The sequence below is a fragment of the Dama dama genome, chromosome 3 (assembly GCF_033118175.1).
Source record: "Dama dama isolate Ldn47 chromosome 3, ASM3311817v1, whole genome shotgun sequence".
In the NCBI taxonomy this organism is placed as follows: domain Eukaryota; kingdom Metazoa; phylum Chordata; class Mammalia; order Artiodactyla; family Cervidae; genus Dama; species Dama dama.
In genome coordinates this window covers 63807261-63929156 of record NC_083683.1, presented here as the reverse complement: position 1 = coordinate 63929156, position 121896 = coordinate 63807261, and the positions used below count along the sequence as shown (strand labels likewise).

Here is a 121896-nt window from a genome sequence, read left to right as displayed (position 1 = left end):
TCCCTACAAATTCATTTCATAGGCCTTCAAAATGTGTATTTTTACCAATGTCATTTTTCAATTGATATAACTAAAAGCGATCACAGTGGCTCTGAGCAAATGCCTGAATTGCAAATAATTTTTGATAATTTTTAATTTTAAGGAGGATATTTCTTCTAATATAAATGATACTGGAGCTTTTAAGGGTACTCTATAGAGTGTATAACTGGGATAAATTTTTGACAGATTATTTCAAAATACAAATTTTAGCACAGGTAGAGTTAATGACTGTGGAATAATTTTTATAAAAACATTTAATTATTTCTACAGATCAGTTTTATTTAGATATGAATTTAATTTTAAATGTAAATCATACATTTTTATAATTTTGCAATTGTAAAGTTCTAACTGGTGTAATAGTTACATTTTAATATTTCCTCTGACATTTCCTATGACTTGTGAAGGGTATACAAGAAATCTCAGGTGGCTTCAAGTTTTTATATAAGTGCCTGTATATGCATTTTACCACTGTACCTTCAATTATAAGAGAAAATTAAAATTTTAAGTTATTTTCATCACTAGTAACTCATTTATCCAGAGCTACATATGAAAATAGTGTTCTTTTCCATCCAGTGCAATTATCTTTTTAAAAAACTAATTAATTAACTATTTTTGGCTGCCATGGGTCTTTGTTGCTGCACATGGGCTTTCCCTAGTTGCAGGAAGCAGGGGCTACTCTATTTGTCTGAGTGGGCTTCTGTTTATGGTGTGCTGTCTTCTCATTGCAGTGGCCTCTCTTGTGGAACATGGGCTCTAGGCACATGGACTTCAGTAGTTGCTCAATGACGTGTGGAATCTTCCCAGATCAAGGATTGCAGGGGACCTGTGTCCCCTGCATTGGCAGCCAGATTCTTATTCACTGCACCACCAGGGAAGTCTGCATGCAATGATCTTTAATTTCTATCTAAGCTCGTGGATATTTGATTTGCCACATTGTAGAAGTTTTCAAAACCAGAGACTCTAAACTCTTTGAAGAACTCTAATAATTTTCTGATATGCCTTATTTCAATATCCATATGTGTGCTTTTATTTTGTAGTGATCTACTGACAAAGTGTATTGCCTGAAAGCCGGCAGTTCCTGTCCTGGATCTCAGAGATCTGTGCAAACATCGTTGGGGAACAGATGGGCAAGCTATACCTTTATGGTAGGTCTCAGTATCAGTTTTAAGTAGAAAATCTTCCTTTCCTCCTGCTGCTGGCTGCTGCTTTTCCACTGTTCTCTCCACTGTTGCTGCCACCAGCCTGGGCTCTGTTCTCTGCCTGCTCACCTGGGGGCCCTGAGGCTCTCTGGCCTGCCTGGAGACAGGGTATGACAATTTCTTGGTGCTTGGCTACTGCCTGCTCTACCCCCAATCCTGGTTTATCTCCACTGTTTATGCACACCTTCCATTGTCCCGTGGGACTTCACTTACAAAACACAAGCTGAAAGAAAATATTTTTAGTAATTTCAAGTTGATGACAACAAAGTGTTAAACCAAGCCTGGGGACTTGCTGAGACTGCAGATCTGTACAACTGCAGAGGTCATATCTTGCAGTCTTTCCTGTTGGCAGTTCCAACTCTTGGTGCACATAGCCCTTCTGCTTGGGCCATGCATTCTGGCAGACGCTATGGTACTCCAGGTGTCAGTGATGAGAAAAGAGGCAATGTGAAGCACACTCCAATGGGAAGATCACAATGCAGACTCCTGGGACTTTGGAGCAAAGTTATGCTACCTATAGCAGGAATTACACATCTTTTGAAAAACAGCTCCTAATGTACTGAAATGGGACTCTTGACCACGAGGCACTAAATGACGATGCTTCCTGAGCTGTCCATCACCAGTTGGGTTCGCTAGGATCCTCAAGTCACAGAGCTGGTCAGCATCAGCAGTAGTTCTGCTGCTGTGCTGTCCTTAGTTTCCCAGTCATGTCCAGCTCTTTGCGACCCATGGACTGTAGCCTTCCAGGCTCCTCTGTCCATGAGATGCTCTAGGCAAGAATACTGGAGTGGGTTGCCATGCTGTCCTCCAGCGGCTCTTCCCAACCCAGGGATTGAACCCAGGTCTCTCACATTGCAGGTGGACTCTGTACTGACTGAGTCACCAGGGAAGCCTCAGCAGTAGTTCTACGTAGGATGAAATGGTACATCTCAAACTAAGCGTGAATGAGGGTGCACATGAGTGCATGAAGAGATAGTGCAGACTCCCACATCACTCACTGTGGTTACCCTGTATGCCTATCTCGGCTCATACCTGTTGGACTAAAGACCAACCGAAAGAGGAGGAGAAAGCCTGAACTTCGTTTTAGGATAAAACAGCTTGGTATATGGGTGGGTGATGGTTGCGTTACAGCCTCACTTGGGCTTGGCCTTGAATGACAGTGGTGAGAGAAAACCTTTTAATGGGCAGAGCTTTGGGTAGTGCACCTGACCATCCAGTTTATGTAGAAAGAAATGATCTAAGGTTAGAATATACATGGACTCAATGGCAATGATGAACAGCGTCTGCAGCTGTTCATCACCCTGGAAGGAAAATGACTGGGAGATTGGAGAAGGGGAGGTCTGGGGTGGAGGCACAGGGATAGACTTGTAGGAACAGGCTCAAAGTGTGAAGATCTTTCCATCAGAAAGCATTCATGTGAGGCACGAAGCAAGGATTTAGACAAAGCAGTTTAGGCAAATGATGTTAGTCGGCCTTTGTCAGTGACTACCTAAGTGCTGGCACAATAGACATCTCATTTTCAAGGAATGTCACTTGAATATGGGTGAAAGATGAGAGATTCAGTTCCCAGCTTATATGCATTGAGCAGTCACAACATTTTTTTTTTAACTATTGCAGAGGTGAGGTTATAGTCTGTCACTTTGAAATATAGTGTAATAATTTTTAAGCACTAGTCAAATGAGATCTCCAAAGTTCTCTAAGCACTCAAATTTTATGACTTAAATGTCTTTCTACTGTCCACTATGCATTACTACATATTTCCCAAGGTGTCTGTCTAAGGCTTGGTGGCTTTTAAAGTATGAAATCCTCTTTTTACCTCTTATCCCAGCTTTTTGGATTGAAAACTATGATTCTTCATGTAGAGTTATTAAATTGAAAACAGAAATTGTATTGCACTCCAAGGATATAAATAAATTGTAATCAGTAATTAATTTTGAGCAAGAGTGAACCTCCACGCAGAAAAGCTGAAACCCGGCACTGATCCTGTGCATTTCTCTTGTGACTCAAAAATGAGTAATCCCTGAAGGATTAGAGTAAAAGGTTAACTGTTAGATTCTACAAATCAGCCATTCCAAGAATCATCATAATTTTCATCATAGCAATTTAGTCTTTATGTGTTTGCACATGCTGAAAAAAATTATCAAGTTATCAAAAATGTTGAGAGTCTTGTTAAGGTAGTTTTAAATGACAGGTGAACAGAAGGTTATTGGCAAGACTGTGATACAGGTTTGGAAATAATTTAAATGTTCATAGTCTGTATCTTGTATACAGATTTATATAAATTACATTCTATAGATTATAGTAAATTACCCTCAACTTTGAGATAGATGCTTCTTAGCTTCTTGTAAATATAATGCAATACTAGACCTTATATCTGATAAAAATAATTAATATAATTGTTTAAATATTAAAACTAAAGTTTCAAACAAAATGCTGATTATTATTAGCATAGTCAACCATAGTAAATTTAATTTAAGCTATTAATTAGTCATGATCAGTTTGAAATCATATTCTGTCTAGCCAGTGGTTCTCTCTCATATCCAATTATTTGACTTCAGAACTTTAGGGAACTCATTGCGGTCCTTCCTATCACTGGGAAAGCAGAAAGGCAGGGTACAAACATGGACTGCTTTCATCAACAGCTCTCCTAGGATTCTGTTTAATGGAATTCACTTTTCTAAGGAAATCAGGTAATTGGCTGATCTTTTCTCTAGTTTTCTTGTTATTCATTCAGTTAATTAATTCAACACATATTTATTGAGTACATATAATGAACTAGCATCTGTTCCAAGTGGTGGGCATACCTCAGTGAACAAAACTGTCTGCTTTCAAGAGCTTATAATTTACTAGCAGAAGACAGAGAATAAAATAAATCCATCGATGTTATAATATGTTGGAAGGTGGTGAGTGCTATGGGAAAAAAGAGAACAAAGAGGGGGAAGAAGGGAATACTGAGGGGTAGAGAGCTGCAGTTTTAAATGGGGCAGTTAGAAAGGATTCATGGAGAAGATATTTAAACAGAGACCTGACCTGGTGAGAAAAGAGTCACGTGGATATCTGGGCCAAGATCATTCCAACGAGAGCAAGGAGCTTGAATCTACTCTCCTTCTTAGTTTTTATTTTGCCAGTTTTCTCTCCTCAGGAACAGGAGATGATTTTGAAGTTCTGATTAATTTAGAAATGTTGACTGTCAATGACATACTGTGTCCTGGCCTCTTTCACCACCCCCTTCAGCTCAGTTTGAGTTTCTTTATCGGTCCTGATAGTGATACCCCGGATGTGAATTGTGCTGAAGACTAGAAGTTATCACTTCTCTTACTAGGTGGAGATAGGGAGAAAGGGCTGGGAAATCAGCTAAGAAAAGAGATTCAATCTCAGTGTTTCTCTTTGCTTAAGTCTTGCTTGTTGCAAGGTTTGACATCTGAAGGAACAATTTCAGGACTCAAATGCCATGCCGGAGACAACAGGGAAAAAAAAATCCTCAAAAAACAAAAACAACAATAAAATAACAAATAATTTCATTCCTTCTATTGCATGCATTTTAAAGTTAAATGGATATAGTAGTAGTTAATACAGTTACAAAACCAAAAAATACTATTTCTAGTGCAATTTTAAATTCTGGATACATTAAAGTTATAAAACTTCTGCTTCCCTTATAATTAACTCCAGTTTCTAAAAGTCTTATTGCTCTCACTCTTTACACATATTTTGGTGGCGGTGCCAAAGGACATCGGGTTTCTACAGGCTCTATTATGCAAGTGCCTTGGAAAGTAAAAAGTGTACTGAACAAACATGAAACATCACCATTGTTTACCAGGTACATTGTTGTTCCTTTAAAAAATATGCAAGTATTTAACAGCATTAGTTCAGTTCAGTTGCTCAGTTGTGTCCGACTCTGCGACCCCATGGACTCCAGCACGCCAGGCCTCCCTGTCCATCACCAACTCCCGGAGCTTGCTCACACCCTTGTCCATCAAGTTGGTGATGCCATCCAACCATCTCATCTTCTGTCGTCCCCTTCTCCTCCCTCCTTCAATCTTTCTCAGCATCAGGGTCTTTTCCAATGAGTTGTTCTTGGCATCAGGTAGCCGAAGTATTGGAGTTTCAGCTTCAGTATCAGTCCTTCTAACAAATATTCAGGGCTGATTTTCTTTAGGATTGACTGGTTGGATCTCCTTGCAGTCCAAGGGACTCTCAAGAGTCTTCTCCAACACCACAGTTCAAAAGCATCAATTCTTTGGCACTCAGCTTTCTTTATAGTCCAACTCTCACATCCATACATGACTACTGGAAAAACCATAGCTTTGACTAGATGAACCTTTGAGGGCAAATTAATGTCTCTGCTTTTTAATATGCTGTCTAGGTTGGTCACAGCTTTTCTTCTAAGGAGCAAGCATCTTTTAATTTCATGGCTGCGGTCACCATCTGCAGTGATTTTAGAACCCAAGATAATAAAGTCTGTCACTGTTTCCATTGTTTCCCCATCTGTTTGCCATGAAATGATGGGACCAGATACCATGATCTTAGTTTTCTGAATGTTGAGTTTTAAGCCAACTTTTTCACTCTCCTCTTTCACTTTCATCAAGAGGCTCTTTAGTTCTTCTTCGCTTTCTGCTGTAAGGGTGGTGTCATCTGCATATCTGAGGTAATATAACAGCATTAGAAGATAGACAGATACATACTTATCCATAACGAAATATGTATTCATCCATAATGAAAGCCAGACACTTTAAGTTTTAAGGAAAATTCACTTGACTCTTTGTGAATGACCAGTGATTCAGCATTTCTGTGCTTCAGCTCTCTCATCTGAAGAGTGAGGGGAAAAACAAATAGTTCTTACCCTTATAAGTGTACGGTAACATATATGAACTAGGCTTACTGTGGTGATCATTTTGCAACATGTACAAATGTCAAATCACTATGTTGTATCCCTGAAACTAATATAATGTTATATGTCAAGCGGGGATTTCCCTGGTGGTCCAGTAGTGAAGATTCTGGGCTTCCAAAGCAGGCAGTGAAGGTTCGATCTCTGCTCAGGAACTAAGATCGCGCAGGCTGCCCAGTGTGGGCTCCCCATCCCCCAAAATGTGCTCACTCCTTCATTGGGTTAAAGTGTGAATTAAATGGGAGGATTCATGCAAAGAAGTCAGAACAGTCCCTGGCACATGAAAACATTGACAATAATTAATAATTCACAAAAATATCTACAGTGGAGGGGCATCCAGTTCTTCCATTGGATCTCCTTGAGGTCTAGGATATCATGTAAACTTATTTTACTGATAGAATCAGCTGCGTCAATTTATTAGTTTTGTCTTCTGGTAACATCTATGAAACCCTCCTTCTGTTAGCTCTTGTGCCAGAGATTTAGTCGATCTTAATCTAGGTGAAAGAACCTTTGTTAATCTTAATTCTCCGAAGGAAAAAATTTTACCGCTTTATTAAATCTCAAGTACATGCCAGATCTTCGGAAAGGTTACTGTCGGAATCTGAACTAAGAAACGCCTTTGGGCAGTGCTTAGTCGCTCAGTCGTGTCGACTCAGGTGGGAAGGCGAGAAAGGGCTGGCTTCGAGAAGGAGTATATGAAGGAGGGAGCTCCCGGCCTCGGCCTGTTGCTGGGTGTTTGGAAGTCTCCCAGGCACCTTTTCCTACTGGCGGCTGAACAGGACGCAAGAGTTGCCGGCTTTTTGAGTTAATCACTTACGTGCAAGTGAAGGCGGCGGCAGCCAGAGCGCCCTTCCCCCTCCGGGCTCAGGGCTTCATCCTGCTCCGTTCTGGCCACATCCTGCTCCTCGGCTCTCTTTAGACAGTGCTCCCGGGCTCCGGCGGGCCTCACCTGCGGCAGGTGAACCCAGGCATCCACTGGCGTGGCCGCCCCCCTCTCCTCCCCGCCCGGGGCCGAGGAGCGGCGGCGCGGGTTCCGGTCCCGGGGTGGTCGGCCACCGGGGGATCCGGAGCCCGCTGGCGCCGCGCCCGGCCCGGGACGCCGGCTGCGGGGCGAGGCCGCGCCTCCTCCCGGAACTGGCCGGCGCGGCACCGCGGGAGGAGCGGCGGGAGCGGGGCCGGGGGCCATGGAGGTCCTGCCGGCCGGCGGGGGCCGGACGCGGCGCCCGCAGCCCGAGGCGAGGCCGGAGGACTCGGGGCGCGGAGCTCCCCCGGCGGAGCGCGCGCGGGGCTCCCGGGACGCCTGGGAGGGCCAGGAGGACCCGGAGCCCGGCGAGCCACGGGGCAGCCGCACGGCGTCCCTGGTGAGCGGGCTGCTGACCGAGCTGTACAGCTGCACCGAGGAGGAGGAGGCGGTCGGCGGGGGCCGGGGGCCCCGGGGCCGCCGGCGGCGCCGGGACAGCCTCGACAGCTCCACCGAGGCCTCCGGCTCCGACGTGTTCCTGGGCGGCCGCGGCGGCGCCGGCGACTCCCGCGTGCTGCAGGAGCTGCAGGAGCGGCCGAGCCCGCGGCACCAGATGCAGTACCTGCGGCAGAAAGGTGAGGCCCGCGGCGGCTGGGGGTGCCCGGGGAGCGCCCCTGTGCAGAGCCCCTCCAGGTCTGCCGGCGCGCACCTGTGCGCACCTGTGCTGGTGGGCCAAGCGCCCGGGGTTACTGTTTAGGGCGTCTCCTTTGATCTGTCGCGGCTGGCCAGTGTCACGGATTCATAACTAGTCTTAGTTCTTACTCCACCCCCCCCCCCCCCATTCCCTCTCGAGTTGGCGAGTGAAGCATCACTTGTTGGAATGGTAGCCACGAGTCTCCCCCACTCCCCGACCCCTTCCCCATCCTTCTCGTGTTTGCAGAGGCTGGAGGCGAGAGGCAGTCCAGATTCTAATTTCACCAGAACAGCTGTTAAGACGGGTTTGGATTTTTCTGATTTATCCATCTGAAATTACCTAGAGGGGCCCCAGGCGGAATAGAGGGGACCCTCGGGGCTGGTTTAAGAAGAAAAAAACAGCCGCTTCTTTTTTTTTTTTAATCCGCCTTCTTTGGCTACATACTTGGATAGTATTTAGTGAGGCAGAATAATTCAATAATGCAATTTATAAGCAGAATGTGTAAAATCCATTTCTTAGAACGCCTGATTTCAAGAAGCTCACTAAGTGGATTTTTTTTTCCCCCTTGGGTGGCGGGTTAGTGGAGGGCCCTAGAGCAAATGTAATTACCATAGCATTTAAGTGCTGGAACCTTCGGTTGAAGAGGTCGATCAGAAAATGGCCTTGACTTTTGGGGGCAGAGGTTAATTTGGTGTTTCTTTTGTTATCAGACTCTGATGCTGCTGTTCTGTCCTAATTGGGATATTTTTCCCCCCTCAACTTGCCTTTCAGGCACTTACACTTACTTACAATTATCTTTTTGTACAGATATATCCAGACCTCAATTTACAAAGTGAAGTGAGGTGTGGAAAACAAATGCTAAGCTATCATAACATTTCTTGAATTAATGTCCTTGTGCTAAATTACCAGGAAAGGGAGGAACAAGAATACTATGGAGTGGTCTCCTGTCTCCTGTTTGTAAGATCAGTCTCACTGGTACCAGAGGGGAAAAGAAACTAGAAACCCAGTAAATCTGTCTGCTTTCTGAAATCTGTGTAAATAGCTTTCAGCTTCCTCTTTTGGCTTCCCCTGAAGATTTTTTTTTCCCCCAGCTGATTGTTACAAATGGCTTCCACCTTCCTCCCCCTGCCTGAGAGGTTAGCTGGAGTCCTGCCATTTAATTTTATACCACTATTTGGCTGTTATCAGAGTGTCTGTTTATGCCAAGAAGTTCCGTAGGGCAATAGCTCTTTCAGAATCCAGCAAAATCAGTTTTGAAGAATTAATTTGGCTTTTCATTTTTTTCACAAGGCTATTCACTTTTCATTACTGAGAGAATTTTGTGGATTAGTAATTTCCTTTTGGAAGAGGAAATTTGGCAAGCTAAAGTTTAAGGAAGAGGTCACAGTTTTGGAAATACAGATCACAATGAGTGACCACTCTCCTAATCATTTCTAAGACATATAAGAACCAGTTTTGTACAAGTTCCAGTCTTAAACTGCTTAATAATCTCTTCTTTTTTTGTAGTCGACTCTGTAAGGAAGAGCATGATGCCATATTATAACAACCCTACACACACACAGATACACGCCTTTATCAATAAACATCATCAGAATACTAAGAATGAAGAATCAAGTGATGGAAACTGCTGTCTGCTGAAATAATTTTACATCTTATTAGGTTATTTGATTTTTTTCAGGATCAAAAAATATCCGTCCTGACATAAAACGGTCAAGACTCTCTTATAAAGTAGATAACCTGTGTGTTAATTCTCTTTTCCCTCTATTAGGGATTTTGCTGTGGCACGTATTTAGACATTTAGCACGTGTGGGTCATTTATTTATGTGAGGCACCACAATGGTTTCTCAGGAAATCCAGGTGCTCTTCTCACTGTTTTCATTAAGGGCGTGAACTTTGGAGTCAGCTTGAGTTAACATCCTGCCGCTTGCTGTTCCTTATGAGCAAGCTCTTTAACTTTTCTGAGTCTCATTTTCCTTACCTACAAATAGGGATAATAATGCTACTGCTTCATCAGTCAGGCAGAGAAAGACAAATATACAGTATCACTTATATGTGGAATCTAACAAATAATACAAATGAATTTATTTACAAAATAGCAACAGGCTCACAGACATAGAAAACAAATTTATGATTATCAAAGGGGAAAGCCAGGGGGAATGGATAAATTAGCAGTATGGGATTAACAGATGCACACTTCTATATATAAAATAGATAAGCAACAAAGATTTACTATATAGCACAGGGAACTGTGTCTTGTAATAGCCTATAGTGGAAAAGAATTAAAAAAATATAAACTGAATCACTTTGCTGTATATCTTAATTAATACAAATATTGTAAAGCAACTATACTTCAACAAAAGAAAATACTGTGGCTTTATAGCAAGGACGTGAGACTTATGTAAGTTAATGTATATGAAGTGCTCAATAAATGTTCAGTTCAGTAGCTTAGTTGTGTCTGGTGTCTGACTCTTGGCAACCCCATGGACTGCAGCATGCCAGACTTCCCCATCTATTACTAACTCCTGGAGCTTGCTCAAACTCATGTTCATCGAGTTGATAATGCTTATTTTTATTATTATATACACTAGAGTTCCTTAAAGAGGAGATGATGATCATTGATGATGATCACTGATGATGATCAGTTGATGATCTCTTCAGTTTTCCTCCTTTATTTAACGCTATGTTAGGAGCTGATGCTGTGGGACATACAAAGATAAAGGAGACCTTATTTCTATCTTCCAGATATTTATATACCAGCAGACATTGCTGTAAAAGACATTTTCAAATTCAACTTTGACGATTTTTCCTATTTTGGACAGTGCATATTATTCAAAATCATAGAGCTATAGGTACCTTTAAGAGTCACTGAAAATCACTCTCTTGTGGAAGGAAAGTGCAATTTAAATGCAAGATGATGATATTCCTACCTCTTTTGTTTCTAGAAGGAACAACTTTAAACATTCAAATTTGCTCTATTTGAAGGAATATAGGTTTAAAGAGTCTCTGGTGTTTTCCTGTTGCTTGATTCCATATTTAATCCTCAGAACCCAAATATTTTCAGCTAAGTGTGTTGTTACTTCTTATTATATCTCACCACATTTGAACTCAAGGTGAGAGAAATAATGGGCTTTTGTTCTCTTCTTCATAGCAATTCCTATTCTTACTTTATTGCTCTTTATATTAATGTTTATAAACGCTGTTCACATTTGTTTCCCAGAATAATCTTGTATAATTTGAGACCTGGAGTACTGCCTTGTCTGAGATCAGACAGAACGTTGATTAATCCAAAGGCAGTGTTTTTTAACTCAGGGTCAAATGCATTTTTCATAATGAGGTCAGCTGAGGATGACAGCTGTTAGCTCCTCCACTTGCATTACTCAGACCCCCAAAGTTCACTTCCTTTGATCTCTGGAATATTTTTCTTACTTTTGAACATTTCTTTTGTCTCTCTGATCCTCTCTAGTTTCTCTAAATCTCTTTCAGAATGAGTAGATCCAAACTGCACACAGGACCTCTAATGAGGGCCTCGCCAGTGCCACGCCAAGTAGAAGGCTTCGCTCGCCTGGCAGGTCACAGTATGGTGACTAATGATAACATTAAGTATGATTAACAAAACCCCCAAATTGTAATGATTATTCACGTAAATGTTGTAATGGCTTCTGATTCTCGTCTTATTTCTTTTGTAGAAAAACTGATGTTGAGAGTATTAGTTTTATGGATGTGAACTATTTTTCATTTATCTGATTGAAGGAAATGTATTTTCTATTGTATGTGGATGTGAAGTATTGTCCCAATAGTCAAGCTATTGGAAGACTGTGTATTTGAAACAAAATGGTCATCACTGCATGTATCTACATTAGAAAATGCAGTATTACCTACTTTTAACTGATCATTTATTTACAAAGTTGAGTACTTAAAAATGTTGTTATCAGCTGTTAGGTTTATCACTGATTTAACAGACTAGAAAATTCTCTTTTCTTGCAAATTTACTGTCTGAACACTTTAATGATACAATTTTGAGTCAATGAAACATCCAGCTCTGGTTGCAAATTTACATCTTAAGATTCTTTGCTTACATGTTACAGGTAGCCTCAAGAATAAAATTTTTTTACAGTATTTACCTAGACAGGGAAGGAAATAGATGAGTGATTTATTTCATCAGAATCTCTTAGCTGAGTATGTATATGTAATCCTGGGTGAAAATTCAGAATTGCTTGGTTTAAAGGTTGTTTCAGAGATTTATCTTATGATCAGTATCATATTGGAATTTGTATTCCTCTGAGAGTATTTATTGTTCTATTTTCCTTTTTGCTGATAGACATGAATGAACTGGAGACGATCCTTCGAGAGCTAAAATACAGGATTGGCATTCAGTCAGCGAAGTTACTTCGGCAGCTGAAGCAGAAAGATCGGCTTGTGCACAAAGTACAGAGAAACTGTGATGTTGTGACGGCATGCCTGCAGGCCGTGTCTCAAAAGAGAAGTAAGTGCGGAGCGGGGCTGGGGGCTCCCCTTTAGCCGTGTGGGACTGGAGTGCTAGTGACGCTACAGCAGTAGTCACGATATTTTTGAATATTTATACTGAGAAATTTTAAATGGAAGCCTATCCCTTCAGAACCAAGAACAATGAACAACTCAGTCAGTTTCCTATATTTTTCATTTAAAGTGTATATTATTGGTTTGGCCCAAAAGTTTGCTTGGGTTTTTCCATAAGATAGAATGGGAAAACCTGAACGAACTTTTGGGCCAAGCCAATACATATCTGATGTTACAGACTTGGTTTTATTATTCTAAATTTGAAGTAGTATTCCACTTTGAAAATGGTTATTTTTGCCAAATGCTGAATAATGTCTGAAATCTTTATTTTTAAAACAGCAGCAAAGAGACACAACCTAGAAGTCATGTCTCTGCTTCTTTATGCTGCATGTTGCTCTAATAAGTGAATTAAGCGGTTGACTTAAAAGGAGACTCTTGTCTCCAGGATCTTATAACTTGCTCTGAAATCTGAAAAGGATAAAATGTTTTAAAAATTAAATTGTCTCAGGGAGTTTTTCCATTCAAAAGCAAGAGATACATGGTTTGTTAAAAACAAAATGTTAAATTACTAATCCATGTTAGATATTAGACATAAAAGCTTATGAATTGATTTTTAAAAATTCTCCATGCAAGAGTTTTATGTTTTATTCTGCTAATATTTCCCCGTTTTTGTTTTGTATTTTTTATTAACATGCAGCACGGCAGAACAGTATGTTCAGGTATGGTAAATATAGGCACAGTGATGTGTTTTGATGGAATGCAGCTTTTTAGGTGCATGTGAAAGTTGCCTTTTTTGTTCCTTTCCCTTCTCACATTTTGTGTGTAAAGTGACACTTCCTGGAGTTTTTTTTTTTAAATTCTAAATTAAGATGTGTCTATTTTCATAAAACAAGTTTCAGGGCTTGATTAGCTTCAGATAATATAATGGCTTAAATTCCATTCTTATGTTTGCTATTTAAAAGAAAATACTGTTTGCTTCCTCTCCTTTTATTGTATCACTGTTATCCTAAAATTATTGTTCATCGTGTTTACTGAAGAAGGTTTTGACCTAATTAAACAGAATACTGCTTCTTATTATAATGATGTAATACTCTGTACAATAAGCAAAAATGTGATTCCATAGAGGGTTTTCTCCAGAACTAGGTACTTGTCTGAAATCTCTGGAGGAGGAGGGTAGAGATACATAAATATACATGTACATATATAGACAGATGTATACTATATAGTATATATATCATCTGTATATGCATGTGTATCTACAAGAAGTTGTCATGTGTTATAAGTGTTTGATATTTTTCCATGGATTCTGGTTGATTCACTGGTATTCAGTAAAAATGGTATTATTTTCCCTTTTTTTTTTTTTTATTTTCCCTTTTAATTGTGAAATGTTTTGATCTTGATTTTTCTCTTTTCAACTGTTGTTTTCATCTTCCCATTAGTATTATTTGTTCCAGAAGTTAAAAACCCAGAGTGGTAAATGCATGGATTTGGATGTGTGGAAAAGTGTAAGTGGGCGATGGAGCCAGTATTAGGAGAGAGAGAGGAAGTTCAGGTCAGCACAGTATCACGGGTTGGTACTTACTAGGGACTGATCATCGTTTAGAATTTGACTTTGCTTGACTGATGAAAGGACTGGTTTTTGTGTCTTTTAAGAAAAACATGTCCACAAGCCACTGATTCACCTTGTGAATTTTTTTTTTTTTTTTATTATTTTTTTTCCAGTGGGTTTTGTCATACATTAATATGAATCAGCCATGGATTTACATGTATTCCCAATCCCGATCCCCCCTCCCACCTCCCTCTCCACCCGATTCCTCTGGGTCTTCCCAGTGCATCAGGCCGGAGCACTTGTCTCATGCATCCCACCTGGGCTGGTGATCTGTTTCACCATAGATAGTATACATGCTGTTCTTTTGAAATATCCCACTCTCACATTCTCCCACAAAGTTCAAAAGTCTGTTCTGTATTTCTGTGTCTCTTTTTCTGTTCTGCATATAGGGTTATCGTTATCACCTTTCTAAATTCCATATACATGTGTCAGTATGCTGTAATGTTCTTTATCTTTCTGGCTTACTTCACTCTGTGTAATGGGCTCCAGCTTCATCCATCTCATTAGGACTGGTTCAAATGAATTCTTTTTAATGGCTGAGTAATATTCCATGGTGTATATGTACCACAGCTTCCTTATCCATTCATCTGCTGATGGGCATCTAGGTTGCTTCCATGTCCTGGCTATTATAAACAGTGCTGCGATGAACATTGGGGTGCACGTGTCTCTTTCAGATCTGGTTTCCTCAGTGTGTATGCCCAGAAGTGGGATTGCTGGGTCATATGGCAGTTCTATTTCCAGTTTTTTAAGAAATCTCCACACTGTTTTCCATAGCGGCTGTACTAGTTTGCATTCCCACCAACAGTGTAAGAGGGTTCCCTTTTCTCCACACCCTCTCCAGCATTTATTGCTTGTAGACTTTTGGATAGCAGCCATCCTGACTGGTGTGTAATGGTACCTCATTGTGGTTTTGATTTGCATTTCTCTAATAATGAGTGATGTTGAGCATCTTTTCATGTGTTTGTTAGCCATCTGTATGTCTTCTTTGGAGAAATGTCTGTTTAGTTCTTTGGCCCATTTTTTGATTGGGTCATTTATTTTTCTGGAATTGAGCTGCAGGAGTTGCTTGTATATTTTTGAGATTAATCCTTTGTCTGTTTCTTCATTTGCTATTATTTTCTCCCAATCTGAGGGCTGTCTTTTCACCTTACTTATAGTTTCCTTTGTAGTGCAAAAGCTTTTAAGTTTCATTAGGTCCCATTTGTTTAGTTTTGCTTTTATTTCCAATATTCTGGGAGGTGGGTCATAGAGGATCTTGCTTTGATTTATGTCGGAGAGTGTTTTGCCTATGTTCTCCTCTAGGAGTTTTATAGTTTCTGGTCTTACATTTAGATCTTTAATCCATTTTGAGTTTATTTTTGTGTATGGTGTTAGAAAGTGTTCTAGTTTCATTCTTTTACAAGTGGTTGACCAGTTTTCCCAGCACCACTTGTTAAAGAGGTTGTCTTTTTTCCATTGTATATCCTTGCCTCCTTTGTCAAAGATAAGGTGTCCATAGGTTCGTGGATTTATCTCTGGGCTTTCTATTCTGTTCCATTGATCTATATTTCTGTCTTTGTGCCAGTACCATACTGTCTTGATGACTGTGGCTTTGTAGTAGAGTCTGAAGTCAGGCAGGTTGATTCCTCCAGCTCCATTCTTCTTTCTCAAGATTACTTTGGCTATTCGAGGTTTTTTGTATTTCCATACAAATTGTGAAATTCTTTGGTCTAGTTCTGTGAAAAATACCGTTGGTAGCTTGATAGGGATTGCATTGAATCTATAGACTGCTTTGGGTAGAATAGCCATTTTGACAATATTCATTCTTCCAATCCTTGAACACGGTATGTTTCTCCATCTGTTTGTGTCCTCTTTGATTTCTTTCATCAGTGTTTTATAGTTTTCTATGTATAGGTCCTTTGTTTCTTTAGGTAGATATACTCCTAAGTATTTTATTCTTTTTGTTGCAATGGTGAATGGTATTGTTTCCTTAATTTCTCTTTCTGTTTTTTCATTGTTAGTATATAGGAATGCAAGGGATTTCTGTGTGTTAATTTTATATCCTGCAACTTTACTATATTCATTGATTAGCTCTAGTAATTTTCTGGTAGAGTCTTTAGGGTTTTCTATGTAGAGGATCATGTCATCTGCAAACAGTGAGAGTTTTACTTCTTCTTTTCCTATCTGGATTCCTTTTACTTCTTTTTCTGCTCTGATTGCTGTGGCCAGAACTTCCAACACTATCTTGAATAGTAGTGGTGAGAGTAGGCACCCTTGTCTTGTTCCTGATTTCAGGGGAAATGCCTTCAATTTTTCACCATTGAGGGTGATGCTTGCTGTGGGTTTGTCATATATAGCTTTTATTATGTTGAGGTATGTTCCTTCTATTCCTGCTTTTTGGAGAGTTTTAATCATAAATGAGTGTTGAATTTTGTCAAAGGCTTTCTCTGCATCTATTGAGATAATCATATGGTTTTTATCTTTCAATTTGTTAATGTGGTGTATTACATTGATTGATTTGCAGATATTAAAGAATCCTTGCATTCCTGGGATAAAGCCCACTTGGTCATGGTGTATGATTTTTTTAATATGTTGTTGGATTCTGTTTGCTAGAATTTTGTTAAGGATTTTTGCATCTATGTTCATCAGTGATATTGGCCTGCAGTTTTCTTTTTTTGTGGCATCTTTGTCTGGTTTTGGAATTAGGGTGATGGTGGCCTCATAGAATGAGTTTGGAAGCTTACCTTCTTCTGCAATTTTCTGGAAGAGTTTGAGTAAGATAGGTGTTAGCTCTTCTCTAAATTTTTGGTAGAATTCAGCTGTGAAGCCATCTGGTCCTGGGCTTTTGTTTGCTGGAAGATTTTTGATGACAGTTTCGATTTCCTTGCTTGTGATGGGTCTGTTAAGATCTTCTATTTCTTCCTGGTTCAGTTTTGGAAAGTTATACTTTTCTAAGAATTTGTCCATTTCATCCAAGTTGTCCATTTTATTGGCATAGAGCTGCTGGTAGTAGTCTCTTATGATCCTTTGTATTTCAGTGTTGTCTGTTGTGATCTCTCCATTTTCATTTCTAATTTTGTTAATTTGGTTCTTCTCTCTTTGTTTCTTAATGAGTCTTGCTAATGGTTTGTCAATTTTGTTTATTTTTTCAAAAAACCAGCTTTTAGCTTTGTTGATTTTTGCTATGGTCTCTTTAGTTTCTTTTGCATTTATTTCTGCCCTGATTTTTAAGATTTCTTTCCTTCTGCTAACCCTGGGGTTCTTCATTTCTTCCTTCTCTAATTGCTTTAGGTGTAGAGTTAGGTTATTTAATTGGTTTTTTTCTTGTTTCTTGATGTAAGCCTGTAATGCTATGAACCTTCCCCTTAGCACTGCTTTTACAGTGTCCCACAGGTTTTGGGTTGTTGTGTTTTCATTTTCATTCATTTCTATACATATTTTGATTTCTTTTTTGATTTCTTCTATGATTTGTTGGTTATTCAGAAGCGTGTTATTTAGCCTCCATATGTTTGAAGTTTTAACAATTTTTTCCCTGTAATTGAGATCTAATCTTACTGCACTGTGGTCAGAAAAGATGACTGGAATGATTTCAATTTTTTTGAATTTTCCAAGACCAGATTTATGGCCCAGGATGTGATCTATTCTGGAGAATGTTCCGTGTGCACTTGAGAAAAAGGTGAAGTTGATTGTTTTGGGGTGAAATGTCCTATAGATATCAATTAGGTCTAGCTGGTCCATTGTGTCATTTAAGGTTTGTGTTTCCTTGTTAATTTTCTGTTTAGTTGATCTATCCATAGTTGTGAGTGGGGTATTAAAGTCTCCCACTATTATTGTGTTACTATTAATTTCCTCTTTCATACTCGTTAGTGTTTGCCGCACATATTGCGGTGCTCCTATGTTGGGTGCATATATATTTATAATTGTTATATATTCTTTTTTGATTGATCCTTTGATCATTATGTAGTGTCCTTCTTTGTCTCTTTTCACTTCCTTTATTTGAAAGTCTATTTTATCTGATATGAGTATTGCGACTCCTGCTTTCTTTTGGTCTCCGTTTGCATGAAATATTTTTTTCCAGCCCTTCTCACCTTGTGAATTTGTGGATGCACCGTTCCTATGTATTTTAGATTTTTGTCTCTTTAAATCTAGGGTTTTACATTTCAGAGAATATCGGGCATAATGGCTCCTTCCCTGGGATTTAAATTCTCACCTAGCTAATAAGACTCTATTAGATGGAACTAATAGAGTATTTTTGTTGAATTAAGAAATAACAATGTCTCAGAATTATTCTCATCATATGATACAACATTATGATGTAGACTTTGTTAGAAATTTGACTAAGTGGTTATTTAGAGAACTCCAGAGATTTGGTGTTTAGTGACTGAATGCCTGAATTCAGTAGTAGTACTGAGCTGTACTGTACATTTGTCCTCTTTCCTCAAAGTCAGCTAAAGTCAGATGAATAGATGTATATAATTAGTCACTGAACTTTCATTTTAGTAGTGACTGTCAGTGATTCATTCAAATACAGCAACATGTTGAATCGTTTGTATTTGATGTGCAGGAGTCCAGATAATCCCTATTTTTCTCTCCATATAGATTCAGTGCTTATGATTCTTTCCATAAGTGATTTTTTCCCTTTCATGACATGCCATAGAATAAAACAATTTAAATCTTTTATTAAAATGGATTTTCCTATTGATATATTAAAGGGGATATATTAATTTTGAAATAATCATGTGTGGATTATGAACCAAAATGACTAGACCATTTTTATTTCTAACACAGGTGAAGTAAGCACTTAGACTTTTTGATTTTCTACACCAAGTCTTATGGTAACATCTCTTTATTTTTACACTGGGGTGAGAACAAGAGCAGGATCGATATTTGCCTTCCAGAGCAGCAGATTTTTCCCTTATATTTTACCAGTCATCTAAGGGTAACCATAGTATAACCACTTTAGTATTAATGATATAATTAATAATAACAGTAGCAGCAGTTGTTTTATGCCAAACTGTTAGTTTTATCTCTCATAGCAATTCTGAAAGTATATTGTCTTTGCATGTGTGCTTAGTCATGTCTGACCCTGTGATCCCATGGACTGTAGCCCGCCAGGCTCCTCTGTCCATGGGATTCTCCAGGCAAGAACACTGGAGTGGGTTGCTGTTCCCTCCTCTAGGGGATCTTCCTGACCCAGGTATCAAATCTGTAACTCCTGTTACAGGCAGATTCTTTACCACTGAGCCACCTGGAAAGCTCATTTAGACACCTTTTATTGTTTTTAGGCACATTTTATTGGGAAATTGAGATTCAGAAAGTTTAAGTAATTTGTCTAGTGGCTGAGATGGAATTTAAAGATAGATACCCTAAAAATTCACTCTTTGTACTATAAATTGTGACATGAGTGTTTTACTTTTTTTCTTAGCCATTGGATTGATACTTCTATAATACTGGATTACTGTTGGAGCAATAAGAAATTTATAACATGCAAAGCACGTAATATAGAATTTCAGGTTTATTAGAATATATTGCTTTAGCATTGTTTACATGTGAAATAAAATACTTTATCTTTTCTTGGCCAGATGGATTATGGAACAAATGCATGTGGTGTGCAGGAAAATCCACCCAAAGACATTAAGATGATGGGAAGAATAAGATGACTATTTGGCTAGGAGTTTGACTCTGATGTTAAGATTTTTAAGCAGTTTGCTTATCCCATGGTTTGATTATTTTTCCTGAAAGCAGAAGGGAGGCCATGTTAGTGATCGGCCTTGCCTAGTTCTACAGTTTTTTTGCATTGGTGCATTAAATGTTTAAGTTATGCTGGTTGAGTTTGTGAAAGGTGCTAAGAATCCAGTGATAAAATCTAGTGATAACTGGAAAACTATGAAAAGCATATATATGAAAATACTGTTTTCTTTTTTTAAAGAATCACTATTCATTTACTTATTTGGCTGCCCTGGGTCTTGGTGGTAGCACACGGGATCTTTGCTACGTCATGCGGGTCTTTCATTACAGGGTACAGACCCTCTCGTTGTGGCATGCGGACTTCAGTAGTTGTGGCCCATGGGCTCTCTAGTTGTGGTGCGTGGGTTCAGCTGCTGTGGCCGTTTCAGGAGTTGCAGCCGGCTCAGTTAGTTGCTGTGGCATGTGGGATCTTCATTCCCTGAATAGGAATTGAACCCACGTCCCCTGCATTGCAAAGTGGATTCTTAACTCCTGGACCACCAGGAGAGTCTTGGAAATATTGTCTTTATTTTTAGCCTGGTCAGTAAGTACAGGCATTTTAGGCAGCTTATAGACTCATTTTATTAGTGCGTCAGCCCTGGCATCTTGATTATTATGATTATTATCATTAAATCTTGCTATCGTAAATGCCTGGTAGAGACTTTGTCAAAAAGTAGTGGTCATTGTTCTTCTCTGTCTGTGGCTATCTTCTCTGCAGTAGGACCTTGTCCTCTCTGGCAAGAGAAGGAATTTGTGTGACCCTAAGCTTGGTATCACTGACATTCAACATTTTCCATTAAAAAGCAATTCCTTTTGCCTTTTAAAAAATTATAAAAGTAATGCACTCAATGCTCCTAGGTATTTCCCCAACAGAACTGGAGATGTATATCCCCATGAAAATTGGTACATGAATGTTCATAGCAACTTTTTTTAATCATAGCCCCCAAGTGGAAACAACTCAAATGTCAGTTAGCAGATGAATGGATATTCAAATGTGATACACCCATATGTTGGAATATTATTCAGCCATAAACAGAAATGAAGTTACTAATTCATTTTACAACATGGATGACCCTTGAAAACAGGCTTAGTGAAAGAAGCAGACACAAAAGTGCACATACTTTATGATTCCATTTGAAATGTTCAGAATAGACAAATCCATAGAAATAGAAAATAAATTAGTCATTGCTAAGGCTGGCAGTTCGGGAGAACAAGAAGTGACTGCTGATGGCAAGGCTTTTTTGTTGGAGCAATGAAAATGTTGTGCTGTTAGATAATGCACAATTTTGTGAATATACTAAAAATCATCAAACTGTACAGTTGAAAAGGGTGAATATTTTATGGTATGTCAATTATATCTCAATAAAAAGTGTTAAAATATATTAAAGGAACTTTGAAAAATACAGAAGTGTTGGAAAAAAGAGGAAAAAACAATTTTCTAAAGATGCTCTCTTAAAGTTTTTGAATTTTTATTCTACTTGAATAAAAATATGAAGCTTTGTAATATGAAGTTTTTCCAAAGTCAGTGTACTATATAATATTTCTGTATCCTGCCTTTTTCATGTGACATACCATATAAACTAGTGCCATTGTCATAAATTATTCATAAACGTAATTTTGGATGATTAATGAACTATTTTTCAGTCTACCATTTTTTGTTGTTGTTGTTACTATCTCGTAACAGTGATGAATCTCCTTTCAGTTGGGGGTATAGAAACACATTATTTAAGCAATAAAGGAAATTCATGGACTTATCTAATTAAAAGTCCAGGGATGTGCCTTCAGGTGTAGCTAAATCAGATACAAGTGCTCAAAGGGCATCTTTAAAAATATAACTTCATCTCTTAGCTGTGCTTTCCTCTGTATTAGATAACACCCAAATGACCAATAGCAGCTCCAACTCAGCAAACTTATCAAAAGAACAGATCTTTTTCCATAACTCCAGAAAGTCTCATAGTTCACTTTCCTTGACCTAGTTGGGTCACAGGCTTACTGAGAATCAATCAATCCTTTTTTATATGTATGTAAGAAGGTGTTAGGGCTTCCCGGGTAGCTCAGTTGGTGAAGAATCTGCCTGCAGTGCAGGAGACCCGGGTTCAATCCCTGTGTTGGAAAGAACCCCTGGAAAAGGAAATGGCTACCCACTCCAGTATTCTTGCCTTTAAAATCCCATGGACAGACGAACTTAGTGGGCTACAGTCCATGGGGTCGCAAGAGTCAAACATGACTTAGCGACTAAACCACCAAGAAGGTGTTAAAGTAATAAGTGCTGCGGGGAAAAACAACAACAGGGTAAGACAGATTTGGAGTTGCCAACAGTTGGTGTTGGTGTTGTCAATCCTTCAAATTTTAACTATTCTAGTGAGTGTTTTAGTGGCTGCATGATTTTTGTTTTAATTTTGCTGATTACTAATGTTGTTCAGCACCTCTTCCTGTTACTATTTGTCCCTGAGAAAAAGATTGTCTTTTTCTTACAGATTTGTAGGACTTCTTTATGTAGTCTGAATATGAGTCTTTGTCAGATGTATGTGATGCAAATACCTTCTCCCACTTTTCTGGTTTGCCTTTTCACTCTCAAGAGTGTTGTTTAGAAGGAATCTATGTATGTTCTCCTGGGAGTCGTTCTTTCCTTTCTGGAATCTTACCTGCTGCTTTGTGTATTTGGTCAGATTCCTGACATGTTTTGTTTCCTGTTGTTTAGTAAAGTGGCTCTTCCTGGGGTGTACTAAACCCGGTGATCTCTTTGAAAGCTTTTTTCCCCTTTTGTTTTAATATACTGAGAAAGAAATGGGAATGTTAAGATCAATTTTAGGAGTGGTGTGTGTTGTTGTTATTATTGTTCAGTCGCTCAGTTGTGTCTGACTCTGAGACCCCATGGACCACAGCACACCAGGTTTCCCTGACCTTCACCATCTCCTGGAGCTTGCTCAAACGCATGTCCTTTGAGTCGGTGATGCCATCCAACCATCTCATCTTCTGTCATCCCCTTCTCCTGCCTTCAGTCTTTCCCAGCATCAGGGTCTTTTCCAGTGAGTTGGCTCCTTGCATCCAATGGCTGCAGCATCAAGCCTTCCAGTAAATATTTACTGGTGTGTATATTAAATAACTATTCATTCTGGAACATGGGGACAGGATTATAATAAAAGGAGATGGAGCAGTTGAAAAAGAAGAGTGTCATTCTATGAACAAGAGTCCTTAGTTTTTAGGTAGTCCAGTTTACTAGTCTTTTAGCTTCTTGGAGGGCCAGCTTCATCAGCATGTGATCTGTGCAGACACGTGGGGCCCATGCTCATTAGAGCCCCACACTTGATTTAATGCTCTGTTGTTGCTGTTTATAATTTTAAGGGGTTCCCATAGATTACAAAACCAGTCCTGTATTTATAACTGGTGCTTTTTTATTCTCCCATTTTATTTTCAGAAAGCTTTATTATTGTGTTTTCAGATCTTGAGTCACCTAGAATTGATTCATTTTGTTTGTGATATGACATAGGAGTCAAATTTCATTTGTCCGTATGGACATCTAATTACTTAGCCTAGTTCACCAGCGACCATCCTTTTCCCACTGCTCTATGGTGCCATTTTTGTAAAACTGTCCGTATGTGTGTGGTCTACTTTGAAGCTTTTATTCTGTTTTGTTTTGTCTATCCTTGAGCTAATGCAGCACTGTCTTAATTACTGTACTTTATAATAACTCTTGCTGATAGTTGGTTCTTACACCTTGTTCTTCTTCAAGATTGTTTTGTTTATTATTGGCTTTTTGGGGAGAATTGACGTCTTTACAATGGTGGGTCTTCTGGTCTATAAAGATGGCATTTTAAATTATTATTTATTATTATTACAACTTATTTGAATGATATTTTCCAGTTTTCTATGTGGAAGCCTTATATATTTTTGCTGTATTTATTCTTAGGAAATTGAGTTTTCTTGATGCTGTTTTGAATTGGTATCTTTTAAGAAACTGTTTCTAGAACACAGAAATATGATTGTTTTCTGCACCTGAACCTTATACATAGTAATCTTACTTTTTCTTTTGTTAATTTTAATAATTTATGTAAAAGCTTCTGTTTTTTTCTAAGTGCAAGATCTTTATCACCTGTGAATACTTTGTTTTATGGATTTCTTTACCATCCTTTTATTTTTCTCCTCTTGTGTATTGGTTATGAACTTCAGTTTAATCTTGAATAGAAACAATGATAATGGATGGAAATTTTTGTATCATTTTTTAGATTCCACATATAAGGGATGTTGTATGATATTACTCCTTCAGAGTACCTCTTTTTCGTTTCTTTAGAAGAGATTGTGTAAGACTGGAATTATTCCTTTCATAAATATTTGGTGGAATTCACTGGTAAAATATTTAGGCCCTAAGTTTCCTTTGTAGGAATGTTTTAAATTATGGATTCAACTTTAGAAATTATAGGATTATTTGTATTCTCTAATTCTTATTCTATCAGCTTGGGTCAGTGACATAGAATTTGCCCATTTCATATAACATTACACATTTACAAGCATAAAAATTTTAAGAAAAATTTTGGCTCTTTTTAGTATTTTAATATAATAAAACAATATCACTGATTTAAATAGAATTCACTTACTACTTAAAATATTATACAATGTATCACCATAAAGAAGAATATTCTAATACATATATATATTAAAAAATAAGCAAAAGGTGATGTATGTGGATATCCACCTATCAAGACTAAGTAACAAATATTACTGGCACATTAGAAGTCTCTGTGTGTTCCTCCCTGGTTGCAATTGACTTTCTCCGCTGCATTTGTGTTAATTATTCCCTTGCTTCTCTTCATAGTTTTTCCCACCTCCTGTACATATTCAGAAATAACATATAAAAAGCTGAGTAGCAAGCCCATCCCTACTTGTGTAGGGAGAGGGTAATGTTACCTCTGGAAAAGCTCTGAAAAGACAACCAGTTTCTGGGTCACAGTCTGATGAATTCACTGGAACCCCTTCTGGGGGTGTCAGAGGGCAAGATTGTAAGCAGGTCCTATAGCATTTGCCAGGACTGTAGTTTGGACTAGTTGCTGAGTGATCAGCGAAATTAGGGGAGTAGACTACTGCTTTTTTTTTTTTTTTAATTGAAGGATAATTACTTTACAATATTGTGTTGGTTTCTGCCATATGTCAACATGCATCAGCCCTAGGTATACATATATCCCCTCCCTCTTAAACCTCCCTCCCACCTCCCACCCTATCCCACCTGCCTAGGTTGTCACAGAGCATCTGTTTGAGCTCCCCGAGTCATCCAGCAAAGTCCCCACTGGCTATCTGTTTTACATATAGTAATGTATGTGTTCCCATGATACTGGCTCCATTGTCCCACCCTCTCGTTCCCCGACTGTGTCCACGAGTCTGTTCTCTATTCATTTTTGGCTGTGCTGGGTGTTTGCTGCTGTGTGCAGGCTTTCTAGTTGCGGTGCACGGGCTTCTCATCGTGGAGACTTCCCTTGTTGTGGGGCGTGGACTCTAGGTGCACGGGCTCAGTAGTTGTGGCCCGGGCTTAATTGCTCCGTGACTGCTGCTTACTTTTGATTTGAAGCCCGCCATGGCTTTGCTCCTGCTCTCAGAAGTAGGTCCAAGCAAAATACTTTCGTGGGCATGGAAGGGAGTGGAGAATAGGCACTTCATCAGCACACTGAAATAAACAAGCCCAGGTGAGAATCTGGGCCAGCTCGCCTGGGAATTCTCTCCTGGCGTTAGAAAGAGGGTCCGGGAGCAGGAAGCCTCTTGTGTTGACTGCAGTCCACATCCCTGGGACTTGAGCTGCTGCTGCGCTCCGTGCCGGCCGTGCCCTGTCTGCGGTTCACCGGTCATCTTGATATCCCCCTTCACTCTTATCCTGGGGGTTGTCTTTGTCTGCTCTGTTGGATCTCTTTTTTCTTGTGTCCCGTGTTTTCTCCTCCTTACTTTTTATATCATTGCCCATGTCCCCTTGAGAAAGGATGCCTATGAGGTCAATTTCTGGAAACTGTGCAGGGATGGAAATGTCTTTATTGTATCCTTGCTTCGATTGACACTTCTATACCTGCTCTGTTGCCTCCTTGCTTTCATTGTTGGTCTAGAGAAGTCTGAAGCCTTCTGATCCGTCATCCTTTGTACTGGACTGTTTATTTCTCCGCGTTGAAAGCTTGTGAACTCCTCTCTTTGTTCTTGGCCTTCTGAAATTCATGGGCAGTTTGCTTGGTATGGGTCTATTTTCATCCATTGTGCTGGGTCTAGGCAGGCTTTTTCGATCAGGCAACTTGTCTTTCAGTTCTGGAAAATTTATGTGAATTAATCCTTTGCCTTTCCTCTCTTTTTTTAAAATCAAGTTTTATTGAAGTATAGTTGCTTTATAGTGCTGTGTTGGTTGCTGCTGTACAACATCCTCTATATTTTTATTTTTCCTCCTTTTTCCTCTTTCTGGAATTCTGTTGTTTGGCTGTTAGAGCATCTGAACTAGTTCTATAATTCTTTTTTATTTTTAAATTGGCCAGATATTCTTTTAATGCGAATTATAAAAGACTAAAAACATTTTTTTTGCAAACTGCCTTTTTTTTGTAAACAAATGATTTGCTTTTAATTACAAATACTGTGTGAGACGATGCCTTCTTTTGCAAAACCAGTATATACAAGAACAAATTTTAAACATATGTAGTTTGTCCAAGATATGTGGGCTGAGGGGGAACCTGATTTTTCCCCCCCAGTATTAAAAAAAAAAATCAGTATGCTCTAGCTTGACAAAGAATAAGTTTGAAGGTATGACTCAACTGGAGAAGAGAGGGAGGCCATTTTATAGCTGCTTTAAATATCTCCTTTAAATATTTCAAAAGAACAGCATGTATACTATCTATGGTGAAACAGATCACCAGCCCAGGTGGGATGCATGAGACAAGTGCTCGGGCCTGGTGCACTGGGAAGACCCAGAGGAATCGGGTGGAGAGGGAGGTGGGAGGGGGATCGGGATGGGGAATACGTGTAAATCTATGGCTGATTCATTTCAATGTATGACAAAACCCACTGAAATGTTGTGAAGTAATTAGCCTCCAACTAATAAAAAAATAAATAAATAAAATAAAATAAAATAAAATAAAATACTTCAAAGTGAAAAAAAAAAAAAAATCTCCTGATGATTCTTCCGATGTTACCTTTCCTTTCTGAAACCCATATCTTCACAAAGTAGTTGAATTTAAAATATTTCTAATAAACTGATTAATGTGGAAAAGAAAATATGTATCAAACACATGTATAAATTTTACCATCAACAATTATGCATATAAATAAGACACTATCTTTAAAAGGTACAAAAAAAGTGAGGAAAAACCTGAATTACAGAAAAGAAAGTCAAATTTACTTAATGAAAAACTAGAATTAATAAAAATTAGCAAATACACAAACTCAAAAATATACACACAGCAGCAGCACTATGTCTTGGCTCACATAGGGGAAAAGCAGTGGTCCAAGACCACTCAACATGGCTTTTTCAGTTAAAGGGGAAAAAAAATCCAAACACACACACACACATGCACACCAAAAACAAGAACCCAGTATTTTTCAACAATATACTCAATCTACAACAAACACAAATTCAGAATTATTTTACAGTGCTTCCTTAATACAAAAGATGCCCATCTTGGGTGTGTATATATATATATATATATATATATATATATATATATATATATATATATTTAAGTGGCTTACTGTTGACTTATTTTTAAATATATTACTGTTATTACATTTATTACATTAAATATATTGCATGCTATTACATGTATTTAATGGCCTTTCCTTTTATTTAGCATGACGTGTCTAGCTTCCGCCTACCAAAAATTCTGATTGGTAGGCAGACAGGTGCCTTATTTTCTGAAATCGAATGCAGTGGTTTTAAACACTGGCCAGAAAATGTTTGACTGCCGTTTCAACACATGGAAATAGTTACATTGATGCCTAAATTGCCATTTTCTTCAAAAAGCTGTGCAACTCTGGTGTCAAAGACGAGGCAGTCTCTGTTCATGATGGCTGTTGCAACTCCCTCATGAATAGATCGAGGCGTGGCCTCCCAGGTCAGTCGCCGCCGAGGACCACTGAGCTCAAGTCGATAAACGAAGTTTTCAGCTTGCTTGCGTGTTCCTATCAGCTGTACAATGGCAAAGAACTGCTGGTGACCGACGTATTTTTCCTGTTTCTCTAAGACTAATATGAAGTGAACTCCGAAGCAGGACTGCATCATCACCCAGTCGACGGCGCCAGGAAGGTTAATGTCGGTAGCGAGGAAAACTATGTCCTCGCCCTGAAGGGTTGTGATGGACTCGTGCTGATGCATCAGATGCGGTATGACAGCATCCAGAGAGCCTTGCCATTTACAGGAGGCGCCAGGGCACGGGCAGCAGTAAGGCCGACGCTGACAGAGCTCTTCGTGGTCGGCCTTCTCCGTGTGTGGCAGAGCGGCTTCACAGCCAGAAGAGGCGTACTTACAAGGAAAGAGGACTGAATTGGCCACTTTCTCCATAGCCAAGTTGCGAATGGATCCCAACGGGTCGAGGCAAGTCGGGCAACAGGAGATCTTTGGGCGGCAGTTGCCACAGACAAGATGGCCACCCTGACACTGAAGGATGGGCGGTAACACATAGTCAGAGCAGCCCGGACACTTGAAGAGACTCGCCCAGTCACTGTCGGACGAAGTTGTGCCCGTCAGGGCGGCCACGCCCTGGGAGGTGCCGGGAGGGGTCTCTGTCTGACGGCTCATTTCTGTGGACGGAGAGTGCGCCTCGGCCCGGGCCCGGCTCACACGCTCTCGGTCGCCGCCAACCGCCTCTTCCAGGCCAACACTGACGGGACACGCTGGGTGGCCGATGCCGCCGGAGAGTGCGCCCCACAGCGGCCGCCCGGTCTCCCCCGGCCCCTGCCGCCGCTGAGCGCGCCGTTCCTGTAGCCCGCCGCCTATTCCCGCTCAACACCACACAGTGCTGCGGCCGCCATGGAGGCGCGGCCGCCATGAGGAGGCGCTCCGGCGTCCTGGAGTGGGCGCGCTGTTATTCTCGTTTTGTTTTCTGTATCTGTTACCTTGCTTTCCTTTCTTAGAGGTTATCTCAACTTTATTTCCCAATCCTGTTACGGAGACGTCTTTGGGGCATTGTTATTTGAATGCTTCATGTATATATACAGTATTCTGTTCTTATCTCATAGATGCAATATATTTTCTTATTGCTCTAGGGATATTAATGATGGAGACTAAAACAGACAGACAGAAAACAGCTATTTGGAAAAAATAGGCTGTACAAGGAGGAAAAAATGTTTTCAAAACTACTGTTGTAGTTCGAGTTCCCTGAATATTTGGTAGTCCTTGGCAGTCTGCTCCTAAATGTGAGGATCTAAAAGAATGACTTAACTCTGAGCTCACCACTAGGGCTTATGGGCTTGCAACTTTACTGAAGGGTTATGGGGATGAGACCTTTCTTATCCCCTACCTCCCCCACCCCCCCGCCCCCCAGCCCAGGTCATTGTCTTTAGGTTTTTCTTGGGGAGCTGGTGAGAGGCCTCAGGGAAGAGTCTCCTAACTTCTTGCCTGGGCGCAAGTTTTGTGGGGATAAGAGCTGGGTCTCTGCATTCAGCGCTCAGGGTGCATATGGTCTAAGAATCCCTCTGTTTTAGGTCGAGTTCTCACTCTTAGCTGGTTGTCCAGCAACTCTGTTCTAACCCCTTTTAGGAACGAAAACTTCAGTCTTTTTTGCAGGGATGGTAGAGAAGTAAGTCGGGCTTTCCAGGTGGTGCTAGTGGTAAAGAACCTGCCTGCCAGTGCAGGAGGCCTAAGAGATGTGGGTTTGATCCCTGGGTTGGGAAGTCCCCTGGAGGAGAGCATGGCGACTCACTCCAGTATTCTTGCCTGGAGAATACCATGGACAGAGGAGCCTGGCGAGCTACAGTCCATGGTGTCCACAAAGAGTTGGACATGACTGAAGTTACTTACCACACAGAGAAGTAATTGACCAGCCTCATGAAGTAGAAGAGAGAATCTAGGGATCCAAATATTTTTCAACAGCTTTCTCCCAATTCTCCTTATTAAGCCGGGCTGCCTCTTTCATGGAGTATGTGGTGTAATAGAGTTTGGATTTCAGCTTTCCCATGTCATTTTGGGATCTGGCTTTCTAGGATATGCTAAGTCAATTTCTACTTGTCTGTATGGTTTTTTTTTTTCCACTTCAAAACTCTATTGCTGTTGTCTGTGCTGCTTTTTTGTTTTGTTTTGTTTTTACTTCTTGATCCTTGTTGGTTATGTTAAACAAAGATCTCTTAACTGTAATTTTAGTGTGATTTTGATGGGGAACAAAATTAATTGGGACCAAAATTCATTGGAAGTACTGATGCTGCAACTCCAGTACTTTGGCCACCTGATGTGAAGAACTGACTCATTGGAAAAGACCTGATGCTGGGAGAGATTGAAGGCAGGAGAAGAGGATGCAATGGTTGGATGGCATCACAGACTCTATGGACATGAGTTTGAGCAAGCTCTGGGAGTTGATGATGGACAGGGAAGCCTGACGTGCTGCAATCTATGGGGCTGCCACGAGTTGGACATGATTGAGTGACTGAACTGAACTGAAAATTAATTGGAATGTTTTTTGAATCCTCCTTAATCCAGATGTGTGTGCTCCTTTTTTCATAAGCTTATTTGTTTTGCTAGGTGGAGAGAAATGAGCATTTTTTCAACTTTATTGAGATATAATTGATTTAACTTAGCATTTAGATTAAGGTAGATGTGCCTTAACTTTGGAACATGGTTGCAGAATTGTGAATTTTGGCATAAACCTGATAACAGATTTAGGTAATGTCTTGATAAATGATTAGCAGCTTGGTCTGCCCTAAAGTTACTTAGTAAGACTGTGACTAGTATAAAGAAAGTAGCTTATCATTGCTTACAATATATTTTAACAGCAGTTTCCTCTCATATTGTTTAAGCTCTTAGTGTCTTGCTGCTGAATTAGTTTTTCATTTTGTCATAATTTACTTATCCTTATTGGAAATTTGTAAAATGTTTGAAAGTACTGTGTAGCTTTGGAACCTCTCACTTCGGGGGAGATTCTTGTGGCTTTGAAAGAAAAAACAGTAGACGTTTCTTGTGACCTCATCACAAAGAGAACTGGTTTTTAGAGGAAAAAAAATCTGAGTCTCAAATTCATAATAATTTAGAGCTAGACTAGAACTTAAACGTGATTTCTGTTTACTCCTGACCTTAGGGCTGAGCAAAGCGAGGTGTGGAAGAGTTAAAAGTGTTGCTGAATATAATCTGAAAAACAAAGAACAGAACAACAGCAACACAAAAACTGAATCACTATGCTGTACACCTAAATCTAACCCAATATTGTAAATCGACTATACTTCAATTAAAAAAAAAACATTATGGAAACTGTGTTGATCGGTAACTCAATCAAGGCTCCCAGGTTGGTGGTGTCCTAGTGATCAATTATGACAAAGAAAACTGTACATACATCAGCAGAAATAGTTCTCTTTCTCTTTTTAGTTTTCCTAAGAACTGTGTTAAATTTATGTTCTCTGTATGGTCGGTCGTGGCTTGAATCCTGGTTCAGCCGCATAATTACATGAGGTGCAGTTTCATGTAAGTTGTCTGACATCCCTGTGCTTCATTTTTCTCATCAGTGGAAAAAAAAAAACATGGGGGCGGGGCATGATGATAATACCTACTTCATAGGATGGTTATGAGAATTAAGTGAGTTAAATTATGCAAAATGATTATTGAAGAGGGTCTGGACATACCATTTTCTATTAATGCCATTATTTCTGCTCGGAGGAGGTTTAGAGGCTGCCTTTTCCATCAACATTTGGGTACTTGCTTTTTGAAGGCAACTGTGAAGGTTCTTGGGATTCTTCCCATTTTAAAAATTTGATAGGATGAGATTATTTGAGGAGGAGATCCTCGGTTATCATAATTTGGGATTTTAGACTTTTCAGCTCTTTGGGAAAGGATGGCTTACTCTTGTCCAGTAGCATGGAAGGAGATTGCTCCTCTTTTATGTGTTTCAGTTGAAAAGCTGATGTTTAAACATGTTTTGGGGATACACATTATATCTGAAAGTTGGCAACTGCCTGTGTGTGCAAGGCAATAGGGTCCAAGGTGAGAATCACCTAAGTTCCCCTTAAAGCCTTGCAAAGAAGAACTAGGTTTAGAAATGATAGGAATGTGCTACGTGGCTAGGGGTAGGTGGGCTGGGGAAATATCCCAGGCAGAGATAATTGTAGAGGCTGTGAGGACATCAGGTACTTAGGATACTTCTGGTAATCCTAGTATTTCTGGGTATAAAATTGGGCTGTGTAACTAACTGCCTGTTGAACATAGAACACTAATGTCCATGAACTGCCTTCTCAGCTAGATTGAAAGCTGTTTGAGGGCATGGCTATTTGACAATAGTTATTGGATAAGTAAACATTTATTTTGTTAGTATACAGTACTGATGATGATAATGCAATCTTATCTCTATGTGAGGGTGAAGTGAATGGAGAAAATTAGATGTCATTCTAGTTAGAAAGTCTGAAAAATAGGTTGAGAATTTATACTGTTTATAAATTTATGTATTTCAAATGGTAAAAGAGTCTGCCTGCAATGCAGGAGACCCGGGTTCAATCCCTGGGTCTAGATGATCCCCTGGAGAAAGAAATAGCAACCCACCCCAGTATTCTTGCCTGGAAAATCCCATGGACAGAGGAACCTGGCGGGCTACAATTTAGTGATTAAGCAACAAAAAAGCAACAGGAGAATAGCCAAAACAGATAATTCAGCTATGTTGTCTTTATAGAGTGTCTCTTTCACAGCATTGTAAAATTTTACCTCTGTACTGTCAATTCTAAATATGGATCTGATCTAACCCCCTCCCCAAACTGCAGGACCTTTATTTTCCTACCTACTTCTTGGAATTTTCATCAGGATTTTACTTTTGATGTCATTGACCAATAGTCTAGCTTTTTTTTTTTTTTTTCCTGGGGAGGGCATGAACAAGTCGGTGTTTCCAACAGACTCTGTATAGAAACATATTTTAATATGTTGGAAGAGAATTGTTTCTAATGAATGCACATTGTTGGTTTGTGCCTAGTCTTTTAGACAGAGCTCTTTTTTGGTCTCATCCAGTATTGTCTTCTCAACACCATTTGCAGAAAGAAGTGTTCTGGGATGTGGTCACTAAAGCAACATCAAAATTTACTCTCTGGCCTGGAATCTCTTCCATAAGCTTTCTGTGCTGTATGCAAGTTGCCATAGCTGGGCGCCTTGGTTTTTTGCGTGTGTAGTTCTTCCAGCTCAAGGTGGAGATGGCCTCACACCTTACTGACACTCCCCAGGGCTGACAGCAGAGGGCAGGCCTGCTCCTTTCTCTGACCTGGGGCCTGTGCTCTTCTTCCTGACTGGGTCTGCCGCCTCTGACATTCAGCAGTTTTCTGATTTGTCAGGTCACAGTTTCTGGCATCAGTTATGTAACATAATTCAAAACCGGTGGAAAGGGGACACAGAAGTCATTTCCTTGTTTTCTCCGCACATCTTCATTCTTTTTGGGCAGATTCTTTTAGCCCATGTTGGTGGCCCTCTCTGAACTTTTTCTGCCCTATTTCTCCCAGGATGACCCTTAAGAGCTATTAGGGATTCAACTCTCGTGTAATATGAGAAGATTGTGGTCCTCAGGTGTTAGATTCAGCTGTCTACGCAACGCTCTACTCATGTAATGTGAGAAGGTGTGGTTCTCAGGTGTTAGGTGATGATTCTTAATAGGTCATCAAGGAAGCTTTTCAGGTTTGATTCCCGCATTGAGAGCCACATCCGTATTAATAGATTTGTTGTTATTCTTGGAAAGATGTGATAATATTTCTCGTTTGTAGAGGAGGTGCTAAGTCTGCAGATAGTATTGGGCTATTTCAGGAGTGAGTCCAGGAGTCCTGGATTCTGTGTCTGATGCTGTTGGTTTTTCTGCACATCATCCCGCTTGCCTTTGTTCATCTATTTAAAAAAACAGTATTCTTCTAGGGGACTTACTGGTGACTCTTCTTTGTGGTGTCTCATTGAGGGAAACAACATATTCTCTTTCAAAGTTTTAGCCTTTGTATTTGAGAGTGGAAACAGTTAACCCCACATCAGAAAATCAGCAAATTTCCCAACCTGACCATTAAAAAATTTAGTTGCAACATTTACCCTTTATTTGAGTGAAAGTTGAACAGTGAGTGGAAGGTGTCTCCATTATTGTCGTCGTCATGCTGTGCTCAGTCATGGCCCACTCTTTGTGACCTCATGGACTGTAGCCCTCCAGGCTCCTCTGTCCGTGGGATTGCCCAGGCAAGAACACTGGATCTGGTTGCCCATTTCCTACACCAGGGGGTCTTCTTGACCCAGGGATCGAACCCATGACTCTTCTGTCTCCTGCATTGGCAAGTGGGTTCTTTACCCCTAGTGCTACCTGGCAAGCCCTGGTGTGCTATATAGTCCTGCTGCTGCTAAGTCATGTCAGTCGTGTCAGACTGTGCGACCCCATAGATGGCAGCCCATCAGGCTTCCGTCCCTGGGATTCTCCAGGCAAGAACACTGGAGTGGGCTGCCATTTCCTTCTCCAGCGCATGAAAGTGAAAAGTGAAAGTGCAGTCGCTCAGTTGTGTCCAACTCTTCATGACCCCGTGGACTGTAGCCTACCAGGCTCCTCCGTCCATGGGATTTCCCAGGCAAGAGTATTGGAGTGGGGTGCCATTGCCTTTCTCCGGCTATATAGTCTGCAGGGTTGCAAAGAGTCAGATATGACAACAACGAGTCAGAAGCAATAGCACTCACACATGGACCTGGGAAGGCCAGTGGTATGTGAGAGTCACTCCACCTGTGTGGACCAGTCACCTTCAGCATCCAGTGGTATTCATGTCCTCTCCGTGGATGGCTGAGATCATACTTTCTTAAACTTTCCCATGAAGTTAATACTCCTTGCACTTGAATTTCAGTCTGTGTTTTACTTGAAACTATATCCAGAATTGCTATCAGTGCTATAACTATAGTTAGGGAATGGGAGTCTCAGAATGAGTAAATGACCTGACTGAGATTTCCCTGTTAATCAACCCAATGCTCCTCTCAATTTATAGAATAATGAAATTTGAGATCCTTGGGGACCAGCTAATCCGGCACGCTTATTTTACAGGTGAGGAAATTGGAGGCTAAAAAGGGCTAATAAGATGGTTGCAACTACTTCACATCTTTTAGGAAGGCTGCTATTAAAAAAAGAAAACAAAACGAGTGTTGGTGAGAATATGTGTAAAAAGGAAACCCTTGTGCATTTTCGGTGGGAAAATAAAATGGTGCTGCTGCTATGAAAAATGGTATGACAGTTCCCCCCAAAATTAAAAATAGAATTACCACGAAGAAGTGAAGTGAAGTCGCTCAGACGTGTCTGACTCTTTGCGACCCCATGGACTGTAGCCTATCAGGCTCCTCTGTCCATGGGATTTTCCAGGCAAGAATACCGGAGTGGGTTGCCATTTCCTTCTCCAGGAGATCTTCCCGATCCAGGGATTGAACCTGGGTCTCCTGCATTATAGGTAGACGCTTTACCGTCTGAGCCCCATATGATTCCACGATTCTGGGTATACAGTTGTCCCTCGGTGTTCACAGGGTCAATTCCAGGACCATCTGTGGATTCCAAAAGCCTTGGATGCTTGAGTCTCTCTGTATCTACACTCTGTATCTGTGGAGTCAACCAGCTGCAGATGGTATAAAAAATCTGCATATAAATAGACAAGCACAGTTCAAACCCATGTTGTTCAAGAGTCATCTGTATACCCCAAAGAATTGAAAGGGGGGTCTAGAAAAGATATCTGTACACCCATGTTTATAGCAACATTATTCATAGTAGCCAAGGTGTGGAAGCGACCCAAGTGTCCATCGATGGATGAATGGATAAATGAAATGTGATGTATACATATGTGTGCTCAGTCGCTCAGTCATGTCCGACTCTGCAACCCCATGGACTGTAGCCCACCAGGTTCCTCTGCCCATGGGGATTCTCCAGGCAAAGTTACTGGAGTGGGTTGCCATGCCTTCCTCTGATATATACACATGGTGGAATCTTATTTATCATTTAAAGGGAAGACAAGTCTCACATATGCTAAAACATGGCTGAACCTTGAGGACATTATGCTAAGTGAAATAATAGTCACAAAAAGACAAATAGGTACCACTTATATGAGGCACCTAGAATCATGAAATTCACAGAGACAGAAAGTAGAATGGTCGTCACTAGGGGCTGGGAGTACTATTTAATAAGTACAGAGTTTCAGTTTGGAAAGATGAAGAATTCTGGAGATGGGTTGCACAACAGTGTGAATGTACTTAACACTATTGAACTGTACATGGAAAATGGTTAAAAGGGTAAATTTAATGTTATGCATGTTTTATCACTCCTCTTCAAAGATTTTATGGTCACATGGATAGTTGGTGCTTCCTTGCCTCTCAACTATTCTGTGCTTGTCCTCAAGTGCCATTAATGGCATTCTTCCCACAAAATCAATCATGCGTCAAGCTAACACATCCTTTCCTAACTGGCTTGTCACCACCCAGAAAGATCAGTTTCGTTGTTGAAGTGTGGCTGCTGTTTGATGCTCCATCCTCCTCTCTTCAAATTGTTCTTCCCCCCTCTGCGCTCCAGGCGGGATGAATTACAGCTGGTTGTAAAAATTCACCACATGCCCTTGCCACGAGCTATTCGCTTTGGTACTCTCCTCTCCATTACCTCTCTATGGTAACTTCTACTTTTAGGATCCAGCTGAGGCATCATGCCTTCTGGAAAGGACCTTTGACCACAGAGTCTGAATTCGGTGCTTCTCTGTTCAGGCTCGTCCTGGCCACACGGGGTTGTCATGCTCTGTTCCCTGGTCTGTATCTCCTGCTGAATTGTGCCTTACTTATATGATGTTCCCAGTGTCTGGTGCTCTGCTTGCATGGGGTAGTGGCTCAGAAACCTTTGCTGAAAAAATAACAGTGTCTTAGAAGATGCTGTTGTAAGAGAGGCATATTCAGAAATGTCCATCATCAATCACTGATCTGCAACTCTCTGGCTTTTTTTTTTTAAAAGGGTATCTCTCATTTTTTTAAACTGTGATAAAATGTATATGACCAAAACTGTGCCATCTTTTTAAAAACAATTTTATTTTGCACGGCGCTGGGTCTCTGTTGCTGTGCATTCTTTTCTCTAGTTGTGGCGAGCAGGGGCTACTCTAGTTGCGGTGCACGGGCTTCTCATCGCGGTGGCTTCTGTGGCGGAGCATGTGCTCCAGGGCTTCAGCAGTTGTGGCTCCCAGCCTCTAGAACTCAGGCTCAAAAGTTGTGGCCCACTGGCTTAGTTGCACTGTGGCATATGGGATCTTCCCAGACCAGGGATTGAATCCATGTTTCCTGCATTGGCAGCTGGATTCTTTACCACTGAGCCACCAGGGAAGACCCTAAACGTTGCCATTTTAAGTACATAGTTCGTTAGTGTTCCGTAGAGCCGTTGTTGTGCGGCCATCACCACCATCTGTCTCCAGAACTCTTCATCTTGCAGAACTGAAGCTCTGCACCCATTTAGCAAAACTCCCCAGTCCTCTCCTCAGTCCCCGGCAACCTCCACCGAGTATGGGTCCTTGATGGGCTTATTTCGTTTAGCGGAGTGTCCTCAAGATTCATCCATGTGTCAGAATTGCCCTCATTGTTAAGGCTGAATAATATTCCACTGTGTGTAGGTACCACATTTTGTTTATTCATTCATCAATTGACACTTGTATTGCTTCCACCCCTTGGCTATTGTGAAAAATGCTAGCATGTACATGGGGCAGCTCTGACTTTTTAAGCATGACAAGCCTGTCCTTGTGTTGTTCACACAGCACCACATAAACACAGCTTTCATATCCTGAATATCCTTCCTACCTCCATCCTGAATCATTTTTCTCCATCCATCTGCTTTCTGTCCTGTTTCAGTCTCCCCAGTTTAGATCTTGTAACTTGTTTTCCTCACTTAGAACTGCTTCTGTTATGACAAACCCACAGCCAGTGCAATACTCAAGGGTAAAAAGCTGAAAGCCTTTCCACTAAAATCTGGTACAAGACAAGAATGTTCACTCTTACCACTTCTCTTCACCATAGTATTGGGAGTCCTAGGCACAGCAGTCAGACACGTAGAAGAAATAAAAGGTATCCAAATTGGAAGGGAGGAGGTAAAATTGGCACTCTATGCAAATGAAACCATAGAGTTGCTTCTGTGGTTTCCCTCTGCATCTGTGATTCACACTCACCCTCTTGTCTATTTTTTCAGATCAGTCATGCTACAGGCCCAGTTGTGGAAGACCTGTTTCTCTACCTCGTGGAGTTTGGGATCTTTTGACAGAATGTTTTCCCTTCCCTCGTCTATTCTCTCCTCCATGCCAGCATTTTCTCTTCTGCTCTGCCAGATATTCCCAACTGGAGAAAGGAGGCTTCACTGGCAGCAGTCTTCCCATGCCCTGTTCAGCGTGAAGCACCCCCTCCCTTCCCCTTGACACCTACTGCTTCCTCTCCGCCATCTCCCACGATTGCAAGGCCTTGGAGAAATGGAAAGTGATCTCCTGAGCTAGAGATGACCTATTGCACAATACAGCCCCCACTCCCAGCAGCCCTTGTTAGGGAATCTGGTGGGGGAGGGGTTTGTTTCACATCTTTTCTGCCTGGTTCATCCTGCTTCTCCAAGGTCACGTGCTGTCTGTCCCCGTAGCACCGTCTTTTCTCTTCACTCTAAGCCTGTTCCTTCTGTCTCAGTCCCTGAAGTACCGCTGGCAGGAGGCTGGCTGTGAGTAATGTCCTTGACTGAAGGTTTTCAGATGATGTGGAGGAAAGCTGCAGTGTGGAAGGATACAAGAGGTGGTTGATTGGTGAACTGAATCTTGGACATCCTTGCTCTTAAATGCTCTTGGGCCATTTTCCTCTGGGAATTTCTCCCTGACAGTCTTTTCCTTTAGGCTGTAGTAATCTGGTGGTTCAGATGGTAAAAAATGTGTCTGCAATGCAGGAGACTCAGGTTCGATCCCAGGGTCAGGAAGATCCTCTGGAGAAGGGAATGGCAATCCCCTCCCGTATTCTTGCCTGGAGAATCCCATGGGCAGAGGAACCTGACGGGCTATAGTCCATGGGGTTGAACAGAGTCTGGACACAACTGAGCGACTAACACTTTCACAATAATCTATTTTAGGCTTCCCAGGTGGTGCTAGTGGTAAATAACCAGCCTGCCAATGCAGGAGATGTAAGAGATTCAGGTTTGATCCCTGGGTTGGGAAGATTCCCCTGGAGAAGCGAATGATGACCCACTCCAGTATTCTGGTTTGGATAATCCCATGGACAGAGGGGCCTGGTGGGCTATAGTCCACCTGGGTTGCAAAGAGTCCAACAGGACTAAAGTGATTTAGCACAAGCACAAGCTATTTTAGGGCTCAACTGCCCTTGCTGCTAGAAAGCCAGAGGATCAGGGTTAGACGGTAAACCCACACATCACTGGGCTTGGCTAGCTTTTCCCTCATAGGAGAGTCAGCTGTAGTTAACTTTGCTGCCTGTGTACCCTTCCCAGCTCATCTAGAATGATGTCAGGTGGGATGGTGGAGGCATTCTAAACACTTCTGTTTGGCTCAAGTTCATTTTGAATAAAGTCATACAGTAAATTTTGTTTTTATTTGTAAACCTTTTTTTATTGAATGAAAGATTCTTTAAATTCTATGGTGCTTTACAGTTTTTGAAATGTTCACACACGTGATTTTGTAAAATCTCATAATAACCCTTTTTTCTCTTTTCCTCTCCCCTTTTACATTGCCCCTCCCCCTTCCCAGTGGTCACCACTGGTTTGTTCTCTGTATTTGTGGGTCTGCTTCTTTTTTATTTTATTCACTAGTTCATTGTGTTTTTTAAGTTCCACATGTAAGTGATGGGTTTCCCTGGTGGCTCAGATGGTAAAAAATCTGTCTGCAATGCTGGAGACCAAGCTTTGATCCCTGGGCTGGGGAGATCCTTGGGAGAAGGGAATGACAACCCACTCCAGTGTTCTTGCCTGGAGAATTCCATGAACAGAGGAGCCTGGTGGGCCGTATAGTCCATGGGGTTGCAAAGAGTCTGACATGACTGAGTGACTAACACTAACTAACTATAAGTGATATCATACAGTATTTCACAGAGCATAGTGCCCTCTAGGTTCATGCATGTTGCTCCAAATGACATTATTACATTCTTTCTTAATGGCCATGTATCATTCCATTGTGTGTGTGTGTGTGTGTGTCTGTACACATGCACACATCCTTTTTACCCATTCATCTGTTGATGTACACTTAGGTTGCTTCCATTAGGGTGCATGTATCTTTTTGAATTAGTGTTTTTTGTTTTTCTTCAGATATATACCCAGAAGTTGCTGGGTCATACGAATCCTCCATAGTGGTTGCACCAATTTACATTTCCACCAACAGTGTACGAGGGTTCCCTTTTCTCCACGTCTCTGCCAGCATTTGTTCTTTGTGTTCTTTTTGATGACAGCCGTTCTGACCGGTTGTACACCAAATTTTGTAATGCAAGTGTTGGACATACAGCAAGGAGGCATCTGAAGCGTTGAGTCACTACATCAAAGCCTCAACATCAGCAAGTGGTTAATGAGCTTTTTCTGCTGTCTGTGATATTGTGCAAGAGTTTTCAAACACAGTTTTTAAAGTCTGGGCAATTTAGTTTGAATCATCTCAGATGTTACCCTAACTTTGGGACACAGTGATTGTGACAGCTGGTCCCTGCACAAGAGGGAACACAACAATGGCACAGAAATTATTCAAGAACAATTATACCCAAAGTCCTCATCATCTAATGTTTTCTCTCTGTGGAGAGGATCTTTGGTTTGTTGCTTTCTCAGCTCTTGAGGCTGTTTCCTGTTTCACATTTGACAAATTATTTTCAGAGACAAATCGTATCTGCAGTTTCTTGGGGGAACTTCAAGGGGGCCCAGATTTTTCCTGGATGAGTTATAGGGTGGTTGATGCAGAAATGATTGTCTTGTGAGGTTTCCACCAAGCCCCATCTCGCCATGGGCTCTTAGAAACAGCTGGTCTTCAGTAATCCTTATGAAAGAGCTTCACCCATTTTCTCTGGCATCATGGAATGTTTTTATTTAATTGGCAGTGCTAGGTGGACCTTGTTGATGCTGCTTCTCTATTATCTCTCCAGTGCCTTGTTTGTTTTAGTAGGTAAATAATATATGGGGAGTTTAAGGAAATGGTGGATGTTTCATTCACTTGGTAACGTAAATGAGGCTGTGAACAAGTCTCCTTTCAAAACTTCCAGAGTGTTTTTGGTCCTGCTTAGATCAGAACTATCTGGTTATATTTTATTGGCTTGGTATAGCTTTTCAGGGAGGTAGACCTGGGTTCAAACCCCAGCTCCACCACTTTTTAGTCATATGACCTTGGGAAACTTATTTAACCTCTTAATTTGTTCCTTTCTTCATTCAGGAATAAAAAAATTTTTAAAGTATAAGGAAAAATACAATAAATTCCTATATTCCTACCACTCAGAATTAACTGTTTATAGTTGAATCTATTTTCTTTTAGTCATTTCCCCCTCATGCTTAGTAAAAAAAATATTACCCTGATAATATATGGGTACACTCTCCCTTTACTCCCCACTTCTTGGGGAATAATGCTTACCTTGTTGGGTTAAAATGAGATAAGAGAACTAAAGCACCTAGCCCAGTGCCTGAGCCATAGCAGACAGCTGGTACATGGTAGTTGTTATTTATTTTTCTCCTCCCATCCTTACTTCTCTCTTTGTGCATCTTCATTAGAAACTTTAGTCCTCGAAAACTGACAAGCCTCCAAAAATGATTTTTTTCACAAACTCTTCTCCCTTCTAGGGTGTATTTGCAGCCCCAAACTCGAGGAATTGATATCAATACATGTGGGAATGGATAGAATGCACCAAACAACTTATTTATATTGCAAATAATTAAAATACATTGAAAGGCCAGGACTTGCTGGTGAATGATGGATTACATTTGGGAAACCCTTTAAAACAAAATGATTGAACCAAATTTTAGATAACTGCATGCATTATTTTAAAAGCTGTGATATTGCAGGAATAGAAAGATTGAGATGAAAATTGCTTATTTAAACTCTGTTGAGGAAGATTGGTTTCTTCCTCTCAAGGCAAGAGGCTTTGGGGTAATTAATACTAGGGCTTTATTAATTTATGAAGAGCAGAGAAGGATTAGCTTGTTTGCACTGAAGTGAATTCTCTCCAAGTAACGTGTTGAAAAAATTAAAATGAGAAATGCAAACAGTTTGTCGATTTAAGTGAATGTTCCTTTTAATGGGCTTCCTAGACTGGTTTGGGGGCTTCCCTTGTGGCTCAACTGGTCAAGAATCTGCCTGCAATGCAGGAGACTTGGGATCGATCCCTGGGTTGGGAAGATCCCCTGGAGAAGGGAAAGGCTACCCATTCCAGTATTCTGGCCTGGAGAATTCCATGGACTGTATAGGCCATGGGGTTGCAAAGAGTCGGACACAACTGAGCGACTTTCACTTTCACTTAGACTGGTTTTGCGCTAAAATCTCTAGGCCCAAATGCAAGGTAATGTAATTAAAGAGCAAAGACACTCAAGTGACCAGGTGGCATCATTTGTTCTCTACAACAATGTTGATGTAAAAACTTCCAAGATGTCTTTCCTTAAAAAAAATTCTAAGTGCCTTTAATATTGTGTGCTAATGATACAATAAGTCATTTATAAAGACCTTACTCTGAGTCAGACTGTACCATAAGTGCTTTCCTTGTATTATTTGATCCTTAAAATAACTGTTTTGAAATACATTGTTTCCCATTTTATGGGTGAGGAGATTGAGATAATTAACCCACCCAAGTTTATGTAGTTACTGAATGTTGGAGCCAGGTTTCGATCCAGGTAGCTGGTTCCAGAGTCTGATTTTAGCTACTATACTATCCTGGAGGTTCCCCGGTAGCTCAGGTGGTGAAGTATCCACCTGCACTGCGGGAGATCTTGGTTTGATCCCTGGGTTGGGAAGATCCCCTGGAAGAGGGCATGGCAACCCACGCTAGTATTCTTGCCTGGAGAATCCCATGGACAGAGGACTGCCATTGTAGCTAGAATTTAGGAGTGTGTTGCCTGATGAAAGTGAAAGTCACTCAGTTGTGTCCGACTCTTTGAGACCCCATGGACTGTGGCCCACCAGGCTCCTCTGTCCATGGAATTCTCCAGGCAGGAATACTGGAGTGGGTAGCTATTTAGCAGCAGCAGCAGCAGCTGTTCCCTTCTCCAGGGGATCTTCCTGACCCAGGGATCAAACCCAGGTCTTCTGCATTACAGGAGAATTTTTTACTGTCTGAGCCACTGGGGATGAGTAGAGCACATATGTGATATTTGAGCATCACATATATTTTGGAAACTTGTCAGGGAGACTAAGAATAGTGATTATGGATTTTTTTGGATACATGGCATAAATGTCAGTCAAAATAACTGTTCGTAAACACATCTGCTTATTTCTCTTGTAGTTGAATAAAAAGTCCTCCACCCCTGCTTTTTTTGTTTTTTATTTTTTAAGGAGTGAGAATGTCTGGCTGTCTTTTTGACGTGAGTTTATGATATTATTTATTGTTCGTGGTCTTGTACTGAGTGTCAGATGTGTATAAGCCACATGCTGCCTGCAGGCAGGGGAGGGGAGAGATCCAACAATGAAGAAGTCTTAGTCCCTGTGCTCAATGTAATTTATGATCTACTGAGAAGCCTGTAAGTAATTCAAGGGCCTGGATGAATCAGGTGTGGGGGTGGGAGAAGTGTGGCGTCTGAAATATAGGCAGTTACCATTTAAAAATGTTCAGTCAGCAGGATCCCAACCTGATATTCTTTGTGTCATAGATGCAATTAAAAAAATTTACTGAGTTCTTAACTGTATTTTAGGCCTCGTGTTAGAAAATTATTTTGAACTTTCCTAAAAGAGACTGTGGTACTTATTTTCAAGCATTAGGAAGGTTTAAAGTTTAGAGAAGCCAGAGGTAACTTTATTTAGACATAATCTATTCCCTCCTTTGGATCTGGTGTATCTGATTGATGCTGGCATTAGGCCAGAGTGACGTACCGTGATGTGACACTCTGCGGCAAGCTGGGACTAAAGGCAGTGGTAATTAAAGGTACCAGTGCTGCTATATTAAGTACATGAGTATACTAGGCCACACCTGTATTGCTTCTAGAAGAGAAGAGCACTTGGGAAGTATATTTAGTAAGAGTGTCTGCTTCCTTAAGAGTTTTTCTCTGTTACCAAAACTTTACATTGACTTGTAAAAGTAGAACACACAGATGACTATTTTAAGACTACACGGGTGAATTCCTGTGTCTGTGGAGGTAAAGATAAACGTGAGTATCAGTCACCAGACTTGCTACCCTTTAAAATGCTGAGTCCTGTATTGACTGACATACAATAAACTCCTCTTACCCCCAAGTCTCTGTCACCTGTATAATTCAGGAGACATGTGTTTTCCTTTTAATGTAATTCCTAATGTGATTTTCAATTCCTTTCTAATACCTGTCCTGGACTCTCAGACAATGAGAATAAAAATATAAAGACAATGTAAGATTTTTTGTAAATACATAAAAATTCAGTTTGTTCAGGCTCCTCTTTTTAAGTCAAGAAAATATAATGATACATTTAAAAAATATCCTTAATGAGGGTTGAAGCCTCATTAAGCCCCTTTTTTGCTCAAATGTCAGTTTACCTGAAACTATAATAATCCAAGCTGTATGCTCTAAGCATTACAATTGGTCAGTATTATGTTGGATGGAGGAATTCTTAGTAATAGACTGAATATCCATTCAGTTGGTCTCAGAGATTCATAGTGTTGGGTTCACTATTACTGGTGATAATAGTGGAACCTCATCTCATTTTAAGTGTCCTTTTGCAGCACTCCTTACTGCTGGGCTTGCAGTCTTCGCCTGGAAACTCCAAAGAAAGGCCATTTATGATCTCCTGAGGCTACGATTTACTGCAGTTAGAGTGTCCTTAAATTGTGATGTGTGCCCCATTTAGTGGTTCTGATTTTGCACTTTGACATGAACATGAATATACAACCAATATTCCTCCCCCTGAGTGAGGGTATGAGGGTAGGAACGCTAAAGGGGAGCATTTGGTGAAGACCTCAAGGGAGTGTTCTAGCCAGCCAGACTTTCCCTGTAGGTCAGGTCCTGGGCCTCTGTTGTGCAGACTTCTGGGTAGACTGTGAACAGGGCTATTTTATTGAACCTTTATTTTGTATAGTTATCAACAAACACTGAGGACACCCCAGTGCCAAGGTGTTGAGTGACTGCTTTGCATCACTCCAGTGTTAGAGTCTTGACTTCCATTATGCGACCCCATTCTCACAATTACTCGAGTTAAGTATCATTAATTCCAAAGAGGAGAAACTGAAACCCAGAAATTAAGCAAGTTGCCCAAGGACGTAGAACTAGTACGTATGGGCAGTGGCATTCTAATCTTGGTCTCTCTCCTGCATCATCAGGATCTTCCTTTTTATTTTATTTTTTATTAAATTTATTGATTTTTAATTGAAGGATTAATTGCTTTACAGAATTGTGTTGGTTTCTGCCAAACATCAACATGAGCCAGCCGTAGGTATACATATGTCCCCTCCCTCAGGACCTTTCTGACCCACCACATTGCCTCCTGGAGGCCTTATGGGTGCAGCTTTCATGGGTTTCCTCATCTGTTCACATGCTCTGTATCTTCTCTTCTGAATGAATCCAGCTGGGAAGTCTAAGTTTCCCAGGCCAGCTAAGTCAACATTCATATTAATTCAGCTCTCTCTCCTCTTTTTGCTACCTCTGTAGCATTACCATCAAAGTTAAGCATGTTGTTTTTAAAGCATATTATTTCCTTTTTTCCTCTCTAAGAACATATATTTCTAAGCCAAACTAATACACATCAATAGGTATGGGAAACCTCTCCTTTCATATCCCTCAACTGGATCAAAAAGAATCTCAGAATAGTTTGGTGTAAAGGTTGGGAAATCTTAGCTAAGTAGTCAGTTGTGACCAGGTTGAACCACGATTTCATCTTCTAAAGTGATTGGTCTCAGTTCTACTCTTGATGTACAAATAAAAGGCTGAATATCACAGTTATGAGAAGAGCAGAGATAAGCTTTGTCCTTAGCCTGCTTTCAGGTGAAATTTAATATTCAGTAAAATGAAGCCCTGGGAAAACACTGGAATATGTCTGATACTTAGGAGGAGTAGAGATAATGGTATCCCTCCAAGTACTTGAATTGAATTATAGGAGATGTATAATATTATATAAGTTACAGATGTACAATATAGTGGTTCACAGTTTTTAAAGGTTATATTCCACTTATATTTATTATATTTGCTATAATTATGCTCTCTGACTTTGCACTATACTATAAGGCTACAGCAACCAAAACAATATGGTGCTGGGAAAACTGGGCATGTAAAAAAATGAAATTAGAACACCCTATACATTGTCTAACATCATATACAAAAATACAATGGATTGAAGACCTAAATGTAAGACTGGATACCATCAAACTCCTAGGGGAACACATAGGCAGAACACTCTTTGACGAAAATCAGAGCAGTATATTTTTTTTGCAAAGTATTTGAAATGAACCTTTCACACTGTCCTGTTACTGCCTGCTTTGTCTGTCCCTCAGTAAATTTAAGCTTCGTGAAGGTAGAGAACATACTGAACTCAAACTTTTATTTCCCAGAGGCCATAACACAATGCCTTTCCCACAGCAATTGAGGAGTAACTTTTCACTAATGAATGAATGAATTACAGAAATTAAAGATGTCTTATATGGTCAGCATAAACCTTCCTTGAGTGGTGTTGAATCAATTTCCGTTATTGTTTTTAAAAATTATTTATTTATTTTTGGCTGCACTAGATCTCCATGGCTGTGCTTGGGCTTTCTCTAGGTGTGGTGAGTGGGGGCTACTCTCTGTTGCGGAGCATGGGCTTCTCATTGCAGTGGCTTCTCTTGTTGTGGAGCAGGGACTCTAGGCACGTGGGTTTCAGTAGCTGCAGGACACGGACTTGGTAGTTGTGGCCCACAGGCCCAGCCACTCCACGACATTCAGGATCCTCCTGGACCACGGATCTGCCTTGGCAGGTGGACTCCCAACCACTGGACCACCGAGGAAGTCCCTCAATTTCCGTTCTTTTGAGGCAAGAAAATACTTTTCTAGAAAATAGAAAATCTTGGGTTAGCTATGCATCTGAAGTTATGTGGACCTGGCTGCAGGGTTTTATGTGTATTTCCAGGATGGTACTCTGAAATAGGGCTTCACTTCAGCTAGGAATTAAATTTTTATATTAGATAAATTTTGAATTTGAAACTTTCTGGTTTGTAAATAAAACTGGTTATCCTTAAAATACTTCATCCAAGATATTTGAGCATGCTTGGGGGAAATATTAAGTGTGGTTTTGTTTTTGAAAATATCTGATTAAAAGCATGATTCTGAGAAAGCATAAGCAGGGACCATTGGGACGTAGAAGATGGTGCTGAGTGTGATTTGGTGTTGAAATTGCAAAGCCTCTCTGTTCCATGTGCAACAGAATTCTATCTCTGAGATAAACAAAATAGAAAAGCTACACTTAATTGTCTTCAAGGATATCTGTATTTAAGTAGACACATATGTTTTATGACTAAGAGAAACCATTCAAAAAGAAAACAAAATGGTCCAGTATATCATGTGATGTGTCAGATAATTGTAAGGTTCTTCCCTTCCTCTCTGTCTTGCTCATGAGGGAAAATGGTTATGACGATGTCTCCATGAGCTTATAGTTGTGTGGGCTCCTTCCTGGGTAATGAGTTGAAGGAACTATTTATTAAAGCCCTACTTTTAGTTAGGTCTGAGGAGAGAACTTATGGGCCTGGTCACAGTTTACTGTCCCTTTAGGAGATATGACTTTTCCTATGTTAGGAGTTGCTCATGGGCCTGCAGAAATTGTGGGCAGAGCAGAGAGAGGAGACTTCATGCCACCAGCGTGTGTGTATGTGTGTGTGTGTGTGCGCGTGCGCTAAGAAGTGTCTGACTCTTTGCGACCCCAGGAACTGTAGCCCGCCAGGCTCCTCTGTCCATGTGATTTCCCAGGTAAAAATACTGGAGGGGGTTGCCATTTCCTACTCCTGGGGATCTTCCTGACCTGGGAATCGAACCTGCATCTCCTGCATTGGTAGGTGGATTCTTCACCACTGTGCCACCTGGGAAGCCCATGCCACCAGACCACCACCCTTTCCATTAGCACAAATGCAGAGACGTACCAGACTTCCCAGGTGGCTCAGTGATAAAGAATCTGCCTGCAACACAGGAGACGTGGGTTGGATCCCTGGGTCGGGAAGATCCTCTGGAGAAGGACATGGCAACCCACTCCAGTATTCTTACCTAGGAAATCTCATAGTCAGAGATGCCTGGCGGGCTACAGTCCACGGGGTCACAAAAGGGTCAGACACAACTTAGCAACCAAACAACAACAACAGGAGACATACTATCTCCTGCCTGATGGAGGACAGCACTGGGCCTGATGTCTTGTACATCTCTTCTAACTCTCAAACACTTGTGAGCTTGAGCACAGCTGCCAGAGAGAAGTGAAGCGGGAGGATGAGTTCACGCCACCTCCCCAGAGTGGGTCAGCTCCTGTGCTCTCTGTCTCTCCGCTTCAGGTTTTCAGAGCTTTTTCTCTTGGTAATTGTCACTACTTGCTCTGTTCAATTCCCAAAGATAAACACATAGGCCCTTTTTCTTTTAAGATTTACCTGTTAAAAATAGTAGCATTAGGAAATCACAGGAACCCCGGGCCTGATTCCCTTCTGGAAGCCCTGGGGGACTTGGCTTTTATTTTTTAAAAATGTTGGACTTGCCTTTCCTGCTAACTTGTCTCCTTTCTCCATTAAAGGATTCATCTGCTCTCAAGAAAGCTTCCACTGCCAGCATGTAGGCCTGGAGATGCACAACTAGCTGAATGATCCCTACTTCCTTGTTTTGGTCTGGAGCTTGCATCTCTGGGGATGTACCATGGGTATTGGACTCTGAGACATTCAGAGTATTTCCTCAAGCGCTCATTTTCTTTGGCAAGCCAGTAATGGATTCTCATTCCAACGTGAAGTTTTTAGTTTTCCTAAATTCAGATTAAATCATAAGTGCTCTGGACTATGCCAAAGGCTGATTTGCCCAAACGTGAATTCACAGATATTATTTGATTATGAAAAATCACTCAGTTAGTGACGAGTGACGGTAAGTTGGGTTTGGGTGGAAATCTCACTAGCTAAGATCCTCCAGCTGAGTTCATGCTCGCATTGTTTCCTCTGCGAGTGGCCTTCAGATGACATCTTTATCTTTTGCTTTTGGAAAACAATATTCCAGACACGAATAAGAAAATATGAGTCATACAATAAATATAATGCTAGGGTTGTGCCATGACTGTTTTTAGAGCATTGTATTTTAGTGTTTAATTATCTGTTTGCTACAAAAGTTGGCAGTCTTGGCTTTCCTATCCCATGTAAACAAAATAATATTATTTAATTCCTTCATTATGTATTGCTTTAATAGTAGAAACTCTTAAATTTTTTTTGTGTGTGTCAACTTCTATGTAGTTTAGAATGAGAAATTTTCAAGAAAGTTTTTTTTTTAGAGTCAGTTTTTCCTTGTAATCTAAGTGCAATAAGATTTTGATCTTGAAGGTAAACAAGCCCCTGTCACTCACAGTAAGAAAAATGCTGTAACTGAAGAATTTCAGAGGCAGGCCTTTTTGTCAGCCATGACATATCTGGGTGAGCTGGCAGTCTGAGGTCTATACTCAAGCTTCGGCTGCCTAGAGATATGATTTCTTCAATTCACTGAGAGTTGAGTGAACTCAGGGATGTTGACTGCTGTTAACTGGTCAGTGTGGTCTCTCCTCGGTGGCAAAGTCTCTACATGAAGCCAAATGCAATCAAAAGTTTGTTTGGTGAACGTGTCTGAGTCAGAGGGTGTGGGATCGTCTGAGTGGTGGATGTCAGCAGGACCTAGATGTCTTCCTCTCTAGCCTGGAGGCAGTGTTATAGAGCAGCGTCCATTTCTCCTCCTCTTGGCTGGTGAGGCTGTCTTTCCTGCTGGCCCAGTGCTAAAACCTGAGCATGAGTAGCCTTTCATGTTAAAAGAGGACATAAACCCTCTGTGGTTTGAGCAAATGAGACTTCTGGGAAAGCCAGACCAAGTGTCCACTTCCCAGCTGGATTTTCTTTCTCCTTCCAGTTTTCTGCCTTTAACTATGGGCGTTCAATACCATCTTCACCCAGGGGCTTGTGTTGCCCTGTAAAAAAATTGGCTAACGTCAAAACATCAGATGGGCTTCCCCGGTGGCTCAGTGGTCAAGAATTTGCCTGCAGTGCAGTAGGCACAGGTTCCAGTCCCTGGGCTTGGAAGATCCTCTGGAGCAGGAAATGGCAACCCACTGCAATATGCTTGCCTGGAGAATCCCATGGACAGAGGAGCCTGGCAGGCCACAGTCCATGGGGTTGCAAAGAGTCAGACACGACTGAGGCTCTGGGCACGCATAGTTGATTTACAATGTTGTGCTAGTTTCTGGTGTAGAGCAAAGTAATTCACTTACACATACATACATATACTTTTCATATTGTTTTTCATTATGGTTTATTATAGAATGTTGAATATAGTTCCCCGTGCTATGCAGATGTGCCTTGTTGTTTATCTAGTTTATATGCAGTGGTTTGTATTTGTTAATCCTAAGCTCCCCATTTATCCCTCTTCCACCCCCTGTCTCTTTTGGAAACTGTTAAGTCTGTTTTCTGTATCTGTTAGCCTGTTTCTGTTTTGTAAATAAGTTCATTTGTGTCATGTTTTGAATCCCTCGTATTAGTGATATCATATGGTATTTGCCTTTTTCTGACTTCCTTCCCTTGTGGCTCAGCTGGTAAAAGAATCTGCCTGTGATGCGAGAGACCTGGGTTTGATCCCTGGGTTGGGAAGATCTCCTGGAGAAGGGAAAGGCTACCCACGCCAGTATTCTGGCCTGGAGAATTCCATGGACTGTATAGTCCATGGGGTCACAAAAAGTCGGACACGACTGAACGACTTACTTCACTTCACTTCTGACCTACTTCACTTAGTATGGTGATATCTAGGTCCATCTATATTGCCATAAAAGAATGTTATTTCATTCTTTCTTATGGCTGAGTAGTATTCTATTGTGTATATATACCACATCTTTCTTTATCCATTCATCTGTCCATTAGCAACCATTGTTTTTGATGCTCAGAATGTTCCAAATAGGTCAATAGTATCCTGTTGTGTGGCTTTCATGTCTTTTTGCCATGACTCAGTTGGTCTTGAAGCACCTCCTTTCTTCCTTTGTTCATCAAGATGTTTCTAAAGGAACCCTGGTTCCTTTTAGTGGGGAGTGAGTTTTAGAGACCAAATTCTGGATGCTAGGGTTATTCAGTGATGCTGGGTGGCTCTTAGTTCTAAACCTATTCAATGGCTTTATATGTATTTTTGAAAAGAAAAAAGATGAGTTCATACATTATTTCCATTTAAGATATACTGTTGCAGGATTTAAAAACTTAATTTCTTTGATTACACACTTTTATTTTTTGTTACATTGAAAACACCTTGGTTCCTTTTGGCATTAACATTATTTAGGTTATTCTATAGTGTACATAAGAATTAAAAAAACACCAATATTTTTAATAACAATAATGCTACAGAATGACATTTAAGATTTTTTTGTAGTTCTATTTGCTCTTAAAAGGTATACCACCATTCTACAAGCATACTACTATACTCTAAAAGCAACTTATTTTTTTCTGTGTTCCTCTGCCATCAAAAGGATATTGAGTTAGGTTCATGTGTTTCTATTCATTTGTAAATTTTAGAGTTTTCTTTTTGTTTGATTTATTAATATTATTACTATAATGAACTAATAATGCTGTTAATAATATTAATATTATTCCAGAGTCCAAACTACATAAGGTACATCCACAGAAATGTGTTTTCTGTTTCTCTCTCTTCTACATTGTTCTCTTCCATATAAATACTATTTAGTTTTTTTAATCCATCTATTGTGCCTTTTCTAAATATATATATACAAATATATATACAAATATCTTCGTATTTCCCTCCACATCCTTTCCTTTCTTATGACTCATTCACCTTTATGATTAATATCCATTGGAGAATGTCGGAATGCCCTAGTTTATGAATGACTTAAAAACAGCAGTAATTATTGCTAGTAGTTCTGACTACTGAAGTCTCTGGCTGGAGAGAAAAACCATGCTTTTAAGTGGGACAGTTTTATTTTTAATTCCACTCTTCCAAAAGAAACAGCCATTATTATAATAATATTATGTATTTAATTAACATACAACATATAAATAATATTAATACTACTAATAATGATAATACTTCTAACGTGCTTCCCATGCCCCTCTAAGATGCCAGGAAAGAGTTTAACACGATTTGGGATGAAGCTGGTGCTTCACCATCCACCAGTCACTCGCTGGTATTCTGCACCCGAGATTTGCTCCCTTTAGTGCTCCCTCCAGCGTCTCAGATCTTGGGAGAAGCACGGAGATCTCTGTCACTGCTCCTGGTCTCGGGAAGCCGTTGCTCATCCGCCCGCGCGCGCGGGCTGGGGGTGCTCCGCGGCTCCCGCACGCAGGTGCCGGGAGCCTGCCAGGGGCTGGGGCGCTAAGGCTGCCCCGCCTGCGCATGGTGATGCCGGGATTGGGGGCGGGAGCGCCGCCTCCGTCTCCCAGCACTGGATCGCTCCCGCCCTCCTCCCAGCCCCAAGCCCTCTCTAAGCCTCAGCCTGGCTGGCTCCGCACTGCAGATACCTGCCGGCCGCCCCACTCTCGGCGGCGCCCACGGTGCTCCGCGAGTCCTTCGATCCCCGAGCATTCTCGCTGCTTCCCAGGGACTCTCGTCTAAGCGATCTCACCAAGCCCCCGGCGCGCGCCAAGCCGCTACGCCAGCGGAGCGGCGGGGACCCAGGCGGAGCGCGGGATCCCAGGGCGCTCTCGGATGCGGCAGGACAAGCTGACCGGCTCCCTGAGACGTGGAGGGAGATGCCTGAAGCGGCAGGGTGGCGGCGGCGGCGGCGTGGGCACCATCCTGAGCAATGTGCTCAAGAAGCGCAGCTGCATTTCTCGGACCGCGCCCCGGCTGCTCTGCACCCTGGAGCCGGGTGAGGACCCGGGGCGGCAGAGGGGAGCACTGGAGAGTCGCGTGGCGCCCCCGGCGCTGGTGCCTCTGCCGTAGCTGGGACTCCGCTAGGCCCGGGAGCACCCGCCGCTGGGCGCAGGCGGGGCCGGGTCGGCCTGGGAGGGAAAAGCGAGGACCCAGGCCTGGCCCGGGCAGCGGCCTCCCTAGGCGCGGAGGAGGCTGCTCCCGCCGGCTGCCCGCGCGCCCCCGCCCCGCGGCCTGTGAGTGGTCCAGCCCTGGCTTGTTCCCCGAGCTGCCGGCTGGTGCTCCCGGCTGCCTGGGCTGTCAGAGGCCGTGCAACCAATTGTGGTTCGGACTCACAAGAAGCCACACCTTAAAGGAGGTGTGGGAGGCGGAGAAAGGCACAGGTTTGATACTTGGGGTCGGAGGGAAAGGTAGGGACCAAGAAGGAAAAAAAATCGAGTGCATTTTCTTGAGCGTCCCTGCTTCGTGAGTGCCGGGATAATATAACCAGGAGCCTCCGCGTGGAGAGCAGGCAGGAAATACTCCTGCAAAGTAGAGATCCTTTCTGGAGGTAAAGACCGAGTGAGCTGCCTGTGTTAGGCCAGGCCCTTTCTGCTGTCAGCCTGTGTTTACACATCCCTGCATCTCCAGGCTGCAGAACTCCGCGCCTGCTCCATCACCCGGCATTCCTCCCTGGGGGTTTTATGAGCCCAGCCCTAGCGTGCTCAGTCCCCTGGGCATAAGGCTTCGTGGTTAGGAGTGGCCACAGAGGGAGCCGGCTGTTCCCGGACCCGTGCTTAGCACCCACTTGTCCCCAGGGTGGCACCAGCTGGCTTCCAGGGGGTTTGTCCTCTCCTGAGCCCCCTCCTCCCTCCACTCCGTCTCCTTGCGCCTTGGGGGACCTGCTATCCCGAGGCTGCAGAGAGAATCAAGGCCCTGAGCCCCAAAGGGTGGAACGCGTCACTGCCTTTCCGAACCTCGTGGTTTCTTTGTTTTTCTCCCCAAGGAAGTGTCTAGTTACAGAGACTATAGTAGTTATTCACAGTCTTTCTTTAGCCTTAAAGAAAAAAAAAAAAAAAATCTCCTTCCCACGTTAAAAGTGTTTTGTGTTCCTGAATCCGGAATATCCAGTGATTAACAGATGAAACACAAACCTTCTCCCCTTCCTTGTTCAGTTAGAAGAAAAGAGGTAGAAATGACCTGATTTCAGCTTTTGCATGCAGGCGGCGAATGATCAATTCCGGTGAAATCCTGTGACTCATTTTTGATCGTGAGAAAATAGTTGTGGTTTTGACTAACCCCAGCCGGGTGTCAGCTCAGCGAGGCGATTGGCAAGATGCCCAGCAGGTACTTCTGATAAAGTCAAGGGAGCATATTCAGTCGTACAGGCAGGGAATCCAAGGATTTTAGATCGGTTGAGATAAGAGCATGGGACCGAATTTCCTGGTCTTTGTTATGTTATAAAGCAAACGTCATTACTAAACGCGCTTCCATTCAGCACCCTGCATCTGGACAGCAACCTCACCAAGAGGTTTTATCTTGTCTTAAAATCGTGGCTCCAGCTGGAGGCACTCTTATCTCCCGTTGTATCATTGCACACTGAGGCAAGACTTCATTTAAATCATCTCAGAGTAATGAGAATCCATCAAGATACATAATATACCTTCAAAGAAGAAAATCTTATCTATCTAAACCGTGTATGCTTTTGGCTGGGAAGCTCTGAAAAGAATTATCAGGGCACTGATTATAAAGCTTGACTTTAGAAATCTAGGACCAATCTCTTGAATACACAGTACTCTTCTAGGACTCCAAGAAGGGCATCTTCATACTGTCATGGACTTGGGTAAATCAGACACATCTCTTTTCAGCTTCTTGACTCCATATATGCTTTTAAAAAGACATGTCTACTTTAGCATTATAATTTTACAAATTCTGAAGTATCTTCCTATCTACATACCAGCTTCTAAAGAAAGATTGTTCCCTAAGTAGTGGAAGTTGTGGACAGGTTTCAGTATGCTTAATCTGCCATTCAACATCTTAGAAGCAAAAATGTCATCATAAATGACAATTGTAAATTGTAAAACAATGCTACTGACAATTTTTGGTGTATCTTGGTCCTTGAATTATTAAGTTTAAAGTGGGCTTAAAATGTCATTTTGAAATTATAAAAAAGGAATACCTAGCATTTTCAGATTTGTTTACATTATTTTTGACTTGTCCAGTGGGTGGGGTTGGACGTTTGGCTTGTCATAGGAAACCCATTATTTTTGATATAATTTACGTGGGAATAAAAATTGTCATGTAATTTCATCTCAATAATAAAAAAGTCCAATATGAATATTGCATATAGTCTTTATACATTTTCCTCTTTATTTGCTCCTATTCTGTAGATTTGAGATTTGAGTCAAAGAAGTTTATCTAAGGTTGTAGATAACTTGCAACTGGGGTTCAGTTCTATTCTTAGCTTGTAATCTAAATATACAAACATGTCTTTAATGAATAAGTCTATCATTACAATTTTAAAATATGGATTATTTCACAAGTGGGAAGGCAATGACATTATTTTTTTATACCTTTTGATATTTCACTGAATTTTCCTTAATAGAATTAGCCAATGCAACTGTCCTAAAAAACAAATTCTGTAAGTAAAGAATTCTCTTCCCATGTTTCATAAATGTTAATTATACTGTACTAAGTGATTTACAGTTAATCATTGCAACAACTAACTGAGATAGGCTTTATCCTCATTTGAAGGATGGAGAATTGAAACTCAGGTTAAATACTTTGTTTGACTGTAGGAACCAATGCTGAGTGGAAGTCTGTGTGACTGCAAGCCCATGTGTCACTTTTTGTGTTTGCACCATTCTATGGATAAGTTCCATTTTATTACCATAGGATGTTTTTCTATTTTAATAATTAATATTCTTTTCCTTTTAACAAAATTGACAATTAACAAGATTGTAATCTAGTTAAAAAATGAGTGTTTTAAAAATTTTATGATGACCCAGTAGTATAAGGTTAATTTTTACTTTTATTTTTGATATAGTGTATTTTCTCCCTAGATAACTGCTATTTATGTCTTTTTATTTTAGGAGTTGACACAAAGTTGAAGTTCACTCTTGAGCCATCTTTAGGTCAAAATGGTTTTCAGCAGGTAATTTTATTTTTAGTTTCAAAAATACCTTTATTTGGGGGTAACGACAAGGTACACTGAGATATATTCTCAGAGTGGGAAGATTAGCATGTGCTTGGATATGCATAAGATGAGTCAGGTTTTAAAATTATGGATGAAATAGCTTGCGAAGCTATAAGTGGCCTGGATTTATACTTGCAGTGAAAAATTTTGTACTTTCTTTTAATGGTTCAAGTGTGGGAAAAAAATTTGAAAACCAACTGCTGTTGTTCTGAATCTGTAACACACGTTTTGATTTCTCAGTCAGAGCTTCCCAACCCTTGTGTGCATGGGTTGCAAGTGGATAACAGGTGTGTTAAGGGGTCCTAAGTGGAGGAACTTAGACCAGACATAGCTGGCTGAAGGAAGCTCGGAGTGTTTACCCCAGTGTTCTGTATAAATATTATCATATTCTACAAATGTCAAGATGGAGAAATGGTTGAAAAGTGCTTAACCAGGTCAATATTATCACTTTGATAGTGTTTCTTCTTTATTTCTAGTGGTACGATGCTCTAAAGGCAGTTGCCAGACTGTCGACAGGAATACCAAAGGAATGGAGGAGAAAGGTGAGGAGGATTTGTATGGCTAAAATGCAAAAGGACCATCACTCTGTCTCTCTTTAAAGTGTCTGGAATGTCAAAAAAGAATATTCTAGATTTAGTCATTTGAAATCTGTCCCTCTTCATTATTCATTAATTCAATAAGTATTTATGGATTATTCTGTGCGAGATACTTTCTGTAGGTACTGGGGATACAGCAGTGGGAAAAAACCCCAACAGGCCAAAATTTTTACCCTCGTAGAGTTTATTATGAATATAATATAAAGTATTTCAGATGATGCTAAGTGCCGTACATAAAAATAAAGCAAAGAAAGAAGTAAGGAGAGTGTAGGGAAATGGAGATAAGGAGGTAGCATTTTTAAATGGCAAGGTAACATTTGAATAGGGCCCTTAAAGAAGTGAGCAGGTGGCCATGTAGCCGCCTTGTGGAAAGTACTCCAAACAGAAAACACGCTCAGGTGGGAGCATCTCAGGAGTATCCAAGCAGAAGTAAGAGGCCAGGGTGGCTGAAGCCCAGTGGACAAAGGGGAAAGCAGTGTGTGTGTAGGGGTCACAGTGGTAACGTGGTGACCTGAGGGGAATGGCAGATCTTGTGGGACCTTACAGGCCATAGGAGGACTTTTGCCCAGTGTGAGATGAGAAAGCATTGGAAAGTTTTGAGCAGGGGGATAACATGGTAGACTTATATTTTAAATGGACCATTCTGACTGCTAGCTTGCGAATGTGCGGGACAAGAGCAACAGCAGAGAGAAAGAGCAGTGGGAAGCTTGCAGTAATTCAGGCAAGAAATAGATCAGGATTTTGGTAGTGGAGATGGAGAGAAGGGATAAGATTCTAGATATATTTTGAAGGCTGAGTTGACTTGAATTCCTGCCAGATTGAATATAAAGTGTAAGAGCAATGTCAACAAAAACTTCAGGATTGACTTGAGCTTCTGAAAGGGTAGAGTTACTATTTTCCCAGAGGGGACAAGCATGTGTATGTGTGTGTCTATATAGTTGGGGGTGACGCTTGGTTAGATGATTGGTTTTGGATATGTTAAGGTTATGATACCTGTTAGATATCTAAATTGAAGATATCAAGTGTATATTTGCACATACGATTGATGCTTAGGAGAGAGGTCTGGCTAGAGGTATTAATCAGTGTTAGTCCTGCTAAGTTATGTTCAAAAAGTCAACACTGGACTATTGATAGTTGTTGACCTGTTGATAGTCAAAATGTCAGCTATTTATTTGTAAACCTAGTTTCTCCCCCCTTTAAAAAATTTTTATTGAAGTATAGTTGATTTACAATGTTGTATTAATTTCCACTGTACAGCAGAGTGATGTGATTCAGTTATATATTTTTTCTTCATATTCTTTTCCACTCTGGTTTATCAGGGAATATTGAGTTGCCCTTGTCTAGAATAATGAATATAGTTCCCTGTGCTACACAGTAGGACCTTGTTTATCCATTCTACGTATAATATTTTGCATCTGCTAATCCCAAACTTATCCGTCCTTGCCCCTTCCCCGTTTGGCAACCACAATTCCCCTTTCTTTTTTAAAACTTAATTTTTATTATATATTGGAGTATAGTTGATGTACAGTGCTGTATTAGCTTCATGTGTAAAGCAAAGGGATTCAGTTGTACATATACACACATCCATTCCATTGCAGATTCTCTTTCCGTGTAGATCCGCCACAGACTATGCGCAGAATTCCCTGTGCTGTGTAGTAGGCCCTTGTTGGTTGTCGGTTTTATATATAGTGCTGTGTACATGTTAACCCCCCACATTTCCCCCTCGGTAACCCTAAGTTCGCTTTCAAAGCCTGTGAACCTCATTTCTAAGTAAACTTGTTTCTATTATAAGCTAATCTTAAGACTCCTAGAATTTGAACATTGAGGGTTCTTCAAAGTGCACATGAAAAATGGCATTATGAAGCAACTTTTCTGGATAAGGTCATGCAAGGAGTCAAGGTATCCAGTGATTCCTTTAAAAAAATTATTCTTTATGGGAACCCATCAATCAGTTTTCTTGTGTGTGTTAGAGAGGGATGGTTCAAATGCAGAGGCGAAACAGGCCCATTCTCCATGGAGCTGCAAAGAGTCAGACATGACTGAGCGCGCACACATGCGTGTGTATGTGCAGACACATACACATACACAAACAAAAACACACTCCACCCCCCTCTCTCCCCATGGGTGACCAAGGAGCTCTTGCCCAAGTGTAGAGAGTAATCCGGAGTCTAGTATAACAAGCTCGTAAGATGCTTTGGAATAGGGAATGGCTACCCAGTCCAATAAACAATAGAATGGGAAAGACTAGAGATCTCTTTAAGAAAATTAGAGATACCAAGGGAACTTTTCATGCAAAGATGGACACAATAAAGGACAGAAATGGTATGGACCTAACAGAAGCAGAAAATGTTAAGAAGAGGTGGCAAGAATACACAGAAGAACTGTACAAAAAAGATCTTCACGGCCCAGATAATCACGATGGTGTGATCACTCACCTAGAGCCAGACATCCTGGAATGTGAAGTCAAGTGGGCCTTAGAAAGCACTTGGAGCTAGTGGAGATGATGAACAAAGCTAGTGGAGATGATGGAATTCCAGTTGAGCTATTTCAAATCCTGAAAGATGATGCTGTGAAAGTGCTGCACTCAATATGCCAGCAAATTTGGAAAACTCAGCAGTGGCCACAGGACTGGAAAAGGTCAGTTTTCATTCTAATCCCAAAGAAGGCAATGCCAAAGAATGCTCAAACTACCGCACAATTGCACTCATCTCACACATTGGTAAAGTAATGCTTAAAATTCTCCAATCCAGGCTTCAACAGTACGGGAACCGTGAACTTCCAGATGTTCAAGCTGGTTTTAGAAAAGGCAGAGGAACCAGAGATCAAATTGCTAACATCTGCTGGATCATTGAAAAAGCAAGAGAATTCCAGAAAAACATCTGCTTTATTGACTATGCCAAATCCTTTGACTGTGTGGATCACAATAAACTGTGGAAAATTCTGAAAGAGATGGGAATACCAGACCACCTGACCTGCCTCTTGAGAAACCTGTATGCAGGTCAGGAAGCAACAGTTCAAACTGGACATGGAACAACATACTGGTTCCAAATGGGGAAAGGAGTGCATCAGGATTGTATATTGTCAGCCTGCTTATTTAACTTACATGCAGAGTACATCATGAGAAATGTTGGGCTGGAGGAAGCACAAGCTGGAATCAAGATTGCCGGTTGAAATATCAATAACCTCAGATATGCAGATGACACCACCCTTATGGCAGAAAGCGAAGAAGAACTAAAGAGCCTCTTGATGAAAGTGAAAGAGGAGAGTGAAAAAGTTGGCTTAAAACTCAACATTCAGAAAACAAAGATCATGGCATCTGGTTCCATCACCTCATGGCAAATAGATGGGGAAACAGTGGAAACAGTGACAGACTTTATTTTTTGGGGCTCCAAAATCACTGCAGATGGTGACTGCAGCCATGAAATTAAAAGACGCTTGCTCCTTGGAAGAAAAGCTATGACCAACCTAGACAGCATATTAAAATGCAGAGACATTACCTTGCCAACAATGGTCCGTCTAGTCAAAGCTATAGTTTTTCCTGTAGTCATGTATGGATGTGAGAGTTGGGCTATAAAGAAAGCTGAGCACCGAAGAATTGATGCTTTTGAACTATGGTGTTGGAGAAGACTCTTGTGAGTCCCTTGGACTGCAAGGAGATCCAACCAGTCCATCCTAAAGGAAATCCATCCTGAATATTCATTGGAAGGACTGATGCAGAAGCTCCAATACTTGGGTCACCTGATGTGAAGAACTGACTCATTTGAAAAGACTCTGATCCTGGGAAAGATTGAAGGTGGGAGGAGAAGGGGACGACAGAGGATGAGATAGTTGGATGCCATCACCAACTCAACGAACATGAGTTTGAGTGAACTCCAGGATTTGGTGATGGACAGGGTGGCCTTGGGTGCTGCGGTCCATGGGGTCACAAAGAGTCACACAAGACTGAGTGACTGAACTGAACTGAAGCCACTCCAGTAATCTTGCATGGAAAATCCTATGGGCAGAGGAGGCGTGCCGGCTACAGATTATGGGGTTTCAAAAGAGTCAAGCGTTACTGAGAAACTAAACAACAACAGCAAAGATAATCTAGCTATTCTACTAGTACTGAAATAAAATTTGATATGTTTTTGTTTTCTTAACAATATCTTTAATGGCTGGATTGTTACTTGGTACATAGTAGGAACTCAATAAATATTAGTTGAAAGAATAAATAAAAGTCCATAATTGGTACAATTTAGTACATCAGACTTTTCAATGAGGTTCTTAGTTTTCTACATGTCGCTATATCTCTTCTAGTAACAGTTTTCATTTTCTTGTTGGATGCAATCAGTATTGCCTAATAAAGAAAGATGAAATTATGCATTTTACTTTAGCATTCTTCTTTATTACTATTTTAGGTTTGGTTGACCTTGGCAGATCATTATTTGCACAGTATAGCCATTGACTGGGACAAAACCATGCGTTTCACTTTCAATGAGAGGAGTAATCCTGATGATGACTCGATGGGAATTCAGATAGTTAAGGTAATACCTCTGAGTTTGGCTTATTGTCTTAACTTGGAAGATTTCTAAGAACCAGATGTGTCCTGGACAGAGGATCAAGCCTTATGGTTTGAATGTCTGTGTACTTCCTGCTATTAATGTCATTAGTTAACAGCTTTTTAAAATGGGGAATTTGTCGATGCCTTGTCTGTGTACATCTGCATGTTGCTAGTAAGAAAAAAATGTTTCCATTCATATTCAACTTATTTTGCGTGCATGATAGGAAATGGAATTTCCTTTTTTGTTTAGCATGGGTCAGTGCTTTTAACTGGATTTTTACATCAAAGTCACTGAGAAATTTAGTTAAGCCTATTTCATATTAGAATAATTGGGCAGTTATTAGGATTTTGATAATTTCTTAACTGTCATTTTATGAAGATAGTTAAATTGACTGATGGGTTTACTTTACACCAGATGGTTGAATGTTCAGGCCAGCTGTGGAGGCAGCCGAGGTTCACCTACCTGGATTATTACAGTTGATTAGAGCCTGGCACCAAAAGCCAAGGATATTGTTTTGATTTAATCCCATTATTCTTCTCTTGCATAAGCCTCTAGGGCATGCTTTTTATTTTATATGAGTACATTACCTGTGATGCTAAGCTGAGGTTTTAAAAGGAAAGTTGTTTCATGCAGAGTTTGGTCACCAGAAGTTGGCTAATGTTTTGACAGATTTGAAAATATTTTTTTTCAGGAGCAAGTACTAACTAAAAAGAGCTATATTTTGATCTTACTTGTGTTTCAGACAAGTTTCAAAAAAATGAAATTTTATACTGTAATATGCTTGAAAAGCCCCTGCATTATGCACATTTGAGCTGTTTGTTTGTAGTTTCAGTATGTGTTCCCTAGAGATGAAGTATTCCATATTTGAAATACTTTCTTTCTATTTAAGTGGTGAGTTAAGGCAATGCATGTCTTGTAAGAATCATGTTATTAAGAGAATCTTTTTTTCTCGTTGAAATGAATATGTCACTAAAGTGAGTATGTCCTGAAAATCATAGTCTCTGCTGATAATTATAGGTATTGCCTTCATTATATATTAAAGCACAGCAAATGTTTCTGTCCTTTTATACATATTTATAAAACAAATTGGACAGAATGATTTTTCTGTGTCTTTTTGGTACTGGTTGCATTTTGCTCCTGAATACTCTTTGGAGTTTTGATAGCTAAATATTTATATATATACATATACATATCTTTTTTTTGTAGACAGAAACAATGTTAGCATCTATCATACATGTGTTGAAATGACTTGTTTTATTTGAGATGTATCATTAAAATAAACTGTCAATTTATTTGAAAGCCTGATGTTATATTTGTTAATTCTGAGGGTCTTTTTGTGTTAACTCTGGCAATACTTTTGGTAGAAAATTTGCCTGACTGAAATTCCCCTCGAAAATGCCTCAGCATATTAGAAAACTAAAAGATACAAGCTTTGGTCCATGTATATAAGTTGCTTATATATTTTAAAAACTAAAATCCATTTTGATAATCTGACTTAATGCCGAGACAAAGAAAAAAATGAAAGTTTTTTTTTTTCTTTTAGAGAGAGTATAAGGAGTTATTTTAAAAAATATTGTTTTCCCTCTCGTTTTAGGATCTTCACCGCACAGGCTGCAGTTCGTACTGTGGCCAGGAGGCCGAGCAGGACAGGGTCGTATTGAAGCGTGTCCTTCTGGCTTATGCCCGATGGAACAAGAATGTCGGGTATTGCCAAGGCTTTAACATCCTGGCTGCACTGATTCTGGAAGTAGTGGAAGGCAATGAAGGCGATGCTCTGAAAGTGAGTATCAGACTCTGAAGAAGGCAACTGAAATTCTTCAGAGAGTGAAATACTGGAACTGAGGTTTCTCTTCCCTGATGCCCCACCTCCTTCCAAAGTATTTACTGTATCTTTCTGATTATCCATGATTTCCCCAGGTTAAAGCCTGGTCATAGGACAAACTTCTGTAGCTGCCAAATTTGAGGAGAATGATTATGTTTTTAACTCCCTTATGAGACATATAAGGACATATATATGTGTGTGTGTGTGTGTTAGTTGGTTAGTTGTGTCCGACTCTCTGCAACCCCATAGACTGTAGCCCACTAGGCTCCTCTGTCCACGGGATTCTCCAGACAAGAATACTGGAGTGGGTTGCCATTTCCGTCTCTAGGACACACACACACACACACACACACACACACACACACACACACACACACACACACACACACACGGCTTTCTGAGGATGAGGGTGGGGGAACGGATCTTTCTTTCTCTCTCTCTCTCTGCTGTGCCGCATGTGGGATCTTACTTCCCCAACCAGGTACTGAATCCACGTTCCCTGTGTTGGGAGCTCGGAGTCTTTACACTGGACTACCAGAGAAATCCCTGAGACATCATATTTTTAAACCAAATTCAGTACTACTTATATTGATGACCCAGTGCTGCATAGCAAATCCGTTGCTTCAAACAGCAAATGTGTATGACCTCCCAGTTTCTCTGAGTCAGGAATCTGGGCACAGCTTAGCTGGCTCAGAGTCACATGATCGTGGCATTCAAACTCTCAGCTAGGGCTTTAGTCTCCTCCGAAGGCTCAGTTGAGTGGGAAGAGCACTGGCTTCCAAGTTCATTCGCGTGATCCTTGGGAAGGTTTCACTCCCCACAGACTTCTGGACTGAGGGTCTCAGTTTTTTGCTGGATGTTGTTCTCTGCTCTGGGGGCCTTTCCATTGTGCTGCATGGTGGCTGGCATTCCTTAGAGTGAGCAAGAGAGTAAAAGAGAACAGGTCAGAGGAGACTATGTTACAGATCTGCAGCCTAGTGTTAGAAGTGACATTCCATCATTTTTGCCATGTTTTATTTTTTTTAATCTATTTTTAATTGGCGAATAATTGCTTTACAACGATGTGTTGGTTTCTGCCATACATGGGTCAGCATAAGCATACACACGTCCCCTTCTCCTTGCACCTCCTTCCCACCTCCCACCCCACCCACCCCTCCTGGTTGGCACAGAGCACCAGGTGGAGCTGCCTGTCTCACACAGAAACTTCTGCCATGTTTTATTTATTAGAAGCCAGTCGCTAGGTCCAGCTCCTGTTTAAGGGGCAGGGCTTATACAAGAGTGTGACTGCCAGCAGGTGTAGATTCTGGGGGGTCATGCTCTAAATTGCTGTTGGGGTCCTTTAATGGACCAGAACCTTGTGGTGCGGAGTCGACGATAAGAAAGTGAAAGAGAGAGAGAGAGAGAGACAAAAAAGACCCAGGGACCTAAGCTCTGATGGAGCAAAGGTGCTTTAATGATTTTCCTATGAGTATATCTAGGCTGCAGTACAAGAAACTTCTTTCGGGAATGATAGAGATCAGAAAACCAAATGTACAGCAACCGTTACCAAGGGAACAAGGGGTAATGTTAGTCACAAGGTCAGGAGACAATCCATATCTCAAGAAAGGGGAAGGAGATTAAGCTGTTTTGTCCTAAGGAGAATGTTTACTAAAGGAGACTCATGCTTGCCTCACACAATGACCTCAGTCCCTGGGAGCAGTGTGCTGTTCCGCTTGAAGAGGGACAAAGGACTCATGAGAGACAGCATGTAGGAATCCTCCCGTCAAACATTCCCTGACAATTCTCCCTTATTTATTTATAATATTTGTAAGAAGAGTTCTGACCATCAGAGTTTGTTTAGTTTTGACAATCTTTGCATGAAGGCAACGGTAGACAACAAATATAATTGTTAAGACAATCACCAAAATTATGGTTCCAGATCCAATGCTATGAGTAAGACTTTGAAACCATCCACGTGGGTCTAGCCCAGACAATTGATCAGCTAATTGTTTAGCTAAAGTTTCCATATCAATGGAAGAGGGCAGATTATTAGAAAAGGTTTCAAATATTTCTTTTTGTAATAATTGTACACTCAGAGAGGCATTATCATGTATGTTTTGTAAATGAAACTTGATTTGTTCCCAGTTGCAGGCACTATTATTAAAATGAACAGGAGTAACACAAAATTGAGTAGAATTCCGGTCACATTTTAGCATCACCTGTTTTTGTACATCTGTTAATTGATCTCCAACCCATTCGATGGCTGTTTTCAGTTCCTGTATTTCTTTTTTAATATCCTCATCTATTTGAGACTGAGTGGCCCACATAGTATGAGCATTTTTAGTCCAATTTTGGATAAAATTATGTGTTTGAATTGAGGTTTGTAAAGTAACGCTAGTGATGACAGCTAAGTATTAGCTAGTGATGACAGCAATGGTGCAAATAGTTATTAATCCTATAATGCCAAGAATCAGTCATCCAATGAATCGTTTACATCGCTAGAGCAATTTAGTAAGCAACCGGGAAGCAAGTCCAGCCATGGGACCTTCTTCCCAGGGCCGTTGGAGATTTATTGGTAACCATAGACTACGTCGAGATCGAAGAATTAAAAGAGAATCATATCTTAAGGAAATAGAGGAGTTAAGACAAGTATATAATCTGCAATTTATGCAAGTTACAAAACGTATAGTCTTATTGAATTTAAGTTTCCTATAGCTATAACAAAAGGAAATGGAACATAGGCTTGTATAAAATATGATCGATTATAGCGAAAGAAATAATTGCTATAGCTATGATTGGTCCCTGTGGAATGTCTGGTCCAAGTCCCAAGTTCTTCGGTGTTTGCAGCAAGTTTTCAGATGTCCCATTGTTTAGGCCCAATCTGTTTATCAAAGATGATTCGAGGACGAGGTGGGGGCCATTCCATCATCAAGCTAGCCAAGAAGTCCTCTGTCATGGTAATGTTCCATTGTAGTATTAGTAACCTTCCATGTTACTTGAGTAATGTAATCATACATAGTATTGTTAATATCATCTGAGCAGTTCAATAACCACATACTATGGGTTCCCCAATTGACAATTGTATGATTAGCTATAAACATTAATTTTCCTGGTTTGGCCTGACATTTGTCCCAATGATCAGGAATATATTTAAAGTTCTTATTAGTAAACCCTTGGCATGTTGTTCTTTGTTCTTTCCCTAATTCTTTCCCTAAAGTTTCAGTAGTATAAACATGGTTCACTGACAAAGAAAGGGCAGTAAATAATCCAAGTAGTGTCCGAAAATCCTTTTCTGGAGTCAGGACGAAAGCCCAAGTTTGTCGACTAACATTTATACATAATTCTGCTGGGCCCATACATAAAGGAAGGACTTCATAACCTAGAACGATATTAATTAGTTTTTCTTTTTCTTCAGGATGAGAGGGCCCCTCCAGTTCCAAGGAGGGGGCATATGTGTTGACTCATTAGTGGATGTGATTGGTTCTATATCTGTCCATTTTACAACCTACAATAAAAAAGGGGGGTTAGGTATATAAGCCCAGTAAGTGTGATCAATCAGGTCAGCCTGAGCGGGGGAAGCAAAAGCAAGCAAAGCAAGCATAGCGAAGAAAAATATTTTTAGGATTCCGAGGCATTCCCTGTTGAGAAATCAGGTTTTCAGTTTAGTTAGTAAGGGTTTTTATCTGTCCCCAAGTAGGGAGATCATAAGGTCGATGATGTCGAGTGCCGCGTTTTTTAGAAATTTTTAACGTTGCCATGGCTTATATTGGAATTCTTTCTTCCTGGGTTTTTTGCTGTTTCATCTCTAGTCTGAATGCTGGGGACCCCCTTAGGTTGAATCTTCTGAAGAGGAAGTCATGTGAGCTCGTTGGATCCATCTGGAGAAATAGAAGTATATCCTTTCCCTGTAAGATTAGTTTCTTAGATATGGCGGGTTAGGGTTAGGGTTAGGGTTAGATATGGCGCCAAGAACAGGGACACTGGTATACGTGGCATATCGGGCGGAGTGACTCAGGGACCTATTGAGGTCGGTAAGTACTAAGGCATGGGTTAAACGGCTGGCCAGCCCCATTATTTTTCTACTTTACTTCACCATTTGTTTAAATTTCAGGGACTTCTGGCTTCACGGCAATCAATAGAGGCTTGCCTTCAAACAGTAGTTGAACATAATCCTTAGTTTCCTGATAAATGCAGTTTTGATTTAGAAATTTGGCTCCAGGTCAAAGAAAATGTTAAATGAGCAGCCAAATAAGGAAAAAATATTCCAATTGATCTCTAGCCCCTATGGGCTCTTATTAAAGCTATAATTCTGCCATTTCAAGGTACATTCTAGCCCTTCCAATAGTCAGCAACAGACAGAACACTTATTACATAAATATAAATTAAATGATTAAACTTTACAAAAGGCCCAATTAAAACAATATAAAATATCTCAAAATTTTCTTACTAGCCCTGCCCCGGCTGCTCCAAATGCTTCTCCTCTGCCAACAGTCACAAATCCAAAAGTCTCTCATTTGTTGGAACCTAATGAAAAGTTATGCTAATTTTTAAACTAGATTAGAAGCTGCTATTTCCTGTACTGTAATCGGAGAAGAAACCAAAAAACAGCTAGAAAAATTACTTGCTTATGAGAATGCAAATCAAAAATGTCAAAGAGCTATAGCTGCAATTTGTGAGACTAAGATTATTATTGATTATTTGAAAGCTTATTGCAATCTAGGATCAGAAACTCAAAAGATACAAATGCTGATTGAGGCAATGGCTACTGCCTTTAGAAAGGAAAATGAAAGATGCTTTAATTGTGGAGATAAAAATCATTTAAAAAGGGGCTGCCCTAAGAAGGCTAATAAAATACCAAAAAATTTGCCCTCACTGCCGTAGAAGAATGCACTGGGCCAAAAGTTGTAAATTTAAATTTGATATTGATGGAAAACCTATTCTGGGAAACTCCAAACAGGGGACCCCCCAGGTCCCCTACAACAAAAACCAGGGGCAAATTCTATCTTTTCCCTCAAACCCTCAACATCTAGCAGTGCTGCCGTCGATATACCAGCCCTAAATGATTTTTTCCTTTACCCTCAAGCAGTCCCTACTAGAGTGCCTACCAGACTTTTTGGACCCCTGCCCCCACAAACTTTTGGTCTTTTGCTTGGCCGATCTAGTCTGACTTCTAAAGGAATTACTGTTCACCCTGAAATAATTGATTCAGATTATAAAGGAGAGATTCAAATTCTGATGTCATCTCAGATTCTATGGCAATTCAAAAAGGGGGACAAAATTGCTCAATTACTTCTTTTACCTTACATTTCTATTAATTCCTCTAATAATGTATGGGCAGATGGGTTTGAAAGTACAGATCAAAAACAATCTTTGTGGACATCATTAGTATCTGAGTATGCCCAACCAAATATAAATATCAAAATTAATGGTAAAAGATTTTCTGGTCTCCTCGACACTGGATCTGATATTACTATTATTTCCAACCATTTATGGCCGAAATCCTGGCCTGTACAAAAGGTCTCTCACCAAATTGCAAGAATTTCTCAAATTAAAGTACAAGAAGTTTATCAAAGTGTTCAAATATACTCATGTGAGGGACCAGAAGGCCAACCTGCAACATTAAAACCTTATGTGATAAATGTACCCTTTAATCTAATAGGAAGGGACTTACTTATACAATGGCAAACTCAGATATGCATTCCACATTTTTCCTAGGGGCCACTGCTCATTTAACAAACAAAACAATTATTAATATAACTAAGAAAAATTATGAGCCTATTTGGACAAAGCAATGGCCCCTTATGAAAGAAAAATTACAAGCTACTAAAGAACTTATAAACACACAATTAAAATAGAAACATATTGAAGAATCTTGCTCTTTTTTGCAACCAGAGATCCCATCACCTATTACTGTTCCTCAAAATTGGCACATTATTATTACTGATTCACAAGATTGCTTTTTAAATATACCTTTACACCCTTTAGACCGGCAGAGATTCACTTTCGCTCTCCCTTATCCTAATCATATCGGGCCTCATAAAAGATTTCAGTAGACTATGTTACCTCAAGGTATGCTTAAAAGTCCTGCTGCTGCTGCTGCTAAGTCACTTCAGTCGTGTCCTACTCTATGCGACCCCATGGATGTCAGCCCGCCAGGCTCCCCCGTCCCTGGGATTCTCCAGGCAAGAGTACTGAAACAGGGTGCCATCGCCGTCTCCATAACAGTCCTAGTATTTGTCAGAATTTTGTAGCCAAGGCTTTACTTCCTATGTGACAACAAATTGCCTTATTTGTTATACTTAATTCTGGTTGGTTGTTCTTCTTTTTTTTTTGATGTTGACCATTTTTAAAGTTTTTATTGAATTTGTTACAGTATTGCTTCTGTTTTATGTTTTGTTTTGGCCCCAAGGCATATGGGATCTTAGCTCCCCCACTAGGCATTGAACCTGCACCTCTTGCATTGGAAGGTGAAGTCTTAACCACTGGACAACCAGGGAAGTCCCTGGTTGGATTTTCTTAACAGGTTGCTTTCATATCTGGGGTGAGGTGTGAAGGAAATAGGCTTCAAGTGAATGTCTGCTGAAAGGTGCTTGTGTGGAGAAAGGTTATGAAATTGAATGAAATGGCTAATCTTTTAATCTCTGATGTCTAGGGCCTGTTTTTAGTAAAAAAAAAAAATTTCTGGAAACATTTTGAGATGGGACGTTAGTAAGCTAAACTTCTGGTCTGAATATGACTCAGTAAGTCATCACAAAAAGTGTTTATGAGAAATGAAGGATTTCAGGGGTCAAGGATGGCCACGGCCTTATTTGCTTGGGGTGATATAGGGTTGCTAATTTGTATTTGAACCCTGAAACTGTTGTTGATTGCAGTGTTGTTAGATGGATGGGATAAATACTTAGTCTTTGTATTCAAGATCCTGCTCCTCCCAATTCTGTTTAATTATAGTGCATACCTTAGTGATCAGTAACTCTGAAGAAGCTGAACAGTTCTATGAAGACCTACAAGACGTTCTAGAACTAACATCCCAAAAAAGATGTCCTTTTCACTATAAAGGACTGGAATGCAAAAGTAGGAAGTCAAGAAACACCTGGAGTAACAGGCAGATTTGGCCTTGGAGTACAGAAGGAAGCAGGGCAAAGGCTAATAGCGTTCTGCCAAGAGAACACACTGGTTATAGCAAATCCCCTCTTACAACAACACAAGAGAAGACTCTACACATGGACATCACCAGATGGTCAACACCGAAATCAGATTGATTATATCCTTTGCAGCCAAAGATGGAGAAGCTCTATACAGTCAGCAAAAACAAGACCGGGAGCTGACTGTGGCTTGGATCATGAACTCCTTATTGCCAAATTCAGACTGAAATTGAAGAAAGCGGAGAAAGCCACTGGACCATTCAGGTATGACCTAAATCAAATCCCTTATGACTATACAGTGGAAGTGAGAAATAGATTTAAGGGACTAGATCTGATAGACAGAGTGCCTGATGAACTATGGATGGAGGTTTGTGACATTGTACAGAAGACAGGAATCAAGACTATCCCCAAGATAAAGAAATGCAAAAAAGCAAAATGGCTGTCCGAGGAGGCCTTACAAATAGCTGTGAAAAGAAGTGAAGCAAAAAGCAAAGGAAAAAAGGGAAAGGAAAGATATACCCATTTGAATGCAGAGTTCCAAAGAATAGCAAGGAGAGATAAGAAAGCCTTCCTCAGCAATCAATGCAAAGAAATAGAGGAAAACAGTAGAATGAGAAAGACTAGAGATCTCTTCAAGAAAATTAGAGATACCAAGGGAACATTTCATGCAAGATGGGCACAATAAAGGACAGAAATGGTACGGACCTAACAGAAACAGAAGATATTAAGAAGAGGTGGCAAGAATACACAGAAGAGCTGTACAAAAAAGATCTTCATGACCCAGATAATCATGATGGTGTGATCACTCACCTAGAGCCAGACATCCTGGAATGTGAAGTCAAGTGGGCCTTAGAAAGCATCACTACGAACAAAGCTAGTGGAAATGATGAAGTTCCAGTTGAGCTATTTCAAATCCTAAAAGATGATGCTGTGAAAGTGCTGCACTCAATATGCCAGCAAATTTGGAATACTCAGCAGTGGCCACAGGACTGGAAAAGGTCAGTTTTCATTCCAATCCCAAAGAAGGCAATGCCAAAGAATGCTCAAACTACCACACAATTGCACTCATCTCACACGCTAGTAAAGTAATGCTCAAAATTCTCCAAGCCAGGCTTCAGCAATACGTGAACCGTGAACTTCCAGATGTTCAAGATGGTTTTAGAAAAGGCAGAGGAACCAAAGATCAAATTGCCAACATCTGCTGGATCATCAAAAAAGCAACAGAGTTCCAGAAAAACATGTATTTCTGCTTTATTGACTATGCCAAATCCTTTGACTGTGTGGATCACAATAAACTGTGGAAAATTCTGAGGGAGATGGGAATACCAGACCACCTGACCTGCCTCTTGGGAAACCTGTATGCAGGTCAGGAAGCAACAGTTAGAACTGGACATGGAACAACAGACTGGTTCCAAATAGGAAAAGGAGTGTGTCAAGGCTGTATATTGTCACCCTGCTTATTTAACTTACATGCAGAGTACATCATGAGAAATGCTGGGCTGGAAGAAGCACAAGCTGGAATCAATATTGCTGGGAGAAATATCAATAACCTCAGATATGCAGATGACACCACCCTTATGGCAGAAAGTGAAGAAGAACTAAAGAGCCTCTTGATGAAAGTGAAAGAGGAGAGTGGGAAAGTTGGCTTAAAACTCAACATTCAGAAAACTAAGATCATGGCATCCTGTTCCATCACTTCATGGCGAATAGATGGGGAAACAGTGGACACAGTAGCTGACTTTATTTTTCTGGGCTCCATCGCTTCTCGGCCTTTTGGCTAAGATCAAGTGTATTTTTCTGGGCTCCAAAGTCACTGCAGATGGTGATTGCAGCCATGAAGTTAAAAGACGCTTACTCCTTGAAAGGACAGTTATGACCAACCTAGACAGCACATTAAAAGCAGAGACATTACTTTGCCAACAAAGGTCTGTCTGGTCAAGGCTATGGTTTTTCCAGTGGTCATGAATGGATGTCAGAGTTGGATTATAAAGAAAGCTGAGTGTCAAAGAATTGATGCTTTTGAACTGTGGTGTTTAAGAAGGATCTTGAGAGTCCCTTGGACTGCAAGGAGATCCAGCCAGTCCATCCTAAAGGAGATCAGTCCTGGGTGTTCATTGGAAGGACTGATGTTGAAGCTGAAACTCCAATACTTTGGCCACCTGATGCGAAGAGCTAACTCATTGGAAAATACCCTGATGCTGGGAAAGATTGAGGGCAGGAGAAGGGGACGACAGAGGATGAGATGGCTGGATGGCATCACTGACTTGATGGACATGGGTTTGGGTGGACTCCAGGAGTTGGTGATGGGCAGGGAGGCCTGGCGTGCTGTGGTTCATGGGGTCGCAAAGAGTCGGACACGGCTGAGCGACTGAACTGAACTGAACCTTAGTGATAGTCTCAGTAACTCACTTTATGTCATATGGAAAAATGAGCATGTTTTTCTCTTGGTTTTATACACATTGTGTTGGAATTAATTATAAATCCATCCTGACATGATCTCAATCTGTATTCACCCTCTCAGATTTTTCATTGATGTATTTAAGGAAGCAGCTTTGAAGCTACTTGTGTATCACATAGTTAGGGGTGGAAGTGGGGGAGGCAGTGACAAATACATGAGTTTAGATCATTTTTTATTAAAAGCAATTTTGTTTATTCATTCTGTATGATTTACTCGGTTTTTTCCCCAGGTGTAATTTGCACGACTATGGAATGAGAACTGTTTATTTGAAAAGCTGAAATGAACAATTCAGGTTAGGGAGTGGGGTAGAGAGGTTTGGGATACAGGATGTACTTGCCAATCAAGTCATGAATCTCAGTGATACTTGAGAAGCTAAAAATTCACATAAAAAGATGAATTAGACAAAGCTGAGGAATTGAATATTTATATTTCTACCTCTAAGAAAATGAACTCTGTGGAATGAAATTACATCATCATCATTTGGAAATCTTGTGGTTAGACATTCAATATGCAGACAAAGGTTGGATTCCTGAAGATAGTTCCTATGCTAAGGGAATTATTGGATATCAGTGTTTTTCTAGGGGCTATTTTGGCCTCTCTAAGTTTTAGTTAATAGGGAAATAAATAGTTTATCAGAGTAGGTAAACCATTTTCCCTGCTTTTTTGCATTTATTGTTTTTTCTTAGTAACTTAGGTTTTTAAAATAGTAAAAAACAGAGTTTTGAAAGTAGTTAAAAACAAAGATTTAACTGTTTGTTAAAAATTTGAATCTTAAAAAAAAATTTGAATCTTCCCCATTATTTTTTTAAAACTTCATTTTAAGGAGCAGTTTCAGGTTGAAATAAAAATTTAGAGGAAGAGACAGAAATTTTCCATATACCCCCCGCCAGTGCAGGAGACATAAGAGATGCTGGTTGGATCCCTGGGTCAGGAAGATCCCCTGGAGTAGGAAATGACTACACACTTCAGTATTCTCACCTGGAAAATCCTATGAACAGGGGAGCCTGGCAGTCTCCCAGTCCATGGGGTTGCAAAGAGTTGGACATGACCAAGCAACTGAGCTTGCACGCACACTTATTTCTTTTTAGTGATGAATAATATTCCATTTTCTGGACCTACTGAAGGACATCTTTGTTGCTTCCAAGTTTTGGTAATTATGAATAAAGCTGCTATAAAAATCCACATGCAGGTTTCTATGTGGATAGAAGTTTTCATCTCCTTTTGCTAAATACCAAGGAGTACAATTGCTAGATTGCATGAAGAGTGTGCTTAATTTTATAAAAAACTGTTAAACTGTCTTACAAAGTGCCTTCACCAGTTTGCATTCCTACCAGCAAATCTAGAGTTCTTGTTATTCCATATCCTTACCAGCATTTGGTGTGGGCAGCATTCCAAATTTTGGCCATTGTAATAAATGCATAGTGGTATCTCATTGTTTTAATTTGAATTTCTCTGATGACTGTGATATGAAGCATCTTTTCACAGTATATTTGCCATCTGAATATCTTTGGTAAGGTATCTGTTGAGGTCTTTGGTCCATTTTTTAATTGGGTTGCTTGTTTTCTTATAATTGTTAAGTTTTAAGAGTTCTATGTATATTTTGGGTGACAGTCCTTTGTCAGATGTGTCTTTTCAAATATTTTCTCCCAATCTCTGGCTTGTCTTCTAATCTTCTTGACAGTGTCTTTCACACAACAGAAGTTTTAAATTTTAATAAAGTCTAGCCTCCCAAGTATTTCTTTCATGGATTGTGCCTTTTGTATTTTATGTAAAAAGTCATTCCCATATCCAAGGTCATCTAGGCGATATTTATCTCCTGTGAGTTTTATAGTATTGTGTTTTACATTTAGGTCCATGATCCCTTTTGAGTTACATTTTGTGGAGAGTGTAGGGTTGTTCCAGCACCATTTGTTGATGAGACTATCTTTGTTCCATTGCCATTATTTATCCTATTTTTTTTTTTAATCTAATGTTTGTTCTTTGAAATACAGGAGTAGGTGAAGCAACGTAACTGGCTCTTATGTCTTATGTTAAGACTTTGAGATGCCTTTGGACAGAGAATTTCATTGAGTCAGAAGAATTACTGTGATAATTGGAATTTTTTTTCTAGTTTTCATATAATTTTGAGGGATTGTCATCTTTTCATAAAGCCTGATAAATTCATTTATATAATTCATAAAAATCTTTCTTCGTATTATGTAACTTACTCTAGATGAAAAGTGCAATAATACACTGTTACGTTTAAATTTTGTCTTTGTGTTCCCATCAGTTCCTCTTCTCCTTACCTGTAGAGTGTGAGGTCCCTGACAGAGCCCTCTGTTCTGCTAAAAATCTGTCCTCCCCCTCAACTGGCCTGGCTCCTCCAGGACTTCCTCCCTCCACACAAGCTGAATATATTGCTTTTGTTGCTAAGCTCTTATTTCTAGGGTGATGATACATTTACCTGGTAAATTCTGTCTCTGTGTAAGAAAGCTAAAGTGACTCCCTGGATTGGGTCACTCCTGTAATATAGGCTTCAGGGAGGCCTTTCTGAGAGGGTATTCCCACCCTTGTTGACTTAGTCAAAACTATGACCCTAAAAGTAGAAGTTATAAGTCAAGGATGAGGGAAATATGGGCCCTTGGCAGATCTGGGAGATAATTTTTTTAAAATAGTATTTTATGAAAAAATATGAGACAACTACTTCTCCACCACTGTATAGGGCCAGCTATGATTTTGCTCTTCATTTTGCCTTTCCTGTGTTCTGGGAAATGTGTAGGTCTACTAGGGAGCAGGGCATACACAGAGCATTCAAGCTGACAGGGAACGGAGCAGAGATTGGCATATAGAACTCAGGTGTATTTTTCTGGGTCTTTCCAGTGGTTCTTGACATCTTAGAAAAGATAACCACAAATAGAAAAGTTAGGATGAAAACAGTTATTTGAAGAACATGAGGCAATCTCATCTGATTTTTAAAAGTACCATATGCTCAAAACCAAAATGTACCCTTTGTCGCATTGTCCCAGGAGAGGAAGTGGACAAAAAGCTGACATCAGTTGTTCAAATACCTCAGGTTGATGGTCAGTGGATCTTGCGATCTACTGCAGTCGGGATGTTCCATGATGGGCCAGCTCTGGGTTTTCAGATTAAGGTTGTGACACTGTGCTGCCATCAAGGAGCTGACCTTGAGATTTCTGCTGGGTGCTGAGAGAACGTGAGCTCCGTGGTTTGTCAGAGGGAGTTCAGTTCAGTTCAGTTCAGTCGCTCAGTTGTGTCCGACTCTTTGTGACCCCATGAACCGCAGCACGCCAGGCCTCCCTGTCCACCACCAACTCCCGGAGTCCACCCAAACCCATGTCCATTGAGTCGGTGATGCCATCCAACCATCTCATCCTCTGTCGTCCCCTTCTCCTCCTGCCCTCAATCTTTCCCAGCCTCAGGGTCTTTTCCAGTGAGTCAGCTCTTCACATCAGATGGCCAAAGAGGGAGCCTGAGGGTTATATCGTCACAGCTACTTCCAGGATGAACTCAGGTCTAGTGGCCCAGCTAAAAATTTTAGACAGCAGCAGATTTGGGGTCTGAGTTAGTTAAACCAGTGGTCCCCAGCCTTTTTGGCATCGGGGACTGGTTTCATGAAAGACGGTTTTTCCACGGATGGGGCTTGGGCAGAGGAGACGGTTCAGGCCGTAACATGAACAACAGGGAGCAGCAGATGAAGCTTCACTCGCTCTCCCACTGCTCACCTGTGTGTGGCCAGATTCCTAACTGGCCGAGGGCTGGTACCAGTCCATGGCCCTGGGGTTGGGGACCCCTGACTTAGACAAGTATGCCACCTACGCCTTACCTTGGAGTGGAGAGGACCCTTGAAAATCCAGAACATTTGGTGTTGACATGTGTAAAGAATGGTGTGCTTTGGCTGTCTTTTGCCAATTTGAATATGTTCTATGTAGGACGTGTTAGTATAGCAAGCAGTTTTTGTGAAGCAATCTTATTCTATATCTTTTTTCTTCAGATTATGATTTACCTTATTGACAAGGTACTTCCCGAAAGCTATTTTGTCAACAATCTCCGGGCACTATCCGTGGATATGGCCGTCTTCCGTGACCTCTTGAGACTGAATCTCCCTGAATTATCTCAGCACCTGGATACTCTTCAGAAAACTGCAAACAAGGAGAGTGGAGGTAGTGATGATTCAATGCTATTTTACCTTTGAAAATAGTTTACTTTTCTGATACCACTGTACCTATGAGCCTAAACCTTGAATGGTGGAAATACATGTTTTCAGATATTTCAGTTGGTAGGAGCTTGGTGCAGTGAAATAGATTTCTAGAGAACAAAAACAGAACTAAGAACAAAACCCAAACAGAGGGCCAGATGTTGAATCTCTAACTGGTTATGGTTAAGAAGTCAGTCAGGAACCCAATACCTCACCAGTACAAGCTCACCAATTATGTATTGTACTCTAGGTAAAGAATGGTATCCATGCCTTGCTATTAGTTAAACTGCTCTAAGTTGGCATCAAAACTGTAAGAGTTCTTTAAAATTGAACTACAGGTACAGCTTGGCCAAGCCTGTGGTTTTGCTTCGACCACTGAAGTTATGGAGAGCAGAATATGTATTTTCATAAGGTTGTAGGAGATAAAAGCAGTCCTTTGGGCTGAGATGTTTAATGCTCCTTTATTCATTCATGTGAAGGATATCTAGACTTACTTGAGATGAATGGACCAGTTCTTACTGGAGAAGGGCTCTCTTGGCCTCCAGGTATAATCTGAGCCCTGAAGGAAGGGACTGGGTTGATTAAGGTGGCAATGGAGATGTTTCTGCAAGTAGCTGAGTCTCCACCATCTAGTTGGAGACCAGCTTCCCAAGTACCCGAGCTCGTAGCTATCATCATACCCACTGCTTGCACTTTGCTTGCACCAAAAATACAATAAGTTTGCTATGTTTTCTTTAAATGGTTGTCAGTTCCTGACCCATGAATTTAAATCTGGGAAAATCTGAAAGGGTTTTGAGGATCTCATCTATGATTAAAATACACTGGAAATTATAGTGACACCCAGGTGTCTCTAAGCATTTTCTTCCAAGTAGTTGGAGTAATCTTATTTAATTTGGCTGTGTAGTATACTTGTGCACCAGTGAGGATTTCATAAAGCTTCCAGCAAGACCAGATTGGCCTGTTCCAGAGTCAGATACACTTCACTGGGCTCCACATTTGCCCAAATGCCTTGGTGACCTTAGATTCTAGCCTGTGAACAAAGATCCTCCTTTGTTTGTAGGTAAGAAGGAAGGAAATGGATACAGGAGGACAGATCTTGTTTTGCTTGTACTTGGGTAAATGTACCTTCTGACTGTAATTTGGAAAAAGGATTAGTCTAGCATCTAAATTTTTATATTTCACTAAAATACATGCTTATGCAGTCATAATGGGGAGTGTGAGAGGACTCTGTTGTTTTAGTGAATTCGGAAACTTCAAAGTAAGGTGGATCCCAGATCTTTAAAACTGAATGTAGTTTAGTTAAAAATATTTTAAAATGCTACTTTGCTTAATCTCCAAGTATTTGGGGATTTTCCAGCTTTCTTTCTGTTATTGATTTCTGGTTTAATTCCATTGTGGTCTGAGGACTATGGATAAATTAACAAGTAAACAAGTAATTGCTTATAAGCAATTTTATTTTTATCAGCAGCATTTGAATAAAAGTAGGCTTTAGGAGGTTTTGGAAATCAGCTTTCACTTTTGAGAGGTTAAAATCCTTTCTTTTTACCTTGTTTTCGATAAGAAGAACATCCTCCTTGATTTTCTGTGCCCCATGGTAGGTAGACCCAAGTTAAATTTTAGGTTAAGATTTCTGAAATGTCACAAAGAATTTGTGAAGGTCATAGTATTGCGATTTTTATTAAACGCACCTATGTTCTCCCTCTACCCCCACCCAAATAAGGAGAGAACAAGAATTTAGAGAGATTTAAAAATCAGCCAGGAAATAGATCATAACATATTAGGTTGGCCAAAAAAAGTTCTTTTGGTTTTTCCTGTAAGATGGTATGGGAAAACCCGAAGGAACTTTTTGGCCAAGCCAATATTTGCGTGGACATGAGAGATTGAAAGAGGGTATTTTCGTATCTTGCACATGATCAATTCTGCAGAAATTAGAGTGTTTGTTTTATTGCAGGTGGATATGAGCCCCCACTGACAAATGTCTTCACGATGCAGTGGTTTCTGACTCTCTTCGCTACGTGTCTCCCTAACCACACAGTTTTAAAGATTTGGGATTCAGTTTTCTTTGAAGGTTCGGAAATCATCCTACGGGTGTCGCTGGCTATCTGGGCAAAGTTGGGAGAGTAAGTAATTTCCCCTTCCCATTCTGTACTGTGGTGTGAGAGCCTTAGAGCACTTTTGTTCTCCAATGTGTATAGCCATCAATATTGAAGTGTGATGAAAACAGAAAGTGGTGGACGCTGTGCAATCGCTTCCCTTCTGAACTCTCTGTCGGCTCATCAGTGAATGTTGGGTCAAGTGGAAGCTGTTTTAGAGAAGGAGGCGGGCTGTTCCAGGCCTGGAGTTCTCCTCCCCCTCAGTGCTGGCGTCCTGGCAACCACGCTGTTGGCATCTTTCCTAACCCTGGTTGGGGAGAGGGAGAGGGGCTTAGGTGGGAGAGGAACGGAAAGATCTGGAGACAACTGTGTGGGTTTGTTGGTTAAGACTGCAATTTGACTTATGTTTGAGTCCTTATAATTATTTTGTTGTTGTTCAGTCGCTTAGTCGTGTCTGACTCTGTGACCCCGTGGACTGCAGCACACCAGGCTTCCCTGTCCTTCACTATCTCCTGGAGTTTGCTCAGACTCATGTCCATTGAGTCAGTGATGCCATCCAACCATCTCATCCTCTGCTGCCCCCTTCTCCTCCGGCCCTCAATTTTCCCAGCATCAGGGTCTTTTCCAAAGTATTGGCTCTTCACATCCAAAAGTATTGGAGCTTCAACTTCAGCATCAGTCCTTCCAGTAAATATTCAGGGTTGGTATTTTGTGGAATGTGATAAAATTAAATGAGATAATATGTATAAAGGTATCTAGCATGGTGCCTGGTACCTAGTCAATAGTAGAACACATGGAACCTCTTTTCTTTCATCAAGAGTTAATTCCATTTGAAGTCTATTATCACCAAACAGATTTCACTTACATTCTTGTCTAGTATCAGGGCTGAAAACCCTAGGGTATTTTCACCCATCTCTAATGTATTATGACTATTACATTAAATATCCGCCTTTTGGGTAATGGAAGAGACATCAGGATGAAATTGTTACAGTTAACTGAAGATGCAGAAAAGTTTTTAATGTTTCTTTCCTAGAGCTATTTTTAAATGACTTGAGTGGGTACCCATGGACAACAGGTCAGAGAACTTATAAATCATTTCCAGTGTCTTGTTTCAGAAACCTCTTAAGTAGCCTTTTTATTGATGGGAAGCTGTTTCCTGAGAGACTTGCAGCATTTTTTAATTTTGTAAGAAAAATCCACCACATAACAATTCAGGGATGAAAAAAAAATCGTTGTGTGGAAGTGTTTTTAAATATCACGTAGCAATCTCCTCTGCCTTTGTTTCACTATAGATAGCTTTTCAGTGAGGCAAATAAATTCACCTGTGGGGGATTTGTTGTGACATTTACATACCTGTTTACTGTCTTCCGATGTCAGCCTTTTTCTGCACTCGTGTATTTCCAACCTACTACCTCGTAAACTGTTTGAGCATTGGTAGTTTATTAGCAGTATCACCCTCTGACCATCGTGATAGTTACTGAGTAATTAGCTTGTAGGATTAAAATACTACAGCACTTTACTCTATGCTGGGTTGATTCTAGTCCCCTTTTTATTAGTTCTTGATTATGGGGCAGGAGGAAAAGAGGTGGTTCTTGTTTTATTCCTATCTAATCTATCCAGTAGATTAGATAGAATCTATCCATTCTGTAGGATCAGAATTTATTAATATGGTCATCCCAGGGATGTCACACTGTTGAAATATTAATAGCTACACTTAATGTCCAATATTCACAGAGTGCTTTCAATGGACAGGCATGATTCTAAGCACTGTAGATATAAAATTAACTCATTTAATCTCACTGTCATCCTAGGAGGTAGGTTCTGTTATCATCCCCATTTTATAGATGTCATCGCTGAGGCACAGAGAAGTTAAGGAAATTGCCCCATGTCACCTAGTTAGTTAAGTGGAAAGACCTGATTTTGATTGTGGGTACCTTGGCTCTATTATCTGTGCTTCTAGTAATGTGAATCTACTGATTATAAATGACTTCTGTTTATGAAGCTCAGGAATCTGTGGGTTAGACTGGTGGAATTTTAAATGTTTCAGAGTCTTTGCTCATTATTTCACGTGTTTTGAGCAGGCAGCTCATTAGTTGAAAGGAAAGGCAACCAACACACACCATCTAGGTCCTGTAGTGCAGTCGTTATGTTAGGAAGTTTAAACTTCTTACTTATCTTACTCAGTTCTTCCCACAACCCCATGAAGTAGGTAGGATTATTTTCCCTGTCTTTTCAGGTGAGAAAACTGCCCCAGGAAGGCTGACTAACTAGTTTAGGGTCCCACAGCTTGTGAGTAGAGAGAGCTAGGATTTAGCCCTGGCTCTATCTGACTCCCGGGCCTGTCGTCTTCCCCAGAAACTGTCCATCGGAAAAGTCCTGACCATCACACAGGTGATCCCTGGGTCCTGTGTACCTGAGTAACATCAGGGCTTTGTGTGTGCGTATCCATGGGGCCCTTCCCGTCACCTTGATTCTGCAACGTGAGATTTCCTCCTTTGTTCATACAAGGGCACTTGTGGAACATGTAAGCCGTCGACCGTCAGCACAGTCTCAGCGGCATCTCTTTCACGTGTCCTTTCTCCTCTGACCCGCCTGCCTTGGCTCCCTCCCTCATTGTCTCATGCCTGGCACAGTCCTCCGTGGCCTCCCATCATACCCTCCACTTGCCATGCCGCCTCTGGGGCAGCCTGGCCAGTGGCATCTCTGTTCCCACACTCTCTATTAAAGGCCTTGCAGTGACTCTTGTCCTGAGAGGGCTCAGCAGCCAGATGAGGCCTTTGCGATTTGCTCTCTGCACCTCTCTACCTTCAGCTTCTCTAGTGGCTCAGTGGTAAAGAACAGGAGACAAGGGTTCTATCCCTGGGTCGAGAAGATCCCCTGAAGGAGGAAATGGCAGCTCACTCCAGTATTCTTCCCGGGAACTGAGGAGCCTGGCGTACTGCAGTCCATGGGGTCACAAAAGAGCTGGACACGACTAAGCGACTAAACACCATCACCATCACCCTCAGCTCTCCCTGGCTACCCCTGGCCATACAGCCACCCCCACTGTGATCTGTAGACCTACATGCATTTCCCCGGGTCGGGCCTTCTGTCTCCTGTATCCACATGTTTGGGATGCTTTTTCCTCCTTGTCAACCTGGAGAATATTTATCAAAACGCACCTTAAACATTACTTCTCTTCCTCACTCTCCACCTCACCTCCAGGATAAACTTAACCACTTTTCAATTTATGCCCACATGCTGCTCTAAATTTTTGTATCAGCACTTCAACAGTTCATTTCATTTATTTACTTACATGATTGTGGCAATGTGATTTGAACAGAACTCTAGAGGCTGGAATTTTCCCAGGATCATATTTTTTTTGACTGGCTCTATGGAGATCCCCCAACCTTAGCATATGTCAAAGAGTATGTCTTATGATTGGTAAGGCAAATAGTTTTTCTGCTATGCAAAGAATGATGTAATAGATAAAACAAATACCCAGGTCTCTGCTTTGGATCGGAAAAGGCAATGGCACCCCACTCCAGTACTCTTGCCTGGAAAATCCCATGTACGGAGGAGCCTCGTAGGGTGCAGTCCATGGGGTTGCTAAGAGTTGGACACGACTGAGCGACTTCACTTTCATTTTTCACTTTCATGCATTAGAGACGGAAATGGCAACCCACTCCAGTGTTCTTGCCTGGAGAATCCCAGGGATGGGGGAGCCTGGTGGGCTTCCGTCTATGGGGTCGCACAGAGTCGGACATGACTGAAGCGACTTAGCAGCAGCAGCTGCTTTGGATAATTCCTTTTTCTCCTCTCTCTAGAAGAAGAATTAAAGTTTCACCTGTCTCACAGGATGGCAGGTGACACTCTTTGTTTACCTGTTGAACCAAATGCAAGAAACAAGGTGTAACTGCTATGTTTAAAATGGATAACCAACGAGGACCTACTATTTAGCACATGGAACTCTGCTCAATGTTATGTGGCAGGTTGGATGGGAGGAGAGTTTGAGGGAGAATGGATACATACATACATACACATATGGCTGGGTCCCTTCAGTGTTCACCTGAAACTATCACAACAATACAAAATAAGAAGTTAAAAAATATAACAGAATATAATCTCCAGCTAGCAGCAGTGTCCTGAGAAGGGCTGGAAAGACTGTCTATGAAAATATCCTGAGGACTGATGAAATGTGCAGATAAAGTTCTTGCGTGTTTCATCTTTCATTTCTACTGCGGTTTGGTTTCAGTCTGTCAGTGGTACTGCTGTTTGCAGATTGAGAGCAACAGATTCCCTCCAGGGGATAATTGTTCTTGGGTACCCAATTTCTTAGGTATTATTTCTGATCAGTGATGGGTGTTCAGATGTGTAGAAGGTGTCACGTGGAAGCAATAAAAATGCCACAGGGGGAGCGGTGAGTCAGGAGAGCGGCATAGCAAAAAGAGGAACTCACCCTGGGATAAGTACCACTATGTTGACCTTCCCGTTTTTAAAATCTGTTCTCTGCCTACCACAGGCAGTACTGTGAGTGTAATCACAGGATTCTGACTTCCGCTGATTGCTAACTTGGTTGATTTGATGGCAAGGGAAAACATGTTTTGTGTCTGCAGCATGTACCTGACAGCAGGGGTCTCCTAAACAATTCCTTTTTCTGTCCTTTCTTTATCTAGGGAGATAGAATGTTGTGAGACAGCAGATGAATTCTATAGCACCATGGGGCGCCTTACCCAGGAGATGCTAGAGAATGATCTTCTGGAAAGCCATGAACTCATGCAGGTGAGTGGGCAATGCCTGCCCCGCTTGGCTCAGGGGACCCCAATACCTTGATAACAAGCAGAGGAAGAAAGAAACAAATAATGGATATTTATTATGACTTTCATTAAACAATGTTGTATTTCAATTGTGGCTCAAATAAAGCTGGAAAGTTTTTTAAAAAGCCAGAAAATGCATTACAAAAACAAACGAAAAACCCCATCGGAGCACCTCCCCCCTCACCAGCAAATCCCCAGGCGCTTATTCTGGATCTGATTCTTAGCCTTAAAGGGAGGCTGTTGGGGAGAAATAATTATTTCTGGGAAGGAATTATTGAGGATCAAAAGGAGATTATTCTACTTCTCATTTTGGTTTATTTGTTTTGTCCACATTTGCAACTCATGTTTTTACATAGGAATCATAAATTTCAAAATCACCGACTTGAAGGGTTTTGTTACTTTCTGGCGTGTTACTGTATCTCAACATCATACTGGGCAAGTCATTAAAAATGACAGAAGAGATAGCAGATTTGTTAACACTGTGTCTTCCATTAGGCTCTATAACGTGATTTTTTTTCTCAGTCTTCTCCTGGGCTTCTGATGACTATTTCTCTTACAGGTTCTTCCTTCGTCCCGCAAGCTAACCAGCAGTGGTTCTTGTCCAAAGTTGTTGTTGGGCCTTGGTTCCTTCTTTCTCTGTGGTGCCTCTCTCTCTCTTTTCTTGGTTTCAACTTTAATGTTGGGTTCCATGCCTGAGGTTGTTTTGGTGACTGGGGCCCAGTCAACAGGTTAGAAAACAAAGACTCAGGCCCTCATTTCGGACCTGAGAAGAGGTTTTATTTCTCTCCTCATCTCCTGGCACCTCCGCCTGCTTCTCAGAACCCCGCACTTTTAGCAGACAGCTGCCCAAGTTGTTGAGAATACTGACCACCCGGTAGAATTTCCCTGAGCATTTCTGTTTTTTATTTCACCTTTTCTTTGCATTCTCATCTCTTCTTCCTTCCTGCCTGTCTGACTTAGGGCAGGAAGTACGCTCTCTGCACCTGACCTCTGTGCTGTGATTCCAGCTCCTGTCACACCTCCCAAGCCATTGCTTTCTTGCTTCTTCTCTCTCGTAGAGGGAAGTGTCTTTTATGGAACATTATTCTCATATTCCCCATGTGAGATCCTTCTCGGAGGTCCCCAGTCTTTTTGGCACCAGGGACAGATTTTGTAGAAGATAAGTTTTCTACAGATTGGGGTCCGGGGAGTGGTTTCAGGACAATTCAAGATTCAAGCATGTTATTTATTGTGCACTTTATTTCTAATCTGATGCTGCTGGTGATCTGACGGGAGGTACTGATCTGTGGCCTGGAGGATGGGGACCTGTGCTTGACATCCTACAGACCTGCCTGATTCACATGCCCCAGGCAGGACTCGGAGATCTCATCCCTTTTTCCTCACTCATGAAAGAAACTTCAATGACTACTTATTACCTACAACACAGAGCGTGGATTTCTCAGCTCCTCATCCAATGCTCTTGACTGTCTGGCATTTACCTCTCTTTCCAGCCATAGTTCCTATTATTCCCTTTTGTGCCCTTGACCCAAGTCTCGGCAAGCCACACTGTCTTGCGTGTTCCTGGAGCTACTTGGGGATATGCCTGCTCCAGACCTTTGCTCCGTCTGTTCAGTGTCCCTCGGTCCCTTCACGTGTTTCGGGCCTGCCTCCCTATGAAAGTGCCAGTTCATATGCCATCGCCTTCATGAAACAGTCTTTCATTAGTCGCTCAGTCGTGTCCAACTCTTTGTGACCCCATGGACTGCAGCACGCCAGGCCTCCCTGCCCATCACTAACTCCCGGAGTTTACTCAAACTCATGTCCATTGAGTCAGTGATGTCATCCAACCATCTCATCCTCTGTCATCCCCTTCTCCCACCATCAATCTTCCCCAGCATCAGAGTCTTTTCAAATGAGTCAGTTCTTCGCATCAGGTGGTCAAAGTATTGGAGTTTCAACTTCAGCATCAGTCTAGTCTCTGACAGACTCAACTAAAAGCATCTCCTTCTTTGACTCACCACGTTTTCCTTGTACCGCTCTTGTGAGCCTTCATCACCTTCTACCTTGATTTGAGGCTGGATTTTATTTCCTCAGTGATATTATGAATTCCTGGAGGACAGGCACTCTTTTCTCATAATATGTAGCACTTTACCTTCTCCTAGAAAGAAACAAGAAAGAAAGTGAAGTCGCTCAGTTGTGTCTGACACTTTGTGACCCCATGGACTGTAGTCTGCCAGGGCCCTTCATCGATGGGATTTCCCAGGCAAGAATGCTGGAGTGGGTTGTCATTTCCTTCTCCAGGAGATCTTCCCAACTCAGGGATCGAACCCAGGTCTTCTGCACTGCAGGCAGACTTTTTACTGCCTAAACCACCAGGGAAATGCTACCTTCTCTTAGTGCTGCACAATAAATGTATTAGTTCATTAAGTAAATAGCCATTGAGTGTCTCCAACTAGTTTTCTGTCTTCTCTCTCTCTTTTTTTCAAAAAGTATTTATTTGTGTATTTGGCTGTGCCGGGTCTCAGTTGCAGCATGCAGGATCTTCCATCTTTCTTGTGGCATGTGGAGTATTTTATTTGTGGCCTGCAGGATCTTTAGTTGCAGCATGTGGGATCTAGCTCCCTGAGCAGGAATCGAACCCAGGCCCCCTGCATTGGAAGCATGGAGTCTCAGCCACTGGACCACCAGGGAAGTCCCTCTGCATTCTCTTTCTCAGCAAGTGTTTCCTGACTTAAACCACCTCACCTGATGGCCCTCCTCCATGGCCCCTCTCCTCTAATGCAGTCTGTACTTTGCTGCCAGAGGAATCGTCAACACTTACTGCTTTAGTCATTTTATTGTTCTTCATAAAACCTTCCTGCGCTTCCTTGTTATTAACAAATAAAATGCTTCAGCCTAGTTTTCTAGGCCCTGTATTAAGTTCTCCAAATGTTAACTGAGCACCTGTCTCTGTCAGAAGACCTTGTTGTGAAAATTAATGTCTGGTTTTACCTCTAAAGATGAACAGGAGTAGGTCACACTCTGTGTGTATGTGAGTGTGTGTGTATGCGGGAGTGCATGCACATGTGAGGGTGCATGTGTGTGTTGGAGACAGTGGTGCAGATCAGAGAGGCAATTCATGGTCGGCAGAGCAGCAGGAGTCAAGGCATCGGCAGTGGGAAACATTATGGTGTGGGAAGGAAGCTATAGGAGTTTGGTTTGCTGATTGGAAGACTGATGCTGAAGCGGAAGCTCCAATACTTTGGCCACTTGATGTGAAGAGCTGACTCATTGGAAAAGACCCTGATAACTGGAAAAGACTGAGGGCAGGAGGAGATGGGGGTGACAGAGGATGAGACGGTTGGATGGCTTCATTGACTCAGTAGGCATGAGTCTGAGCAAACTCCGGAGGAGACAGTGATGGACAGGGAAGGCTGACATGCTGCAGTCCTTGGGGTTGCAAAGAGTCGGACGCGACTGAGCACTGAACAAATGTGGGGAAGACCACAATCCATGGTAAGGAGTGTGGACTTGATCCTTCAGGTCAAGGTTGTGAGGTGGTGCTTGCTGGAGTTCCTGGGCTTCTGTTGAACCTTTGGAAAGGGGAGAAGAAGAGCTGTGGGTCTGAGAGGTTTCAGGGAGAGGGGGGAAACAGTCTTAGTTGTGTCTTATGTCGACTCCAGGGGCAACTCCATGAAGGGTGGACTTGAAGGGGTCTCTGTCAGGAGGTAGGGAATTGAAGAAGCAAGAATGGAACAGAAGCAATACTTAGAGGGTGAAGTTGACAGGACTTGGCCGTGGAAAAGGGACATGGGGTGAGGGATAAAGGAAGGGAGAGACAAGGACAGCCCACAGGTTTCTAGCTTAGGAAGAAGAGGGGACATTCATCGGGGGAGAAAGGTGGGTTTGTTCTCACACTGGCTGCATTGGCGGTATTCTGTGGTTGCCCCATTCCTCACCTATCCAGTGGTGTTCCCCACTACTCCACAGCCAGGACCTATTGCCCTGGCCATAGCTCTGTCCTCACCCTGTCCTCTGTGGGCTGTGTTCATCCCCATGGCAAGGCTTGGGTTTCCCTCCAACATCCTCTCTGAAAATCCTTTCTGTCTACCAGATCCTTCTCAGTCTCCCCCAGCTCCTCCCACCAGGCTGTTAGCTCAGCCCTTGTTAATGATACTAATAGCTCCTCCCTACTCCTTCAGCACTTAAGATTGTCAGCAATTGTCACTACAGACTTAGTGCTTATTACAAATTATATTGTTTGGTATTTTTTCAAATATGTTCATGGTCTCTCCCTAACGAAATAGCAGGTTGCTTAATGATAAGGGCCTCAAATGACCGTGTATCCCCATAATGCCTAACGTAGTGCTAAGAATCCCCCTGGCTGCTCCATGGATACACGGAACTATAAAACATTAGGATTTGAGGCAGTGTTTTTCAAACTTGACTGTGTATAAGCAACATGTCAGGAGTGTATTAAAAGGCAGATATTTGGCCCATGGGTGGTTATTATGCAAGTGGTTTGAACTTACGCTTATAGAAACACTGGTTTGAAAGACACTTAAAGGTCCACTAACCTAATTCTGTCACTTAACAGAGAAGAAACTAAGACATGGAGAGTGAGCATCTTGCCGTATTCCTGTGTTATCTAGCGGCAGGCCCAGAACTGGTGGGATCCAAGCTCAACACGTGGCCTGCTGCTGCTCCTCACCACCCAGCACAGGGCTTCCACCTTATTCAAAACATGTCTTTCTAAAATCTGAAATCCCCTTTAGAAGAATGAGCAACATTTTATTTCACCTAAAGTTTAAACATTGTAAATGACAGATACATTGCACTTTGTCTTCTGGGAATTTCCTATCTTAGATACCAGGAAAAAAGTGAACCCCCTCTTTGCTTTAAGAGAATCCTAGAAGGAAAAATGTAGACTGTGGCTTGATTGATTAGATTTCATTTTAGCAGCATTTCTCCTGCTGAGGAAAACATCTGGTGAAGATGAACTGAGCCTAATTTTGTACAACTTATGTTTTCACATTTTTTTGTAAAACATGTCAGTGATGAAAAAGAGAAATACTATTCCTTTTCAGCAGTACCTAAATATAAATGTCTATTTAAACACATGTTGGTAGTTTGGGCAGTAAAGAGACTTGCTGGTTTTCCTTGACATCATAGAGTATTAAGGAAAGAAATGCTGAATGTCATTTCAAGCGCTCTCTTTTTTGTATTTACTCCTTAAGAAAATTAATTCAGTGGCTATGATCCAATTACGGTAGACCTTAAGTCTGTCAGCAAACTTGAAATGACTCCAGATGAAAAATGCAGACTGCATACAAGATCTTTATTTTTGAACTGAAGAAATGCAAAGATTCTCCCTGTTTGGTTTTCACTATTTCTTTCAATTCTAGGTGCCATGCCCCAAATTATCTGCTGGGTTTTTGTTGTTTTTTTTTTTTACCATAAATCTCATCACTCTTTTATATTATTAGCAATGTCCATTTAAATAAGAGATAATGTTAGAAAAAGAGACTGGGAGAATACTGATGAAATAGTTTATATGGATTTTGCTATGCCTTTTAACAAAGTCTCTCATGGATTCTTTGAGAGAAAAGTTATAATTTTTTTTTTAACTGCTCCAGGACTTGGTTGTGGCATGCAAGATTTTTTTTTTTTTTTAGCTGTGGCAAGTGAACTCTTAGTTGCAGCATGTGGAATCTCATTCTCCGACCAGGGATCGAACTGGGTCCCCCTGCATTGGGAGCACAGAGTCTTAGGAACTAGATCACCAAGAAAATCTCCCTGTATAATTTTATATATAGTTATTATATATAGAGGGCTTCCCTGGTTGGTCAGCAGTAAAGAATCTGACTGCAGTGCAGGAGACCCAGGTTTGATCCCTGGGTTGGAAAGATTCCCTGGAGGAGGGCGTGGCAACCCACTCCAGTACTGTTGCCTGGAGAATCCCGTGGACAGCGGAGCCTGGCAAGCTGCAGTCCAAGTGTTGCACAGAGTCAAACGTGACTGAAGCGACTAAGCGTCAGCAGCATTATATATAGAAAAGTTGGTTACATGCAGTTACTAGACGAGTTTGGAGAAACCTCACCCAAAGTGGTTGTCAATAATTTACAGTTACCTGAGGGGAGCTTTCATGTGCCATGAGACAGGATCTGCCCTTGGACTGTTCCCTTTTTCTATCAGTGATGAAATGGAAATCACGTGGATGTGAATTCTTGTCCAATAGAAGGATGCCATCTGATTAACTAGTGCTGTCAAAAATGAAACTGTCTGCCTTGCAAAATTGTGTGGGCCCATAACTGGAAGTGTTCAAGCAGCACCCTTATGATCAAATGTTGGAGATGCTCTAGAGGGCGCTCTTGCGTGGGAGGGAGGTTGAACCAAATTATGTTTAAATTCCTTTTTAACCTTAAGATACTGTTTATGTACTATACTTTGGCTCTAAGATAATTAGTAAAATTCCTTTCTTGAAGTCAGTTGTAAGTCTCTGATTTACACAGTTGGGCACCTAGAACTCTCAGGTACCCGGAGGACCGTGGTGGCATGCCATGTACCTTCATGGGATAACTGTCTGCCAACAAGTGAGACCTTTAAGTGAGTGAATACATGCGAAATGCCATAAGCACATTTCTTTCAGAAACACTGATTTATACTTTAAAGGGCTCACTAAAAGTAAATTATAGAGAAAGGCAGAGCAGGAAAAGAGCATGAATCCCAGTGGAGCCAGTGTTCTTTTTGGTCCAACATCTTTAGCTGAGTGGCCCTTGAAGGAGCTTGGTGAAACCCCAGACCATTTACTCTGGGGCAGGATGGGACAGAGCAGGCCCAAATGTACTCCTCTTTCTTTTCTCACACACTTCCTTCATGAGGCTGGGCCAAGGAGTTTTCTGATAACTTTTAATAAAACTGGCAGAAATAAAAGGTGACTCTTCAGCTAGACATCTCACTGATTGTCTCCAATGAGACATCTTCCTTCATTTGTAGAGAATTTTGAAATTCCTAACATTAGTAATTTCATCTTTTTTAATAGTGAAATTTATTTTTAATTGAAGGATATTTGCTTAACAATATTGTATTGGTTTCTGCCAAACATCAGCATGAATCAGACATAGGTATACCTGTATCTCTCTCTCTTGATCCTCCCTCCCAGTAATTCCATCTTTTAAACTTGAATCACAATGATATGGGTTTGTTTATTGAGACATGATTGACATATATTAGTTTCAGGTGTACAACATAATGATTCGGTATTTGTATATATTGTGAAATGATCACAAAAGTCCAGTCAACATCCATCACTGTGCATATTTAAGACTTTTAAAAACATTTATTTATTTATTTTGCTGCACCAGGTCTTAGTTGCAGCATGTGGTGTCTAGTTCCCTGACCATGGATCAAACCTCTCCTGGCATTCTGTACTGTCAGTAAAGCAGCTTTTTGGGCAGTGAACTGCTGGCAGTCTTTGTGGCATCAAAGAGAGTGTACTCTGACTATGTTTTTAATGAAACTATATGAAGTATTTCAGCCATACAGAATGTATTAAAGTAATATGACAAAACTTACACACCCATGACCCAGTTTAAGAAATAAAACATTAACAACACAGGTGAACACCCTCATCTACTCCTCTCTGATCCCGCTCCTCTCAGAGGTAACCACCATCCTTCACTTTTTCACGATGAGTTTCATGCCTTCACTTTTCAGATGAAAAGGAGGCACAGAGAGGTTGGGAACCAGCATAATCTCACATTCCGGAATAACGGGAGCCACAAAGTACCTTCTGCTTCTTTCCAGGGGGAAACCGTTCACTGTTAGTACATTTGTGCTGCTTCTCAGCCATTTTGGTACATGGATCTTCCTGGACTTAGGATGGGGTTACATGCAGATAAACTCATCATACACTGAAAATGTATTTAATACACCTAACCTACCAAACATCACAGTTCAGCCTAGCCTGCCTTAAACATGCTCAGGACACTTATGTTAACCTATACTTGGGCAATATGTGAAGCCTATTTTATAATGGAAAGTTGAATAATCCATATAATTTAATGAATGCTGAACTGCAAGTGAAAAACAGAACAGTTGTCTAGGTCCATAATGGTTGTAAATGTATTGTTTGTTTCCCCTAGTGATCACTTGGCGGATGGGGAGCTTGATTGCCTAGCATCATGAGAGAGGATCTATGGCACATTGTAAGCCCAGGAAAAGATCCAAATTCAGAATTCAAAGAAGAGTTTCTACTGAATGCATATCACTTTTGCACCACCGTAAAGAGGAAAAATCATTTCAGTTGAACTGTTGTGAGTTAGGGACTATCAGTGATCAAGTATGCATGAGATAAGGTGATTTAGAGAGGATTTTTGTGGTCTTGATAAACTTTGTAACTTTGCACAATAAGCAATGGAGAATCAAAGGAATTGTAGCCAGCACTTCTGTGTTTGGAGTCTTGGGATGTTACACTAAGGTCTAAGAGGATACCATGAAGTTTGGAGACAGTCAGATGTGCACTCTGTTTAGAATGGAGATTTCAGTGGACTGATCCAGTGGTAGCTCTGAGCTGTGGGGGGAGACTGCAGCGCTAGGAGGCCCCTTTCAGAGCCCTCCTTTTTCTACCTGTGCAGAGATGAGACATTTCCTAAACCTTCTCAATTAAAAAATACTACTTTAAAATATTTTCCTTAAAAAGTGTCATCAGGACATTTGAATGGCTTCCCGGAAGAAATGAAAGTTCATGTGACTAATATGCATCTTCTGATGAATAAGAACCCAAAAGGTTGAAGAAATATGTTTGGAGCAATTAAATTTTTATCAAGAGAACAAACAAGATGATTTTCTTCTCACTGGTAGAATGATAGATCATCTTAAAATTCTGGAGGAAGCACAGGTGCTTTTCCCATTTTTATTTATAGATTTTTTAACAGCCTATGCTTTACACCCTGTCACTTCCTTCTTCTTTTTTTTTTTTTCTTTAAAAATAACAGTTAACAATTTTCGCCTAGAACTAATTCACAGACATTTGAAAAGGTGGTATCTTTGTAGGAAGCTTGCAGGTGATCATGAGATCGTCCCCCAGATTTAATTTTATCTGGAAGGCTGACATTTAATGTCTATAAAAATCATCAAGGAAAGCTTTGGAAAATGAGCAGTACATATAAAGAAGATTGATGGGTTCTCTGGGAAAGAAGTAATAGGGAGCTATGAATTTCTGAATTAATCCATCTATCAAAGGAGCAGGGGCATGTCAGACTGTCCCCATTCCCCCATCTCCACCCTCACCCTGTGCTCACCAGTTGGAGTGCCCAGTCGCAGCTGGATGGTTTGAGAACTCACTATTGTTGTTTTAATTTTTTTTTATTCTTGTCTTTCTCTAAGATAATATTGAAATGGACTCTCTCCATCAGCTGTGTAAAGAGCAGTCTCTACGTCTTCACACCCAAATCATAGAACTTTCCTGTCTTCGCAGGATTGATAAACTTGTGTAAGGCCACAATTTTAGACATGGCGTTTTTGTTCTTGTTTTCCAGACTGTTTATTCTATGGCTCCATTCCCTTTTCCACAGTTGGCAGAGTTGAGGGAAAAATACACTTACAACATTACACCATTCCCTGCCACAGTTAAGCCCACCTCAGTTTCTGGGTAAGGTGTTTTTTTTTTTCCTTGTTATTTTCATGATGAAAGACTTAATATCTTGTTATTTATATTTATTAAACCTCAGAAATACATTCAAAATAGCTTAGTGCTTAAAATCTGAACATCTCTTTCCCAAAGGCTTTGATTTAAATTCAGGAGGAAGATTTTTGAAAGTGTTACTTTTCAAAGAAGTTTGGGACATAAACTGAAAGGGTATTTAGCAACCCTACAACTTATTTAAAAACATCAAATATTAAAAATCTCAGTAATTTAAAAAGTGTAGAATTGGTGCCTGAAGAGACAGATGAGCTAATTTAAAATACTGTGGTGACCAGAAATTGACAAATACATGTACATAGGAATTTAATATATGAAAATGTACATCACAGTGAAAAGATACACTATTTAGTAAGTGGTGCTGGACCAATGAGACTCAATCTGGAAAGAAATAAAATAGGAGTCATACTTTATACCACACATCAGGATAAATTCCATATAGATGAGAGTTAAATGGAAAAAAATGAAATAATAAAATAAGCAGAAAATATGGAAGGATGTCTTTACTTCTTTGTAATTGGGAAGGTCTTAATAACTGACTCACAATTTTAAAAATTAAGGAAAAAATTAAGCAGTTTAAAAATAATTTTCTGCTTGACCAAAACCAAAACAGAGCAAAACAAAACAAAAAAACTCTCTAAGCAGACAAAAAAATACTTGTGTAAAAATATTTGTAACTGATTTCTCTCATGTATAAAGTTCTTAGAAGTCCATAAGAAAATGACCACCCAACTGAAAAATGATGAAAGAAGGGGAATAGGCAGTTTACATATAAGCAGCATCACTTAGACTTAGGGAAACGCAAAGTTGAGATTGTGAGATTAAAGTGAGATTGAGATTCTGTTTTTTCACCTATCAGACTGACAAAAATTTAAAAGGTCGATGTGCTCTCTGTCGATAAGGCTATAGGGAAACAGACACTCTTATACTTTGCTGATGAGAGGTTAATTACCATAGGACTTGGGACAGGCAATTTGACAGTATTTCCCCAAATTATTAATGCGTATATCCTTTGACCCAGCAATTCTACCTTTCTGATTTACCCCACAAATATATTTGTACACATGCAAAACACAGTGTGTATAAGGTTACTAACTGCAGTGATGTTTGTAATAGTATAATATTGGGAACCACTCAGGTGTGCATTAATAGCCTAGTCCATGACATGGGCTATACAGATACAGTACGGTACATGCATACATATGATCATGTATACATTCAGTATAGTGCAGCCGTTAGAAAGATGAGAAAGAAGCTCTGTGTGTGAATACAGAAGGTTTTTTTTTTTTTCAGTTGAATAAAAGCAAGGTGCAGAAGAGTGTACTCATATGTAGTATGCTAATACTTATAAAAAAGAAAAATAAGACTAGTCATATTTGCTTATTTAACTGATAACAAAGCTGAAGAATACATCAGAAATGGGTAACAGTGATCACCCGTGGGGATTAGGTGAGGCAAGAACCAGGCTGAAGTTGGACAGGGATGGGAGATGGACTTTATATTGGGTTGGCCAAAAGGTTTGTTTGGGTTTTCCTGTAACATCTTGCAGAAAAACCAAATGAACTTTTTGGCTAACCTAATATATATACTATATAATAACTATGTAAATATATTAAAATGTATAAGTGTAATTATATAAATGTGTTATATAAATTATAGCATATATGTATGTCATTTAAATCATGTGGGTATGTTACTTAAAAGTAATACTGCTAGTTTTTTGAATATTCCTTCTTCTTTTATGTTTTCCAAGACGACATGGTAAGGTCAGAGAGAGCGATGAAGAGAATGACCCAGATGATGAAGATGTTGTTGCTAATGCAGTGGGGTGTCTCGGACCTTTCAGCGGGTTCCTGGCACCTGAACTGCAGAAGTACCAGAAGCAAGTTAAAGGTAAAGAGGAGGCCTCTGTTAGATAATCACTGTGTGTTGGTTCACTATCGGCAGGGTATTACTATTGTGGCCTATAATATATAATATATTGTGGCCTATTGTTTCCTGAACTGACTACTGCTGTTAAAGATCTTTATTAGAAGTATCCTCTCTGTTACTTTATCATTTAAGAGGATCTCTCTGTTATGTGTCACATACATCATACCATGTTTCTTTTTCTTTATGATTAGTTTTGCTTTCCACTCATCTGATTCAACTTTGTGTGCTCACTTCCTTAGCACAGAGCCAGACATATAATAGATGCTTACTCTATTCTGTTTGAGTTTAATTGGATTCATTATAGACTAACTTCTTTTCCACTATAGAAATATTCTCTAAAGCCAGAACATTATGGTAGCCTCTATTTGAATCTCAATGACCACAAACGCGTGATCTCATAGGACATTCCGCTAAATTCCTCTCCTTAGCCCAAGGTTTCTAGATTTGAAAAGATAACTTCCACTTACCAGTTCTGGTTATCAATAGTTCTTCTGTTCAGAGCAAAACAGAACAAGTCTGCCTCTGCCCCCTCTTCTGCTGGATGTCTCTTGGATCCTGAGACCAGTCATCATATCCCCTAGAGCTTTCTCCATGGTCCAAGTTCAGAATTTCTTGAAGATGTGTCTTCCAGAACTTTTAATATTCTATAAATTCACCTCTAAATGTCCTGCAGTTTGGTAGTAGTCCTCTTAAAAATGGTACTCTAAATTGAATGCCATGCTATGTTTGTTTTTTCCTTGCAGAGAACAGACTTCCTGTGGTCTGGACATTATCCATGCAATGAACTCTTTTGAAGCAGTTTGTTGTTCTCCCACTATGATCTTTCCTATCTTGGGTGGCAGTTCTTCCCTTAGGACATTTAATTCTGCCTCTTCTAGTTTGAAGACCATTCTCCTTGCTGGAAGAGTACAGAAACAAAAGATGTCAGGCACCTCTGCATTCTCTCTGCCATCTGCTAGCTTTATGCTGCCTTTTCAAAGTCACGAGCTATTTTCTCATTTTTTGTTCTTGGTGCTTTTTTTGTTTGTTCATTGCGTCATTGGTGTTTGGGTCATGGTAGTTTTAACCCTCAGCATGTTTTGTATTTTAACCTGCTTTAATGTTCGGTTCATGTCATTTTGTGTGTGTGTCCTTGGTATGTACTCCCTTGTCATCTTTTGAAAGGACTTAAAAAAAAATCTGAACTCAGCCAGGGTTCTATTGATTTTGTAATGCCTTCTTCCTTCTCTTTTGTTGCCTGAATTTTAGCTTTTGGTTTCTGGCCATGGGATCAATATGTATTATAACTCTTAACGTTTTGAATCTAACATTATAGTGTATTATTAACTCTAACATTTTTATAGTCTGGGTCTGTGTTCCATTTTTCTACCCTGTTATTTTTTTCTGTGCAATTATGTACTCTGGTTTGACTTGATAACTTTCTCCTAAATTTCATCATTAGTCTTTGTTGTTGGTTTAACTTTAGTTTAGATTAGCAGACCTCCTTTTAATTTTCTTCTCCTTAGAGAAGTATTTTCAATAAAAATATCAGATATTCAGTCTTTATCTGAATAACACTTTCAGCAGATGTTAGGATACTTGAAATCCCCTACTAATCTTTGTTTTTAAAGCTTGTCCCCAGGCTGGTTTTACATGCCGTGTTAGAAAAATCTCAGTTTATCCCCTATTGCCTATGTGACATGGGAATGTATTCTCCCACAGTACTTATTTCTGTTTCTTGGCTTCCTGGGTGGCTCAGATGGTAAAGAATCTGCCTGCAAAGTGGGAGACCCAGGTTTGATCCCTGGGTCGGGAAGATCCCCTAGAGAAGGAAATGGCAACCCACTGCAGTATTCTTGCTTGGGAAATCCCATGGACAGAGGAGCCTGGCGGGCTAGAGTCCACGGGGTTGCAAAGAATCGGATACGATTGAGTGACTAACACCTTTCATTTTCATACTTGGATGTAATCTCAAATTTAAGGATAAATCTAGTTGTTGGTGTCACAGGAGCAGAAACCACACCAGATATAACAAACATAACAGAGAGTAAGGAAATGCTTATTAAATGAATAAAAACATTAATTTATAGTGATACTGTGACCTGAAGTCTTGATAATCTTGTCTTGGTATTTTTAACTAAGGAAAAAACTCACATTTAATGCCTAACTAAACCCTGCAAATGGTCGATTCCTTGTAAATTGTCGTTGAGTTATATGGAAATCTGTACCCTGACTTTACATAGCTAGAGTTATATTTTTCTAAGGGAAGTTTAGAAAATGGCAGTGATTTTTATGTGGAAACAGCTGAACTTATATCCATATAATGATCAAAGTGGTAATAAAATCAAACAATGAACCCACACAGCTCATTCCAGATTACAGTTAGGCTAATAAGAAAATGCGGAAGTATTTTCAGGACCAAATAAAAACAAGTACTAGACACATTCTAGAGTACCTGGATTTTTTCTGTGGTTCAGAATTTCCTGGAGGTTAAGATACTACCCTGGGTTATATAGTGTCATCAGTTCCCACTTAGTTCTCTTCCCCTCCAGTGACACCATCTCCTTGGCTCTCTTCCCTGGAATACAGAATCAAATGGGGACCAGAGTCTGAGATCCAATAACATTGCAGAGCTGAGTCCAGGAGCGATCAATTCCTGCCGAAGTGAATACCATGCAGCTTTTAACAGTATGATGATGGAACGCATGACCACGGATATCAATGCACTGAAGCGGCAATATTCTCGGATTAAAAAGAAGCAGCAGCAGCAGGTTCATCAGGTGTATATCAGGGCAGGTAATGTGCTTCTTGGAGTTAACTTCAGTATTTCTGAGATGGCCTGGGAATTACTGCTCACTCTGGCTTAGCACCCACCAATGCAGCTGGCAGGAGACAACAGCGTCTTTACCTTTTGACTTTTTATTTTATCTTATCAGGCTCTAAAGAAGAAAAAGGTCCCAAGGACCAGGCAGCTGATGGTACTGAACACCTCTTTGCTCTCTGTGCTTTTGGAGAAGGGTTTACAAATGATGAGAATGTTACAAAGCCATGCAATCCTTGGATTTGAGACATTTTGGAGCTCTTGCTTCTTAAGCACCAGCCATTTGGAAGTGGAATTTAGTCATCTGTGTACTAGTAAATTAAGCTATTCTTCAGTCATTTAGATAGTAATATAACAGATGTTGTGATCAGAGGAAAAGGAAAAAGCCGTTTCTATGCCTGGCTGATGGGGTAGCAGTGTCTTGGGAGTCTGCTGAGAAGAACACAATTGTACTGTAGTTGGAGATGCTCTTTTCCAAGGATTGTTAAGATTCTTTTTTTTTCTTTAAATTCCCTGAATCCCAATGAACAATCTGCTTTATTGTTTAATATATGCTGATTTTAGAATTGGTTTGTCTTGTTCTAAGTGAAATCCTAATGAAAATGATGCCAGTCCAGAGTAAACCACAGTATAAATTTGACATGTTTTTAAGAGACTGGTGAGCATGTGACTGTCTTGCACAAAAACTGAATTTACCTTTCGCTTGTCGGGAAGAAGTAGGCAACTTCTTGAAGATTCTTACTTTATCCTGAATCATTATAAAAATCTATCACAAAAGAAACTAAAAACTGTAACACTTTAATTTTCAAATCATTGACGCATACATGTCCTCATTTGTCCTTAAATCTACAAGGAAAGCAAGAACAGATGTTTTCATATCCTTGTGAAAAATAAGAAAATGGTAATTCAGGAAGGCTTAGCAATTGTCTAGGATTATATAGCTATAGTGAGTGGTCAGGCCAAGACTGTAACCCCCATGTTTTGATTCTTTATGTAGTTCTGTTCGAACCACTTTCAAAAGCTTTGGATGGGATGTTGAACAGTTGCCTTTGGGTACTGAATCAGCCCAGAACTATGGTCTGTAGGTCAAATTCTGCTCAATGCCTGTTTTTGTAAATACAGTTTTATTGGAACACAGGCATGCCCATTTGTCTGCATATTGTCTATGATGGCTTTTACACCTCAGTGGCAAAAATATTTATAGCCTGGTCCTTTATAGGAAAAGTTTGCTGACCCCTACTTTAGATCATGGTTTCTGTGGTTATTTTTAGAGAGATTGCTGCTCAAGGGCCAGAGTTCAAGAACATTGCTTCTCAGACTTTAGTGTGAATATGCATTGCTCGGGGATATGTTAAAATGAAGAATCTCCTTCCTGTAGCTGTGGGGTGGGGCTAAAATTATGCATATCCAATAAGCCTCTAGGTGATGCCACTGCTGCTGGGTGAGGACTGCACATTGAGTGGAAAGGTTTTGGAGGAGATGGTGTAGGTTAGGGTTAGCAGCACAGGTTTTGGAGGAGATGGTGGAGGTTAGGGTTAGCAGCACAGGTGGAGAGTGAACTTCAGCTGGAGGCAAAAGTTCCCAGCTTCTGGGATGTCCCTGGTGACCCAGTGTTTTACATTGCCAACGCAGAGGGCACAGGTTTGATCCCTGGTCGGGGAACTAAGATCCCACATGCTGCGTGGCGCGATCAAAACAAACAAAAATCCTCAGCTTCTGAGATTTAAAGAAAGGTGGTGAGGATGGTGGTTGAGGTACCAGCTTTCTAGGTTAGGGAGGACAGGAAGTTAAGACATTTTAGTCCTGATAGTTTCTGTTTTTATGAAGAAATTGGAGAAAAAGTTGTTTGCTTGGGAGTCAGTTGAAGGTTGTGTAGGAGCTTAAAGAAAGGAATGAAGATTTAGATTGAACACTGAAAGCAATGGGAGAGGAAAAGAAAGTTTGTTCAGTGCAATTGAGGACCTAGAAAAATAGGCAGTTATGAATTTAAGGAATATCAATCCACATAACTGTGTAAATCCCCCATTCCCCACCCCCTACCCCCAGCAGCTTTTAGCTCCCATTTTGGAAGAGAGAACGTGAATTGTGGCTTTAGAGTGGAGTTTTGTCAGGCATGTATGGTACAGCCACTGGGACGTTGAAACGTGGTTATTGATGAGGTGTGGTCCAAGCGATCAGCCATGCACCTAGCAGGGCGGTGGTGGTGTGGTATAAGGGAGCCGAAGAGACGGTGAGAGATTACGAGAGGACTGGGGGATCAAGGAACCGAAGTCTCCATGGTTCATTACCAAGAACAGTTACATCCAAGGTCTGGGAGCTGGAAGAGTCAAAGAGAAGAATAGGAGAGTCCAATGGTTTTTCATGTGAGGCAGATCCAGGTGATGTTTAGGAAGGAACTGGACAGGTTGAGGATGGGTCAGTCACAGAGGCCGCGAGGTAACTCTGAGAGGTAGGAGGACATAGAGTGAAGGGGAAACAGGTGTCAGAGTGTCACGGAAGACTGGACTGTGACCAGGGGTAGATAGGTGAGAGCAGTTGAGAAGCACAGAAGGGAGGACCACCACACCCACATGACCTGGTGATGTCAGAAGGAGGGCTGCTCACACAGAGATGCCAGGGTCTTTTTCTGCTACTTCTGCCTGCAGCTCTTGTCCCTGGGGCTATGAGTATGCAAACTTCATTGAAAACAGGGGCTTGGTCATAGCCACAGGAGGGAGACGGTACTACCGTTAATAGTGTTTTCCAGGGTCAAGTGCTTTCCTGTTTTCAGTTTGCTTTCCCAGTCTGCTCAGGACACAGGAGTGGACCTGGGACCAGGCCCTTGATGCCTGTGATGTCACTGCGTTTTTTACCACCTCCTTATCACTTCTCTCATGCTGCTGTCTCTCACTTAATAACATGCAGTGTGTGGTTTTCCCACCTCTCAGATGCTGACAGCTGGTAATCCATATGGTCATAGTGTTTGACTTATTATTTAAAAAAAAAAAATTTTTTTTTTTTTCAAAGATTTCCTAGATATATAGCCTGGGAGGCTGCTTCCCAGAAACAAAGCTCTCTGTAGAAAACATTAGAGAGCCTGGACTCTAACTGGTAATAAGGGGTCAGAGTGTTCCCTTTGTGTCCTCAGTGCCTGGTCTCCTCTGTATGAAGGGAGGGAATCTGCACCCCAGGCTCAAGGTCTGAATTCAGTTTCTGCTGCCTTCTGTTCCATGACTCTGCCCTTACCTGGGAAATATGTGGGCAGGGGGCAGGGACAGCCTGTGTTGACTCCTCTTCCAAGACGGATGTTTTTCTCTGTGGTACCTTTCACACGACCTTTCAACCTTTCTTTCAGACAAAGGGCCGGCAACCAGCATCCTCCCGTCTCAGGTAAACAGCTCTCCAGTTATCAACCACCTTCTTTTAGGCAAGAAGATGAAAATGTCAAACAGAGCCGCCAAGAATGCTGTCATCCACATCCCTGGTCACACAGGAGGCAAAATATCACCCGTCCCCTACGAAGACCTTAGGACCAAGCTCAATTCTCCGTGGCGAACCCACATCCGTGTCCACAAAAAGAACATGGCCAGGACCAGGAGCCAGCTGGGCTGCGGGGACACGGTCGGGCTGATAGAAGAGCAGATGGAGGGCTCCAAGACTCACACCCCGGGGGCGGCCGAGGCATCTCCCTCCGATTGTGCCGGGACAGCTCGAGGGGAAAGCGGCTGCTCCGACGGCAGCACAGGCAGGACCATCGAAGGGCGGTCTCCGGAGCCGGTGTTTGGGGACGCAGATGCCGACGTGTCTGAGGTCCAGGTGAAGATAGAAGCCTTGGAATTGACCCCAAGGGATGCTGCAGCTGATCCTGAGCCCAGGGTGCCTCCGCCCAGCCAGCGGCACTTCCCGGAGCCACCCAGTGCCCCGAGAGGAAACACGGTCCCCGGCAAGGCCCCCCAAGGCGGTGGCCACCCGAAGACCCCCGTCTTTAGCCCCTTCCCCAGCGTCAAGCCCCTGCGGAAGTCCGCCGCCGCCAGGAATTTGGGGTTATACGGTCCGACAGAAAGAACCCCAGCGGTGCCGTTTCCCCACATGAGCAGGAGCTTTAGCAAGTCCAGCAGTGGCAACAGCAGCACCAGGAAGCGGTGACCTTCTCTCCGAAGCTGTCCGCCTTCACCTCTTCACGGCGGCGGGGGCGTTCCAGCCCGATGGATGGCTCCAGCCGAGCTCCCGTCGTCCGCTGAGCGTGAATCCATAGGTTCAGAGATGAGCAGCGGTCCTTAAAACATGGGAATGGGAAATTGTGTAATTGGCGCTAGAATTGCGGTGTCTTCTGACTACGGATACCGTGGGTTCTTGTGGCAGAATAAATATTGTGGTTTTAAAGTGTTTGTCCAACTTTTCCTTGTGAGCTGTTTAGAAAAGACTTTGTATCTAGACTGTTAACTCTTCTTCCTTCCCTCTGGTTCTGAGGGCCTTCAGGGTCCCAGTGGCAAGCCCCGAAACTTCCGGTTCTCTGGGTGTTATTAATACTCAAGCATGCACACTAGCTGGCTAGAACAGAAACTGCAAAAAGAAAGTTAGTTTCTTAGTTGCAAAAAAAAAATTCCCAATTTCCCTCCTCATGCCCTATTTGGGGCAGCGGGGAAATGTTTGTTTGTGTGAGTTTTCCTTCAGTAGTTTTGGCCAGTCTCAAAACTGGTTTTTATTCTTGTGCTGAAGTTCAGGAGAAAAATCTAGGCAGCCTTTCCTTCACTTTCTGTTTCTACCTGCAAAATGAAGAAACCCTCATCTGTTGAAATGTAGGTTCATCACCAACTCGAAGATCTTATGCAGGGGTTCCAAAGGGGATATGCAGGAAGCAATTGCCCTGAACAACTTGCTGATTCCACTAAGCTTTCTTTGAGCTCCATGTTCTTCTCCTGAGGAGAGTTTAGGTCATCAGTGGTGGCATCTCTGATGGGCTCTACAGAGCTTATCCTGTACCCTCCACCACGCAGCTCATTTACCGACCAGCTCTCCACTGCAGATGCAGGAAGCCTCTGCTCAGAAGCCAGAACATAGTACCTGCAACTCTGTTACTTGAATTTTGTGCTTTTTTGGGGAGGTTGGAGTTCTTTGTTACTTGAACACTGCCTTTTCCTGGAGAAGGCCCCAGTACTTTCTAGCTCTCTCACCCCTTCCTCCTCAGAGATAGCACCTGTTATCTCTACTATGCAGATGGGAACCCTGAGTCACCCAGAGGTGAATAACCCTTCAGATACTCCAGGTAAATACTCTCGGTACTCAGTGTGACTCAGCCACATTTCCTCCAGTGCCATAGGCGGGTTTCATGCTCTTTGTACACACATGCGTTGGCTCCCTAGGTTCTAGAAAGCAAGACTTGGAAGCCATTCACTGCACCCTCTTCTGACTCGAAGAACCTTTCGCCAGATGGTACAGAGTACTGTCATGGCATTTCGTAAAACCAGCTCTGACCTGCTTATCTGAAAAGGTAGTTTATTAAAAAAAAAAAAACAACAACAACACTTCATGCAGCTGTCATTTTGGCTGGACAGAAGGCTCACTCCCAACCCCCCTTTCCCACCATCTTTAGACAGACTCAGCATTTTTATCCTCGTCCCTGGAAGACCTCCACCAGGCTGACAGGCATTTTGATGATGCAGACAGTATTCATTTGACCTAATTGGAGGATTGCTAATTCTGAAACCAAAACTATAGTTTAAGAAAGGATTTTTTTTCCTATGGAGAGGCACTAATTTTTAGAATAAAATAGTGTGATTGTGTGGGCTTTTTTTGAACAGAAAACATGAGAATGATATATACAATGAGAAGAGTTATCCTTTTTGTGGTATTTTTACCCCTTAAAGAATTGAAGATGGAAAATCTGAGTAATAAGTTACTGCAATTTGGATCTTGAATTCTGTGCTCTCCAAAGTTAGCATGTAGCTTCTTACAAAGCAGCCACACCCGCAGCCTGTGTCTTGGGAAGAGTGTAGGTAGAGAGTCGGGATTACCTTACATAAGAGACCATGTTTTCCAAAGTTAAGCCAGTGACACAGTTTTCTTCCATCTTATCTCAGCCTTTCAGATAAGAATGATTCCACCTTGTACTCTTTTCTCCTCCCCCGTCCCGAGTGAGTCAGAATCGTCCCGCTCCCCTGGAGGGATGCCTGATTTGAGCGGAGAATTGTTTTTCCTCTCTTGAGTCAGTTTCCAGCTCCCCGAGGGGTCTGAGATTGGGGAGGTGGGTAATGAGGTAGACGGTACTTACAGGCTCGTGCCGTTGCTGTCTGCTACCCATCTTAGGGTTTGTAGCACATATCGTACCAGTTTCCTGCGGTTGGTCTTCCTGAGGAAAGGGTGGATGTGATGGCAGGCAGTTGGGGATAAGAATTTGTTGATGATGAGTGAACTACTGAAAAGGATGGTAGTCTTCTGAGGTAAGAATGACCACATCAGGATTTCAAAACCCGACAGATTCCTGCTCAAGCACTGTCCTGTTAAAGTGCATGCATTGTACCATGTAATCACCATGTGGATTGGTCAATTTGTGAGCTTTGCCTACTTTAGAAAATAAAGAATCTGCAGTAGCCTGTAGCACACAGCATGTACGAAGACCAGTGTGGACTGTTATCTTCCTTTGTATTGGACACTGTACGCCAGCAGCAGAAGTACTTACTAAGTAGCGGTTTCTTTATTTTAGTTACGTCCGTACCCTGTCAGCACTATCCTGGGAGTCAATTCGTGTCTCTGCACCTCAGTCCTCTTACAAAAGCCTCCAGCTAATCTAAACCTAGTTTGTAATGTCAACAATGGGGCTGTAACTGTTTGGAATATTGTATTCCCTCTTTCTGTCTCTCTTGTTCTGAAGAACTGTACTGATCACAAAAAATATATGCATAAAGATTCGCATTGTTGTAGCTATTGTGGCGTTGTTTATCTGAGCGCCTGCATGGAATGCTGTGTGACTTTGCCCATCCTCTTCTCTTTTCCTGTCAACGTCCCCCCAGCCTCCCCCCGCCCCGCCTTTGTTCATGTGAACCAAGGGAGCAGCCCAATAAACTCCAGTGACCCCAGTTTAATCGCTAGGTTGCAAGGTGGCCTATGATCTGCCAGGAACTTGGCAGAATGGTGGGTTCCTGAATATGAGTAAGAGAGTTTGCTCAAGAATGTGCGTATGTGTGTGTGAATGTATGTGTATAAAATGAATAATAAAATAGAGCAGTAAGAATGCAGTTCATCTTCCTGGTCTTATGGAATCTAGATGAATTGAGAACTGTGGTCAAGGGTATAGCTGCTGCCATCTCCCCTCATAAAATCTCCGTTTACTCTTTCTGAGTTACTTTTTTTTTTTTTTTTTTTTGCTGCATACAGCCATCATCTGAGGCAGCATTTTAAATATACTATGTTTCCTTATTAGAAAAGTGACACGTGTGTTAAGAAAATTTGGAAAACAGAGCACAAGGGACCATCGGTGTTCCGGAATGGGTCTCTCTGCTGTTTGTTTGTGTTTGCATGTATAACGCACCGCTGTCTACTAAAAGGTGTATTGAGAACACTAGTTGAAGCTTTGATTTCAGCAAATGCTCTTCTACAGCATCATTTCATTGACCAGTATTTCATCATGTGTTCATGCCAGAATTCACATAACAGCATCTTGTTGTAAAAGAGATGTCTTTTTTTTTTCTTATTGAAATGTAGTTCATTTACAATATTATGTTAGTTTCAGGTATATGATAATTAATTTGGTTATACATATATCTGTATATTGTTTTTTAGATTCTTTTCCATTATAGTTTAACATGAGATAGTGAATATAATTCCCTATGCTATACAGTAAATCATTGTTGATCTGTTTTATATTTGGTAGGATGTGTCTCAAACTGGTATTTTTTGGTTATAGATAGTACTGGAAAGACTACCCTGACACTTATATCTTTGTGCAACGACCTAAGAATTTTCTTAGGGTATGTTCATCCAAATAGAGTTGCAAGGTCAGAAAATATGTGAATTTCTAATATATATATAGTATATATATATATATATATATTTATCTCTACCTCCAAATTGCTATACTTGAAGTAACAAGTACTCAATGAAAATGCCGTTTTTTGGCCCCAAGGACCTCCAGAATTGATAGAAACAGTGATTATGGGCATTCATATCTCATCCCTGACTTTTAAGAAAACCATTAAGTAGGATGTTTCCTGAGGTTCTTGGTAGCTATCTTTTAACAGGTTAAGGAAAGTACCTTTTATTCTTTGCTCACTAAGAGTTTTTAAAAAATCAACACATATTTAACTTTATCAAATGATCCCTAAATTGCATCCTTTGAAAAGGAAGTGATGCTTAAGACTTCGTATCTTGAACCTGAGATACCATTACCAAATTTCATCATAGCATGTTAAGGTATTTTAGAGTCAGAAGTGATAGTGATGAAAGTTCTAGGTGCAAATTTTCATTGCAATATTAAATTTACTAGAGGAAACTTGGAAATAATGTAAACATCTGAAAATATGGATAACAGTTGCATGAATTATGGTTCGTTTACAAGATGGAAGTATAAGGGCCCATGAGTGTTTGGACCATTGACATGGTGGTTCTCTTACCTTCATGAGGCAGTTCAGGTGAAAATTTCAGCGAAATCTGGAATCATAGAATCACTGGATACAGCTATGAATGGGAGGCCCTTACTGGATGATGGCTGAAACCAGAACCATGCAATGTGGCTGTTCCACAGAGGCAGTCTGGGCTCAGTTAAATGGGGACTGCATGGAGATCCATAGACACTTGGGGTAGCTTCAGCTCCCACGAGGTTCCCTGCTGGCATCTCCTGAAGCTGAGTCTACTTCTTTCCTAGTGTGCAGCTCTGATCAAACCCATTGACCGTTGCAAAGTCACTCTCCATCCCATTCTCTTCCTTCCTTCCAGCACGGGCAAGCCTTATCTGACTGCTTCACCCTGCATCCAACGGGCCTCAAGAGTCTTCTTCTTAAGGTTAAAAAACTAGAAAGTTGACTGTTTTCTTAATGCTCGTTTTCCTTCCATATACTCCCGTAACACTTCTAGTTTTTCTTTAGGCAGTGCTGATCCTTGAGAAGGAGGTGGATCAATTGCCCTGTGGGGCCACTAGCTCTCTGGGTGGAAATTAGCAGATACTTCAAACCCAGGTGTCTCCCAACCCCTGGAGAGTCTAGAAATCTGGATTGAAACAAAGCAAAGCAGCCACAGAACAAAAAACCTCCCCTAGAAATTTTGATACTGAACTAGATTTGGCCACCACTGGTCAACCTATTTTAATGGTCTTTCAAATAGTCTCCCAGCCCACCCCACCTCTCTTTGTTGGTGTGACTACATATTGCTGCCAGAGTAATTCTTCTAAAATGAAAAACTGATCAGACAATTCCTCTGGTCAAAATCCTTCAGTTGGTTCCTATCTTCTGAAGGATAAATGTTGAAACGCTTATCTGGCCCATGATCATTTTTCCAGCTTATTTTCCCACCATCTTTCCCATTCATTGCCTTCTGCAGTCTGTCATCATCAGCGCAATAACCCTTTGTTGAGATCTTATCTGCTAGGCACTGTACTAGCTCCTTTATCTATGTTATCTTGCTGGCATATTCCTCCTAAGAACCCCACAAACATATTATTCCTGTGTTAGAGATGATAAAAGTGGGGTGAGTGGTTGTATTCTTGACCACAGTCACCTCATGCTAACTGGCGGAGTCCTGATCCTTCTGACACTAGAGCCCAAGCTCTCTGCTTTGCACTATCTGCACCATCTGAGACCTTTGCATACAGCAACTTGAAATGCCCTGAGAGCTTCTCACTCTCCCAACACCCTTGTAACTGTGTATTTATTAACCTCTTCCCCGCGCTCCCTCCTTACCCCAGTCTGCTTGGAAAACACCCACCCACCCTTTTAGTCTCATCACACACATTAATAGCTTCAGCTCCTATCCTTGCCACTTTCCAATAGTATGATTTTGTGTGTGTTTCTTAACCTTCTCTTTCTACATCTGTACAATGAGGATAATCATTTCAATCTCATAAGGTTTGTTGTGGACTTCTGTGATTTTTGCTGACCTAGAATTAACATTCTTCCTTTGGCAGTAATGTCCTGGAGAGCTTTGTTCTTCTACCCTCGCCACGTGCGTCTCTGTGAGGCTGATGCCCTAGGAGCACACAGTCCAAGCTAAGCCATTCAGCATTCTCCCTCTTCCCAGCCATGGTGTCTGACCCCTGGTCAAGCACACAGACAAAAATCTCAATTCCTCGGCTCTTGTTTTGAACTCGTAGGGAAAGCTGATTTGCTCACTTTTAGTGGATTTGAACCTGGAAGGAAAAAGCCAAGGAGTTGCTGCTAGCAACCATCTTGTAACGTCTCCCCATCCAGGGAGAGAGTCTTGGAAAAGTGAATCAAGACTGAGCAAGCAGAGCTGAGAAACAGAAACCTGGCCCTTTTCATATCAGAGACGCCTGGATCAGACCATACCTGAAGCAAAATTCATCTCTCTACACCATGTATTACATTGGCCAACCTTCCAGTTTTTGGTTTTAACCTGTTTGGTCAGGTTTTTTATCATTCATATTAAAAACCTGTTAATTGGAATAGACACTTTATGAGGATAACAGGTTAAAAGGCAAAATAGTAGGTACTGTGACTAACAAGTAGCTAATAGTTTTAGTTGACAGCGACTCAGACATCTCCTGAGCTCTGTCTATTATTTTTGGCTCTGTCCTCCCCATCCTAATAATAGATAGTGTAAGTTGGTGACAGGAAGTGTGGTTCTTGTTTTATGAATGGCGTTCTTTCCTCCAACCTTTGACTCTTCTTTGGCCTTGTATCTCCTTGTGGCAGAAAGAGGTGATTCTGAGTATGAATAGTTTTCCACCAATTTCGCCTCTCGTTCCAGCCCCGCCTTTGTTCACAGCTGAGTCCTGTGGAGAGCAACATAACTGTAGGCAAGTCTCAAAAGGGTAGTTTTAATGAAATTCCACAGAAGTTGGGAGTCCAGGCAGCCTGTGTGTGGAACTTCCTTCACCGGGTGTGATGGAAACCAAGGTCATCTCCCGCTGCTCCCTCAGGAGCCTGTTCAGCTCTCTCACAGAGAAGGCTCTGGAGCAGCTCTGATGGCGTCTGTTGGGAAGTAGCAGGGCTGGATGGGGGTGGGTGGGCCTCTTGGGGACCTGCAGCGCCCACTGGGAGCACCCACGAGGAGCACGCCTTCTGGGAAGAAAAAGAGCAGCGCCTTGTGAGGATTTCAAGAAAGCGTTGCCTGGTGTTAAGGGGATGGAAACACGTTATAGCCACTGTCTCAAAATATGTGAGAACAATGGTTTTTAAAAAATTTAAATTAACTTTTATCGCGGTATATTTGCTTTACCATGTCGTGTGGGCTTCTAGTGCATGGCAAAGTGAATCAGCTGTGCATACAGGTATATCCGCTCCTCTTTGGAGTTCCCTCCCTTTAGGTCACCACAGAGCATTAAGTAGAGTTCCCTGTGCTAGACAGTAGGTTCCCAAGAGTTGTCTACTTTTGCATAGCATCAATAGTGTATATGTATTAATTCCAGTCTCCTAGTTCCTTCCACCCGACCCCTTTCCCTCTTGGTATCCACACATTTAGAGAACAGGGGTTTGAGTCGTTGTTACAGGGACCCTATGTGGACCAAAAATTTGCCGAGTCTGTGAAAAGTCAGATTACATATGACCTGTATTACACATACGTGCTAAATTCCACAAATGTATATGCAACAGAACCTAGCAGATGGTGAAAAGCTTTAAAGTGTGTGGGCTTTTTTTTTTTTTTTTTGCATATGGAGCTATGGACTGGAGTTTCTAGTGCATTTTTCAAGTGGGAAACAAATCACAGAGTCATGGAATTATTTAACAAAAATGTTCGCATCAGAGTAATGAAATCACTAAACGTCACACCCAGAGAACATGGTGCTCAGTTTTAAAAATGTACTTCCTTATTTGTTTAAAGTGGAGTCTATTTGCTTTACAATGTTGTGTGAGTCTCTGCTGTGCCCCAATGAGTCAGCTCCTTCTCGGACCTCCCCCTACCCCATCCCACCCATCTAGGTCATCACAGAGCGCAGAGCTGAGCTCCCCTGCTACGCAGCATCTTCCCACTAGCTAGCTATTTTACCCATGGTATGTATTTTACACAATATATATATATATGTAAATGCTACTCGCTCCATGTAAACTTTCACTTTAAATAAGTAATATTTGCACATGTTGAAAATTCAAAATGTACAAAAAGCATATGGTAAAAACTCCCTCCATACCCTGTCTCTTAGCCAGCAGTTTCCCTATTCACTGGAACCCACTCCTACAGCTTTGGTGCATCTCCTTCCAGAGGGATTTTATGCATATTCAAGTACTTTCACACACACACATTTGCATAGGTAGTGGCAGAATAACCTTCTGAACCCTTTCTCTCTTAATGTATCACAGAGGTGATTCCATAAGAGTGCAGGTAGCAAACTCAGCCTTTTTTTTCTTTTCTTTTTATGGCTGCTTTAATTTTCAACTTACTGTACACAGTGAATTTGCCCTTTTGGCTTTTGTTAGATAATTTGGTTGCTTACAGTCCCATGCGTGTACTAAGCAGGAGGCGCCAGTGGTAAAGAACCCGCCTGCCAATGCAGAAGACATAAGACATGCGTGTTTGATCCCTGGGTCAGGAAGATCTCTTGGAGGGGAAATGGCAACCCACTCCAGTATTCTTGCCTGGGAAATCCCAAGGACGGAGGAGCCTGGCGGGCTACAGGCCCTGCATGGTGTCGCAAAGAGTCGGACACGACTGAAGCGACTTAGCCCTTAGTCCCTTACCTGTGAGGATACATATCCTTGTACATATGTTGTTATATTACAAGCAAGCAAGTTTAGCTACAGGATAAGTTCCTAGATATGGAATTATCTGGTAACTGTGTGCATTTTAGGTTTTGATAAAGTTGCCAAATTACTCTCTACAGTTGTTCTGTATATAAATTTTGACTTCCATTGGAGATGTGTGAAAATGCCCAATTTCTCCTACCCTCATATTACTCAACATCTTATCAAATCTTTTTATCAGGTATTTAATGTGCATTTAAAAACATGCATGAAGTTAACATTCATTTAAAAATTCTTTATATATTGTTTGATCATAGCATTTGCTCAATTTTGCTCTTTTTTTCCTTATTGATGCCAGTTCTTTTTTAAAAAAATTAAAATATAATTTTATTCTAAATGTGGACAATTTGCATATGTTTTAGTTGTATTTTTAAAAACTACTTATACTGGGGTATAGCCAGTTAACAACATTATGATAGTTACAGGTACACAGCAGAATGACTCAGCCATACATAAACATGTATTCATTCTCGTCCAAATTCCCTTCCACCCACAACAGAGTTCCCTGTGCCATACAATAGGTCCTTGATGGTTATTCATTTTAAATATAGCAGGATGTGTGTGTGTGCTGTCGTGTCTGGCTCTTTGTGACCCCATGGACACATGGACCCCATCTGACTCTTTGTGACCCCATGGAGCCTGCTAGGCTCCTCTGTCCATGGGATTTCCCAGGCAAGAATACTGGAGTGGGTTGCCACTTCCCCCTCCAAGGGATCTTCCTGACTCAGGGATCGAACCCGTGTCTCTAGCATCTCCTGCCTTGGCAGGCGGATTCTTTACTACTGTGCCACCTGGGAAGCCCAAATATAGCAGGATACCAGTTCTCTATACAAGAAAAATGTCCTTGTCTGTTATATGAATTGTGATATTTTTCCTAATTTGCTAATTATCTTTAAATTTGTTTATATTTTTTGACATATATTTAGAAACATTTTTTTTTAATTCATCAGTCTTTTCTTTTATATCGTCTGGATTTTGTGTGACATTTAGAAGGGCCTTCTCCACATCTTGTGATTATTTGAAAATCTCTCTTTTTTCTTCTACTACTTTTATGGGTTTCATTTTCATAATTAAATCTTTGAAGTATAGTTGATTTACAGTGTTGTCTTAGGTTCTGGTGTGCAGCAGAGTGATTCAGTTACACGTATACTTTTTCGTGTATTTTCTATTATGGTTTATTACAGGATATTGAATATGGTTCCTTGTATAATAACAAAGCTATACAGGACCTTGTTTATCTTTTTTTAAATATGTGCATATATATATATATATATATATATATATATTAGTTTGTATGTGCTCATTTAAAGCTCCTAATTTATCCCTGCCTCACCACTTTCCCTTTTGGTAACCAAAAGTTTGTTTTCTATGTCTGTGAGTCTATTTCTGTTTTGCATATAAGTTCATTTGGGTTGTATTTTCAGATTCCACATATATGTGATATCATATGATATTTGTCTTTCTCTCGCTGACTTACTTCACTTAGTATGAAAATTTCTAGGTCTATCCATGTTACTGAAAATGACATTATTTCATTTTTTATGACTGAATAGTATTCTATTGCATATATATCCTACATCTAGAAGCAACCTAGATGTCCATCAACAGATGAATGGATAAAGAAGTCGCGTTACATATACACAATGGAATATTACTCAGCCTTAAAAAGGAATGAATTTGACTCATTTCTAATAAGGTGGATGAACCTAGAGCCTATTGTACAGAGTGAAGTTAAGTCAGAAAGGGAAAGACAAATATCGTATATTAACACATATGTATGGAATCTAGAAGGATGGTACTGATGAAGCTATTTGCAGGGAGCAATGAGATGCAGACACAGGTAACAGACTTGTAGACACAGTAGGGGGAAGGAGAGGGTTGGACAGTTGATAGAGTAGCATTGAAACATATACATTACCATATGTAAAATAGATAGCCAGTGGGAATTTTCTGTATGATGCAGGGAGTTCAAATCCAGTGCTCTGTGACTAGAGCGGGGGGATGGGGTGGGAGGTGGGAGGGAGGTCCAAGAGGGAGGGGACACATGTATATCTATGGCTGATTCATGTTAATATATGGCAGAAACCAACACAACGTTGTAAAGCAGTCATCCTCCAATTAAAAATAATAAATTTAAAAAGAAAGTTCACAGCCAACAGTTGACACATCATACTGTTTTTATTTTCATAGTGCTCCTGAACTGAGTGGAATCATTGCAAAGTGTTTCCAGTAAATGAGCATCTCCTCCAGAAATCCCTCTTTACTTCTGCTACTTTGATATGGATTTTGGTGCCAGCAGCTCAAGATGATGACGGATAAGGTAACTTTTAAAATTTCTACAATTAGTGGTGGTGGAGTGGGAGAGATAAGCGGTGCTGTAGAACCTGTGGAGGGTAAAACACAGGCTCTGTACCCAAAGCAGTCAGCCCCAGAGAGTCTGGTTCTGCCCTCCTTTTGAAAATTCTCTTAGAGATAAACACTGGAAGGAAGCACCTCCATTGCTTGAGTTGGCCTCATATGGGATTTGGGGTATCACAGAGGGACACAGTAAATATGATGGCATGGTGTAGTTACACTGACATAGCTTGAAAGGTCAAGAAAGGAATGAATAAGTAAAACACTTTTAACGAGTCTCACCCAGCATTAAGATTTGCACAAAGGCTTCCCACAAACAACAATTCAACCTGTGACGATATAAAAATAACAAATGAATAATCAAGTCACACCCAACCATTGGATTTCCAGATTAAAAAAAGATATTTTCTAAAAAAGAAATTATGCCAAGTGAATATCTTATTTTCCTTGAACTGACTCTCTTCCAAAAAAAAAAAAAGAAAAGAAAAAAAAAAAACCAGAAACTAAAACAATCAAGAAAAACAATAATAGAAACAGCTGCATACCTTAACCCAGAGAAGTGGTTGGGATCCTATAAAAGTATTATTTGTCAGAACCAAGGTTTGTCTGTGCAGTTGAGAAATGGGGATCTGGACTTCTGCACGACCGGGTCTGAGTTTCTGAACCAGATGGAGTAAGGTAGGCTTTGGATGGAAGGGCTTGCTGCCACCTTTCAGCAGAGCAAGGCCATGGTTGCACCAGCAATTGTGTTTTCATATCCAGGTCCATGAGACCCAGGACTCTACCATACTGATCCTGACAGTGGAAAATCTGGACTGATGCTATGGGCTGCAGCTGCAAACCTCACAGTGCGGTCTGGGACTCTGTGAGTCGCTGAGGTCCTTTCACGGGGTTCCTGAGATCAAAACTATGTTTATATTAATAACAACACTAAGATGTTTGTCTTTTTCACTCTTGGTTTCTCATGAGTGTACACGGAGTTTTTCAGAGGCTACCTAATGTGAGATATTAGAACAGACTGAATGCAAAAGCCTACTGTGTTGATAACTGGACATGAAAGAAATCTGCAAAAGTGTAAAGCAATGCTACTTTCTTACCGGATATTTTTGATTTGGAAAGTGAAGCTATTTTTTGTGAAAATGTTGCTTATGTTAATGGATTCATTGTTGTCATTTTAAAAAGAATTCAGATATTTTGAATTGACTTATAAAAAATGCAAATATAAAATTACATAAGCTTTAAGCTCTGTATGGTACTTATAACTTTTAAGAAAATGTTTAAGAATTTAGGAAGATCCTGATACCAAGAAGTTTGAGAACTGCCAGTCTATGGGGTAGTGAAAGAAAATAAATGCAAGATAACAACAGTTATTTATGAGTACTTTCTGTTTGACAGGTTCTGTGCTAAGGGCCTAACATGGATTACCTCATTTTGCTCTCCTAACCATCCTCAGAGTGGGTACTGATGTCCCTTCTTAGGTTACATACGAGGAACCTGGGCTTAGAGAGGATAAGTGATATTCTCAAGGTCAGAGTTCAGAAGTTCATAGAGTGGAACTGAACCCCATATGGTTCCAGTTCGCACACCCTAAACCGCCTAGTGATGGAGCTGCTAGAAGTCCATGCCTTCTCTCTTCCCTCTTGCGGCCCATCCCATCCCTCCCCCTAAAGACTGGATATGATGAAAGAGGCAACCGGAGAATCACATGTGTCGCTGACCGGGTCTCCCCACCCCTGAGTCAGGGTCGACTGGAACAGCTGTTCGCACCCATAATGAGGGGGATGCCACATGGAGACATGGGCACCAGCTCCCCAAACCCATACTCCTCTCCTTAAGTTAATTTTGAACCTGAAAGAGTATAATTGTTAAAAAAGGAAAAAGTAATGAAGGACTACTATGAGAGGGAAAAAACACAAAAATCGGTGGAGGGAATCTTATTTCACAAGACTCTTAAGATTCTCTGCTATTTAAATAAACAAAAACTGGACATTTTCAGGTGAGGTATGATGTTTGATTTATGCAACATAGGCTAGCAATGATTTAGTGGATCTACATTCAATAAAGAAACCTTGGATATATGTGTGTGCGTGTTGGTCACTCAGTTGTGTCCGACTCTTTGCGACTCTATGAACTGTTCTGCCCATAGGATTTTCAAGGCAAGGATATTGGAGTGTGTTGATATGTATCTACGGCTAAATGAAAGTATCATTAGCTATATTAAGAGTTTGTGTGTGTATGTGTGTGTTAATCGCTCAGTCGTGTCCAGCTCTTTGCAACCCCATGGGCTGTAGCCCACCAGGCTCCTCTGTCCATGGGATTTTCCAGGCAAGAATACTGGAGTGGTTTGCCATTCTCTTCTTTAGTAAGCTCTTTATGCATCATTTTAATGATTCTCTGTTTTACTGACTTTCTATTTTCCAACTAACTTCCCATCCATCTGGTTGCATAAGAGATACAAAGGGAGGGAGGGAAAGATTGGGTTTTTATTGTTTTTTTTTTTTTTTCACTTCAACTGAGCACGGGTATGACAAGCTTATGGAACCACTAGGTGCCACTGTTGCTTCATGCAATATCGCCAGACCCCTGCGTTTTAGCATATGTTGGGAATTTTATCCTAAAGCTTTCGGGGTGTTTGAGTGGGGATTGTTGTTCAATCACTCAGTGGTGTCTGACTCTTTGTGACCCCGTGGACTGCAGCACACCATGCTTCCCTGTCCTTCACTATCTCCCGGAGTTTGCTCAAACTCATGTCCATTGAGTCAGTGATGCCATCCAACCATCTCATCCTCTGTCATCCCCTTCTCCTCCTGCCCTCAATCTTTCCCAGCATCAGGGTCTTTTCTAATGAGTCAGTTCTTTGCATCAGGTGGCCAAAGTATTGGAGCTTCAGCATCAATCCATCCAATGAATACCCAGAATTGATTTCCTTCAGCAATGACTGTTTGATCTCCTTGCAGTCCAAGAGACTCTCAAAAGTCTTCTGCAACACCACAGCTCAAAAGCATCTGTTCTTTGGTGTTCAGCTTTCTTTATGGTCCAAAATCTCACATCCATACTTGACTACTGGAAAAACCATAGCTTTGACTAGATGAAACTTTGTGGGCAAAGTAATGTCTCTGCTTTTTAATATGCTGTCTAGATTTGTCATAGCTTTCCTTCCAAGGAGCAAGTGTCTTTTAATTTCATGGCTGCAGTCACTGTATGCAGTGATTTGGGGCCCAGGATCCAGAGTGAGTGAGGGAGGGACCTGGAAGAATCCCACTGCTGCCTGCCCACCCCCATCCCATCCCCATACTCCCATCTTATAAATTTTTTTAAAGTATGTAGAATTGGCTGTTGGGTAAGGAGCCCTCAAACACAAAGTTCCCAGTCAAAGATCATTATTTCTCGAAGATTGATTTCAAAATCAGCTTCAAGTAGAGTGTGAAGCGAGCTGAGGGAAAGCAAGTGCTGCGGCCGGTTTAGGCGTAAGTGCCCAGGGCAGTGTCCAGTACAGGTGACTCTGTCTCAAAAAGACGCCTGACGTGTTGTGCAATGGTAAAAGTTGAGCCTGGAGCCCAGCAGCATCTCTCTTTGAAGACGATGGGGTGGAGGAGCTCACAGTGGGGAGGGGAGGAGGACTAGCCATGGCCACACCTTCTGTAGGTCCTAATGTCTGTTCTAGGAACCCCAGAGCTGAAAGATTAACTGGAGAATCTGCTGAAATACAATCCATACTGAGTCATACTTTGCTGGGCATCTTGTTTCACTGTGGGGTGGCTCTGCTAGACACTACATTCTGTGTTCAACTTACCTTAATCATTTCTCATGTGATTTCCAGACTCAGGGTACTTATTTGTTGAGCAGCGTTAGGTCCAAGGCTCTGTGCTAAGCCATCTGGAACATCCTCTGGAGAATACTGAGGTTGCTGATGTCCTTTGATCTCTGGGTCGGGAAGATCCTCTGGGGGAGGGCATGGCAACCCACTCCAGTACCCTTGCTTGGAGAATCCCAAGGACAGAGGAGCCTAGTGGGTTACAGTCCTGGGGTCACGAAGAGTTGGACATTGCTGATCGACTAAACAACTACAACAAAATGTCTTTCCGACTATGTCTTTCCTGGAATGAAACAAAACTTTCCAGGTGAGGTCTAATTCACGCCAAATATAGGGATAATTACTTTACTTGATCTGGAAGCCTCCATCTAATAAGATTGTATTAACATTTTGTATATTATAACCACTCTGATTTTTCTGAATTTGAGTTGGATTTCAACCCCAAGGGCTCTTTTCTTAGGAGCTGTGTCAGGGCAGTTTTTTTTACATCCTGGACTTTTCCCACCAAAATTTCCACTACAAACCCAGGTCTTTATTCATCCATTCACTCAATTAGTGGGTATTGGGGACCTCACAGTCCTATATGTCATTTGGCTAAGAGATATGACAATTTATTCTACCTTTTATTTTTCGTGTAGCGGACCCTCCCAGGGGTATGCCATTCTCAGATTTGGAATGTATATCTGCTCTGACGTCATTCTAATTGCTAAAATATTACTGTTTGTGCTTGTTGGTTTTATAGGAACTTTAGAAGGATCTGACTAATTTTTTGAAATCTGATTCCTCAAGGAATATGAATGAAACCTAACTTGGGTTTTGGATTCTATTTATCATTGTGTTGTAAAAATAGGGCTTTAAAAAATTTCAAGTTTACTTAATTTCACATTTTTAGTAAAATTTGTTTCATATAGGTACATAATTATGTTTGAGTTCTTAGAACGATGACTTATATGAGAGAACTCAGAAATAGACACTATGGAAGCTTATACCGTCCTACACAGGTGAAGCATTGTTGATATTTAGTTTCTGGGGCTCAATTATTGTTTGGGGGAAATAAGAGTTTGAAGGCCTTTTTAGTATAACCATAAGAACTTCTGATTTAAAAGGATGATCGGAAGCTGAGAACAGTAAGCCTCTACTTCACAAGGAGTAAATGTTTCCAAGAAGCCATCTAGAAATACATAAGGGGTGTCTCTTCTTGCAGACATTGACCGGAGTTCACCTGTGCTTTGCTTTGGTAAGCCGTTAGTGCCACACTGACCAAACTGGCCCGGGTCTCTATCGTTGGAAGAAATAACCAAGTCAAAGTGGTTCCAGCCCTCACTAAGTGTTGGGCTTCACCCTTGAAATTAACTAAGTAGTATATTATCTGAACAATTACTAGATTGATTATTAAATATTAGTCATTCTGTGTCTAGAGGGTTTTCTTAGGATGAAGTGTAGAGTTAGGAAGAGATCTTTCTCCCAGTTTTGGTCTATAGCGACCCGTTTTGGTAAATGACAAGATTAATGATTAGATACTGTTGCAATTATTGCATTTAAGATGTTACTCATATGTGTTGATTTGGTATTTCTATATAAATATTTCCTATTCATGTAACACCTAAGCTTTCAGTTTATTTAATCAAACTGTGACACCATCATAAATAGGAAAACAGATGGAAATTAAATGGAGATAAGACTCTGAACCAGAAGAACTGTGTGTGATAAATTAATGAGAAATTAAGCACAGTGATGAAAGAAATATTTACATTGCCTGCTGCATTTTTTTATGCAAGTAGATTATAATTTCTTAGAGAAGGCCCTAAGATAGTCAGTCTAGGTTTGGAAAGAAGTTTTCTACTCACAGGTTCTAGTTCATTGATTGTTTTCACTTGACTCTCAGGACATGACACTCTCTTGGTTTTCCTTCTGCATCACTGATGGCTGCTATCCATCTCCTTTCCTGGTCCTCCCTTTATTTCCACTCTGTTTTACTTTAGGGTGCCTTGGGGCTCAGTCCTTGGTTCTCTATACCATCTGTGTGCCAACAGTTCTCAAAGTTATATCTCCAGTCAGGAATCTCTCAGAATTCCAGACTTACAGATCCAACTGCTACACAACATCTTTGTCTATGGACATCCAAACATGAACTCCTGGTCATCCCTCCCCAACTTGTTCCTCTCAGCTTTCCCATCTCAGACGGGGATAATGGAAAGTAGAAGTTTATAAGACAAGTGAGGTAACAAGCAGCCAGATCTTGTAAGAGCTTGTAAGGACTCAGAGTTTCCTCTGAGTAAGATGAGAGGACAGTGGTGCATTTGGGGCAAGGAATGAAATGATCAGATTTGATATTTGAAAAGACTCACTCTGGCTGCTTTGCTGAGGACAGGCAGTTGGGGCCCAATGTTGTAACCAGGGAGACCAGTTAATAAGAAAAGTGAAAGGCACTCAGTCATGTCCAGCTCTTTGTGACCCATGTAGCCATTCCCTTCTCCAGGGGATCTTCCCAACCCAGGGATTGAACCCATCTCTCCTGCATTGCAGGCAGAATCTTTACCAGCTGAGCCACCAAGAAAGCCAGTTACCCAGGTGTGAGGTCATGGTGACCTGAATCAGGGGTAGTAGTAGAGATGATGAGAAGTGGTTAGTTGCTGGGTGTATTTTAAAGGTAGAATCAATAGGATTTCTTGGCAGGATGTAGGGTGTGGAAGAGAAAGGGAGAAGTCAAAGATGGATCCAAGATACTTAGTTTGAACAAGTGGAAGGATGGAGCTACCTTCAGCTGAGATGGGAAGACTGTGTGTTGAGTTCTGGATATGTGTTAGGTATGGAAGTGAAATATTTGAAAGAAAAATTGAATATTCTAGTCTGGAGTTCAGGAGGAAGATCTGGACTGGATTATATAAATTTGGGAATCATAGTGACTTAGCAGCAGCAGCACATAGATAGCATTTAAAGGCTAAAAACTGGAAGAGATCACTAAAGTTTAAAATATTTAAAGGAGGATTTCCTATAGACTTAAAGCAGTGGTTCTCAACCAGAGGCAATTCCCCATGCCAGCCAGGGGATATTTGGCAATGTCTGGAAACATTTTTGATTGTCATAACTGGGGAGGGGAAGATTGCTACTGGAATCTAGTGAATAGAATCTAGTGTATATCCTACAGTGCATAGGACAGCCCTTACCACAAGAGTTATCCGGCTTCAAGTGTCAGTAGGGTCAGAGTTGAGAAAGTGTTGTGTAGATGCAAAGAGAAGGACCAATTTCAGGACACCCCAGAGCATGAAAGAGGTGAGTCAGCAGAGAAGGACAGCGCAGGAGGTTGAGAAGGGACAATTAGGCAATTAGGACAGAACTAAAAGTGAAGATTTATTAAGAAGGAGATCAAATACTTCTGATTAGTCAAAGACAAGAACTAAGAATCATTGTATTTAGCCACATGCACATCTTTGGTGATCTTGATAAAAATAATTTCAGTGTATATGATGGGTAGGTCTGAGATAGAATAGAAGGAAAGTTATTAGAGACAATAAGTACTGAGAAGGCTTTGGGGAGTTTTGCTGCAAATGGAGCAAAGAAATGGCGTAGTGGCTAATCAGAGGATATATCAGAGAATCAAGTGTGACTTTTAAGGGCTGATTGTAAGACTATAAGCAGGAAATGAGGCAAGAGTCCCACAACAAAGGCCAAGGCAGATCCTGGTTGAAATAATTCAGAACACAAGTTGAGAATGAGGCAAAGGACTTCCCTAGTGGTCTAGTGGCTAAGACTCTGTGCTCTCAATGCAGGGGACCCAGATTCGATCCCTGTTCATGGAAATAGATCCCCACATGCTGCAACTAAGAGGTTTCATGCAGCAACTAAAAATTCTGCATGCTAAAACTAAGATCAAAGATTCTGCATGATGACATGATCCTCTACATAGAAAACCCTAAAGACTCTACCAGAAAATTACTAGAGCTAATCAATGAATATAGTAAAGTTGCAGGATATAAAATTAACACACAGAAATCCCTTGCATTCCTATATACTAACAATGAAAAAACAAAAAGAGAAATTAAGAAAACAGTACCATTCACCATTGCAACAAAAAGAATAAAATACTTAGGAGTATATCTACCTAAAGAAACAAAAGACCTATACATAGAAAACTATAAAACACTGATGAAAGAAATCAAAGAGGACACAAACAGATGGAGAAACATACCGTGTTCATGGATTGGAAGAATCAATATTGTCAAAATGGCTATTCTACCCAAAGCAGTCTATAGATTCAATGCAATCCCTATCAAGCTACCAACGGTATTTTTCACAGAACTAGACCAAAGAATTTCACAATTTGTATGGAAATACAAAAAACCTCGAATAGCCAAAGTAATCTTGAGAAAGAAGAATGGAGCTGGAGGAATCAACCTGCCTGACTTCAGACTCTACTACAAAGCCACAGTCATCAAGACAGTATGGTACTGGCACAAAGACAGAAATATAGATCAATGGAACAGAATAGAAAGCCCAGAGATAAATCCACGAACCTATGGACACCTTATCTTTGACAAAGGAGGCAAGGATATACAATGGAAAAAAGACAACCTCTTTAACAAGTGGTGCTGGGAAAACTGGTCAACCACTTGTAAAAGAATGAAACTAGAACACTTTCTAACACCATACACAAAAATAAACTCAAAATGGATTAAAGATCTAAATGTAAGACCAGAAACTATAAAACTCCTAGAGGAGAACATAGGCAAAACACTCTGCGACATAAATCAAAGCAAGATC

At 41.1% G+C, this 121896-nt stretch overlaps 2 protein-coding genes across 4 annotated transcripts; one reads left to right on the top strand and one right to left on the bottom strand.

Annotated features, from left to right (window-relative positions):
* The first annotated feature begins 603 nt into the window (after positions 1 to 603).
* Positions 604 to 104978, top strand: TBC1D30 (TBC1 domain family member 30). 3 transcript variants are annotated; one of them, XM_061130766.1, is made up of 14 exons: positions 604 to 1184; positions 12097 to 12261; positions 55961 to 56022; positions 56541 to 56606; positions 61058 to 61183; positions 62796 to 62981; positions 76594 to 76762; positions 78749 to 78917; positions 83546 to 83651; positions 93184 to 93296; positions 95101 to 95240; positions 97848 to 98054; positions 98195 to 98236; positions 101414 to 104978. In XM_061130766.1, exons 1-14 carry the CDS (start codon positions 1163 to 1165, stop codon positions 102202 to 102204), a joined length of 2364 nt encoding a protein of 787 aa, XP_060986749.1. In that variant the 5' UTR covers positions 604 to 1162; the 3' UTR covers positions 102205 to 104978. The 3 variants fall into 3 exon arrangements, with proteins under 3 accessions (XP_060986749.1, XP_060986740.1, XP_060986759.1); XM_061130757.1 differs by lacking the exon at positions 604 to 1184 and adding an exon at positions 7589 to 7719; XM_061130776.1 differs by lacking the exons at positions 604 to 1184; positions 12097 to 12261; positions 98195 to 98236 and adding an exon at positions 52594 to 52887.
* Positions 27551 to 29514, bottom strand: LOC133047524 (E3 ubiquitin-protein ligase SIAH1-like). The gene has a single exon (XM_061130788.1). It carries the CDS (start codon positions 28376 to 28378, stop codon positions 27551 to 27553), a length of 828 nt encoding a protein of 275 aa, XP_060986771.1. The 5' UTR covers positions 28379 to 29514.
* Positions 104979 to 121896: the final 16918 nt, after the last annotated feature.

What these genes read in the sequence shown, in the direction of transcription:
- TBC1D30 (XM_061130766.1), top strand. Translation starts at nt 1,163, where the DNA reads ATGGGCAAGCTATACCTTTATG. An exon ending in CAAAGGAATGGAGGAGAAAG is followed by an intron (nt 56,607 to 61,057) that starts GTGAGGAGGATT and finishes TTACTATTTTAG; the next exon opens with GTTTGGTTGACCTTGGCAGA. An exon ending in CAAGGACCAGGCAGCTGATG is followed by an intron (nt 98,237 to 101,413) that starts GTACTGAACACC and finishes CCTTTCTTTCAG; the next exon opens with ACAAAGGGCCGGCAACCAGC.
- LOC133047524 (XM_061130788.1), bottom strand. Translation starts at nt 28,378, where the DNA reads ATGAGCCGTCAGACAGAGACCCCTCCCGGCACCTCCCAGGGCGTGGCC.